The sequence below is a fragment of the Cnephaeus nilssonii genome (assembly GCF_951640355.1).
Source record: "Cnephaeus nilssonii genome assembly, chromosome: 16".
NCBI lineage: Eukaryota > Metazoa > Chordata > Mammalia > Chiroptera > Vespertilionidae > Cnephaeus > Cnephaeus nilssonii.
This window is the reverse complement of record NC_137087.1, coordinates 44,812,265-44,954,693: the sequence shown is the minus strand read 5'-3', so window position 1 is coordinate 44,954,693 and position 142,429 is coordinate 44,812,265. Positions and strand designations below refer to the sequence as shown.

Here is a 142,429-nt window from a genome sequence, read left to right as displayed (position 1 = left end):
AATGAAAGAAATAACAACTTGGAGGAAGAAATGGCCCGAGGTCCAGAGACCAGAGGGAATGTGAACGAACCTCCGCGATCATCTTACTCACACTGTTATTTTACAGATGGGGAAACTGAGATCGGGGGAGGGAGGGTGGCTTAGTCATTGACTCGGATTGTCTAGATGACAGCTGTTTCTCCTATTTCCCTGACTTTGAAGATGGACATGTGGGAGCTTTTCAAGCACTCGCTGTTCAGAGGGAAGAAATGAGCATTAGGCGTTGAACTGGGAGTCCTGCCGGAGCCAGTGATTCCTTCCATAATGGAGCTCGTGCCAGGCAGTGCATTGCTGTGTGCCTCTGTGTTCCTATCTGTAAGGTGAGGACATTCCTGAAGCCAGGTAGGCAGCCATCAGTCCAGCCATCATCGTTAAATGCCTTCTGTGCATCCCACCCTGGTTGAGGGCACTGAAGAGAGGAGAAAGGGAGAACCTCATTAAAAAAAATAAGCCACAGCCACTGGACCCAGCTAGGCAAATGCTGCCCAGCTAGACTGTGCGGACACCAAACCCCGCTGCTCAGCGGAGACCTGTAATTGAGGTGGGCAGGTTTCCTGTCTGTTTCAGGTAGGCCAGACTGAGACTTTGTTCTTCAAAGAGAGGAGGCTCATATAGCAAGATGTCTGCAGCTCCCAGTTATCAAGTAGGTTTCCAAAGAAAATGACAATGGTTAATGTCACTAATTAACATTCATCTTTAGTGAAGCAACTGTAAATGGATCTGAAGCCTTTATATTAGCTTCCCCTAGAACTATGTGAGGTTAAAAAGCAGGAGTATTTTGTGTTAATATATTCTCTTTCATTCCCAGATCCTGAAACCCTTTACCAACAGATAGCCAGTTCTCAGTGCTACCCCTGTGGGGAATGGGGCAAGTGCCGCTCTCCCGGTCCCCAGCTGGGAGGCCTGGGTCGCAGAAAGGTTCTAAGCCCTGGAGTGGGGAATGGAAGCTGAGACTTTCACCCTCTTGTTCACTGCTCTGGCTTTGGACTAAAGAGCAAGGTGTTGGAAAGCAAAACTGGAGAAAAGAAAGCGAGACTGGCGATTAAACCAACCATGGATCTGGTATACATTTGTTACAGAAAAGCAAAATGTTTTTATATTTTAAAATTTTAATTTATTTGCTTGAATAGATAATACATATACATGGGTCTTTGAAAGGCACAGAAGAATAGCAACTGTGTCTTCCACAACCTCTGTCTCTACACACACCATTCCCTACCCCAGAGAGGACCAGTGACCAGGTTCTTAAGAGCTATTCTATGCATTTATAAATATAAACTATTAGTATAATATAACGTAACATATAAATATAAAATATTTTTCCTTTCTCACATTTGACATATAAACTATTCTGTACATGCAGATCACGTTAAAATGAATACGAAATGCACAGATAACCAGTGTTGGGAAGGCTCTAAGAACCCAAAGGTTGTGACCAGGTCCTGGACAGAATGCCCCACCCTCTCCAGTTGAGCTGCAGGCTCCCTGTGCTCTGCTTTGGAGAAAGCCGCGCGTAACGCCAGAGGCAGGTGTCCGAGTTCCTCTGAGTTATGCTAAAGAGAACTGCCCCAAAATGTGGCTAGTTGTGGTCTCACAATGGTTTTCCCACATAAACAATGAAAGGTAAGGGGGCAGGGGGACCCCACCCAGAGCCTTCTACCGAGAGCCCTTTGATGCGGTGCTTCCCTATAGGTTTGAGAGCTAACATTTTGAGTGTTTATTGTGTGTAGGTTCTTAGAAAGTGATAAGCACTTTTTATACACTATTTTTGCTTAACCCTCATTGCCTTATTATCTCCATTGTGCCTCTGAGGAGATGGAGGCTTAACTAATAAAGGACAGAGCCAGGAAAACTTGACCCTAAGTCTGTGTTCTGCCTTCACACTTACTGCTATGAGCCTCTTACCTCTGTCTGGTACCCGAAGAATCAAAGTCAAACTCCTCACCTGGAATTGGAGCCCCTCTACCATCTGTACCAATTTCTGCCCTACGTCTAGCTCTTCCGGCTCCCTGTCGCAGGCTTGAGTCAGATCAGATCGCTTGTTGATGCTGGTCCTCGCGCTCTTCCAGGCCTTTGCACAGGCCGTTTCTTTCTCTCTCCTCTCTGCCTGGTAAACTGCCAATGTGATTTCTTGAAAACTCCATCTGACTGTGCCACTTCACTATTTATAACCACTCTGATGTTCTTCACCACCCAGTGTGATCAAGACCAAGTTTCTTAACTTCAAACGGAGGATCTTCATGTTCTGGGCCCTACTCACCTCCAGGCCCACCTCTCCCACTTTCACCTCCTACTTACTGCTCCACACCCGTGATGTATTTACGTTCCCTCAACATGGTGGCATTTTCCAGGCCTTGGCATATGCTGTTCCTTTTCCCTGGAACACTCTTCCCACCTTCTCCTGCACTTTGCTAATTCCTACTTGTCCTTCCGATCATTGCTTAAGCCACATTTCCTCACAGGTCCTTTTCTTTTTTTAAAAAAAGTCTTTTTTTATTTATTTAATATTTTATTGATTTTTTACAGAGAGGAAGGGAGAGAGAGAGAGAGAGTTAGAAACATCGATGAGAGAGAAACATCGATCAGCTGCCTCCTGCACACCCCCTACTGGGGATGTGCCCGCAACCAACGTACATGCCCTTGACTGGAATCGAACCTGAGACCCTTCAGTCCGCAGGACGACGCTCTATCCACTGAGCCAAACCGGTTTCGGCACAGGTCCTTTTCTTTACCTCTCATTCCAGGATGCCTGTCTCCTCCCCTCCCCTAGGATATATCTTTTTCCCCCCTATACTATGAATTCCTCAATTCAGTGAGCAAATTAATTAATGTCCAGATCCCCAGGGCCTCACATAGGGCCTAGCACCAAGGCCATCTCAAGAAACGAGTGATGAATGAAAGAACTGATAAATGGATGGATGGAAGAGCTAAAATTTAGAGTCCCTGAATGGGGCCTAGGTATTCAGTCTGACCTTAGACCCTTCCTTTTTTGCCAGCTGCTGCCTGATAGTCTTGCAATTATTCCCATTCTTTGGAACCTCTTCGCTGCAATGTGACCTTGTTTATGTGAGTCTACCTCTTTGAGACTCAGTTTCCTCAAATGTAATATGAGAAGGTAGGAGTACATGATCCTTACTGGCCCTTCCAGATCAAATGTTATGTGAATCCATGCTGCTTGCAAAGGAGAAGTTTTCCAAGCACCGTGTGCTTGCGTGTGGGGAGAGCACCAATGGTGTTGGGGGTTGTAAAAGATTTTCAGAGACTCCAGCTTTACTCTCAGAATCAGAGGTGGGCAAACTACGGCCCACTGGCCAAACCCCTCTCACTGTCTGTTTTTGGATGGCCCCCAAAATAAGAATGTTTTATACATTTTTAAATGATTGGAGGAAAAAATAAAAAGAATAATATTCGATGACATGTAAAAATCATATGAGTTTCAAATTTCAGCATCCATAAATAGATGAAGTTGTGTTGAAATGCAGCTACTCATTTGTCTAGGCATTGTCTATGCTGCTTTTGTGCTACAACAGCAGGGTCGAGTCGTTATGACAGAAACTCTATGGTCCTCAAGTCCTAAAATATTTACCGTCTGGCTCTTTTCAGAAAACATCTGCCAAACCCTGTTCCCCCGTAAACCCTCAATAGCTTCCCACTATCTATAATAGCACTGTCCAATAGAAATATCATGTGAACCACATATGTAATTTTTAATTTTCTAGTAGCCATGCTAGAAAGTTACCTTTAAAAGTAAGATTAACAACATATTTTATTTAACCCAAAATAAAAATATTATCATTTTGACATGCACTCAATATAAAAATTATTAATGAAATTTTACATTCTTTTGATTATCTTAAGTCTGCAAAATCTGGTGTGTTTTTCGTACCTGCAGCACACTCCAATTTGGACTGGTCACATTTTAAGTGCTCAGTAGCCACATATGGCTAGTGGCTACTATATTTGACAGCTCAGAGCTATAAGATCAAGTTCAAACTCTTTGGACATGAACTTCGAGGCCCTTTGTTATTAGGCCTCAGCTTCATTTCTAACTGCTTCCTTAAAAGCCAACCAGACTAATCCATTCTATGCCTCCTAAATCAGATACAATATTTTCTGCCTCCCCTTTTTTCTTCCTTCCTTCCTTCCTTCCTTCCTTCCTTCCTTCCTTCCTTCCTTCCTTCCTTCCTTCCTTCCATCCTTTCTGTTACAGATTTATTCAAATATAATTCACATTTATATATTCCACCATTGACAGTGTACAATGAATGGTTTTTAGTATATTCAGAGTTGGGCACCATCAACACAATTAATTTTAAAACATTTCATCACCCCCAAAGAAACTCCATACCCTCATTCCCCACGTCTGCCCCTAGCCCTAGGCAACTGACCATTAATCTACTTTCTGTCTCTATGAAGTTGCCTATGCTTGACATTTCATATATATGGAAGAATACAAATATGGTCTTTTGTGACTGGCTTCTTTCGCTTAGCATAATGTGTTCAAGGTTCATCCATGCTGTGACGTGTATCAGTTCTTCATTTGTTTTTATTGCTGAATAATATTCCATGGCTCCTTTCTTTCTTGTATGCTCTCTTCCTCCACTAACTTTCCCTGAAAAGATTAACTCTAGGGTTCCAGCAAAAACCCAGGAAGAAAAAGAAAAATCTGCCCTTTCTAGTCCACAATGTTTAAGATCAACCATAGGATCTGTTCAGATTTTTAGAGGAAAAAGAGAAGATAAAGACTTTGTGAAATCATTACATTACATTACAAACAATGTATTTAGTAACAAAATATATTTTGAACACCCCTCAAAAAACCCCACTAGATGGTCCAAAGGGAAAAATTCAGCTCAAATTGTCGATGACTCTAGAATGGTGTAGTGTTTGAGCCCATTTGGTGCACCAATAAACTGGACATGGCAACTCGGCCTCAGCTTAGAGACCCCCACAGAACAGGCCATAAGAAGTCTGACCTCAGTTCCAACTTCCCACCATCTGACACTCTTGCTGAGCTGACTATCTGTTGACAGCTCCATAGGCAATGATCCCCAAAGTTCCTTACTTTCACAAGGAAAAAACAAACCACAAACACCTACTAAACTCCAACTCTTGTTCCTTCAGCTTCTAGGATTATGCTCTAGGTGATTCTGATTCCTCCAGGACCCCACCCGCGTTTCCTGCTCCCCGCTCCTCTGGTTTAACCCCGTGCTCTGCCATGACTCTTTCTTTTCTTCCCCTCTTCTGATTCTTCCTTTCCTCTTGCTCCCTCTTAATTCTTCCCTTTCCTTCTCACTCTCCATCTTTACCAGTCTCCTCTCCTTTTATCTCCCTCCTATTCTCAAACTCTTCCCTTCTTTTCCACATCTTGGTTCCTTCCATCTTTTCTCATCTCCCTCCACTGCCATCACTTTTCCTCTATCCTGGTCTTTTCTCTCAGAGCGTGCCATGTATGTAGGTGGAGCTGGGAGGGCCCTTAGTCCCATCTCACAGGAGACAGCCAAGGACTGAGGGGTCATATTTGAGAGTGAAATTTGGCCCCATCACCTATAGCTGTGGAACTATGAGCAGCTATATACTTTTGATCCTCCTTCATAGGATCAAAAGTATAGAAAGTGGCATACAGTGTGCTCTCAATCATCACTCTTCATGATTTGCAAGCCCACATTGGAGAGTAGGAGACCCTTCCCCATGGGTCCCACCACCAGTCTCCTCTATGATCTTTCTTTCACACCTTCTCCTCATTTTGGTTCCTCCTGCACCCCACACTCATTCTATTTCTAGAGGCCACCTTTTCTCTCCTCCAACACTTTATATAGTTCCCCTTCCCTCTCACTTTCCCAACTCTTTTCTGAGCCCTTCCTCAAGCCAGTGCCTTATTGTACAGCACCAGTGGCACCCTGACCCACTTTAAATCCAATGACTTCGCAGGGCCCAGGGTCCTGCTAACAAGACATATCCGGTTCACCTGAGCACCTTCTGATTGGCTGGCCCTTCAGCCAATGATTTCTTAGTTCCACTGCCCCCTGGTGCACAAGTGTACCGTAGTCACATGGTGCAGTCCTTTGAGGCCTGAGGTCAGTACTTCCTTTCCTTTTTTTTGTTGTTAATCCTCACCTGAGGATATTTTTCCATAGATTTTTAGGGAGCATGGAAGAGAGAGGGAAAGACAGAGAAGAACATTGATGTGAGAGAAACACATTGATTGGTTGCCTCCTGCATGAGCCCTGACCAGGGCCCCGGCTGGGGAGGAGCCTGCAGTCAAGGTGCATGCCCTTGAATGAAATAAAACCCGGGACCCTTTGGTTCGCAGGCTGCTGCTCTATCCATTGAACCAGACTGACTAGGACAAGGTCAATACTTTCTGATGGAACTGAGCACAGCTTGAATTGTAAAATTTCTCCTCCTCCACTTCCCCTCCTGTTTATTTTCCATGTTATCCTAGTTACTAGTCACTAATGCTTGCTGTAGAAACTTTTGCAAGTACATAAAAGTAAAAACAGGAAATTTCTTTTCATGTTGCCCCTCCATGATCCTGGTGTCTAGGTGGGTATGTGAGCTTATATTTATTATTGTTAAAACATATGTACATATTATTGTTAAAACATAAGGATCCTGCTGTAAAAATTGAAGTAGTGATATAATAGGTAAATTTATTAATATTTTCTACATGCACTATGCTAAGTGCTATTTACATTTAGCACTGGTACTGTCATTACAATCACAGTAGGGTAACTGGCCTTACAAAGGCTAAGCAGTTTGTCCTAGATCTTGCTGTTGGTAAATGAGTGGTAGAGCCAGGATTTGAATCTGAGTCTGACTCTAGAGCTGGGGTACAGCCTCTTTCCTGTACAGGGTGGTTTTTTCATGCAGTGTCTATGCTCTCTCTGCCTTAGGAACTGTTCCCCTAGATGTTAACTCTCCTATCATTTTACTGCCTCTGTGCAATATCTCCTATTGACGGATAACTAGGAGATAGAAATGCCAAGTGAGGACTGGGGTAACTCCTTTGGAAAAGATCTATCAGGCCTGACTGAGAGCCAGCCATTCTAACCCGTCTCCAAGGATACCAAGGGCTGGACCACAAAGACACTGCCCCTGAGGATGAGGTTCCCCGGGAATTAGTGACCCTGTAGCCACAGCTGCGAATGCATAATAGTAACAATGACCGTCTGCAGGGCTTGGGTTAGATGGCAATTTACAGACATTATTTCTTTTTTTGTTTGTTAATCCTCACCCAAGGATATTTTTCTATTGATTTTTAGAGAGAGTGGAAGGGGACAGGAGAAACACACAGAGAGAAACATCAATGTGAGAGAGACACATCAATTGGTTGCCTCATACACCCACCCTGACCAGGGCTGGGGATTGAGCCTGCAACTGAGGTACCTGCTCTTGACTGGAATCAAACCAGGGACCCTTCAGTCCACAGATTGACTCTCTATCCACTGAGCCAAACCCGCTAGGGCTACAGACATTATTTCCATCAGCCCTTGCAATAACTCTACAAGGTGGGTGAAATGATTATTAGCCCAAAGCCAGTGTTGTTAGGACTCAAACCCAGGTCTGTCTGACGCTGGATGTTGTGGTATTTCCATCTTGCTTGTTGCTTTCCTGTAAAACTGTAACAGCCACTAAGAGTGAGCCTCTGTTATGTTCTAGGTACTCTGCTGGGTTTCTTACATACAGGGTGGGGCAAAAGTGGGTTTGTGAGCACGTGAAACAGAATTTATTCTTGTATTATTTATTAATTATTGTATTATTTTCCATATAAACAAATGTAAACCTACCCTGTATAACATATTCTTTTTAAATATACATATTTTTATTGATTTCAAAGAGGAAGGCAGAGGGGAAAGAGAGATAGAAACATCAATGATGAGAGAGAACCATTGATCAGCTGCCTCCGGCACACCCCCTACTGGGGATCGAGCCTGCAACCTGGGCATGTGCCCTTGACCTGAATTGAACCCAGGACCCTTCAGTCCTCAGGTCAATGCTTTATCTACTTAGCCAAACCAGCTAGGGCTTATAATATATCCTTGAGTCTTCACAAGAGTTCTTTTAGAAAGATAATGATTTCCCTTTTACCGATGAAGTTGAGGTTAAAAAATTTCAGTAACTTACTCAAGATTACATAGCCTATAAGTAAGAAGGGGAAACAACATTCACACCTTAATTGACTCCTAAGCTCATGCTTTGTCGGCTGCCCCATGCCAGGGGGCAAAGTCTTGATCTGGATTGAGGGTTTGGACTAGAGCTGGCTTCAGCCTGCGCAGGCCCTTGTTCAGGGGACCAGTAAGAGCTGAGATCTGTCTGAAATTCCCTCAGGACCGCAGGGTTTTCCTCCGACACCCTCTATGGGTGTCCTGAGAGGAGGCGGCCCTTCCTCTCTCTGTGAGGGGAACAACAGGAAAGTCTGTGTGTTTCTATGATTGTGGGTTCATTTTCCCGTCCTGTGCCTCTGGGTCCTGCTGAGGCTTTGGCTCTCTTGATTTCGTTTAAAAGAAAAATACCCCATGCCACATACTCACAAAGTTGGAAATGACAGCAGGAGAGTTATGAGACAACCTGCTGTTTGATATCTCTGTGCCCCAGTTCCTTCCTCTGCCTCTCAGGGTCCCACAAGGTCTTGAGTAGAAGAGGTAAAGTAGTGGGAGTGGTAGGATTAGAACGGAATCAGATAGTTCATGGTTCTGTCCACTAGATCAGCAATTCTCAAAGTATGGTCTGGGAACCCCTGGGAGTCCCCAAGATCCTTTCAGGGGTCTGCAAGGTCAAACTATTTGCATAATACTGAGATGCTATTTGCTCTTTTCACTTTCGTTCTCTCACAAGTAAATGGTGGACTTTTGCAGAAGCTACAGAATATAAACCTTCTGGAAAAGCTTCATTTAATGCACTCATGTTGTTGCATTCATTCACTGCGACAGAGGGAATGAAGCAAATATGAAAATCATGTCATCTATGAAGCCAGAAATGAGATAGATTTGCAAAAATGCAAAACAATCCTATTTTTCTTCCTAATTTTCTTGGAAAATGGAGTTATTTTTAATAAAACTGTTATTTATGCCATATGTAATAGAGTTATTATTTTAAAGAATGAACTATCTTTAAAAGTTCTGTTTCAATTTCTTTTTTAAAAATTTAAATTCTTTATTGTTTAAAATATTACATAAGTCTCCTTTTTTCCCCCATTGACCTCTCCCCGGGCACCCCCAACCCCCAGCATATGCCCTCACCCCCCCCTCAGTTTCAATTTCTAATACGATAAACAGACCCCAATATATTCCAAGAGTGTAAAAGGGGCCTGAGATAAAAAAAGTTTGAGAACTGCTGCTTTAGATCACCATGAGCAGCACATCGACATTCTATTGGGCCTAATTGTGCGTGGCGCAAAAAATTTTCTAGAATCACAGTCCTGACTAACTGGAGTTTCCAGTGAGAAGAGCCAGTAACAGCGAGGTCCTCTCACCTCAACGGGACCCAGACACAACAGCATAAAAAATCTGAACCAGTCAGGCTAGGCCCTACAGTGTTAATTATAGCGAAGAGTAAATGCATTTGTGGAAATGATTTAAGGGATGGGATTTTTGTGGTACCTTTTTTTTTCCAACCTGATTGAAATATAATTGAAGCACACTAACCTGCACATGTGTAAAGTGTACAATTTGGTCAGTTTTGACATATGTATACACCTGTGGAAACATCACTACAATCAACATTACAAACATCACCCCCCCAAATTCCTTTGTGCCCTTTTGTAAGTCATCCCTCCCCACCCCCTGACAACCACTGATTTGCTTTCTGTCACTCTAGATTAGTTTGCATTTTCGGTGATTTTATATGCACAGATTTATACAGTAAGGACTCTTCTTTTTGCCTGGCTTTTTCACTCTGCAGAGTGACTTTGAGATTATTGTGCTGGGGATGAGATTTAAACTCTAGTTCTGCCATTTATTAACTGCATGACTGGGGAAATTGCTTAACCTGTCTGTTCTTCGGAAAGGAAACAATAAAAAATTCCTACCTTGCATAGTTCTGAAGATAAAATGAGTCAATATAAGTAAATAAAACACTTCAGTTCCTGGTACTTACTGGGTGCTTGATAAATAGTAGTTATTTTTGAATATATGTTTGGGGTAGGAATTAAGGAGGGTAACTAGCACAGCACGGGGATGGGGAGAGTCTTGTTTAGACTAATTTGATTCATGGCTCAGGTTTAACTATTTGTGAAATGTTCTTCACTTGCACACCCCAAACCTGCCAACCTAACCAGGAAATTTTTCTTTAGTGAGGGCTGGGGACATGGAAATTTGTAGCTTTGAAAGTCCTGCCAATTTGGAGTCAACCTGTTGGAAAAAAACAAAATCCTACTAGGCTGCTTTGAAAATGGAAAAGGTGTATTCCTTCTTCATCCTCGTGGACTCCCAAGTCCAACTGGCCCCGTTTCCTCAAACTTGGAATGAACACTCCTTGCCTGGGGATGGGGCAAGCTTCAGAGGGTTCTTGGCCAGAGAGGAGTTTTAGGTTTTCTGTGTGACTCCTTGCAGCCAAGCCTGGTTCAGGACAAAAGTGGTCAAGCTGAGGAATTTCTCAGAGAATCTGAACGGGATCCCCTGCTTCTTGGCCTTTCTAAGTGCCAAGGGCCATGGGGACCTGTTACAATCATGTTGTGTTTGCTGCTGGCAACTGATGTTTCTTGTCTCCTCCTGCTGCTGGGAGGTAACTGCTTTTTCCTAAGCCTGAAGACACAGACTGAGAAAGAAACAAAACAAAGAGGACACGAGAGAAGAAGAGAGGAGGGAGGGTGAGAGAGGGCTGAATTGATCGCCGTCTGTTCAGGTCTAGCTGGAAAACACAATGAAGTGAAAAGCCTTCTTGGTTGGTGTGCTTTTCTTCATTTTTTTCCCAGGGTTTGAAGTGGGGAGGGAGGGATGGGAAAAAAGAGAGAAAGAGGTGGAAGATTGGCAAGGCCTGGGCAGAAGCAGCACGAAGCCTTCAGGGTTGGGGAGGGGAAAGTAACTTGGTGATTCTGGGACCCTCTTGAGCCAATCCCTTCCTTCCATAAGAGAGACTGTGGCTCAGGGTGATGTTGCCAGTAGTGTATTTTGAATGAAGAAAAATCCAGTAGCTGAAGCCCGCCCATCCCTGACCTAGAAAAAAACACCACATAATTTTTCTTCCATATGGGGGTGGTGTGGGCATTGGTGTTGGCTTTATTTTCTCCAGTATAGAGTATTTGCAAACTTTTATTGCATACTTTATGCCAAGCACTAGCCTAAGTGGTTTACAGGCATTCACTCAATTAATCCTTGTAACAACCTTGTGAGGTGTGGGTTCTATTATTATCCCCATTTTTCAGATAAAGAAACAGAGGCTTAGAAAGGTTAAGTAAAGAACCTAAGGTCATGCAACTAGTAAGTGGCCAAACCAGGCTTCATCTCCAGGTCTGTTTGAATTCTTAGCCGGCATTCTTAAGTACTGCGCTATGTGTATATTTAGATAGAGTCTCTTAAATAGCTCACAGTTTACTATTACTCAGAGGGGAGGGTTGGAGCCAGGGAGCTGGGAGGTGGATAGTCATATGGAAAAGCAACTATATAATACAATGTGTTATGGGCATCACTAGCAAGTTGAAATAAATGCTTCTGGAGGCCAAAGAAGAAAATACTTGTTTATAGGCCTGGGTGATGGGGTTAAGGAAGTCTTTTTATTTAAAAAAAAAAAAAAGTGACTTTTAAAAAGATTAAAAGCTCAAGCTGCAGAGCTACCTGCCTGGCATCACACCTAGTTCTGCCACTTACTGGCACTGTGATCTTGGTCAAGTGACTTACCCTTCTCTGAGACTCAAGTTCCTCAAGTTCCTAACGGCCAGGCTAAATTTGTGTATCTATAAATTACGTATTTGATAAAGATTTGGAAACAGCCTAGGTGCCCGTCAGCAGATGACTGGATCAGAAAACTGTGGTACATCTACACAATGGAATACTATGCTGCCATAAAAAAGAAGGAATTCTCATCATTTGCAGCAACCTGGATGGAATTGGAGAACATTATGTTAAGTGAAATAAGTCAGTCAATGAAAGAAAAATACCACATGATCTCACTCATTTATGGATAATAAAGAACATTATAAAATTGAACAAAAAGATAGATACAGAGACAGTAAAGCATCAAACAGACTGTCAAATTACAGGGGGAAGGTTAGGGAGAGATGGGGGAGATAAGAGATCAATCAAAGGACTTGTATGCATGCATATAAGCATAACCAATGGACGCAAAACTCTGGGGGGTGAGGGCATATATGGGAGTGGGGTGGGGGGGGGCAATGGCAAGATATGTACACATATAATACCTTAATAAAAAAAATTGGGAAAAAAAAAAAAAAGAGTTAATATCTAGCCCTAGCCGGTTTGGCTCGGTGGATAGAGCATTGGCCTGCGGACTGAAGGGTCCCAGGTTCGATTCCGGTCAAGGGCATGTACCTTGGTTGCGGGCACATCCCCAGTGGGGAGTGTGCAGGAGGCAGCTGATCGATGTTTCTAACTTTCTGTTTCTCTCTCATTGATGTTTCTAACTCTCTATCTCTCTCCCTTCCTCTCTGTAAAATACCAATAAAGTAAATTAAAACCAAAAAAGAGTTAATATCTAAAAAATATAAAGAACTTCTAGCCCGGCCACTATGGCTCATTGGTTGAGCAATGACCCATAACCCAGGAGGTGATGGTTTGATTGCCACTCAGGGCACATGCCCAAGTTGTGTGCTCGATCCCCAGTGTGGGGCATGCAGGAGGCAGCCGATCCATGATTCTCTCTCATCATTGATGTTTCTATTTCTCTCTCGCTCTCCCTTCCGCTCTGAAATCAATAAAAATATATTTAAAAATAAATAAATAAAAGAGAAAGGAGTTTACTAACCTCATCATCCCAGGTCTCTAGACCCAGCAATCATGGCAGTTCTGTTGGAGTTACTGGTGACTTTTGTACAGGTGGGTACCCGACAAGATGCAGTCTGCTGGGGGGCTTCTGAGCGAGGTTTCCTCCCTGCTAAAAAGAGACGCACAGGAAGACAGGGCCTGTCTTCTTCTGCTGGATCTTATCTCGTCCACATGAGATGCCTGGGACCGAAAAAATAACCTTGGAACCGTGAAGAGTGCTGAGGGAGACAATGCTGACATACCGAGCACGTCAGAATTGAAACATTTTTCATCCAAAGTGATGACACAATGATGACATCATCGAATTCTAAATTAAACAACCCTGGGGAACTCCTTCCTCCAGACTTACTATGAGATTATAAATATTCTTTACTGTTCAAGCCATTGTGAGTTGGGTTTTCTATAACTTGTGGCCAAAGACCTCCTAATGGATACAGAATATCATAAAACCAGGGCTGGCTCCTCTGGCCCTCTGAGTGCTTTTTCTTTCTGCAGCCTTTCCCCAGTCAGAAAACCACGTTTCCTCTCCCAGGGAAGCGCTGTGGCTTAGACAGCACAAAGTCTACAGGATTCCCACTGTGAGGCTGGGCGCCTGTGGCAGCTATCGAGGTGCACCGCTCAGCTCTCAAGGAAGAACCTGTCACGGGGCCGCCCATGTTCTTCACAGGCAGCCCTTGGTAATGACGGAGCGTATCGGGGACCAGGCCCTGGCCACTTCTGCCAGTGTGGGACTCCTCCGATGAGCAGTCTTTCCTCCAGAGCCTTTTCCTGCCCAATTCTGCTTCCCTCTTTTGTCTTTCCCAGGCATCCCCTTTCCCTACCCGCCCCCCGCGCCCCCCACCCCCCAGACTGCATACTTTTCTCTGTGGCAGTGTCTGCTTCCTAGAGGGCCCAACTAACACAGAGTTGAAGACTAGTAATGATTCCTTTTGAGGGATTTGTCCAGCCTGGTCTGAAACCAGAAGGCTTACTTTCTCCTTTTTGTTGTTCTACATCTTTCCCAGTACACTGCTCCTAATATCTTGAGTAATAGATCAGCAGATGCTCAGTTATTTAGCAATTGTTAAGATCCTATTTATGCTAGCACGGTACTGGAGGCCTTGCATTCCTTATCTCATCGAGTTCTCAGCAAATCCTGCAAGATGGGTATACGTATCCTTATTTATTTATTTATTTATTTATTTATTTATTTATTTATAATCCTCACTCGAAGATATTTTTCCATTGACTTTTATCGAGAGTGGGAGTGGGAGAGACAGAGAAACATCGATGTGAGACACATCAATTGGTTGCCTCCTGCACCCGCTCTGACCAGGGCCCAGGCCAGGGAGGAGCTGCAACTGAGGCACATGTCCTTGACCAGAATCGAACCCAGACTCCTCAGTCCACAGGCCGATGCTCTATCCACTGAGCCAAACCGGAGAGAGCTAAGTATCCTTATTTAACAGATGAGGAAACCAATTCTTGAAATGTTAGGTGATGTATCCAAGGTCACATCATCAGAAAATGACAAATTTTTTATTTTTTATGTTTTTATACCACTAATCCCAGCAAATGCCAGCAACAAGTACCTGGAGATTAAGACAAATTTTATTTTATTCAAATCTGGTTATCACCCCCTCAGAGAGTCCAGCTTTTCTGTCTACCTCCATTAGTTCCTATGCCTCTGCCCCACTTGGCCACTCTCTGAAATGACAGTTTTATGTGTTTATTGTCTGTCTCTGTCTCTGAAAGGGAACCTTCCCAGGGCACGGGTCCTGTCTTATATCCCCAGAATCTAGATCAATATCTGGCACGGAGCCGTGCTCAACTAGTCACTGAACGAATTCATAAAGGAAACTAAGCTCATCTTTAAGGCATGTTTCTAATCATGGTTTTCGAAAATAACACATCGCATTTGACTAAAGCTCTACATTTCACCAAGTGTTCCCACTGTCATCTCATTTGACTGACAGTGTTACTCCTTCTTCAGGGTCTTCTCACACTTTCTTCTATGTTGTTTCCTTAGGGATGCTGGCCCGGCTCTCACAGCCCAGGTTAGGAACTTGTGTTAACACACTCTCTTCACACCTTGGAAGTCTCTTGTAGCCCTGATCACAATGGAAGTTAAGTAATTATGTAATTATTTTAGGTCGGGCTCCCCCACTAGCTGAGGCTGCATGAGGACAGGGCCATGCCTGTATATATTATGTGCCACTGTGCCTGACACACTGTGGTGCTCTGTATATATATGTGCATATGAATATGTATTGTATAAATGTATATGTATAGAGCTAATTATTTCCACTCAATAGAAGGGGTAATCAGAACTCTATGGTCTAAGCTGCTGGCTGGAAAACGTTTGTTTGTTACCATGAAGAAATGTATTGTTCATCATGACCCCGAGAAACATACAGCCACACCCACATGCAATAGTGCTTATACTATTGTGGGCTAAGAACAGATATTTTCTTTTATTCAACTTGACTTTATTAAAAATTTTTTAGTTCCAATCCATGTTGTTGTTTTCATGACCAACTAATAGCTGAACAACCTTGGACTGGCTTGCTCAAGGTCAAGGTCCCCTAACTAGTATGGTGGTGGAATCAGGAGAATAACCCAGTATTCTCCCACCTACTACACTCTGGTGAGTTTCTTGCCCTAAGGGGAAACGATCACAAAAGTCTTGTGTTGGTTCTGATAACCAGAGAACAAATTTGTTCTTCTACCTTTTAGCCACAAAGAAGGCAATGCTTATCTCACCATCTGCAGGCATTTCAACTCGCTTTGTCCAGATACCTTGGGTCTCTGCAATGCAGCTGTCCAGAATATTCTTCCTAGAAGCTCTAAAGATAGAGATTTAGTCCTAATGGGTAGCACACCCCGACTTGCTGGAATTCTCATCCGAATTACACCAAACATGAACATATGGACAAAGGCACATGGCATATTAAATGATTTACTGGGGTCAAAGATCAAGTCAATGGCAGGCCTAAAGTTAGCCTGCCACACATCCTCAGAGTCTGCTAGGCTGAGACACAGGGAAGCCTCAGCTAAGCGGGGCTGTCAGCCTCCACCTGGTCAGCCGTCAGCCAGTTAATCTACAACAGCACCTTCTTTTCCTACCGCGGGGAGGTTTGCCTTGAACTCCTGGGAAACCTGCCTTCTTGGAATCTAGATTTCTCTGCTTCAGAGTCTAGTTTAGCTGGTGTTGGACGCAGAAGCCTAGAGAAAGCTGAAACTTGTTTATTTGTTCTTTTATTCCTGGATTTATAATTTGACCTAATATACTGTATGTCTGTACATGTGTTGATCTCCAAAAATGTTTGAGCTTGCCTGCTTCTCAGGCCATGTTGGCAGGCAGCTGTTAAAGCCATCAGCGATGTTTGCTTCCAGTTACAAAAGAAAACATTCTCTATTTGGGGCTATGTTGTTGTTTTTTTCTTTCCTGATTTAAAAGGGGAAATATGTTTCCCAGTAGAGATGTAGGGCTGCCCCCATCCCCTTCTAGGGCTAAGAATGACTAAGAAACCTTTTGGCACACCTGGTTCATCATCTTTCTAATATTCATACTTTTTTTTTCTCTCTCTGTGAAAATATTCTTAGGGGATTTGGTTTGAAATTATTTGAGCAACTAGGCAGGTTTCCCTCTCTTCCCCAGGGATACTGGTTTATGGTTCAACATCTCTCTCAAACTGATGTGTTTTTAGCTAAAAAAAAAAAAAAAAAAAGTCAGGTTGTGTCCCATTATCAGGTGCACTGATGAAATAACTGCTGATGGGAGCAAGAAAACATGAGTAATTCTAACCTCTGCCCAGAATCTTTGAAGGAATGCATAAACCCTGACCTTGCTTTGGTGCTTTGGAGAGACCATCTGGGGAAAACTTAATTTCCCAAAATATATATGAAATTGAGAGTTCCTCTGGCGGGGAAGTAGGAAAAACCAGATGGCAAATGTGTGGTTCCCATATGCAAATATTTGTTTCGGAGAAAATGATTTAAACACGATAAATACACTCTGGAAGGACTGCCCCGTGCCCAGACGAAGAGCATGGAGGGAGCAGGAGGCGAAGAAGAGTGGAGAAAAGAGAAGCCAGACAGGAACTGGGAAACGGGACACAAGGTGGCATGGCTTGCTGGAGGTTGGAGGTGCCGTTGGAAGTGTCAGACCAAAGTTCGGGAACCTGCTGGAAGCAAGAGGGATGGGAAGGTTTGCGAATGAGGAATGGAAGCCTGCAAGGAAAATGTGGCCGCCTAAAGGAAAGTGGCTTGGAAAAAAAAGGCCTGATAAATAGTTCCTCAGAGGAATCCGGGGTGGTTAGAATCACTAAAAGGGCAGCTCTGACTCAAAACTGACGGTGAGATCTGGGCCACCATGGGAAGGTCTCGGTAACCCCAGGGTTTCCGACGAAAGGGCACGGTCAAGTTGAAACTGCTCATCACCAAGCCAATGTGCTAATCACCCGAATGAACCACATGACACGAAAAAGCAAGACTTTTAAATGGTATCTTTTAGAAAATTTTAGATTCCAATGGTTCATTCCTGGTATATGGGAAAGCAATTGACTTTTGCATACTGACCTTCTAATATGAACTCTCTCTCCACTTACTAAGATTCCTTTGATTTCTTCCATCAGTTTTCTACACTAGATCTTGTACATGTTTTGTTAGATTTATACCTAACTATTTGGGATTTTTGGTGCTATTATAAGTATTTGGGGACGTGTGTGTGTGTGTGTGTGTGTGTGTGTGTGTGTGTGTGTGCGCGCGCGCGCGCGCACGTGCACTATTTTAAATGGTATTTTTTTATTTTATTTTTTTTTACATTTCAAATCCCAATTTTCATTGCTGGTGTTTAGGAAAGCATAAGATGCTAGACTTTTGTCTTATTTGCCATTTTGAGCTTGTACCCAAAGACACTCTTAGTGAGGAAAAGCTGGGGCAGGATGGGTCAGTAATCACAGCTGTCCCCTTCCCATCTTTCCCTCCTTCCCCACTCTGTAAATATTTGTTTACTTCATTTGACTGAGTCGATGTTATGCTAAAGAGCAACTAGGGAGGAGGGGGTTCTGTTGAGAAATAAGGGAAAATGTCTAAGTCTCAAGGTTAAGATCTTCGGAAGAGACAGGTTTGGACTCCTAGTGTTTGAGACAGAAAGGTGAGTGTGGGAAAATTAGTGGTAACAGCATCATGAGAAGAAGAGAGGGGGCTTCAGTAAAAATAAAGGCATATTCTACCTGGGCTTAGATGTAACTTTACACCAAAACAGAATGTGCATTGAATCAAACTCCCTTTTTTTCCCCCCCAGAGTAATTAGAGTATAATTAAATCATTGCTGTATTAACGTTTATGCTGATGTTTGTTTCAGAAAGCAATAAGAAAACATGAACAGTCTCTGTGCAATTTGAAGGTTGTTGCTGACATGGGACTTATTGGCTGTGAGAAAGTGCAGCTTTCTGTGGAAACTGGGTTGAAAAAAATGAGAATATTTTAGACCCTGCCCTTTTATTCCCAGTACCTGGGAAGTAGATCTCAACAAATCTGGAAGCAACGCAGCAAAGTTGACTTTGGTGCCCAAGTGTCCAAGGTGGGCAGGGCATAAATGAGTTTAAACAACTCTTATCAACAGAATTTAGAGTAACCGCTAAATCAAGATTCATGTGGCTTCCAGGGAGTTTTACTCGGACACCTTGTAGATTGACATGCTTACCCAGTGACTGAGGTAGCTGAGAGACATGGCTCTGCTTTGGGTTCAGGGGAACTGTCTGTGGACCCATACCTCCCCTCAATCTGAAGAACGTCTTCTGAGCTGTCAGAGAATGAAATGTGGAGCTGGGGAGATATGGTGTTGTGATAGGACAACCCTTAGAATCTCTTCCAATCAGGACCACCTATGATTCCCTTAATCTGTGGTGAAAGAGTTGTGCCCTAGTTCCTGGGGGGTGACTGCAGGGGAAGAACTCCTGGAAGCCAGAGCCAAGGCCTTGGAGCAGAAGCAGTGGGGGCAGGTCACCTGAGAGATTGTAAGTGCAGTGGGGGAGCCGTTCCTAAGAGGGCTGCGCTGAGTCGCAGTTAATTAAGGTGTAAGGGAAAAGACACCTTCTCACCTTCCCAGCTTTCATTCTGGGCCCCAAAGGAAATAATTTACACAAGGTTCTCACCTGGAACATTTCCCCGACAACTGGGGTAGCGTGCACATGTCTTTCATGCCTCTGCAAACACTACAGAACTTTCTTTAGGTGGTTACTGTACTCAGAACACCACCATTTTCTTCTTAGGCAAGGACCTAAACGTCAACAATAATATTACTTCGGAGAGGGACAAGTGTCCACTAATAGTTAAATAAGGAGGAAAGGTTTATTATGGGAGACCAAGAGCATGAGCTTTGGAATTGGTAGCTCTGAATTAAATTTTCTGTTCTGCCATACATTGGCTTTGTGACAAATTACTTGACCTCTCTGAGTCTCTGAGAAATAGGGATGATAATAACAACACCCATTCTGTTCTCCATATAGGCTGTTGTTGTAAGCAGGGAAGTGCTGTACATTAATTATGATTATTGTTGGGGCAAAATTGGTATAAGGTCTCCCTGAAAACTGCCTAGGAGAGAGTCCAGTAAGGAGGACTGGCATGGACCTATTGATACAGGCAGGTCATGAAGTGTGGGGAGAGTGAAAAGGGTCAGCCAATAAATATTTATTTATCATCTACTATGTGTAAACCTTTCTTAATACAGAGGGAGAAAAGTGGGGTGGGGGGAAGAGTTAGTAGGCATGACTCCTATCCTTTGACAGGATGCCTAGAGAAGACAAATACACCATCAAAAGTGTGACTGACACCAGGTAGTATAGACCTACCACAATACAGGGAGCATAGATAAATGCAAATAAATAGTCTAGTCAGGGAATGCTAAGGGTTTTTGTGAGAGGGCTTTCAAAGGAGCTAAAACATGAGTTTGTGATGGTGGATGGTAGGATTGAGATGAGAGAGGACTTTCAGAAAGACAGCAGGTTGGAGCAAAGGCTGAGAGGCCAGGATGAATAAGACATTCATGTCATCTACCAGACACTCATTACAGACTCTGCATTGTGCTAACTTCTTTTACATGCTGTTGTCCAGTTTAACACATGTACAGGGGTGAGCAAAAGTAGGTTTGCAGTTGTTCGTATGAAAAAAGACATGCAGGTTATGATTGTTACAATAGCTTTATTAACTCTGTGTTTTGCATACTTACAACTGTGAACCTACTTTTGCCCACTCCTGTACATAATAATACAGCAGATTAGGCTTTGTCATCCCTATTTTACAGATGAGGAAACTGAGTGTCAGCAAGTTTAAGTATTTTGTCCAACGACACCTAATAAAGAAATGGCAGAGCCAGAGTTCAAATGTAGATTATCTAACTCCAGAAGTCTCTTACAGTATTTGAAATATTTGTTTGAAATACTGAAAATAGGTCAATATGGATGGAATGGAAGTTTTCATGCTGGGGCAATAAAAGTGGAGAGAGGTAGGGGGAAACCAGAATATTGCGTGCTAGGCAAAGGGGTTTGTATTGACCATGAAGCCCATGGGTGGCCAAGGTCTCTAAGTAAGGGAGCGAGTGACACAACTAAAGTCTGTACAGGATTTCTAAGTCCAAGGCTCTGTGGGGCATTGGCTATACCGACTAATTATTAGGCAGTTCAAGAGGGAGAAAGATAGCCCCTTATTAATTTACTAGGGGCCCAGTGCATGAATTCATGCACCTTGAAAGAAACTGTGGCCACGAGGCTGTGGTAGGCACAGGGGTGGGTCTCAGCCCATCCTCCATGCCCTTGCCCCTCCTGCCGCGGCCCCCGGCCCCCTGTCTGCTGGCAGCCCTGCTTCCTCCGCTGCTGCTCCCACACACTGATGGCGCTGGCCCCGCTTGCACCCGCTGACGGCCGCGGAGCGATTGGGGCCAGTGCCAGCAGCAGGTGTGAGCAGGGCTGGCACCGTCAGCAGGTGCGAGCTGCCCCAATCGCCCATCAGGAGCAGGGGGAGGTGGAGAAGCCCTCAGGGGCTATCAGGGCCAGCAGCCACCACTTGCACCCACACCAGCTGCGGGTGTGAGCGGGGCCGGCGCTGGCAATGGGTGTGAGTGGGGCTGGCGCTGGCAACAGGTGCAAGTGCCGGGCGGGACTGTGGCACACGGGAGCAAAGAATTTTCAATAACCACCAGAGGCTTGCCCTGATGACAGTGACTGGCACCCCGCCTCTGTCTGATGCCCCCGCTCATCTGCTCCACCATCCAGCCATGGCCAATGCCCTCCATGTTCCACACACGCCCCCTGGTGTCAGCGCACATCATAGCGACCTGTTGTTTGGTTGTTCGGTTCCGGTTGTTTCACCATTTGGTCTATTTGCATATTAGCCTTTTATTATATAGGATTCCTGGATGATTCCTCATCTTGAACTTATTTTCTTGATTGTGTTATCCTTGGGTACTTCTGCAATTTCCACCCCCAATATAGCATTGTATTTAAGTAATGAGAAAAGTAGAAGAGATTCAGATTGGTCCTGTATACTGTAGTGAACTACAGTGATGAAAATGCTCTCACACAGGCACCTTGAGTACCATTGAATCAAGACTTCCAATAAGAGGCTTCTACATTCTTTTCCTCAACTAAAGATTTTGATGTAGGTCAATGGTGACAGACAAATTGCTGGAGGGTTAACAGACAATGCCCACATGGTGTGTGAGAATTTCTTAATTGATTCAGTAGTAGTTTTCTTGGGGTCTCAAATGTGTATTTGCAGTAGTAATTCTTTCATCCAATCCCTCTTTTTAACTGAATTTTAAAGTGGATATTGATCTTCAAAGCTTTAAAAAAATGTACATGCCCTATGACCTAGCAAGATCACTGTTAGTACTTTATAAGCAAATTTAAAGCAAAGTCAAGTATGTGAATATGGAGCACTCTTTGTAATGCCAAAAAACTGGAGACACCTAAGTTTCCAATAATAGGGAACTGGTTGAGTAAATTATGGTACATCTAATTCAGTGAAATGCTATGCAGCCATTAAAATTATATTGAAGAATATTTAATAGCACAGAAAATGTCAAGGTTATATCAAGCTACAGTTGAGCAATTTTTAAATATTCTGTGAGGCCCTGTACAAACAAGCCATTACCATCCTCTTTTTTTTAAAAGTGTTTATTGATTTCAGAGAGCAGAAGGAAGAGGGAGGAAGAGCTAGGAGCATCAATGATGAGAGAGGATCATTGATCAGCTGCCTCCTAAATGCCCTTTACTGGGGATCGAGCCGGCAAACCAGACATGTGCCCTGATTGGGAATGGAGCCATGACCTCCTGGTTCATGGGTCAATGTCCAACCACTGAGCAACACTGGTTGGGCTCAATTTTTAATTTTTAAAAATATATAGCTACTGCACAACTTTAGGATGACTGTTATATATTTTTAAAAAACAACAGAAAACAAGTGTTGGCTTGGATATGGAGAAACTTTAACCATTGTGCATTGCTGGTGGGAATAAAAAATGATACAGCTGCTGTGGAAAACTATATATTTTTAAAAGTATAGTGGTTTCTCAAAAACTTAAGCATAGAATTATCATTTGGTACAATAATTCCTCTTCTAGGTATATACACAAAGAACGGAAAGCAGAGACTCAAACAAGTATTTGTATACCAGTGTCTACCACAGCATTCTTCACAATGCTAAAAGGTGGATGTCTATCAATGTAGAATAGACAAAATGTGGTCTATATGTACAATGAAATATTATTCAGCGTTTAAAAGGAATGAAATTCTGATGCATGCCACAACATGGATGGACCTTGAAGACATTATGCTAAGTTTAATAAACCAGATACTAAAGGACAAATATTGTATGATCCCACTTATATGAAGTTCCTGGAGTAGCCAAATTCATAGAAGCAGAAAGTATAACAGTGGTTGCCAGGGCTCGGGCCAGGGGGAAATGTGGAGTTACTGTTTAATGGGTACAGAGTTTCAGTTTTGAAAGATGAAAAAGTTCTGAAGATGGATGGTAGTGATGGTTGCACCACAGTGTGAATGTAGTAAATGCCACTAAACTGTACACTGAAAATGGTAAAAATGGTAAATTTTATATTATGTATATTTTACCACAAACATTTTTTTAAAGAAAAGTATATATACAAAGGACTATATAGAAGGTTGGATAGCAGATTATAGGAGATTTTCTTTTCTTTTCTCTTTAGTTATCTTCTACTTGGATTTAAAAATTATTTAAAATTTGCTTTTAATTACATAAGAATTATATAAATACATTCTCCATGTAAAAGAGTAAAGCATTACAGATAAGGTTAAAATCTCCTTAGATCACTTCCTTCAATAAAAAAAAATCTATATAGGCTTTTATAAAAAAACTAGAGGCCTGGTGCACGAAATTCGTGCACGGAGGGGGGTTGTCCCTCAGCCCAGCCTGTGCCCTTGCCAATATGGGACCCCTCAAGGGATGTCCGACTGCCCGTTTAGGCCCGATCCCATCCATTTAGGCCCGGGATCGGGCCTAAACGGGCAGTCGGACATCCCTCTCACAATCCAGGACTGCTGGCTCCCAACTGCTTGCCTGCCTGCCTTCCTGATTGCCCCTAACCGCTTCTACCTGCCAGCCTGATCACCCCCTAACCACTCTGCTGCCAGCCTGTTTGCCCCCAACTTCCCTCCTCTGCCGGCCTGGTCACCCCTAACTGCCCTCTCCTGCAGGGTTGATCACCTCCAACTTGCCTCCCTTGCAGGCCTGGTCCTTCTCAACTGTCCTCCCTTGCAGGCCGGGTGCCTCCCAACTGCCCTCTCCTGCTGGCCATCTTGTGGTGGCCATCTTGTGTCCACATGGGGGCAGGATCTTTGACCACATGGGGGCAGCTATATTGTGTGTTGCAGTGATGATCAATCTGCACATTACTCTTTTATTAGATAGGATAGAGGCCTGGTACAGGGGTGGGGGCCAGCTGGTTTGCCCTGAAGGGTGTCCCGGATCAGGTGGGGGTTCCCTTGGGGCGTGGATCGGCCTGAGCAAGGGGCCTGTGGTGGTTTGCAGACCGGCCACGCCCCCTGGGAACCCAAGGGGAGGCCCTGGTATCTGGAATTTATTTTCCTTCTACAATTGAAACTTTGTAGCCTGGAGCGGAGCCAAGCCTGGGGCTCCCTCGGAGGCCGGCAGCCATTTGTGTTGGGGTTATAATTGAAACTTTGTTGCCTTAAGCGGGTGGGCCCGGCCAGGGTGTGCAGAAAGCTTTGCTTCCCCTGTTGCCGGCGGCAACCCTGGCCTGCTCTCTCAAGCTCCATTCTGCCGCCATTTGTTTGAATTTGTTTACCTTCTATAATTGAAACTTTGTAGCTTGAGTGGAGGCTTAGGCCTGGCAAGGGCAGGCGGAAAGCTTGGCTTCCTCTGTTACCTAGGAAACCTTGCTCTCTGTGGCTGTAGCCATCTTAGTTTGGGTTAATTTGCATGCTCGCTCTGATTGGATGGTGGGCGTGGCTTGTGGGTGTGTCGGAGGTATGGTCAATTTGCATATTTGTCTATTATTAGGTAGGATGTTTTTATTGATTTTAGAGAGAGATGAAGGGAGAATGAGAGAGAAAGAGAGAAACATGATGTGAGAGAGAAACTGGATCAGTTGCCTCCTGCACATGCCCTGACTGGGGATTGAACCTGCAACCTGGGTTATGTGCCCTAACTGGGAATCAAACCAGTGACCTTTTGGTGCATGGGATGACACTCAACCAACTGAACCACACTGGCCAGGGCTAGGATTGTTTGGTACATAACATTTTTTTTAATTGATTTTTTTTAATTGATTTTTTTACAGAGAGGAAGAGAGAGGGATAGAGAGTTAGAAACATCGATGAGAGAGAAACATCGATCAGCTGCCTCCTGCACACCCCCTACTGGGGATGTGCCCGCAACCAAGGTACATGCCCTTGACTGGAATCGAACCTGGGACCCTTGAGTCCACAGGCCGACACTCTATCCACTGAGCCAAACCAGTTTCGGCAACATTTTTTAACTTAAAAAAAAAAATCAACACTATTTCTTAGACATGTTTCCATGTCACTCTTTTCCAGTTTCTCTCTCTTTTTAATTACTGTATGTCATTCTATAGATGGATACATTATAGTTTAGTTCACCAGTTGCCCATTGATGAACATTCAGGTTGTTTAATTGCAGTTTTTTTTGCTATTACCAACAATGATGCATGAATACAATTTGTGTTTTTTAAATTGATTCTAATAACATGTTTTACATTTATAAAGAGAAAAAGTATTTTGACATATTAAAAAAAAGTATTATTTTAATTTGAGCTGGAACAAGGGCCGTGACTTTAATTCACGGTGTGTCCCCATTTTCCTAGAGGCCAAAGTGGCCCAAGACACATATATGCCCTAACACTGTGGATGTGTTAGAAACCAAGTGATAACAATTGGCCTCTATTATTTTTTCTCAGAGAATTCAGAGTAATATAAATCCATATGTCCCCCCCCCCCGTCCATTTTCATAATTCATTTGAAAATTGAAAAGACCACACCGCTACAGATAAGAGGTTGAATCCACTTCTTCTAAAACCTCAAATCAAAGGAACTGAGACCTGGGGAGAGATCTTTCAGTGCAAAGGGGAAAGGAGATATTAAGATAGATATCTGAACCCATATAGCACATCAAACTTAGGTCGAATTGATATAATTTGGTCCCTTAGATATGTACTAACCACATTAGCTCCCGTCATCATCTGATCTCCAACTCCTAGCCTTATACTTGGGATGCTGGAGGTGTTGGAATTAATGAGGAAATCGGCAAATTCCTAGCACCCTCTACTTAGTGCCATGTCATCGTTAACCAAAGGTGCAACTGAGTGTAAAATAAGTTCTTGCATTTGCTAAAATGAGTTACAACACAAAGGCTCTCCAGTTAAAAAAAAAAAAAAGAAAAAAGGAAAAGAAAAAAGTTGCCTCCTTCCAGCCTTCCCTCAACCCTCTAATCTCATCTGTGAAAAAGAACTGTACTTTACTGTCCACAAAACAGTCTATTTTCAAAGTGAGGGAGAATTGCTCTGTGAGGAGAGCCATCAGTAACTGCGGTTCATGAATTCCTACTTGTTTATAGAAAGCAGTGGCTAAGGACAGACACTTTGAAACCACCTGTGAAAGAATTAAAGCCCAAGGGGGGCAGAACCCCCATCACAAACAGAATCTCACTGATCAAGTGTGAAAGAAAAGGAAGAAAGAAAAAGCCAAGTAGATCTTTGCAGGCAACCACTAGATGGACATAGAATTCAAAAACATTCTTTAGTGAGATCAAGGATGGCAGGCTTTGAAGCCTGGAGGGCTGGCGAGTCTCAGAAACGGCCTGGCCGTGGCAATCCCCACACCGAAGCATCCACAGTCTTGCACTTGCTGGAGCAAGGCATTTAAATTGGAACAATGTCAAATTTCACAGCTATCTTATGTCCAGTGACCTTACGGGACCCCAAGGGAAAGACAGATAAAAATGGATTGTTCTCAACAAGGTCCTGAAAGCGAAGAAGTCACATCGGCAACCTCAAGAAACAACTTCAAAATGAAAACACCCACAAATTATTGCATGCGGGACGACAAGCAAACTACTTATTTATTTACTCTCTATCCTTTCTGCTGAGGACTCACAGTGTGTCTTTCTCTTTACAGTACACACACACAGTGAAAGCTCTACCACCACAGTACATTAATTTCCGAGGATAAAGTTATCTTGGAAAAAAGAGGAGGTCACAACTGCCCTGGATTATTTAATCAATTTGAAACAAGTTTTGTTGTTGTTACAAAGAAAGTGAGACATAACTAGTGTCCGACAAAAAAATACTTCTGTACATTATGTGAGAGAGTAATTTGAGGACAAAGTTGAGATCTCAAACCTCTGCTGTGTTTTTTAGACAAGAATTTCAATGATACTTCACATCCCCTAACTATGTCTAAGTGAATCATCTAAGCTGAACGTTTTCCTCCCTCTTTTAAAAGAATAAATATTATATAAGAAAAGAAAAGAAATAAATATTATAAATGTAGCTAAAATTCCCTCTCACCCCCCATCTCATTTTTTCCTTCCCAGAGGCAGCCACTAGCATGAGTTTGAGATACATAATTCTGTAAATTTTTGAATTTTTACATACATGTATATATTGTTATACCATGTGAATTATGATGTTGTTTTTTGTGTTAAATTTTCATAAATTGTATCATACTTACATATTGTTCTGAATTTATTTTGCTTATTACATTCAACTTTATGTTTTTGCCATCTATCCAGATATATATTTGATTATTTTTTTGGACTTAATGTTTTAAAGGAAGAAATCAAGGAGGAAGAAAAAATTTATTCATACCAGAACAGTTGCATGTACCTCTATGTTTTTGCCTATCTCTGATTGGGAGACTAAAGTCAGGAGGACTTCTTGGAAGAAGGGAGGCCTACACTCGGTTTTTGAAAGAGATGAAAAAATGCTAAGTGACAAAGCATGTCATAGGGCATTTCAGAGATACCCCATAAAATAACTTCCTAAACTAGAAATTGTGAGGTTTGCTGTATGATTTTTCCTTCATTGTATAGAATATAGGTTTTATGGCTAATAAAAAAAACCATTTTGGTTAGATGAAGACTTTGACTGTGAAAGATACGTTTAAAAAGGGATACTATAGTAACCAAATCAAGATTTACTAAAACCAATCAACTCCAGAAATCCTATAAAACAGTATCATTTAAGTGTAACAGGTGGACGCAGACCAATTACAAATGAAAGACTCTTTGATCAATGGAGTCATTGGTGCATGCTGAATAAAATACATTCAAAATGTATTTGTAGTGAGATAAAGATATGGAGGTCACAAGGGAGTACTGCTTCTGTTAGCAGTTTTAATTTTACCTTGTCAGCACCCCTGTGTACAAAACTTGAGAAAGCAAGACTTTGATTTGTTCAGGTTTCCTTAAGGAGGGGCCACAGAATCCTTGAAGCATGATTTTGAAAAAGATGGATAAGATATTCCATCCAAAATTCAACATCACCTTTAATCTTGCCCTCTCCTCCTCTAATCCCTAGGTAATGTTTTGTGCTTCTTTTGCAGGAAAGCAATTTTGTTAATCACTTTAGCACCAATTCTTGCATCCCTGGCAATACTCAGAACTGCTTCCATCCAAGTCTTTGATGTGGGAAAGAAACACACACACACTCTTTCGCATGTAATCTGAAAACAATTCACCTCTTGCCAATGAATGCACAGCACTCCACTTTAATAGAGAGCAAGTTCTGTGGAGGTTTGTAATCCTTTCTGCCAAAGAAGAGAAGAGAGAGAATCACTCAGGTAGCCCAACCTCATTCAGGAGTTAAAATCACTTGGAATGTTTTGCAGTGTGTTTGGGGCTTTTAAAAAATATCACTTGCTGAAGATTACTGCTCTCAGGGGAAATCAAAACAACTCAAGATTTTAAAAAAATAAAATAAATAAATAATAAAAAAATAAAAAAAGACTCCCCATCTGCAACTCAAACAGGATATTCTTCTCAATTCAGATAACTCTTGATCTAAGTGTATTACAAGAAACCTGCTTTAATCCCTCAAAGCAATGGTGTTATAGATAAGTAGCGGTAACTGAGGTGGCTTAAATTCCAGAAATGTACAAAAGATTTGGTTGGGAACAAAACTGAAAAAGAAAGAAAGCTCCATCTGCATTGCTGTGACTTGAAGAGGTAAATTTAGAGCAGTAAAAATGCAAAGAATGACCCCTAAAAAAGAAATAGCCATAAAAGTCCAGAATTGTGCTAATAGTCTTATAGGCTTCTCACAGTGTGTGTCTGAAGTATGTGTGTGTTTCAGGGGTGTGTTTGTGTAAGCCTTTTAAGAAAGTGAAATTGTTTTATTGATTTTTGGATCTGATGGAATTCATTTGGAAACTTACATATTTTACTGTGACATTACAACACTCTGATTATTTAATTGAGTTCCAGTATTTTTTCCGTTTAGTCTTTTTTCCTAACATATCACTGTTTACTTAAATGCGATGAGATAGACTTTGCTTTTTCTCCTTCTGTCAGTAACTACCATATTTTCACAATTTGGGTATTAATTTTGATCTACCACTGACACACCAGTTAGTATATTGTACCCCCCCCCCCCCCCGCCCTCTTCTCCACTATAGCTCTGTTAAGGCAGGTAATGACAATTTCTTTTACTTTTCTTTTTTTTAAAATCCTCACCTGAGGACATGTTTGAAGGAGAAAGGAGAGAAGAGGGGAGGTGAGGAGAGAAGAGAGAATATCAGTTGCCTTCTGTACATGGCACAACCGGGGATCAAACCAGCAACCTTTCAGTGCACAGGATAACGCTCAACCAGCTAAGCCACTCCAGCTGGGCAACAATTTCTTTCATGATTTTCATGATGGCCTCTTCCATTTACTCAAAATATGCTCGAAAGTGCTCTTTTACCTTTTTAGAGAGTGCACCTTCCTTTTTTTTTTTTTTTAGAGATAAAGTTTATTATTTGATATGTAATACACACAAATACTTAACAGTTAAAAATTCCAAAGGTATAAACTAGCATATATAGTGAAAGGAAACTCTGCCCCTCATCCACTCCTTAGAAGCAAACACTGGTATTAGCTTTTTTTGTATTTCTCCAGAGATATTTGGCATACAAAGGTCAAAGCACACAAATATAATTCCCCCTAACAAATGACAATATGTTATATGCAGTTATGCATTTTGCTTTTTTCACTTCATGTATATTAGAGATCCTCTATAGCAGTGTATATGATCTTCCTTGTTCTTTATCACAACTTCTTAGTATTCTATTCTATGGATGTTCCATGATTAATTTAAGCAGTGTGCACTGTATTTGTTCCAAACACTTCTATTCTCTTGTTTCTTCTCAAGTTGTTTTTATGACTTTATCTTGGGTTCGGTTGAAGAAGTGATTTTAACTGTAACATGGAAGACCCTTGAACAAATTTAAAAATTTTATTCTCTAAACTTTTCAAAACTTAAAAAAAAGTTATCCCAAGGAATAAGGATTTATAGTTTTCAAAAGACCAGCATCCTGGAAGTTGTGTGATGCCAGGACTTTGTTACTTCCTCTGTCTCATCGTGGATTCCACCTAGACCGTGTCATGACCTAACTGCTTAAACATTTTAAATGCCGTTGTTCATTGATTTCCCCATGTGGGTTAACATAGGTTACTGAATTGAGAATTTTCCTCTAATAGCTGATATTAACTTTTATTCTCTTAACCTACAAAATATTAAAGATTGCTTTATAGCCTTTTAATTGAACACCCATTCAACATGCTATCTCATATGTGACTGAAGATTCACATCAAGGAAATTCGAACTTCGAGTTGACCTCAACTCTTTTGGAAGAGCTGCGCAAGCAGAGGGGCCTGACCATTGCGATTCCTCTCCTATTGTTGAGTGAGCCAAGAGATGGAGATCTTGAGAGATTATAGGTTAACCACCCTGGGTGATGCCACATATCCACTGAGATCAGTCGTGCTTCAGGGATGCATGGGCAGCTGGGCAAAGTTCCTTTCTACTTCTTGGTGGCTCCATAGCACTTGGAAGCCCAGGCCCTTGCCAAGTGAGGATCTGAACATTAAACTCTGTCTTGCCGGGACTGATATCTAGGCCAGTGGTCGGCAAACTCATTAGTCAACAGAGCCAACTATCAACAGTACAACGATTGAAATTTCTTTTGAGAGCCAAATTTTTTAAACTTAAACTTCTTCTAATGCCACTTCATCAAAATAGACTTGCCCAGGCGTGGTATTTCGTGGAAGAGCCACGCTCAAGGGGCCAAAGAGCTGCATGTGGCTCACGAGCCGCGGTTTGCCGACCATGGATCTAGGCAATTATTGTTTGGTTCTACTATTAGACTGACTTCAGTTTCAGCCTTTTAATCTATCCATTTCGCTCCTAATTTAAGAGCTCCAGTCATAGATGTGACCTTTAGCTTCTCTTTGCTTACTCTTTTACTGGGAAACTTCTAGCATAAAGCCTGTCATCTGTTGTGAAGGAGAGCTGGTGTTGAAGCAATGGAGTTGGTGGTTCAGGGGCCATTGTCCTATGTTAGGAGTAGGTGGTCTTGCCAAGCTCCATGTGTTTGAAAACTTTTCTGACCAGCACTTGCACCGCTAAAGGAAGAAGAGCTCAAGCTGCACTCCTTGTTTTCAGGTCAATCTATGGAACCTGGGAAGATCCCCAGGGTTTAGCTTGTACTCCTCCCTGATTTTCTCTTCCTGGTGGATTTTAAATGTAGGGGATTTTTCTCATTCATTTCTCCATTTGTGTTTGAAACAGCTGCCAAAAGAAGGGAAAAAGACACATTACTGGTTACATAATTTTTTTGAAGTAGTGACACACGTCCTTAAAGGATAACAGGTAAATTCTGGTCCAAAAGCTTTACCTAGTATATGAGTGTGTGTGTGTGTATTACTAAAGTACCCCTCCCCCAAATTAAATAAGACCTATCCTTATTCTATTCATATCCAAACTTTCATATTTAACAACTAAACACAACCCACCATCTGTTCAAAATAATGTACTTGAATAATTGAATGATAGTCCAGAAAAGTTGCCTTTTGTATGTTTCACATTTTTAACAGGACCCAAAATTTAGGACAAGATAAATTATATCCTGTGGTTCATTCAGTGTAATGAGTGTCTTGAATGAAAAAACTTAAAGGCTTATATTTGACCTGGCACTTTCTTCCAAAAGAACTGAAGGTACTTAAGAGAAATTTTTCCCCTAGAATGTGTCATTCTTTTATTAGAAAGTAACTCATTAAGATTATATTTGTAGATAATCTATCTCAGTGGTGACCTTATTTTATGTATGTATTTAAAGAAATCCCCAGGTAATCACAAAAAATTCAGAAGATTTTTTGTTTCCATTCATCTTCAAGTTTTATATCTTCCATCATCTGTTGCTAAGTGACTCAGTCTTCCAACGGACAGAAATAAAAAAAAATAACAAATTCTGAAGCTATATGGCAATACAAGAATTTATCTTAAATCCTAAATGTTCTACATTTTGTTCAAAATCTTTGACTACCATCTATTGACATGAAGAAGGCTATTTCAGACTAAGTAATAATAGCATTGCTTCATTGGCACATCTGGAAATCTGTTTTTCCTACAAAGTTACATTTTCTATTTCTATCCTGCCCACCCCCTTACTTGCTTTTCTATCCATATAGACATACGATCCTTAAATTTTATATACATATGTGCATATTTACAATATATATTTAAGTACATGTTATATAATTTATATAAAAGTTTGTGCTTGAAAATGTCTGTTTCCTCAGTTATAGTCAGGACAGTATCTTGGAATGATATCTGACCCTTTGGAAAATAAATCTAATACAGATGTTAATTGGATAACTAGAACTCTTAGGTAGTGGTTTGTTTTTTGTTGGAGATGACTTATGGTACATTATTTTTACTTTTTTCTTTTGCATTTTGGGGGGACAGGATAGGGTTTCATGATACCATGAATCTCTATAACTCAGAAAACACACTGCCTTCATGTGCATTACAACTTTTACAAAGATTTTTAATAAAAGTCACAGAAGGCTAAAATTAACTTAAAAAAACCTTCATTTTGGCTCAGCTGGCATGGCTCAGTGGTTGAGCATTGACCTATGAACCAGGAGCTCACGGTTTGATTCCTGGGCAGGGCACATGCCTGGGTTGCAGGCTTGATCCCTGATGTGGGGTGTGCAGGAGGCAGCTGATAGATGATTCTCTCTCATCATTGATGTTTCTCTCTCTCCCTCACCCTTCCTCTCTGAAGTCAATAAAATATATATTTAAAAAAAACTTTATTTTGTAGAACAGATTTAGATTTACAAAAAATATTGTGAAGCCAGTATAGACAGTTCCCACATACTCCCATTATCAACATCTTACTAGTACATTAGTTCATTTGTATCGGTTAATGGACCGATCAGGTTGCCTTAGTTTTTACCTAATGTCCTTTCTCTGTTCTGTTCTAGGATACCCTATTAACTTGTCATGACATGACTCCTTTGGCTCTTGGCTGTGACAGTTTCTCAGATTTTCCTTGTGTTTGATGATCTTGATATTTTTGAGGAGTTCTTGTCAGGGATATTCCTCGATTGGGATTTATCGGATGTTCTTCTCATTATTAGGCTAGGATTATGAGTTTTGGGGTAGAGTACCATTTTTATCACCATATCAAGGGCACCTACTATCAACATAACTTGTAGATTTTGAATTTGATCACCTGGCTGAAATAGTGTTTGTCAGCCTTTTCCACTGTAAAGCTACTCTCCCCCACCTCCCTTCCTTTTCCATATTGTACTCTTTGGAAGAAAGTCACTATATCCAGCCGTGTGTGTGTGTGTGTGTGTGTGTGTGTGTGTGTGTGTGTGTGGTGGTGGTGGAGGAGTTATGCTCCACCTCCTTGAAGGTGAAGTATAAGATAAATTATTTGGAATTCTTCTGCATGAGAGATTTATAAAATAAACTTTTAAAATGTTAAAATGAACTAGCTTAATTAAATGATTTTTCTTATTTCTTCTAATACTCCAATTTGGGTGTAAACACTTCTTGGGCTTTTTGTTTTTAACTGATTATCTGTGTAATACATGCTTGCTGCAGAAAACTTAGAAAATGCAGAAAAATGTAAAGTGACAGCAAAGTAACTACCCACAATTCCACCTGTCATAAGCCATACGCATCCATTTCTAGCATTTGGTCATCTTTACTTCTAATCCTTTCTGCATAAAGTACCTATTTTTAAACAGCACTTTAAATTGTTTCATATGAAAAATGCTTTATCTCTTAATTTCCAGAGTTAATATGACAAGGAGAGTGGGTTTATAGAAAAACAGAGATCTTGATGGTGTTTCTAAAAGAATTTCAGGATATAAACCACCAACCTGATAGATAATTTCTGAAAACAACACTTTAGACTCTATCCTTCCATTTATGACTTGCTCAAATGTTTGCAGATATGGCATTCACTGTTAGGCCTCTTATTTCTTCTAATACTCTAATTTGTTCTTAATTTTACTATTATATGACAGTAAATAATTCCACCTTTTAAATGGAATAAAGTTTGAAGAAGCTTAGGTGGCTAGATAAAAACTCTGACAATGACTGAGGCTTCAGATCTCCAACTCTCTTGTAGCATGGTGTGTTTGGAATCATGACAACTCTTCCTTTTGAGAGACTTTATTAATTGTATAAAGGTGATATATGCTTCTCATAAAAAATCAAGCAATACGAAAAAGTACAAAGTAAAATCCAAAAATTATATTACCTAGAAATAACTATATCTATCCATCTATACATACATACAAGTAGGGACAAAGTTCCCAAAAGGCTAATATACATACCGTACAAACATTGTTACTTAAATTCAACAGAAGAAACTGAAGCTGAAGCAAAATGAACGAATTACTGAACTTTCATTAAATGTTCTTTTGCAAGATACATCAGTTCCTACAAATCAGTTTAAAGATTATGAAAAGCATTAAGGGGTTGTAAGTCTACATGGTTAACTCTTAAAATGTAATTGAGACAGGAGCTAATTTATTTGCTTAGAAACAGCTTTTATTTAGATACCGGACTGCTTGATAGTCAGAGGTATAGTATTATTAGGTGTGTCTTTATTAGTTGTAAGGGTCCCTTATTCCATTTTCTGCTGTTTATGGTGAAGGCATGGTTCAGAGCAAGCTTTGGGGTTAGATTGGATTTAATACCTACCTGTTCTTCCATTCAGGAACCATGTGATCATAGGCCTGTTTCATCTTCTGCCAAAAACGGGTTAATAGCATCTTCCTCATGTGGTTTTTGATAGGAATAAGTGAAACAATACATGGAAAGTTCTTATGATAACAGAATATATTCCCATTTTCCATTTTGGTTTTGCCTTTCTGCATAGTGAGTACTTTGGATTTTTTGGGGCAATCATTAAACCATCAATTCTACCTTGAACCATTCACTTAATGTCTAATTTGAGTGTGAAAGAGGGTGATTTGATGTTTTGTAGTGATTATTTAATTTCTCCATCAATAAAGGTAAAAGTAAGTTGCACTTGTGTGATTGTGGATTTTAATACTGATTTGATTTATATTGAATTAATTAAACCATTTTCTGAGCCTTCAAGTTTTCCACTAAAATCTAGGTGCAATGTGGATACATTACTCAACTTTACTATGTAAAGGAACAGTTAAAAAATAGTCACACAGTAAGAAATTACAAATGTGTCTAATACAAATCTGAACACAAAATGTAGGAACCATATGCAGTATTTATTTCTGTCTCCAGCGTCCCTCACAGTACACAGTATAGCAAAATCAATAAATGCTAAGTTGATGATGATATTACCTCAATTTGCAGAGTTCCCACCTCAATAGCCTTGTAACAGTATGAATAAGTAAATTTCTTTACAATGATTTCAAAGAGATGTTCTAAATTCTTTAGGTGTATGGAAATGTCATAGCAAATATTGCTTGTAATAAGTAAACCACTGGCTGGAGTTTGGAAATCTTTTTCTACACAATGCCTTTTTTTTTTTTTTTTTTTGAGTATTTTTTTTTTTGTAACAGGATTTGACCTGTAACTATTATTGAGAATTTTCTTAGTGGAGTTCAAAGCATTTTACAGGGATCATCTCATTTATCCCTCGAAAGTAAGGCAGAGGCATTATCTCCGCTACAAACCGAGAACACTAAAAGGCCAAGATAGGTGGGGTTTTCTGTTGTTGTTTTGCTAAGATCAAAAAGTAATTCTAGGGCAAAGCCAGATTCCGGTCTGACCTTGTTACATGATGCTTCTGCGGCGCCATAATGCAATGCAGTTGCTTCCCTACGCCTCTTCTAGACCATGCTAGGGTGTTGAATAACTTCCAGAGTTGATTTCTCATTCATTCTTTCTACCTAAAAATGGGTCTTAAGATGTCAATACAAAATAAAACCCTCAAATCCTTCCTATCAGAATTTGGGGTACAGAATACACAGACAGGAATAAGCATTTTCCTCCCTCCCCTCCAAATCGTGCTGTCCAATGGAAAAATAATGCGGGCCACAAATGTCTCATGTAGTATTTTAAATTTTTTTGTAGTTACACTAAAATATATATTATTTAGCCCAATGTGTCAAAAATCTTATCACTTCAACATGTAATTCATATAACATTATTGAGTCAGTTTACATTCTTTTTCTAGTATAATAAGTCTTCAAACTCTGGTGTGTATTTCACACTTATGGCCCACCTCGATTTGGATGAACCACATTTCCAATGCCTGAAAGCTACGTGTGCCTGGGGGGCGGGGGCGGGCCAGCAGGTCTAGACTTCAATAGGTTTTGCTTAGCTCTCCCTTCCGATTGGTGCCCTTGTGACTGGAACAGGGGGTGTGGGGAAGGGCTCCTGGGTTACTTGGAAGAACCCACTTGCATTCGGCTGGTGACTAATAAGCAGCCCTAGCTTTGCCATTTACTGCTCCAAGACTGGGGAGTTAGGGGATTCAGGACCTAGAAAACTGCAAACCTCCCCACGTGTCTAACATGCCAGCTCACTGCCAGGACCATGGTTCCCACCCCTGTGAGAACCCAGGCTAAGGGACCTGCCAACTTCTGGGGGGCTGCAGTTTGTGGGGCCCCGGTATGTGGCTCGTGGAAAGGAGGCATGTCCCGAGGAGGAGGAGAGGTCTCAGGCCATCCAAGTGGGCGCTGCTTGAGGGCAGGGGCTCCAACCAGCCGCTCCTGAAGGCGGAAGCTCGGCCGGCGGCCTCGGCCGGCGCAGGGCCTCCCGCTAGAATGAGTGCACGTGCCGGCACCGAGCGCTCCCCGCGGCCCCGGCCTGGGGGAGGGAGGTCTGCTTCCCGGCCCGAACCCTGCGGCGGCTCCGCGGCTGCGGCTGCGGCTGCGGCTGCGAGGGGCGGGCCCAGGTCCCGGCCCGCGCCGCCCCATGTGACCCGGTCCGACACGGTATCGCCTCCTCCCGGGGCGGCGGCGGCGGCGGCGGCGGCGGCGGCTCGGGCTCGGCTCCGCGTCGGTCCGGCCCCGCGGCCGCTCATGGGCAGCCAGGGCCGCTTGGGGTCCCCCGGGAACGGCGGGCCGGGCGAGGGCGAGAGCGGGGAGGCGAGGAAGCCGCAGGAAGGGAGGGCCGCGAGGGAGAAGCGGAGGAAGGGCAAGGGGAGAGCGGGAGCCGGGCCGGGCGGAAGAGGAAGCGGGGCGGAGGGGAAGCCGGCGCCGCAGGACGCGCAGGAGGCGGCGGGGCCGGGAGCGAGCGCAGGCCCGGGGGCGGAAGCGGAGGGAGGCGGCCGCGAGGAGGGAGGAGCGGGCCGGGCCGTGAGGGGAGCGGAGAGGAGCGCAGGGCCGGGGAAGGAGGCCGAGGGAAGGGACGATGGGCAGGAGCGGAGGGTCAGGGCGGGGCAGCGCGAGGACGCCGGGCCGGAGGGAGCGCAGGGACCCGGGGGAGAGGCCGGCGGCCGCCTCGCGGGGGCCGGGGCCGGGGCCGGGGCGGCCGTGGCGGAGGCCGAGGAGGAGGCGGCCCGGGAGCCCGCCGGCCGGCCCGCCGCGGGGCCCGCGCTCTGGCGCCTGCCCGAGGAGCTGCTGCTGCTCATCTGCTCCTACCTGGACGCGCGGGCGCTCGGCCGCCTGGCGCAGGTGTGCCGCTGGCTGCGGCGCTTCACCGGCTGCGACCTGCTCTGGCGCCGGATAGCGCGGGCCTCGCTCAACTCCGGCTTCACGCGGCTCGGCACCGACCTGTAAGCGCCCGCTCGCCGCCCGCCCCCCGCCCCGGGCCGGCCGGCGTCCGGGGAAAGGGCGGGGCGCCGCGGCCTGGCCGGCCCGGGGCCGTGTCGCCCCCCCCTCCCCGAACCCCGAGGCCCTAACCCGAGCACCCTTGTCTTCTCGGGGGGCTTCCCATCCGAAGAAGCCTCCCGAGAGCACCCCTCAGTCCGCGCCCTCCCCTGGGCGGCCCCTCACAATTAGCCGTCGTAAGCGCTCCCCGCAGCGTTTAGTGGTCTTTTCCCGACGTTGGCTCCCGAGTTCCTCGGCCCCGAGGGCCCGGCTGGTCCCGGCCTAGCGCTCACGTCCAGCCCACGGGGTGGTCTGCCAGGACGTTTTGTGGACATTCATCCTCTCACCCGCTTCTAGAAGTTGTAGGGCTCCAGGGCTCAGATAAAACCCAACAGGGAGAAAAGGGCTCACCCCTGAAAAGAAGGCGCTGGGCCAGGGTCAGCTAGAGTTTATGACTCGGTACGGGCAGAGCGACGCACGGAATGGGGCCGGCGCAGGGCGGGAGGCCGGGTTCCGGGTGGGCTGTATGGAAGGGCATGGCATTGCAGTTGGGCTTGTTCTTGGCAGGATCTGAGACCCCTGAATGAACAACTTTCCTGACCCCTTAAGCTATTAAATAGAAGGGAAAACATGTATGGACATGGGGGGTGGGGGGAGAGTAAAAGTTTTCAGATTGCACCCAACTCCATCCAGTTGGGGTTAAAAAAAAAAAAGTAGTTCTAATTCAGTATTAACACCAAAGAAAGTCGTTTTCAAACATAAAAAGCTATCATGCCACCACCTCTAGACAACTATTCATTTTTAAAATTTTTCAGTTGCACACTTCTTCCTCTTTCTGATTCTAACAGAATAGGTACATAATAAAAGTTTGTAAGCTGTACCATAATGAGATTAAAAGCATTCCTCTAATATTGAATGTTTATGTTATGCCCAACTTTTCGCTATTGTAGGTAACAGTGAACTGAATAACTTAATGTATGTTTGGTAACAGCTTTATTGGAATATAAGTCACATTCCATGTATCTCTCTTTGAATTGGTTACTGAGGATAAATTCTCAAGATGGGCATTATGGGATCAAAGGTTGGTTTGTAAAGGTATATCAAGGCACAGTGGCACCAGCAATGAATGATTAAACCAATTTCATGTGAGAATTTTAAAAATCTTTGCTATTTGGGGGCACATAATGGTATCTCAAAGTTTTGTTATTTTTGTATTTCTTTTACCACTGACCAGGATAAATATTTACCCATGTGTTTGTTTCACCTGTGAGATTGTTCCAAGTTGTTGCCCATTTACTATTGGAGTCTGGATGTTTTTCTTATAAATTTGGAATCCTGTGGGTCGTAGCTATTAGGCTTTAGTTATCTTTGATTCAAGTATTTTCCCCAATTCTTTATACTTTAATGTTTTTAGCTTATAGAAGTTTTACACTTAAATACAGGGATGGGCAAAAATAGGGTTACAGTTACTGAATGGAAAATAATACAATAATTAATAGCAATACAAGAATAAACTGTTTTGTATACTCACAACTGTAATCCTACTTTTGTCAGTCTTTTGTGGTTTATTTTCTCCCAAATCTGAGAAATTTATAACTCCTCTACAGACCTGTTAAATCTTCTCTTTGAATAGCTACTTGTTTTCTTTTTTTAAAATATATTTTATTGATTTGTTACAGAGAGGAAGGTAGAGAGATAGTCAGAAACATCGATGAGAGAGAAACATTGATCAGCTGCCTCCTGCACACTCCCCACTGGGGATGTTCCCGCAACCAAGGTACATGCCCTTGACTGGAATCGAACCTGGGACCCTTGAGTCCGCAGGCCGACACTCTATTCACCGAGCCACACCAGTTTCGGTGCTACTTGTTTTCTTATAATTTGATTTTTAAAATTGATTTTAGAGAGAGAGGAAGAAAGAGAGAAACATCAATGTGAGAATGGAATATCAACTGGTTGCCTCCCACATGCACCCCGACTGGGAATTGAACCCATAACCTGGGCATGTGCCTTGACCCGGAATGGAATTGGCAACCTTTTGGTGCACAGGATGATACTCCAACCAGCTGAGCCACACCAGCCAGGGCTGTTATAATTTGATTTTTAAAAATAGTTAACACTTTCATCAATATCACTTTTGTGTGCAAGGGGTGAGAGTTCAACTCTTATTGTCTAAATGGCTACCTAGTTATCACTATACCTTTTGTCAAATAATTCTTGTCTTTCGCTTTGTTTTAGAAAGCTTATTTTGTCAAATGTTAATGTACACATGCATACATATATACACATATATATGTGTACATATTGTATATGTGTATATATGTGATCTCTATCTGAACTCTGCATTTTGTTCTACTGATATATATTTCCATTTCCACACTATTTTAAATATTTTTTGATAGGGTCTAATATCTGTTAGGATTAGATTATCCTTGTTGGATTTTTTTTTTTTTTTGGTGTGTGTGACATCTCTATTTCCACTCAACCACCCAAGCAAAAATAAATTCTGTGCCTTTTCACAGTTTTTGTGGTTTTCACTATAAAGTTCCCACATACCTTTTATTATATTTATTCCTAAGTATTCCTAAATATTTTGTGCATTTTGTTTTTATTATGAATAATCTCTTCAGTATGTTTTCTAGTTGGGTATTATTAATCATGTACAAGATTAATCTTTTATAAATTTTGGTCATTTTGTTTAGCTTTTATTCTAGTACGATTTTATTGTCGATGATTATGATTATCTGGGGTTTTGAGGGTTTTAGTCTTGTTACCTTTATTCCTTATAAGAAAAGCTTTCAGAGATTGTATCAGTTGACCTATAAAAGAAGTTGGCTAAAATGACTGGAACTCAAGCCAGCCAAGGCAAAGTTTTGCTTTCTCTCTCTCCTTATAGAGGTTGAGTGAACGAATGAATGAATTTTTTTCAAGTGTTTTAAAAGAGAGAGACTGGGAATGAGTGTGCAATCTATAAGCAATAATAACAAAATAAAAGTGAGTTTACATTATAAATTTATAGTGCTTTGAGACTACAAAGTGATATAGCTTTATTACTTATTAGGCCTGTATGTTTTGATTTCTTGCCTGTGCCCTAGGATGAGGTATCTCCAAAGTTCTAGGGAAGTTGTTTTACCACAGCACTTGATAAAGAGCAAGGTCACTGTTTTCTGAGCTGAGAGGAGAAGTTTGTATTGGAGCAGGTGGAGCCAGTGTTTACCAGTGTGGTCTGTTTCTGGACAGCTGCAGAGACGTGATAAGCTACCAAGAGAGGTTGTTGTCATCCCTGGAGGGAGATGGCATGCACCCATTCCTCTTAGGGCATCAGGGCGCCAGGGCCCAAAGCTCAGTGAGAGTATGGCTGCTTGGATAGTGGTAGGGCTGTAGTTCATGCTTTGGGCTAATTAATTGCCAATTGGACCGTGGGATAAATTTTTGTAAGTGACACAAAACTTCATTTTATCAGAAATTTAACCTTAACCTCACAGCATCAGAGTTTTAGCATCTATGAAGAATAGGAATACCATACCTAGAAAAATGAGGCTTAAATGTGTGCTACAGTGTTCAGCACATAGTAGGCACTCAATAAATTGTTGTAAAGTAGAACTTCTTAATTGCTTGGCTTCTTTAGTCAATCTGTATATGGCAGTGGTCGGCAAACTGCGGCTCGTGAGCCGCGGTTTGCCACTGTGTTGACTAATGAGTTTGCCGACCACTGGTATATGGCAAAAGTGGAGATTGGGCCTAAAGACAAGAGGGAAAACACACACTGCTTAATTTCTCTCACCTGTCCTCGATGTTTTTGGAATCATGACAGCAGAACCTGTGGGCTTAGGGTCTGCACTCCCTGCCGAAGAGCTCTTGATTCTCTGAAACACAAACTGCTGAGGTTTACTGACCTTCCGGCCCAGGGCAAGTCCCATTCAGTTTGGCTGTTCCTAACTGATCATAGCTTTGTTGATGTGAGTAAGATGAACTGCTTTGGTTCCTTGTGATTTGTTAATGGTCTTATACTTGTGCTTGAAGGCATTTTGGCCACTTTTAAACCACAAACAAATAATTTGCTTCCCTTTAGGCCTCTTACCCAAACAGTGAACACTGGTAGGTATCCTGAGGGTTTTTTTTTTTTCCTCCAAGCAGACACAGAGACAGCATGAGTCACTCAACTGGCTTAAAATCAGTTTTGTTTGAAGGCTTTATGAAGCCTGGGGAAATAGAAATATCTTTAATATAAAAATCAAGGAAATGTTTCATATAGCAATCTTTTAAGTTTTCCCTAGAGCAGGGGGGAAACTAACCTAGTTCTTTCTTCAAAAACAAAATAGTGAAATTTAACTCTGTCAGTTTATAACATTGGCTAAATGCAAGTAGTGCGACAGGTGGAAGAACAAAGATGCTACCTGCAGATATTCTGATACTGAAAATAAGAGCAAAGAAAGGAAAGAAAAAAGTATATCTGTGTATGTACTAGTAAACCTATTTTTAAAAAATACTTCTGCCAGTCTTATATTAAAGAAAGCCTACTTAATCCTCCTCCCAAATTAAGTTATTTATGTTTTCAAACTTGAATTTTATTTTAAATATCCTTTGAGCGATGCCTGGGTCCTCTTGCATTTACCTGTGATAGATTTGCCTAGAACTAACAATAGGTGTTTAGGGAGTAAGGCTCTGAGGTGTTTGCCCTGGCATGTACATTCATTCCTCAGACAGGGTCTGGGAGGCTCGGAGCACTTTGAGGCTGGGGAACTGGGGTATCTATTTCAGTGATGATTAACGTCCAGAGTGGCGAGATGGACACAGATAAGCAGAGTGTGTTTGTTTGTTTTAAAATGATTGCGCCTAAGAGCATTTTTTTTTTTGGCCCAGAAAGCATAAAGTTTCCTTTCCTAACTCTGAACAGAGAAGGCGTTGCTGAATGGTTACATTTAATGCCTAAAACAAATATCACCTTAAAGTAGCTTTGCTTTCTCCTTCACCTTTCTGCCTTACCTAGGGAGGAGAGTCACTGGTTCTCCAGTTCATTGCAAGGTTTCGTATACAGGGCTTGGCGAAAGTAGGTTTACAGTTGTGAGTATGCCGAAACACTGTATATTCTTGTATTTATTAATTATTATATTATTATGTGTTGTATTAACTGTAAACCTACTTTTGCCCACCCCTGTATGGATGTTATTAATCTTCAGTCGTTTTGGAGAAGGCTTATTTTTAATGGTTCTGTGAGTTAATAAAAATTGAGTTCAGTTTACATGCTTATAAAATAAATAAAACAATACACCTGTGGAAGCAGGAAATGGTCTAGTGCAGTCAGTACCTCCACATGCAAACTGAAGAATGGAAGGGGCCTTTTCCTCCAAGGCCGGGAGAATATAGAAGCTGCTTATATCCTTTCCAGTCTTGTAAAACTTGAAGAGGAGGGGATGGATTTGCTAGCTTTGAAGGCAGAAACATGGAGAAACCCAGAGTCCTCACAATCTGCAAGATGAGCAATTCCTATTGGAATGGTATTTGAAGATATTGCAGCACTCCATACTTTCAATTTTCTGTGTCTAACACCTTCACCTGAGGTAAAAAAAAATTGTGCTTGAGCTGCTGAAGTCAAACTGACAGTGAGGTTACTGAGGAAAAATACAGAGCTAAAAAACACAAAACTATTTTTGAGTGTTTGACATGGAAAAGAATTACCTTTGTGTGACAACTTAACCTTAACTCTGGGTTGACTCTGGCATTGGATACATTTCTGTCCCAACTCATAACCATGGAACAGGGAGGAGTTCAGGTAGACTCTTCTTGAGGCCAGGCTCCAGTAAATTTTGAAAATTTAAGATGAAATAAATTGTTTGAAAAATGAGAAAGTTGAGTTTAGGATTTTCAGTAAAAATTGGCATACCCGCGACTTTGCTTCTTAGAAACAGATTTTTGTTAAGCTCCAGAATTTATGTCAGGTGTGTCAACCATCAGGCGAGGTTGAGAATCCAAAGATCTGGTTTATTCTTTCTATTCAGCAGTCTTGCTCCGGTCTGACCAGGATTCAGCTGGAACTGCAGTTGTAATTCGTAGAAGCAAGATGGTTGGGCTAATTAAGAATCTTTTGAATCCTGAATCATGTAAATGCTTGAACTGTATCTAAAACTGAGTGTGAGACTATCTGGAGAAAGAATTTATTTCTTGTTAGTGGTTTGGCCACCTTGTCTCACTTTTGAGTCCGTTCTTCATTCCTATATTCAAACTGTCCACATTGCCCGCGGAAGTCTGGGCCACCCAATGGGCCCCCGTGCCTGCCCCTCTTTAGCCCACAATTAACTGCCAGTACATTCTTTCTTCTTCTCCTTCGTTTTGGTATTTGACATGAGTTCAAATTGCTGAGAAAGGTGACAACTGTGAAATGAAGACAGGGCTTGGAGACACCTTAAAAAATACATGCAACGACCACTAAATGACAAGAGCAGACTGCCAGGCTCTTTCAAAACATCACCACGTCTGTTGACTTTCCATTCCTTGTCCGCAGCACAAAATTGGAGGTCAAAGAATCATAGGAGTTAGAGATGGAAAAGACATTTGGGGTCAGCCAGTTCATCCCTCCGCCTTCTCCTGCCCCTGATTCCAAATCATTCCTTACATTATATTTCTCCTCCAGCTCTTGTACAGTTTTCACGGTCTTCACTCAACCCCGGCTGTCACCTTTGGGGAATGATGCTGGAGGCTCTGTCCAGTTTCTCCTCAGCAAAGAGAGATATTGCTTCTGCCCCCAGTTGACATTCGTGAACTTCTTTGTTGGTGGTCTCGGCGGAGAGGCTGAAGGCTAACTGGCAGTCTCTCTGCTGCCTGGTGATGGGGCTTTTCTACACAGAAAAGTGCATATAGTGTATGATGATGTTGGGGAAGGGGAAAGGGCTAGGGTACAGTGTAGCCATTGCTGAATTTGTTCCAGACTTGTGTTTTTCAAGGCTCTTGACCTGAAAAGGGGTGTGTGTGTGTGTGTGTGTGTGTGTATACTAGGTATTGGGGAGGTGGACAGAGATAAGGAAATTACACTGAATAAGAGTTTGATAAGAATTCTACCTTGCAAATAGGTGGGTTAAACAAACCAATTAAAAAACAACAGCAATTAGTCCTGTGAAGTAGTAGAGGATTGTTTCAAGGAATACATGTTAGGGAAGAAAGTGGTTGGTGGCTTACTGTACAAGAGGTTTTAGCTTAGAGTCAAGTTGAGAAGAACGGATGGGCTGGAGGTAAGTGTTTTGGACTAGGGGACACTTGCTTTTGGTGGGTCTCCCCTTGTTTTAAGTAGCAGAGAAAGAGAAGTCCTATGTTTCCTGGCTGCATGGTTTGGCAGGGAGAATGGTCATTTTTAGAGGCAGCTTTGGAAGGTTACCCCAGCTCCCCCTCTTGTTCTAGCAGCTGTTGGAAGCAGTCTGAAGAGGGTATTATATTTCTTCTGGTAACTCTGCCAAGAATGAGAGGAAATCCACAATCTGTGGGCTTTTGGGGGGGGGGATGGGGATGGGGTGGCAGGTGATGGGACAGGGAAATGAAATTGTTTTATAATAAATATGTTGAGATACTGTTCCTGGAAAGCGGTTTCACTGTAAGGAATGATATTTCCTCTGCTGACTAGGTCTGTAATGGGTTCTGCCAGTACTTCTCTTTCTTCCCATGCTGCTTTGAATTTTCGTTTAGAAAGTCCATATTGAAAAGGTGGGTCAAGATTCAGATACGGGTGGTGTGTGTGCTAAGAGAGGCCTTCCTCTAGGAGTTACTAAAGGAGAACTGCTCATTCATCACTTATCTTGGCTGTAGTTTGACTTTATCATAATGGCCTAGGAACTGGAGATATAAAAACTTTCTGGGTGGTATCTAGTTCATGTTCTCTCCATCCCTTCATCCCAGGCTGGAAGGCACCAGGGGTTTTGAAACTTGGCCACTAGGGCTCAGAATCTGCTTTGGTGATTAATATGGGACACAGTTATAAGATTAAAAACTATGAGATAACCCCGAGAAGCAGAGTAGTGTATTCCTCTCCCATTTCAGAGGGGGAGTCCAAGGAAAAGTCATTTTGAAGGTAGGAGAATAAAGTCCACTTTGAGTCTGTTAGTGCCCAGTTCAGGTTTCACTTGGAAGATGGTCTATTCTAAAAAAGACATAGTAGCATCTTTCTTGCTGTTGTTTAGTCTCAGAAAGTGCTAGATTAGCCTTGTATTGTGGGATTCTTGAAAACTGATTCTGTGATCAAATGAGTGTGGGAAATGCTATGTTCCACATTCCCTCTTTTGGGGATTCACAGTGCCCACTGGTAAATTAAAGACACTGAGATGTCCTGTGATAGAGACCCATTTATTGCCCAAAATGTTTTTATTATAAAATTCTTTCTTTCACGGATCAATATTTCTTAACCTCTTGCAGAACATGCACACTGGTCAAGTGTCCTACAAATACAGAACTTGACCAACAGCAGGAGGAAATGAATGTGAATGTGAACATGACCATAAATTCTGAGCTCACTGAAGGAATCAGGGTCATGCCCAGTGCTTCTAAAACGGCTTTGGACAGCTTTGACATGTGGGTGTCACATTAAGATACTTTATCCTCAGATTCCTCCAGTGAAGCCTGTCTAGCATAAGAGTTTGGAAGCCTTGGTTGAGTTCCTGAAGATGTGCTGTATTATACATGTTTAGGAAGGGCCTTTGGAGTTGAAGGTAGTATGTCCAGGCTTCTGAAAATCTCTAGGCATTGTTGAAACTGTGACTTGCCAAAGGGAAACTGCACTTTTGAGAACTTGTTTAAGCAGTTTCTATCCAAATGCCTATTATATTAGGACCATGGTTCTCACCTTTTGTGTCTAAGACATACTTTTGTGTATGGTGTTAGAATTTTTGATAGTACATTAAAGGATTAAAAGGTGAATGTCTTTTTTTAAAAGCAAGTTTTAGAAAGTTGAAAAACTAGTTTATATATATACTTGTTCACCTTCTGGTATGTTCCTGTTTGAGTAGAACTATTACTGCCCTGACCTTGTTCTCTTATAATATACTTTGAGGTAAAGTTTACATCTATTCCTCTGAACATGCAATCTTCCTCTTATTTGCAGCAACTGTGTCACGAGTCACACTGTGGCTCAGTGGTGTGTCTCACAGAAAACTTTATAAAAGTGTGGCTCCTTTTTGGATGAAAATAAATTCTATAAATTGTTTAAAATTTGATGGCACACTTATTCAGGGTTCCTGGTATACCACTGGTTGAGATCCACTTTTAGAAGTACTAAGAGGTTTAAGACTTGATCCTCTGGAATTTATGACTGTATTGGGCAAACAAGATATACAGCTGTGAAACGCTAACAAGCCTAGGTTTATGATAGGTTCAGCCTGTGCGTTCACATGAGAGGGACAGGAATGTTTGGAGGGGTTAGTGAAGTAGAGGCTTAAGCTGGATCGTGAAGAATGGGTGAATTTGACTAGTGCCCAGAAGAGGGAAGGAGGCATTTGTCAAGGGAAAAGGTAGGCGGGTACTGGCAATATAGGAGAAGGTGTGGGTATAGTTATAAATGTAGAAGAGATGGGCTTGGCCAGAGTTCACTTGCATAGTGTGGAGCCGTGGGAGGTGAGGTTGAATGAGTAACGTGAGTTGTCATTTGGAGGCCTTTGATGGGAGATGTGAGTTGCTCCATGCTCTCGTGCGTGGTTCTGTCCTCATGCTGGCATGTCCCCATACAGTGTCACTTCACCTTGCATGTTTGGGTTACTCCCTGTTCCCTGACCAAAAGAGTAAGCAATTTAACACAATATAATGATTTTTCATTGATTTATTTTAACCTAATTATGGACCTCTGCTGCTGAGGGCTATTGGAGGATTTAGCTTAATGCCAAATATAAAGGAAGAGTTAGAAGTTTCTTGTCTTAGGCTGTTTAAATACTTCTACTTAAAGCCAAATTATTAGTTTAGTAGAAGAGCTGGTGGGTACAGGCAATGTGTGTGTGTGTGTGGGGTGGGGGGGACTCTGCTTTCTGGAGAGTAAGATGATAAAAGAAATCAAGAGCTAGTATTAATTTAAAATTCCAGGCCCCCAAGCATCATTTTGCATGGTCCTGTTTCCCCTCCTTAGCCAAGTGCCCCTTGAGATGGCCTTGTCCATCACTTGTGGACAGATACCCTCCCTTTCTGAATTTTCAAGTCAGCAGGAAGTTATGTTTATGGTAATCATGCCAGTCATGCAGGTGGACAGCTTGGGTGGCATCAGGGGAGTCAAACAAGGGGAGTCAAACTTCGAGATGGAGCAGGGAGGGAAATTGATTTGTGATGCAGGAGCTTTGTGATCTGAGGGACCGTGCAGGTTTAAGACCTCTATAATATATCCACACTTCCCCTTTCCTTTACCCCCAACCATTTTTCTTCAGACTCGGTTTATTTATTTGCTTTTGGTTTGGAGTGTGAGGAGGGGTGAAATGAAAGGGGACTCTAGATAACTGCCTAGATTAATTTCTGTCCCTCTGGACACACTTGTTGCCAAGATTTTAAGGGGCCCAATAGCTTACTGTGGGTGCATGTTGTGTTGTTTTTGTTTAAAATAGGTCATGTGCCCAGGAATGCAGTCAAACTATAATGGTGACTAAGTGCCGGAAAGCTGAGAAGAGGGGGCCCAAGTGGAAAAATGAGCCTGAGGCAAGAGAAGGAGGGCTGGGAAAATGGAAGTTCCAGTGGGCCCATAGGCCAGGTTAGAGATTCCTCCGTGCATTAACAGCCATGCAAGAGGTTTATTTACAGGGCACCAACCATTTTTGGAGGGAGTACCCCCACTTTACATCAGTAACTGTGTTGCAGAAACAGCCAACCAGAGAGCATTTCAAGGATGGGAACCAGGGTCCTTATTGAATTCCCAGAGGCAACTGCTCCTGTCTTCTCAGGCACTTCGGCTGCCTTGTTTTACTGACCCTCTCTGACTGGGCCACAGCAGGTCCCCACAGGGAAGGAGGGGTACTTGTTTTCAGAGAAAGAAAATTTTTTTATTCCTGATTTTCCAGGCACTAAATCCAATAAGAACATGAAAATGATTTGTCCAGCTAGGAAACCATCAGAGATGATTGGGGGTGGGGTGGGGGGTGGGGGGGGGAGGCGGGAAAGGGATGAAAAAGCCTGGTTGTTCAATTGCTCTTAACATTAACAAAGTGGTACCATTTCTCACTGAAAGCCAAATGGAATGGTTTAAAACAGTTGAAATTTGATTTGAAGGACCAGAGCCAGTATTTTGATTGTGGCATTCATTGTGGGAGAGGAAGCCTGCACCTGCTATTTGGTAGCAGCTTCTAAAGTTCAACTTTGAAAGTTTCTTGCTGCTGTGATCATGCCCTCAGGGCAGTGCTTTGACCCTTAGTAAAATGTCACCAAATTGCAGTTAAGTGACCAGGGAGATGAGAGAAGTGTTGTCCTTATCCCAATTCAGGAGATACACTGATTTATTCCCCTTTGTTTCCTTCCTGTTATGATCCAGAACATTCAATTTTGGTTTTATTCCACCTATGAACGTAGACCTAACCGAAGAGGAGAGGTTAGCTGTAAACGTTCTTTTTTTTTTAAAAAAAATTTAAATTCTTTATTGTTTAAAGTATTACATATGTCTCCTTTTTCCCCCATTGACCTCTCCCCAGCTGCTCCCACCCCCCAGCACATGCCCTCACCCCCCTACTATCTGTGTCCATTGGTTATGCTAAATGATCTCTTCTTTTATATCTGGGCTATGCAAATAAAATTTGACAGGAAGTCTCATCTTTTTCATTAAGACTTCAATTCTTTTGGTCCATCCTGTTGACTATGTTTTTTTAAAAATATAATTTTTAAATATATTTTATTGATTTCAGAGAGGAAGGGAGAGGGAGAGAGAAAAATAGAAACATCAACGATGAGAAAGAATCATTGATCGTCTGCCACCTGCATGCCCCCCACTAGGGATCGAACCCACAATTCAGGCATGTGCCCTGACCGGAAACTGTGACCTCCTAGTTCATAGATCAATGCTCAACTACTGAGCCACCATGGCCAGGCCCTGTTGACTATCTTTTACTGTCGTCAGTTCTCTGTCTAGTTGGTAGTATAGGTTGCTTATTAGTAATGTGAAACCAAGGACCTTAGTCACCCAATGGACAAATTTAGTAATATATTTTAGCTTTAGCATGTGTACACCCAAATACTAATCATTCAGCCGGAAAGAGGACTAAGTTTGACATTAGAAGAACAGTTTCTAATAGTTATAATTGAATTAGAAGAAAAACAAATGATTATTGAATTAGCTTTTAGAGATGGCACCATTAATGGATATTAATCACTACATATATTTATATTCATGTAAAATTAACCTTTTTGTGGTGATTTATAACTTATACTGTACTTTGTTTTAGTTGTCATCTTTAAAACACCACAATTGTGTGAAATATTACCCTTTCATAGGCAAAGAAATTGATAACTAGAGAAATTAGATAACCAGGTTTGGATCCCAGTTTTCTAAGTCTGCATTCTATACTTTCCCCATAACTGCATTTAATCTACTATTTGAAGGTAAATTGAAAGACCTAACTCTCAATAATTATGTGATATATTTTTTAAAATTGCTCACTTCCTAAAGTACCATCTATTTACCTCTTCTGACCTGTTATTTATGGAGACATAATTTTATGTAGTGTCTCCTCACCTCTACTTTATAAATTTGACTTAGTTTTAAAATTACCATTCCTTGCTATTGTCATTTCCAAAGTATTTTGCAGTCCTCACATTTATCATTTCTAGTGGCAATATATTTTATTGTATTAGTATACCATTCTCTCCCACAGACAGACATTTGGGCTATTTTCAGATTTTAACTCGTAATATACACTGAGTGGCCAGATTATTATGATCTCTGAACGCATAATAATCTGACCACTCAGTGTAGACTGACCACAGAGTTGAGATTTTAAAATAAGGTTTTTCCATGTATAAGAACTGCATTGTGGGTAGTTAGAAAGAACCAGAGGACTTACTAGCCAGAGGCTGGGGCCACTATCTCCTGGTCCCTTGACATATCAAGATTTGCAAGCTTTTCCTTATACATAAGTACACTGAGTGGCCAGATTATTATGCGTTCAGAGATCATAATAATCTGGCCACTCAGTGTATAGCTGCAACTATAAATATCTTCATAAAATATATTTTTCTTTTGAATTATGTCTTTGTGATGCAGTGCCCAAAGTGGGAATGCTGGGTCAGAAGCTGTCATTTAACAACTTTTCTCCACAGAATTCCTTTCTGAAAAGCTGTACCAGCATGCTGCTAGCAATGCATAGCCAAACCCAAATCCTTCTGTCAAACCAAAGTTAGTGTGGTTTTTCCACTTAATAGATGTGAGGTGGTATTTTTAATAGTTGTTTTTAAATTTTATTTATTATTTATTTTTAATAATTATTTTAATGTGCGTTTCTGTGAACTATTATTGTTGTGGATGTTTCCCTAGTGTTTTATCATGTGAACACTGTGTGACTCTTATCTGCTTTTGGATATGGATGACAGAGTATTAGAGACAGGGTGTTACCCTGATAGGTTTTTACAGTCCCTTAAAACTTTTAAGCATAAAACTTTTACCTATGGTATTAACTGTTAATTTTCCCTACTCTGTTGCTTTCATTTTAATTTCTTTTTTCTTCTGTGCAGTATTTAAACTACTTTTAGTTAAAAAACTATTTTAAATTCACTTTCATTTTGGGGGAGTTTATTGTGATATGAAATGATAATCTAAATCAGTTTTTGCTCTACTGATATGCAGTTTTATAAACAGATTTTATGTTTAGGTCTGTGATCTATTTTGAATTAATTTTTCCTTATGGTGTGAGGTAGGGGTCAGGGTTCATTTTTTTCCTTATGGATAGCCTGTGCTTCCAGCACTGTTTGTCACCCTTTCTCTATTAAATTGCTTTAGCATCACTATAGACACTTTATAAAGGGAAAGCTGTTCTCATTGGATTTCTTAGTTATCCTAGCATGGAGAGAGAAGAGTTATTGCTTTCTTGTCTCCTAGCCCCTTCACTTATATCCAGATATATTCTGGATATTCCTGAGTCCTGACTTGTAAGCCCATGGAATTTTCTCTGGTTGGCAATGAGTTGTAGTGACTGAATTATCTGTTTTGTCTGCACACAGGATGGCCAGTGTACCAGTAAAAGAACGAGTGAAGGTGTCTCAAAACTGGAGGTTGGGGCGCTGCCGAGAGGGGATTCTGTTGAAGTGGAGATGCAGGTGGGTAGCCTTTTGACTCTTAAAGCTACTTGGGACAGAAAAGCATACTGGGAAGTGAAAACTCTGGTCCTAGCTGGAGTAGAGTAGCCTTTCTTGGGTAGATGGCCCTGGTGATCCTTTAAATATGACAAAGGGGTCATCAGCGGGACAACTTTTTTCACATCAAAAGGATTACAGAAATGGTATTTTAATAAATTCTGTATTTTTATGATTATAAAAACAATAAATGTTTATTATAGAAATTTGAAAAAAATAGAAAAGTTTAAAGAAGAAAATAAAACTTATAATCCTACCACTCGGTGGTAACCACTGTTAATGTATCTCATCAAAAGAAATAAATGAAGCCAATATTTTAATGCATCTTGTTTTACAATTATTTTTCTTTAAATCTTCTACTCTAGGGAGTTACACTTTTACTCCTGGCTTCTTATAGTTCTTTCCCCTACTTTAATAAAAAGCAAAATAGAATCTAAAGGTTTGTGTGTGTATATATATATATAGAGATATATATATATATGTTACAGGAGGCAGAGCTCAGAAAAAGTGCTATTTAATATATGCACAGGAGATTTAATTAATGGCCTTGGAACTACTAATGCCACAGATTTTATGCTTTATCATAATAACTTTTATATAATAACTTTCCAAAGTTATTACATGACTCTCTACCAAAAAAAGTGCTCTTTGTTGATTGTTGGAATGGATAGGGAATATCATGATTGCTCATCTGTACCTGAACTGATAGATATAAGCCAGGCTTCTTCATCTGATAACCCTTTCTCTCTTGTGTCAAGTTTCTGCCGGTTTTCTTGACATCGGCTTCTGCGAATTAATGTGATAGTGGTGACGGTAAAGAAACTACAGGGGAGAAATGTGGATTTTTATGATGAAGGACTTTACCTGTTGCTTCCCACTTTTGTCTTTTAATACCATAAAGTAGAGTTTATTTCTCTATCAAGGTTTTGTCCCTGGCATTTTTATTTTTATTATTATTTTTGGCTGGTTTAAAGCAGTTTGGCAAATAAACACACAAAACAGTTACCAGGCTGCCCTGGGATTCTCCACTGTTCACCTGGCATGAACCTGGTTTCTTGTCCTAGGCAATGACTGTTTACCAGATGGCTCTTAACTTGAATTTCAAACCCCTCTGCTTGCTGCCCACTTGAGTGTGCCACAAACTCATGCAAGGGGATGTTGAAGAGGAATGTGCATAATGAGTGAGAATGCAGGCATTTATACACACTCTACACATGTTCCATATAATATATGCACACACTTGTAAAAACCTCACAAGCAGAAACTCAGTTATTACAAAGTCCAAGCTGCATTTAATGGCCCGTCAAGTCAATTTGCAGAACTTTTCCACATTCCCATGACGCCTGTATTAAGGAGTCTGGGGAAGAAACCCAGCCCAGTTTGCTCAGACAGGCTTGGCAGTGAGAGATGGTGTCTGTAAATGGGGATGAATCAGCTGTCCCTATGCTTTGCTTGGGGCCTGGTGGCTGCAGAATCCCTAGGTAGAGTAGGACAGGCTGCTGGGATGTCTACCTTGGGAAAGGGGCTTAGGCCCCACAGAGAGCTGGTGTCTGGTAGAGCCTCTTTCTTCTTAAATCTCACTCTGTGCCATGGGACCGGTCTGTGGCTTCTACCTTTGCTCTTTTTTTTTTTTTAAATTGTTTAAAGTTTTACATATGTCTCCTTTTCCCCCTCTACCTTTCTTCTTGCCAGATTGTAGAGGGAATCTTTAACTCTGTGGATTTATTTTATCAGCTGCCTACGAGAGCTATTTCTCTATAGCCCCTGTAGTAAACTGCCCTAGGGACTGTGTTTTTCCATTGCTACTCTTACACTGTATCCTCTCATACATTTAGAAATGTAGATGTCCCCTGTGAGGATCTAGGTATCTAATTAGTACATTATTAGCATCCTTTCCTAAGTGGCTTTATTCCTTTCACTTATACTAGTAAATGGCCCCTTTGCTCTGGAATGACAAGGGAAGTGAGCTTTCCTGGGATCACTCTTCTCCTTTCTCTATCATACCCTAACCAGTCTATTGGGAAAGAGACATGTATGGGAGTCTTGGAACCTTGAAACTTAGCAAATCAGTGAGGATGCAGAATGAAAAAATTTACTTCATCAGCGTGGAAGGCTTCTTTTTGTCCCTCCTCACCCCTCAATCATTGCACTTTCTAAGCTCTGCCTCCCCAGTAATTTAAGTTGTAAGCATTCTCCAACTAAAAGTGATATTTAATTGGTCTTTTAATTCTCACTCTCTTAGATAGTCCGAAGATGATTAGGTCAACACAAAATTCATTCACTCTAGTTTTCTGAGGGTACCCTAAGGTCATTTTGAAGAAGGGGAGAGCAAGGGATAGACTTAGCCTTGCAGGTCATCCTTGCTAAGTTGGGGATCAGTCAGCCTCTCCAAAGCTTGGAGTTAGGTTTTCATTCTGTATCTTGATGATCCTTAAATTTTGTTTTTTCATCTCTCTAGTCAGATGCCCTGGATGCAGCTAGAGGGTGATTCTCTGTACATATCCCAGGCTAATTTCATCCTGGCCTATCAGTTCCGCCCAGATGGTGCCAGCTTGAACCGTCGGCCCCTGGGAGTCTTTGCTGGGCATGATGAGGACGTTTGCCACTTTGTGTTGGCCAACTCACATATTATCAGTGCAGGAGGGTAAGTGCTACAGGTTTCTCCTTCCAGCCTCTTAGGATTTTTCTGGGACCATATGCCTGTCTCTGACTTTTCTGACTCAGCTCCAAAGGGATGAGGAGGGAGACTAGAAGGAGTAGTGGGTTCCCCCCCATTCAAAGCACAGAGATTTACCAAAGGCCCTTAATAGGGTTAGCTGGGGAAGGAAAACAGGAAGAGCCTTTAATGAAAAGTGAAGCTGGTCTTGATACTCTCAAGGGGGAAATTTGTTTTGTCTCTCAGCTCTGTTCAGCCTCAAGGGTACTGAAAAAGTAAAGGTATCTGGGAGCTCAGAGTGACCTTATTGGACTGAATTGCCTAGAGCTTAGCAAATTTGGATGTCATTGGAGTATTGGGCTGTTTCTATACACTTGTTCTCTTCTTACAGAGAGAATAATTGGCTCTTGGGGTGGGCTCCTTATTTCTCTCCTAGAGATGGAAAGATTGGTGTTCATAAGATTCATAGCACCTTCACCGTCAAGTACTCAGCTCATGAGCAGGAGGTGAACTGTGTGGATTGCAAAGGGGGCATCATTGTGAGTGGCTCCAGGGACAGAACGGCCAAGGTGAGATGGTCACTCCCTTATACTGTTATTCCCTCTGTCTATAGGGAGTGGGTGGGAGAGGGTGGATAGGGCCTGAGTCTCAGGATTGGCTGAGAGCATTGGGTGGGGGTGGGGGAAACAACACAATAAAGGACTCACTTATGTGCCTCTGGCATGCAGCTTGCCATGCCAGGTTGTATCTTTGCCAGCTGGCCTGGGAAAAGAGTGGACAGTGGCTGGGAAGCTTGCCACTCACTTGAAATGTGGCGTGAACTCAAAAACAGAGGGCCTGGCCAGCTTTTCCTCCCTGAGCTGAGTTTCCTCAAGTTTGTGGGTTAAGTTCTGACCCCAATATTTTATTTAAAAATCTCCCTCTTTTTACTCGCTCTCTGTTTTGGGAGGTTAATTTTTCACCACCTTGTTTATAAGCAATCAGGCTGATAATTAAAATGTGTTTTCGCTGCTCCTCTGGAGAGTGATGAGGTCAGTAAGCAGCAGAAAGATGACAAGAGAAGGGTGTTATTTGTTGCGTCATTGCCAAATTTCCTGGTCTACAGTCAGACATCTGCCAAGTCCTAACAGAATGAGACTGATAAGTAGTGTGCCCTCTGCTTTGTGGACTCAGCTCATCCACATTTGGGTCAAATAGGCTCCGACCCATGAGATAGAGAACTTTCTGCATTTCTGTGTCCAGCAGCCCTAGGCAGGGCCCACACATGCCTGGTCCTTTGGGGCTGCCGTGGGAACTTTGCTGACAGTTCAGTTGATGGTGCAGGAGGCCTGATAGTATCTTGCTTGTCTGTTTCCCAGCATCTGGAGACTTCGTAGTGCTAACAGGAGCAAAATGCTTGTCCGTGTCAGCAAATAGGCCTCTAAGACCTAAAGGGAGAGAACTCAGGAGAGGGAAGTTTCAGTCTTTACTCACTAACTTTTCTGACTTGGAGTATCCTCTGGTGACTGACTACTCCTTCATGGAAAAATGTCAGTAATTTATATAAAAAGAAGAGCTAAATATGTTCTTTTCTATTTGTGGAAGTTTCTCCTTCCTTTGCTGTTTTCTTCCTCACACTTTGTATTCTGTCAAAGACATGTGCATCAGCACAGGGAGCCTGAAAAATCTAGAAAATTTTGTGAACCAACATGGAAACTGAATTTCCTATTACCTGCTTCCCACTCCTCTACTCTATACTTCACATTTCTGATTGGTCACTGTGTTTGTACCATTCCTTGAAAAGAGATGGCCTTAAGTTGCTATACTGCTCAGAAGTCAATTTGCATGAAAACCTTTTGTGGTACCTGTGACCTAGATCATCCCATCTCATTGTTGTATCTTCTTGTCATAGCTTTAAGCTTCCCCTGGCTCTTCTTTTTCAATGACACCTTTTCTATCCTATTTGTTCTGATATCCTGAGCAGTATAAAACTAGGCTTTATGACCACAGCTATTCGAGGATTGCATACTGTAAAAAATTATAGCAATTTTATCTGGGATATTGGGTTAGTTTCAGCTTTTAAGTACCAACTCAGCCCTATTTAGTGACTTAGTTTTTAAAAAAATATTGAAATAGGTAATATTGAATTCTAAAATTCTCACTGCAGTATATCCTCTTTCTTTTGATAAATTCTTTTAGGTCAGTGACAGAATTCTCCCTCCTGGTTCTTCAACTTCAGAAAGCTAGTCAGCTCTTTGGGGTTCCCCAATGACCTCCAGGCTAGCTCATCTTTTCTGGCTTTCTGGGTGCTGCTTCTGTTTCTTCCTTTCTGATACTGCCTTTGCATTTCACCACCTTCGTCTTCCTGGCCCATTTCTTTCTTTCATTATTTAAAAAAATATTTTTATTGATTTCAGATAGGAAGGGAGAGGGAGAGAGTGATAGAAACATCAGAGATGAGAGTGAATCATTGATCAGCTAACTCCTGTACACCCCTGCAACCTGGGCATGTGCCCTGACCTGGAATCAAACCATGACCTGGTTCATAGGTCAACACTCAACCACTGAACCACATCGGCTGGGCTTCCTAACCCATTTTGATATTACCCACAGTTATTCTTTTATAACTGACTCTCCATTTTCTTTTGGTGGCACTTGCAATTCTACAGCTGCTTCTTCAAACTTCTGATACACCTAAACCTACATAAGAACTATCATGTTTGCCTGTAAACATCTATAGCCTGTTTTGAGGGAGTTTCCTAAATATGTACTGTGTCTTAGGATAGAGGATTGTTTTATTGGGGTGAAGGAAACAAAAACATTTTCTTTGGAAGACTGCTGAGCAAGGAACTGCCCAGAAAGCCCTCTTCCTTCCCCTCCCAACTCTAGTTTCTAACTTACTGTGACTTAGCTTGGCTTGCTTCTCTGGGCTTTAGTGGGGCTGGTCTCATCTTCAGATGTGACAGGATGGTAGCTTATGTTCTTGGTGGGCCTGGGCCGGTACTGACCATCCCTTCATTCCTTCCTTTTTCTCTATTTCATTCATTCTGATATATGTCTATACAAGGCATCAGGGCTCTTCAAAGGGGAGGAAGATATAATCTCTCTCCTCAAGGGGAACTGAGACATGTGCGCACTATGAAGGTGATCAGAAGTGGCTAAAGACTGAAGTGTAAGGCTCTAGGGAAAGGGCCAAAAGGTTCAGAGGGTGCAGGGATCACAGCTGGATTGGGAGGGAGACTTTATGAAGAGGGAACATTTGAACTTTCTTTTTTTTCTCTTAGTTATTTTTCAATGCATGTGTTTGCTTGTTTGATTTGTAACAATACAGGATGTAATCAGACACTATACTAAGCACTGTATATTTATTTATTTTTTCATTTTATCTTTTAGGGTAATTTTCTGCTACATAATTATTCTTATAGCTAGATGCCCAGTGCACAAATTCGTGCACGATGGGGTCCGGCTGGCCCGACCCCAATCAGGGTGGATCGGGGCCAGGCCTGTTGGGAGGAGGAGATGGCAGGAGGTTGGCTGGCTGGCCTGTGAGCCAGCTGGGGGAAGGGGCTGCAGGCGATTGGCTGGCGGGCCCCACCCCTGATTGGGGTGGGGGGGGAAGGGGGAGCGGCCTATTGGAGGTGGGTCTGGCCATGGGGAGGGGCTGTGGGCAGTGGGCCGGCTGGCCCCTCCCCCGAATGGGGTGGGGGGGCTGGTTGGGGGTCAGCAGCTGGGGGAGGGGCTGTGGGCGGTGGGCCGGCCCCGCCCCTATTGGGGTGGGGGGGCGATCAGGGGTGGGGTTGGCCAGGGGAGGGGCCTCGGGAGGTTGGCCAGTTTGCTGGTCATAGTGGGTGTCATAGCAACCAGTCATTCCAGTCATTATGGCGTTCTGGGCGCTGGCTTTTTATATATATAGATATATTTTAGATACCCAATGTGCACTGCTATATATATCTAGTTTATTTTATAAGGTTTTCCATTATTATTATAAAGTATTTGTGTCGTCTTTAATGGCTTCATAATGGATTTACCATAATTTAGTCACTTTTTCCTAGTGGATATTTGTATCTAGTTATTTTTGTATAGTATTAAGAGTCACCGTTATTGATGCCTAATGCCTACCAAATACTGTGCTACTGTGCAGGATAATTTATACATATCTTCCCATTTCCACACTGCAACCCTGAAAGATAGGTATTATTTCTATTTTCACATGAGGGAACTGAGGCTAAGAAGTTAAGAAACATCTGTAAGATCAGAGATAATAAGTAACAGCTAGGGTTCAACCCAGATTTGTCTGATTCCAAAGCCCGTGTATATGCTTTCTGCTACCTCATGCTGCAGGGAATAGTTTTATCATTTAGGTTTTTCTTCATTTTGGGATTATTTTTTAAGATAGGGTCTCAGTAATAGAATTACTGAGCCAAAGGCTTTGGTCATTTTAAAGTCTTGATATATACAGCTAACTGCTTTTTAAAAGGACTGTATCAAGGTCTACTCCTACCAAGTTCTGTCTTCTCCAGGGGGTGGGTCTCTTTTGGATTTGGCCACTGAGGATGAAGATGTGATCAGCATACTCAGGTTTCTGGTGGATGGTGTGTTGCTGGGGCTGATCAGGAGGGCCACGTTCCCAAGATGATGCTCAGAATTGGCAGCATACTTCCCCAGCCACTTCTGGAGACTAGGAACCTTGTTCTGTGGTTTGCACAATCTAAGAATCCACCACCAGCCTGTTCCCTGGAGGGCACTAGTGAATTCAGGCCTAGGCTGTTCCCATAGATTTTGTAATCAGAGCCCTTGGTGCCTTCCCATCACCCATGCAAAAACATACCTTCTAGGGGGTTTGCATCAGGGAAAAGGAAAACCTCTCTTCCAATCTGGACCATCTAAGAGCGGACATTGGAAGTGCATCTAATTACTACCAAAGTGTCCTGACTACAGATCCAGAAGAGTAAGCTGGAGTCATGGCACTCCAAGAAATTTGTGGTATTTACCTTTACTTTCTGCCCTTTTTCATTCAGGATCTTCTTGTTTTCTTTTCTTTTCCCTATTTTGAGAAAACTGCGTCATACCCTCTTGCCTCCATCATGCACACAAAATCTAAAACACTTTCTCCTTTTATAAGGAAGAGATATCATGTGACCCTAAGGAGGCAGGACCACCCCCACTCCATTACCTACCCCTTAAACCCAAGGAATGTTTCCTGGAAGTTCTTCCATCTAAGGCCCTAACTGACTTGTGTGTTCCCCTTATAGCACTGCAGGGACCTTGAGAGGTCATTGATCCATCTGGCTGCCTCAGGATCCCTCCTTGGCTGCTGTCTGGGGACAGCTCTGTATATTTGAGGTTTCCTTTCTGTTTAGTTAGAGGCTTATTTCCCTGTGTGTGTCATCTGGGATAGGGTGAGGTAGGGGGACCTTGTGCTTAATGGGAGATTTCTAAATGCACTGACTGCTGAGAGGGCTCTGTGAGTGTTGATTAGAGTTAAGCCCAGAGTGGCTGCTAATGTACATTCCTGACTGATAGGGACCAGATAATGTGCTCCAAGCAATATTTTTAACCTGTAGGAGATATGGAAGCTTAAAAGAGTTAAGCTTTTCTGCTACTTTTGGTGACACTAGGTGCTAAATTCCGTGCTGACATGAATAGCATTGAATCCTGGGCATTATCAACAAACAAACAACACACCACCTTTCTACTTTGAAGTCTCTCTTTTTCCATTCTTTCCTTCCCTTGCATCTTTCTTTTTACTCCTTTCTCTAGTTCTACTCTAATTCTGTCTCTGTCCTCCCATACTGTGCCTTGATCTTTCTCCCTCCTCCTACCTCCCCAAAGTAAAATCTTGGTGAGAGATAGGAGAAAGGAAAATCCACAAACATGGGGAAGGTGCTAAGAGAAGCGAGCCCGTCTACTCGCTCATCTCGGTCAAGTCTCAGCTGGGGAATGTGGAACTTCTGATTCCCTGGTATAAAATTGGCTGGGAAGTAAGAGCTGTATTGGGTGGAAGTAAAAGAGGTTGGTTAGGACTGGGAGCCAGGGTCTGTTTGGGTGGTAGGCTACCCAGAAGCCAGAGAGTCACCTCTGCTGATACCCTGTGCTCTGTGTATACAGGACAGAAAGGATTCTCCATTCCCACCCCCCTCACCCCTGCCCAGGGACAGCCACTCCACCCCAATTCCAGGCAATGCCAACGAGAGCATCTTCTCTCCTGTTTTCAGGTATGGTCTTTGGCCTCAGGCCGGCTTGGGCAGTGCTTACACACCATCCAGACTGAAGACCGAGTCTGGTCCATTGCTATCAGCCCATTACTCAGGTAAGGGAGACATTTTTGGATATGTCCCATATAATAATGCTTTTATTTTACAAGATCAAGTTGGGCTAGAAAATCCTCTACCTGAATATTCTAGGTTGCTTGCTTTGCACTGCTCTCCTGGAGATTTTGGAAATTCTCCAGAGACTTGAGGACTGAAGGTTACTTCATATAAGCATTGGGCTGAAATAACCTTCTAGGAACCAATTTCCTAAGCATCTAGCCCAGCAATGTGAAGGAAGAGATACTATGTTAGAATATAACTGAGTCCAGCTGTACAGCCATGTCCCTTCTGGAAGAGGTTGTTACCAAAGCAGAGGCCTCTCAGCACCTCTGGGAGGTGACAGCCCCAGCAAAACTGCTCTCATAACTCAAATCAGTGGTTTGTTCCCCTTGGGAAATGTCTTTTGGAGAATCCCTTAGAGCAGTGGTCAGCAAACTCATTAGTCAACAGAGCCAAATATCAACAGTACAACAATTGAAATTTCTTTTGAGAGCCAAATTTTTTAAACTTAAACTTCTTCTAACGCCACTTCTTCAAAATAGACTCGCCCAGGCTGTGGTATTTTGTGGAAGAGCCACACTCAAGGGGCCAAAGAGCCGCGTGTGGCTCGTGAGCCACAGTTTGCTGACCACGGCCTTAGAGCATTGAGTCATTAGGAGAGGCTTGGGGCCTGTGTGCCATTGGGTCCTCATCCAAAGACGTGTATGTGCAGTAGATGCATTGATCATTGTAGCAGAAGTGCCAGATTTTTTATGGTGGCTTTATCCTACCTTTGGCCTGACTGGTATTTCTCTACCTTTATCTAGGAATGAGTGAGCTTGCATCCTAACTTCTGCTTTCTGTCTAGGCTCTCTTGGATTAACGTAGAGAGCCTCTCTCCTCCTCAGCAGGGTGCATTGATGCCCTCTCCTGCACCTGCTCTGTCACAGTGTTTACTTAGGGTCTTCCCCATTTCCTTTACCCCTCACTCACCATCTAGATGATCAGTAGGAAAGCTATAGGGCTGCCACCCTCCAACACTGGGTTTGAGTCAGTCATTTGTTTTATGAGAGAGTCAGTTCCCCCCTTTGCTCAGCCCCCTTCCCTTTTTCTCTTCACCCAATGGAGCTTGCATCCCTCCGCCTGCCCCCTTCCACAACTCCCTTTCAAATTTTTTTCTTCCTAAAGAATTAGAGCCGATTAGCCACGTCATTAATTCTTCAATTTGACGGCTGATATAGCAGGACCTGAAACACATTGCTGACCCCAGAGAATGGAGACCCCATTCCTTAGCATATTGACGATGGGAGAAGTTAATTAAAATTCCACCGAGCGGAGGTGTCGGCTAACCTATAAACCTGTCGCTGTTCAGAACAAATCATTCTAGCAATCCTAGGAAAGAGGGAAGGAAAGACCAGCAGGGAGAGGCCTAAGTGTGTGGGAGCGGAGGGTGGAAAATGGAGCCATCGAGCTTTGGCCCCTCCTCAGTTTCTTCCTAATGCTGTCCCTTCTTAAGCCAGTTCGCCCGGCTGTGGGGTCTGTGGGCTGGGTATGTGTAAGGACTGAAGGAGGGTGAGACAGCCTGTGGGGGGTGACAGGTGGGCTGGTGACTTTGTCTTGGTCGTTACCTGTGAACTTTGCTGGCTTCAGGAGACTAGGGTGGGGTCCGTGGTAGAGGGACGTTCTTCAGGGCTGGAGATGGTCCACATGTTTCCTGCATATGGGTTTAGGCCAAAGAACACAAACAGGCTCTCCCAAGCATCCCCACACATATTCCTCTACTCTACCTACCTCTTCTGGAATGCGTTAGGCTACCTGTTAACAGAATAGAGCATGGCAACTGTTGAAGATGGTGCCAATAAAAGGTTGAGGACAGCCCTAGCCGGTTTGGCTCAGTGGATAGAGCGTCAGCCTGCGGACTTAAGGGTCCTGGGTTCGATTCTGGTCAAGGCCATGTACCTTGGTTGCAGGCTCCTCCCAAGCCTGGGCCCTAGTCAGGGCACATACAGGAGGCAACCAATCAATGTGTTTCTCTTGCATCGATGTTTTTCTCTGTCTTTCCCTCTCTCTAAAAATCAATGGAAAAATATCCTTGGGTGAGGATTAAAAAAAACACAGGTTGAGGACAGATGTCTGCCTTCACCATTGAGTAGCAGTTTAGATTACCATGAACTGAGTTTGGGTTTTTTTGGCTACAACTTGGAGGAAGGACATAGCTTTCTATTACTAGTACTGCTTATGACTGCTACTACTAGTAGTAGTTAACATTTATTAGTCATTAGCTCTATGCCAGACCCTCTGCTACGTCCTTGATGTTCCTCATCTTTGGTGAAAACCTGGGTCTTACGTTTTCTTCACATTCTCCTTTAGAGTCTTCTTGTCCTCTTAGCGTACTTTCTTGGCTCTGGATGAATCTTTCACTCACTGTTGGCTGGCTGTTCAATTCCTGACCCATGGTTATTTGAGATGACCTTTTCCCTAACTTCACAGATGGTATCTTGGACTCTTTAAAAATAGTTTGCTTTTGGGATTACTCTAAGTGATCAGGGCATATGCTGGTGTTATCTCTGTTCCTTTTTCTCTTACCTGAAAACAAACTGGGGCAAGGGCCTTTTCATCTTATTATTAGAACAATTTCTTTTCTCTGTGTCCACGAATTGGAACCTTATAATAAACTCACCCGTTTATCCCAATCTGGGAGCCTCTGCCTCCCAGCCTCAGGGTCGTTCCGGAAGACTGAAATTCTCCTTTGCCACCAGCCAACAGAGTAGCTTCAAGTAAGTCATTTCCTTCTCTGAGCCTCAGTTTCCTCATCTAATAAATGTAAATACTACTTCCTTTCTAGGCCTTTCTAGAGTGTTGTGAAGATGACCTGAAATGATGAATAAGAAAATACTCTGCAAAGCTGAAAGGGCTATCATACGATGTCAGCCGGAATCTCCTCTCTGGGAAGCACTTGTTCAGTGGCTTTACCTGCTCTCGCGGCTCCACTCTTGCCCAGGGCTTTGGCTGGCCCTCATGGCTCTTTTGCTGTCTTCCTGGGGATTCAGCAGGAACTTTTCTTTCCTCTCCCTTTCCTCCCATAGTGTTCCTGCCCTTGATGGTTGCCTTCCGTTCCCCTCCCTGCCACTTTCCCTATTGAATGTGGTCATCAGTGTCACTAATGTGATGAGCTCCTGAACCCCTCATGAAGAACATGGATGGGGTGGGGGTAAAGCTGTCCTCTAGGGCAGCTACTCCTGGTTTACCTGAAAATTTCTTGCTCCCTCATAGCTCCCTCATAGTTAGAAGGAACCTGGACAGTTAGAAGATCTGGCACATCTCTTTTCTTAATTAATCTTTCTTCTATTTAAAATATTATGTCAGAGCTATTTATCCTATTTATCTGATGCTGGGCTTTGTGCCTTTTTTCCTTATGTGTGTACTTAGATACTTGTAGCATGAAACATGAAATCTCAAGCCCTAGGCTTATTTTGAGGTGCTCACGACTGGAAGAAAGCAGGTATTCTTTCTTGTGTCCAAATATCACCTATCCTTCCTTCCATGACCCTGAGTTCTCGATTCGTAAACAGCAATGGGAGCTGATATTTAACACCAATCATGTGCTTAGAGTGTGTTAGGTACTCACAAAACATAGAAGTAAAACTGGTAGTCTCCACAGCAGGGTGGAAGACAAGGACCTTTTGCTCTAGCCTCTTATCCATCTTCTTGCCTTGATAGCAATAATCCTATTTTTAAGATTCATTACTTATAGGTGAAGCCCTCCTCCTGTAGAGGAGGCCCAGCCTGGAGCTGTGAATGAGTGAAGGAAGAATGGGTTGTGACGGAGTAGAAGTGAGAGGCTGGAGGCATGTCTGGGGTGTAAGGGCATTGTCTGGGTGTATTTGTGGGACTGAGTACATTCAGTCAGCTGGTCTCAGACATACACCCTCCTGAGGTCACAGTGGATTCTGAGCACTTGTCCATGAATAACATGGAAAAGCAGAGTTTTCAAAATGTGAACTATGTTTTGTTGCCATTTAAAATTATTTCCAGCTGAATAAAGTTAGTAAATACTCCAGAGTTAGGAAATGCAGAACTATTAAAGACTTAATTTCATTCCCTTCTACTTTCCATCTTTTCCTTTCTTACTCCCTTTCCTCCTTACTCCCTGTGTATTGACTGAGCACTTGCTGTGAGGCAGCTCCCCCAAAGGTCCTTCCAGTGGTGCGGACAAGATGGGTACATAACTGTAATGGTTGCCAGATGATACTAAGAGCCTAAAACTAGGCTGTCTTTGATTGAGGGGTAAGAGGGGTGCCATTCCTGGCTGAGGGAGAAATAGAAGCTTAGGGAAACTTGATATTGGGCACATGTGGGATGGGGCAGAAGAGGCAGCAGTTGGTGTTCAGGTCTCTAGCCTGTTGCCGTGTCCTGTGGGCTAAGGGAGGACCACAAGACATGCTTTTGCCACTGGCATCTTGGATAGTAGCTGTGGCCCTTGAAGGACTCTGTGGGGACTGGGGAAGATTTTTCTCCTCCTGGAGGCCAGAGTTGAGATGGGGAGGAATGGTGGAAGGCAGTGTGTCATCAAGGTCTGGGCTTACTCAGGTAGCTGTAAATGCTTGCCCCAGTCCAGGAGTATGGATGCTCCTAGAATAGATCTTTAGTTTGCAGGACTCCTTCCAAGCCAGCCATGGGGGGCCCTAGTGATAAAATGGATCTGTAAGCCTACTTGCCCTGGTTGCCTGAGAGGGGAAGAGAGAAGAGCCCCCAGACGCCATATTTATTACCTTTCAAGAAAAAGGAGGTGCTCAACAGAATCCTTTCCCCGTCTCTGAACGACACTTGCTATCTTGCGAGAGTGTGGTCAAGAAGGCTTCCCAGGACACTTGGGTTTTAATTCCTTCTCTCTTGTTTCTGTCATTTGGGAAATATATGAGTGGTATAGGTGTAGAAACTTGACTTAGCTATGTTATTAAATATACAATATAATTTTGTGTTGCTTTGCTCACTGTGGTGGCCTGTTTGTTTTCTGGGGGATTAGTCCAAGTCTGCATGAAATGTACCGATTCAAATTCGTAAAGTGAGTTGCGGCCTCTGGGGGGTTTTGATGGAGCAGCTGCCCCTTCTTGCTTCATTTTTCCCAGAGGTGAGGGAGAGTCTGGAAGGAAAGCAGGCTCTGTGTACTGTTTGGTAAGGGGGTGGGTTTATTGGGAGAGCAGGGTGTTTGTTCCAGTGGCTACACAGTTTACTGTGTGTCGTGTGTGGGGTAGATGCATATTCACTAGCCTGTTGAAATGCACCTTTCTTTAGAGAAAGGTAATTGCATCTGGAGTTTTCCCTGACAGAGAGGTTTGAAAGATTGGAAAAAGACGCAGCCAACTTTCAGTTTGGATTCTTTTGATTCCCAGTGGTTCAGCAACCCTTTGGCCCTGGGCTTCATAACTCAGTGCTTTTAGGAGAAGACAAATCAAAAGTAAAGGTTGTGCCTCTGAGTTTTGCTTTTTCTGGTTGGCAATGGAGAGCTGGGTCTTGAAGAGGATCCCTAACCTTGATAACCTGAAAAATATTCTGATGGTTGACTTTGTTAAGGCTTCACATTGTGGCTGGTTCTCCTGATGGCTTGGCCCCTGGTCAACTCGAAGACCCCTCAATTCTCCCTCCCAGGGCTGGGGCTAGGAGGAAGCTTCCTCTGGGGCCTGTCTAGTGAAAGGAGACCTTCCTAAGGCAAGGAGTGGCTCAGTGTTCCCCTTTTCCAGGCTGTAGAGCACACGGGAGGGAGCTTCCTGATGTGGTGCCCTCGGATGAGAGAGTCAGAGGCACAAAGGCACCATGGAGGGGCCAGGGATTGGCATGGCTGGCAGGGGAGGCATGACACCTGGAGGAAGAAGGATGCTCTGGGTAGTGCTAGGCGGGCTCCTTAGTCCAACCTGAAATGACCAAAAATTGGAAAAGGATCAGTGTGGGGATACAGTTGAACCAGAGTCTGGTCCTTCTGAGTCTCAGGGCAGTGGCCACCACCCTAGAGTTCATTGCCTGTGCTAAGCCAAGCCTCTCCTATGGATGTGTCCATCAGTAGCAAGGACGAAATGCCACAGGGACTGGTGGGTTTCACTTCCTCAAGATTGGATTTCTGCCACTGTCCAGGGCAGGATGGGCACGGGGAGGTTCATGTGCTGAGCTGCTGGCCTGAGACCAGCAACCCAACCAGTCCTGGCTGGCCCAGAACCCATTTGTGGGAGCGACTCCTTCCCAGGCCAGCAAGGTTGGCTCAGTTGTCGAGCTGACTTAAATAAAATGCCACAAATAGAAACAGAGGCTGCTGCAGAAGCCTGAGACAGAGTCCGTGCATGGAGACCCTGCCCCTACTAACAGGGATACATTTCCATCCTGTCTCAGTGTTTCAATTCTTTGGTTCCCCTCTCTTGTCTCTCTCTCCCACCTGCCGCCCATCCCCGGTCTATCTTTCTCCAGATACTTAAGCATTACTATGTGCTAGACTCTGAGGAAACAGCAGTGAACTAGACAGCATAGTGTGATGGAGAGACAGACCAGTCAGTGGGTAACCTGTGTGCTAAGTTCTCAGATGGGGAACAGAGCACATTGGAGGGATCAGAGCCACCTTCTTCCTGCTGCCTGCACCTTCTGGCTCCAGTCCCCGCCTGCACCGCTGTTTCTTTTCCCGATGCGGGAAGAGAGAGAGGAAGGTAATTTTTCTGCCGCAGCTGTGGCTGACTTTTCTGGGCTGTGTGTGCAACGTGCCTGTGTTTTTCCACCTTTGATCACTGTTCTGCCGACAGATAATTTAGCAATCACATCCCAAGGTGGAAGCATGGAGTTAATGTTAAAATTAGTTGTTGTTTTTTTCTCTTTACTCTTTAAACTTCAGTGGGTGATGAGGCAGAGAGGGAGGTGGGAGGGTGAAGGGGAGCTATAAATTCTGTGGCTGGTGTAGCTGTTCTCTGAGCAGCCGGGAAGCCTCTGATGTCTCCACAGCACTTTCATTAACATTTAAATTAAGGGTTTGTTTTCCAGTCTGTTTTATAGGCAGGGACCTTTCATGGCCTGTCACATGCATACATCCCTCCCCCCCCCCCCCCCCCTTCCTAAGCAAGTGTGTAATTGTAGCCACTGCTCTATTCTAACTCCGGGTTGCAGCTGGAGTTCAAAGGGAATTCCTGGAGATGGAGCTCTGGAGGTACAAGGTGTAACGGTCAGGATGTGGGTGTTCCTCCGCAAATGAAGGCGCTGTGCCGGAGCTCTTTCTCCTCTTATTTGACCTGTGCTTTTCTCTGCTCTTTTAAGGGACATACACTTCAATCTGGCTCTGACCCCTCCCACCCTTCCTTCCCTGGGGCCATCAGGCTTGTGGGAAAACCTGCATCCGTGAGCGGTTTCTCCTTACTAGTATATCACAGGTTGGGCCCTGGGACAGATCCTTCTAAGATACAGATCTTTATGCTTATCTTCCTCCTTTTGATTTTTTTTTTTGAGCCTCAAGAATACTTCCTTAGAGAAGCAACAATATAAAAGAGATTACCATCCAAGAAGAATTTATAATATAATAGGATCCTTTGGTCCTAAAAAGTGCATTCTAGAATCCATAGACATGTGGATACACCATAGTTGCCAGCTCTGAGTGGACAGTATTTGAAACAGCATACTGACTTAGGCGAACATTGAGGAAACTGTTTTTCGAGGTCTTGGCATCATAGGAAGCTCTCCTACTCCTCACAGTGAATTTGTTTCTCAGCTTCCTTCCGCGCTAGCATATCTGGCCGCATTTGGGGGTGTTTTGAAAAGATATTCCTGCTCTGGTCTCTCTCCTCCTCCTCAGCATCCTGTTGATCCGTAGATGATGAGAATGTGTACCAAACACTCACAAAGCATCTCATTAACCTCTGAGGGCTTAGTTCACCTGACTTGACTGCTGGTCTTGAGCTAGCTTTCCTCTCTAGACAGTAATGAGAGGGGCACTGGGGCTTTTTTCTCTTTCTGATCAGAGGCTGAGAATTTTCTTTCATAGTTTTTACTTCACTACTTGAGTCACTGCATCTTTCCTTCTTTCACTAATCCACTCAAACAGTTTCTGACTTATCTGCAAGATTGAAGATGGCCGAGTGTCTTGCCCTCCTGTTCCAGGTAACCTAGTCAACAGGTGGACACCCTCCTGCCCTGGAGTCTGGCCCAAGGGGAGTGTGGGAGGAGCCAGGGTGACCCTTGTGCAGGTGCTGCTGGGCTCAGATTGCAGCCTGGTGTCCAGGCCCTGCCTGGTGGTGATTAATCTGGGACACGGGCAGGCAGAGGCCCAGCCAGGGCAGCTTTGGTCCCTCACTGTGAAGACCTTTGGCTCGGAGACTGAACTGATCTCTGTTGCCTGCTTCGGCGTGAGTTTGATCTGTCAAGGCTAAAGAGGAACCTCATGGTGGGGCGGAAACTTCCTAGTCCTGTCTGACTTATGGCACCGATCCGTGCCAGTGGCCCTGTCATGATAATACTCGTATATTTAAGAAGATTTCCCCACCTGTTAGCTGTAACACTCAGATCAGTCAGAAGAGGGATCTTCATGAAATATCTGTGTTTTTAGTTTCTTGAGCCATGGAGCTTACTCTTAGAAGTAGACTGGGAGTTGAGGTGGGTCTGAGTGAAAAAGATAATGATGAGGGTGTAGCTGGATCAGTAGCATTAATATATGTTTGTGTATTGGGGGTCATGTCAGAGGTAGAAAGATCACCCCATCCTCTTGCAATTCGGTGGGTCTCGGGCAATTTGGGGCAGATTTCAATATTTTATTTATTTAAAAATATATATATTTTATTGATTTTTTACAGAGAGGAAGGGAGAGGGATAGAGAGTTAGAAACATCGATGAGAGAGAAACATCGATCAGCTGCCTCCTGCACACTCCGTACTGGGGATGTGCCCACAACCAAGCTACATGCCCTTGACCGGAATCAAACCTGGGACCCTTGAGTCCGCAGGCCGACGCTCTATCCACTGAGCCAAACCGGTTTCAGCTCAATATTTTATTTTTGAGTCAAGTTTTAAAATTCCTTGTTTTCCTTTCAAGCCAAATTTTTTGAAAATGTGCTTCCCCCTTTTCATCTACCAGAGTTATTGTCTCTAGGATCTCCGGATGGCAGTCCATAGTGTCAGCTATCATTCTTTTGTTCTCCAAGTTCAGGACAATCATTCATAGCTCTGCTTGGTCATGGGCTTAAGACCCAAGAACAAGAATTCTGATGCCCATGACCATTTCCCTATATCAGTGAGTCTCAGTTTCTCTATTATAGTAATTCCATTTGAGGGGTTAGGAACCCAAGAGCTGGAACATTTTCCTCACATCATCAAGGAGAATAGACACCGATGTATACCACCAATAATAAGATATGTTGACACCATTGATATGGAAAACTGTAAAGATGCTATGAATCATAAAGGTCTGTGTTGATTCTGAATTCTGCTGTGCTGACTAGTTTCCACGTATGGTGACCATAAAGGATATATTTATGCCTCAGCAAGCTAACAAATGTATGTGTTTTTTTCTTCAGACCAGTACTAAAAGATTTCTGGCTTTGTGGATTGTACAGCTGCTAATCCTTGTGCCTCTCTAGCAGTTTCTTAAACAGGACTCTAGAAGTTTCAGATTGTGAACTTTTGGGAGGGTTGTTATTTGCCATCTTTTGTAAGAGTTATGTGCCTGTGTGCTACAGATGAAACCCCTGTGCCTCTGGGGTGCCCTATTTAGCTGACCACCCAAGATCCTTACCCCTTTTCCCAACTGGTTCTTGCTCCATACTGGCCATGGCATTTTCATAGGGGGCAGTTTGTAACATGGTCTGTCAGACAGGCTTGGTTTAGGCAGAAGTTGCTGGCAAGGGAGGATGAGTGGAGGGAGGAGGGAGGAGAGTACGCGCATACAGAAGCCATGGTAATTGCAAAGTGAATATTAGTCCAAGAGCTGCTGGCCCAGGAAATTGCTTTCTGCAGAAGCTTTCCTTTTTCATAGTTTGCAATGCAAATTTAAAACATGGATAGGGAACAAAAAAGTATAGGAGGGGCAGGTGGAGTGCCAGTTGGGATGTGATAACATCCAAAATCTTCCCAAGGGCCTTAATTTGCAAATGGGAATTTCAAGTAATGAGAGAGAACCTTTTAGGAGATTAAAATAATTATAAATCATATTTTTCTGTGAACACACACACATACACACACACACATACTTTTTCCATGTTCTTGTGTTCAGACTTGTCTCTGGCCCTGCTCAGCTTGCCTTGCTGTCTCCTTCTCTGCTCCTTCCTACAGTAAAGTCATAATCCAGCTTCTGAAACAATGGCCATGGTGGTCATAGTGTAGTATTTTGATTTTCACAGCAGGCTGGAAGTAGCAGCTCCATCTAAGGTCGGTACACTTTAGAAAATGTGCACACTGGCCCTGGGGGCTGGAGCCCTGTGTACATTCTGAGGAGCATGCATCTTGAGGCAGGAACTTACCTGCTTTTATAGAAGGCATTAAAACCAAGGCTCTTCGTCTTATGCTTTCTCTGATCCTCTTAACACTGTGGTTAGGCTTGATGAAGCAGAATGTGGGGCCAGCAGGCCTTTTTCCTTTCTCTATTTCCCATGCTTCATCTGCCCCATCTAGAGAGGTGTGGCTTTCTGCTTTCAGACTGGAGACACTTAAGTCTGTGTTGCTTGGTGGTGCTGGAGGTGGGGATAGGTAGGGGATGGCCACCACTTTCATTGTGCTGGCATAGTAAGTGGTCAGTTGAGAAGCTTCAGATCAGCTTCTTTCTAGGAACTGAAGCGAAGTAGACAGGAAGACACAAAGGCTAGAATAGAAGGAAGAGCTTTTCAAATATAAATGTGCCTCAGTAGAGAGGCCCTGTGTAGCTGTGGGGGCTGTATCTCCTCCTTTATGTGTGGCTCTGTTGCACATGTGACATGCACTGGCTGAATAGATAGGGAAGGAGAGGCTGAGATGTGTGGGCTAAACTGAAACGAACCCCTTTCTGCCTGTGACCATCATTGATTGGGGACTTTTGAAAGAGAGATTATCTCGAGTCTTGCCCTGGGTCAGTCCTGTGGTGCTTAGTCAAAACTCTGGCATTTCAGGAGCATAGTCTCCCTATAGGATCTTGTCCAGATGTAATCAGCCATCACTTAGCATATGCTCCTCACTCTGAACTTACTGCACCATGGCCTGCAGGGGCTACAGAGAGGGTATGGCTTAGAGCACATGACCCACTGTCTCTCTTTCTCCTGAGGATTTTACTCTTACAAGATGTTTCTCTTTCTCCAGTTATTTTCTGCCTTGTTGCAGCTATAGCGTTATCTGTCCTGGCCAGCCTGTGCCTCTTCCTCCTGGGCCTGAATGGGAGGAGACCAAGTGAGTGATTGGAGTCCTACAGTAAATGATCCAAGAGAAGGATCAGCTGGGCATGAGGGTGAGATTTGTAACATTTAGCAAAGAGGGGCACATGGGTTACTGTGTTTGAAGCACTCTACCTTTCTGACCAGTTTGAATCTCACTAGTATCCAAGGCGAGCTGTGGTTGAGAATAAAAACAAATAATTAGCCCGGCTGGTGTGGCTCAATGGTTGAGTGTCGACTTATGAACCAGGAGGTCACGGTTTGATTCCAGGTCAGGGCACATGCCCAGGTTTTGGGCTCCATCCCTGTTAGGGGGCGTGCAGGAGGCAGCCAATCAATGATTCTCATCATTGATGTTTCTATCTTTCTCTCCTTCTCCCTTCCTCTCTGAAATCAATAAAAAATATATTTTAAAAATTAATACAAAAAGATAAATTGTTCAGAGGATTCTTCAACTTGTTAGAGGTCTGTGGCCAGGAAGAAGGAGAGGAAAAGTTAGGGTTATAAAATTATATTAGTTTGGCAGTGAGAATCAAAATAAAAAAGTGAAAACCTTTTAACACATAAATTCCATTTCTAGGAATGTATCCTAGGCAATAACCAGACCAGTATGCAAGATGTATGTATTAAGAATTATATTAACAACACATATATATATACATTAATAGGGGTCTGGTTAAATATTTTATGGAACATTCACTCAATAGAATACTACATATTCATTAAAAGGAGAATCTAGATATATAGTCATTGGTCCCAAAAGATGTCATAACATATTGTTAAATGAAAAAGGGTCACAAAGCAGTACGATGGTTACTTCACTACCTCATGTAGTGGGTTTGTGCTGACATTTATTTTCTTTTTACTTGTTTGTATTTAAATATTTTATATTGAACCCATTTTTATAATTAGAAAAAAACGTAAGTTACAGTATTTTAGTATCAGGCATCTGTATACAAAATCCTTCCTTTACTTATTTTTTACAATTATTAAATTAAATATGGACCTCTATTTACTTTTTTATTTTAAACAGTGTTATTGAAGTATAATTTACATACCATAAAATTCACTCATTTTAAGTATACAATCTAAGTACACAGTTCCATGATTTTTTAGCAAATTTACAGAGCTGTGCACCCATCACCACAATTCACTTTAGCATATTTTTATCACCCTGAAAAGATACTTCCTTACATTCACTTTTGCAGCATTAAATATGGTTTAATGCTCAGGACCTTTTGTGGGGAAAGAAATAAGTTAAAATATTGGAATTTGTTTAAAAAGGCAATGTAAACTCAGAAATGTTTTTCTATGTGGAATGCATATTCCTGAGTGCCTGCCTTACAGATGTATCAAGAATGCTGTAATGTGCAAGGTCATATGGGGAGTATGAAGTACAAGAGGCAGTTTTCACCATCCAGGGGCTTATAGTCCAATAACTCTGCACATCCTCAGATTTATTCCAGTATATGTGCAGTGTGAGAGCCATCAATCCTCAGGATTATTAACAAGAAATCAGAGGAAAGCAGTGGCCTTTTTTTGTTAACTCAGGAGCTTCTTGGGTGACATGGAATTTGAAGTGGGACTTCAAGGATGGCTTTCCTTAAACTGCTGAAGGGAAGTTGAGGCAAGGGGACAGGTATGAACAAAGATATAAGGGATGGGAAGTTCAATGTATGTTTGGGGGTTCAGAATGAACAACTTTGGCTGCCTGGGATAGAGGGTTTGTGTAAAGATGTGGTGAGTGAGGCTGGAGTGGAGGCTTGAGACTTGCTTTTGGAGGGCTTTGAAGAGCAGAGTGTGACTTTAAGCTGAGGATAATAGGGAACCATAGAAGGTTTTTGCCAGATTGAAGCCATTAAATAATTTACTTGGTGGCACAGTATATAGGATACTTTGGAGGGCTATAGACTGAGGCTGTTGTATACTTTTCTGGGAGTACACTTTGTTAGAAGTAAGGGACTGGACTCCTAGGGACAGTGGGAAGACAACCTGGATTCAGAACAGAGGAAACAATCTGTAGGCAGTCATGACTGCATTTGAGGAGGAGAGGGAAAAGGCCTGCATGAGTTCTTCTGTGAGCCTGATGATTAAAGGGGACCATGGCTTTGAGAAGGCTGAGTTCTGCTTTAGACCTGTTGATTAGAGTTGGTGATGGCAGTCAGGTAGCCATGGCTGGAGACAGCCAGGAAGGTGGAGCTCAGATATGGGATCAAGATGTAGAAGGTATCAGTATGGAGATATGATGTGAGGGGTTAGTACCAAAGGAAAGCTCAGAAAGAAATAAAGGCATCCGGGTAAGGAGAAACTCAGAGGCAAAACATACTATCAGAGAGAGCAGATCATCCAGTGAGACTAGACTTTGGGCAACTTACATACACTCACTTATTACTAGCTTGCTTGTTAGGCTTCCTCCCTTTTCTAAGTGATGATAAGAGAGAGAAATCAAAGTGTATAACCTTGATAGTGATGGGTGGAGATTAGCAAGCGTTGTATTCTTTTTGCATGATTCAAACTACAATAAATCCCAAGTTTTGCTTTCTCTCAAGGTTTTCCCTCTGGCTCTTCTTCTGTTCTCTGTTGTTCTACCCTATGGTTTGTTTGTTTGTTTGTTTTGCTTTTTTTCCTCTAGGGTTGCCTACTTTGGGCTTGGTAATTCCTCCCCTCCCCCCTCATCTCACAAAACCATTTAGTGTAAGTTGGGTCATGGAAGGTCAGCAACTGAACTAGAGATGCTAAGTGAGGGAGTGTCTTTAATCCCAGTAGTTTTCTCCATGTATGACGATATCAGGGGAAATCAAAAGAGGCCGATTTAGGAAAGAAAAAAAGCCAACTGACCACTTTGCCATTTGGAGAGATTCGGCATCAGAGCCACAGGGGCAGACCAGGTTCTGGGCTTGCTTGGGCATCTGTGCCTGTCTGAAAACTTTTTTCTTTCAAGAGAATTAAATAGAAACTTTCAAATCCTCCTCAGATTTTTTAGGGTAGTAATTCCATGGGGTTTGTCATTTGTGTTTGAAGCTAGTGGTAAGGAGGGCGGAATGAGGAGAAACGAAGGGGTGGAGATGGAAAGCAGAGAAGGAATCAGAGAGAGAAATTTTATTGAGGGAGAGTTTGCTGGGTTTATGGGGGGGAATCTCTCCCCTCCTCCCCATTCGGATTTGAAAGGGCCGGTGAATCTTTGATTAGGTGCAGGTCAAAAGAATTTACACATTGTGACCTTAATAACTAGAGGTGATTGGCAGGCGGGCTGTGGGGAGGGGGCCGCGGGCCCCTTTCATCTCACTTAGCACAGAGGGGAGACAATGGGCCAGCCGATTTTCCTTGTTGTCCCTTGTTTGAAAAGGTCTGGTGTCTCTACTAGGTACCTGTGACATGGGGGTCTTGATTGGGGTCTCATAAAGGCCCCGTCAGTATGTCCAAAGGCCAAGAGTACAAAAGCAAGCAGTGGGTGGGGGTCTCAGCTGACCACTGAAGAAGGGAGGGGAGGGTCCTGGAGGCAGTGGAGGGAGAAGCAACCCCCGATGGGAGCCCTTATAGAAGGAGGAGAGGAGGGGGGCAGAGAAAGGCCATTTTTGTCCCTAACTCATCAAGCACATCTGCAGAATTGTCCAAGCTGCTGCCTCCCGGTTTCAAAAGAAAAAAATGATCGTTTGATAAACCGTCCCTGATTCACCGTTTTCTCACAAGGGTGGGAGACCCAGCCCTGACCTCTGTATGATTTCACATCAGGACCAGGCTTTCTTTCCTCCACCCCCAAATTGCTAGAGAAACTTTGAAATGTATCCTGTGGCTTTCTCTCTCCCTTCTTCAACACCCCCCCCCCCCCAATTTTCCACCCTCTCCACCCCACTGGCCTCTGTTTTCTCCCTGGGCGCTCCAGAGTGTAGGCAAGTAATTAGTCCCCTCTTTCTGGGGCACAATGAAGCCAGGGTGTTTGGCAGCCCCCTTCCCACCGCTCACAGAGCCGGGGGCCTGGGGGGAAGGACCAGGTGGCATGTGCAGTGTGTTGCAGGCCGGCACAATCGTTGGGGCACAGGGCCGGGGGCTCAGGGACTAGTGTGCTCCTGCTTCTTGAAGGAATGTGCAGAGGCGCACGCATTAATGGTCCCCACACAATGCTTGCATTTTTTTCCAGGCAGAGGCATCTTCCCTGTGAAAAGGCTGCCGAACCTGGAGCCCAGGCGGGAGCTTTGGCCCCAGCCATGGCGTTATTTCCCACCCTGCGCCTAGTCACTTGGAGCTAACATGGGAGACCAACAGGCCGCGTCTCCCGAGAGCCCGATCTTTGTATCCGATGTGTGCTCCCCCTCTGCCCTGTCAGTTTTGTGTGTTCACGGAGTGTTGATTTTAATGCGGGCCTGTGTTGGGCTGGGAGGCCAGGCTGGGGGGCCTCAAGTCTTTGTCTTGCAGGGCCTCTTCTTCTTGGAGGGTCTTCAGCCCTGGAGGCTAGTGGCAGATTTGAGAGGTAGGGTGAGATGCCAATTCTGGCTGGCAAAGAATTCCCCCATCCATGCGTCTGTCACAGACCGTGTGGGGTGCCCAGAAAACAAGAGCACCTTGGGATGCGCAGGCACACGCTTGCTTGGCCTTCTACCCCCACCCCTTGAGGGGGGTGTTTAGTTCTACCACACAGGGCTGCCAGCTTGAAGCGAGTTACCCCCCTTGTGACAGTCTGGCAGGAGCACAGATTGTGAGCTTCATGGAGCCAGGGCAGGGCCTTGTCTGCAGGGGTTGAGGAGGTGGTATGGACAGACAGGAGGGGTGCTGGGGGAGCACAAGTCTGCTGCATATGACTACCCAGCAATTGATTAGGGTCAGGAGAGAACAGGACTAGACAGAAAAAAAGGCGAGTGTCTGGGGGAGCACTGGCAAATCTCAAATGCTCTCCAGCAGTTGAGGGGCGTTCCCTACAAACCAGTGACTGAATGGGAGGCATTTTCTCCAGTGAGGATAACTGGGCCCATCACAGGTAGACCCACTGGGGACTGTCCCTCAGGATGGCTTCTGCCTTTACCATTCACCTCACTGCACTGTACCCTTGTGCGGGGGCTGGGGAAAGGGCCTTGACCCATTCTGGGCCCTTAGTCTTGCTGAGAGAGAAGATGTATATGCATGACTTAAGTAGGGGGAGACGCTGGGAGCATCTCCCAGCCTGCTTGTGGCCTGCTCTGCTTCTGGGGAGAGGGAAACCCAGGGATACTTTGAGTCAAGGAGCTGGTGGTAATGACCTGCCCAGCACCACCCACCCATGGCCAGGCATCTGGTGTGGTGTTGGGGGTGAGGCCTTCATTTGAGGAATCAGGTTTTTAGAAAGGGACTGTGTCTTCACTTTCCATATGATCAGAAGGCAGAGATGCAGGCTGGCCACTGGGATGAGGTGGCCCTGGAGAGGCATCCCGCCAAGGTTCCCGGAGCACAGCGGCTCCTCTGTGCTGCTTTTGGCATCCTTCAGACTGTCTCAGGAATTGGTGCCAGTCACCCTGCCAGGCTTGACGAGGGAAAAGAAGCTGGAGCTCTAAGGCCTTCGAGGGGCCTGAGTCCCAAGGGGGCTCACTTGTAAGGAGCAGCTCCTGCTCTGGGCCACTCTGTGGCAGAGAACATCTCTTATTGAGAAGTAGGCACTCCCAGCAATACCTACCCCTGCCCTTTTTCCTTGTACTGTTCTTTCACTTAACTTTTCCAAAAGCGATTTCTTCCCACCCTTCTCTTCCATTTGGTGGGCAGCTCATAAAGAGCTTGGAAGAGTCTGAGCTTATGTGTATGGATGTGATAATGGAGGGAAGGGGTGTCAGGGATGGTTACTTTGGGGCTCCAAGAAAACACTGTCGCTCCCCCAGGCTATCCTACCAGAACTGGGAGAGCACCAACAGATCATAATCTTTAAATGTGAACTCGATGGAGGAAAGAGATGGAATCATGGAAACAAATTAGATATATCTATAGAGGGTGTTCAGCTGGAGAACATGAGCATTTCTTACTAATTGGAATGCAGGGCATTTCATTATTAAGCTTCATTACAAGGGGCAGAGTGCAGCAGCCTCTTGGGGAACTCCCTGGACTGTTTTTTCCCCCTTTTAAAAGCATAATTATATTTAGTTGGAGGAAGAGTCAAGAGTTGCTCTTGGAAACTTTGTGGAGCACCAGGGGTTTAAAGGAGAGTTTGGAATAAGGTAGAAGAAGGGAGAGATGGACTGGTGGCAGGTGCTTGGAGGTGCTCCCTCATTCCTTGACAATAAAAAAGAGGTGGAAAAGCCCTGATGGGTTTGGGGACCTCACTTCTGGAATAAGATTGAGGAATTTGGACAAAAAATAAAAATGTTGATCAGAAACCCTGACTTCCTGGGAGACCTGATACTTGACCTTTTAAAAAAAAATAATTTATTGGGGTGACATTGGTTAATAAAATTATATAGGTTTCAGGTATTGTTTGATTGCTTTAAATTTTGTATTAAAAGTACAAAATGGTGCCCTGGTCGGTGTGGCTCAGTTGGTTGAGCGTTGTCCCATGCATTGAGAGGCTCTCGGTCAGGGCACATGCCCAGGTTGCAGGTTCAATTCCTAGCAGGAGGTGCGCAGGAGGCAGCCAATTTATGTTTTTCTCTCTCTCTAAAATCAATTAAAAAACATATAAAAATGTTAAAAGTACAAAATTGTGAGATTCTGATGCAGTGCAATGGTCTGACAACTGTTGTTTTCCAGCATGCACCGGACTTTCACCTTTGGAGCCAGGGAAGGGCTAGAGGGGGCTGGCCTTTAACTGGGTCTGATTGAATGCATACTAACTTCAGTCCAGGTCTCGTCCTGTTCATGGAATATTATCTGAGTCAGGAGGTTAGCTTTAAAGTTTTGACTCCTTTTCCTACTGTTGCCATCTTAGGGTTCATGTCTGAAGTCTAATCAGTTCCTAGGAAAACTCTGATTCAGGGTGTATCTGGTGTTCATTGTTTTCAGGGAAGCTGAGAAAAGGTACTGATTTGTCATGGGAAAGTTTCTCCCATGATGGGGGTCCCAAGAGCCAGAGGTACAGAATCTCATTTAGAATCAATGCTTGTTGTGACTTGATCAAAGGTCTAGAATTTTTGCTTTCTCTCACCCAAACCATCCTTTGCTTTTAGCACAAGTCTCTGCTTAGCCCAACCTCCCTGAGGTTCCTGGTACTTGAAGTACATAGGATGTCTTTCTGTGGTTGTAGACCTAATCCCTAATGGAGGCCTAATCCTGTTCTTTAGCCTGGGACCTCCCCAATGACTGGGGTTCATGAGTTTACTGAGCACCTGTAGGAGGCAGCTTATTTCATCTCTTTCCTTCTTTTTTTTCCCCCCATTCCTACCCATACAGAGGAAAAAGTATCCCCCTGGGCACTTTCTGCTTTCCCCACAAATGGAGAAGAGATGATCAGAGGAAGCAATTAGCACCTCATGAAAACTAATGGAGCAGTGTGTATATCTGTCACCTGTCTCAGAGCCTGTGTATCTGTGTGTATCAGGATGGCAGGCAGGTTCCTTGATCTATGGGAGCCTTCCCCCTAAGCAAGGACAAACTCTCCTGAGATGATTCACATGCAACTCTGTGTTTCACCTTCATTACTTTGTGTTGATGCCACTCCTTCTCCTAGTATAGAGTGCTTCAGGAAGACACCTCCGCATAAGTGAGTGCATGCATATGGATTCTTAAAGCCACGGGGCCCTCCTTTCCTTTTCCCTGGAGCATGGAAGAGGAGTGCAGAACCTAGTTACTGAGTTTCTGGTAATCACTGTGTTTCCTGAAGTCCTTGTTCTTCTCTAGATTTTCTTGCCCAGCCTTCTCCCTGGGACTCCCCTTCCTTGTGAATTTTCCTTCTATTGGTGGTGGAGTGCAAGGACATGTTTTCTGAAAGAAGTTATGTGTTTCTCAAGTAAGTTATAGTGGGTGGTTGTGGCGCTGTGGGAGCACGCAGGCCCTGAACACAGACGAGAGTAGGTACTGTGGACTTGCCTGTGAGGTTGCAGCTGACCTGAGAGTTCTGAGCAGGTTTATCATCAGGGTCTAAACTCCTTAGCTTTTTCACACAGGGGGATGGGAAGTTGGTTTTCTCTAGAAACCTTCTTGAGGATACCGTAAATCAGCAGCTAACATGTCCAATATTGGCATAGGTACTGTGTAGCAATGAAAGTCTGAAGTGAGGTGGGTCACCCAGCCTGTAAATCAGGAACCCACACCACTGTCAAGTGTGTGCAAATTTATGTCATTTCTTTTCATTCTTCTGAAAGGTTTGTATCCGTCCCAAGTGGCTTAGTGGGAGAGAAAGGAAACTTCCTATCAAATGACCTTTTTGGTATCCTGATGTTTTTCCAGAGAGAAACCCATAGATTTTGTGATTTCAAAAGTGGATAACAAAAACATGCCACCAGGGGAATGCAGACTGGTGTAGCCACTGTGGAAAACAGTATGAAGTTGCCTCAAAAAATTAAAAAAGGAACTGCCATTTGACCCAGCAATCCCACTCTGTGAATATATCCTAAGAACCCTGAAACACCATCAGAAAGAATCTATGCACCCCTATGCTCATAGCAGGGTTATTTACAATAGCTAAGATCTGGAAACAGCCCAAGTGCCCATCAATAGATGAGTGGATAAGAAAACGCTGTGGTACATTTAAACTATGGAATACTATGCAGCTGTAAAAAACAAGAATCTCATCCTTTGAGACAACATGGATGGACCTGGAGATTATTATGCTAAGTGAAATAAGCCAGTCAGAGAAACACAAATATCACATGATCCCACTTATATGTGGAATCTAATGAACAAAATAAACAGATGAATAAAATAGGTCCAGAGGCAAGGATGCATGGAACAGACTGACAGACCTCAGAGGGGAGAGGGCTGGGAGGTATGGGAAGAGATTAACCAAAGAATATACGCTGAGTGGCCAGATTATTATGATCTCTGAACGCATAATAATCTGGCCACTTGGTGTATATCTTATATAATAAAAGGCTAATATGCAAATTGTCCCCTCGACCAGGAGTTTGACCAGCAGGCAGGCCAGCCAACCTCCCATGTCCCATCACCCTATATATATATATGTGTGTGTATGTGTGTGTATGTGTGTGTGTGTGTATACACATTGAGTGGCCAGATTATTATGTGTTCAGAGATCATGAGCACAGACAATAGTGTGGTAAAGGCCGGGGGTGGGGTGGGGGTGGGTTGGAGGGGGGCAAATGGGAGACATCTGTAATACTCTCAATAAATTTTAAAAAATATTAAAACTAAAAACAAAAACAAAAAAAACACAAAAACCCATGCCACCAGAACAAATCTGTTCCAAAGCAAGCAATGAGAATGCAGTGTGAGTGGTAGGGCTTAATTTAAGGAATTGGACGGATGGCAGGCAGCTGCTTAGGAAAGAGATTCCTGGGCCCAGTATTGCCCTAAACTCCTATGTGGAAACTTCTTCTGTGTCAAAGACCTAGTGAGAAGAGTCCCTCCTCTCATCCTCTCTAAGGTAGTAGGGCCACTGAAGGTCTGGAATCAGTGCTCTGGGCCCAGTAGAAGGGAACCAACAGAAGCAGGATGACTTGTGTGGGTGGAGGCTCCTTTTCTAGAAATAATGTAGGAAACAGATAAGTTAAGGTCATCATTGCAATCTCCTCTATCCATTGCAAGAAGCCTTGGCCAGGCCCAAGGCCAGGAGAACTCGGTTCTTGGGAAGAAGTGGGCTCTGGCAGCGTCTGGTGTCAAGCCTCTGTTTGGAAAACCATGCATACCCACAGCTAGCAGGACTGCATGGGTCTGTGTGGACCTGGGGACCTTGAAGCCCCAGAGTTTTGTGGTTAGGCTGACTGAAGCCATGCCTGTGCCCCATCCTTAACCACTGTCACCAGGAGGTAGAAAAATCCCCACCAGGCTTCTAGGGACCAACTCTGGCTCTATTGGAACTTCAAGTCTCAGAAAAGGGATAATAGGTATTAGGTGTTGTGGGATTATTGTTGGCTGTTTATGACCTGAACCTGGGTTTGAAATTAATTGGATTGCAGAAACAACTTACTTTTATTATTTTTTCAAACCACCTAAATACCCCCAAACCAAATCAACCCCTCCCCCCACCCCCCAACCTTTCATCCTTCTCTCTCTCCCCATGACTGTATTTGCTGCGCAGTGGAAAGTGCTTCCCCAGCCTCCTTTGGGTTGCTGTGCTGAACAAAGTGAGAAACCCAGGGAAGGAGGAAGGTGGTGCCAAGAGGGCTTGCTACTGCCCCCCACTCCCACCCCCAAGCTCTGCGTCCCCTGGCCTGCCCCAGCCGCCTCACTGTCTGGGCTGCAGCCCAAACAAGCAAAGGCGCCTTGACCAACAACAAGCCCCAGTTTTGTTGCGCCTGTGGGGGAAATGCTTTCTGGAGCCCAGGGATCTCCTCTGAGAACCACCTGTGCCTCCTGGCCTCCTGTCTAGCCTGGGCCTTTTGGCACAAGGGCCCCTGCATTCCAGCCAGCAGGCTGATGGCAGAGTGAGGGGCGGGAGAGGGCTAAGGGGGCTGTGGTCAGTTTAAGGGGGTGCAAATTCCAGGCTGTCCCTTTAAGGCCCCTGCTTGGCTCAGGATCTCCTGCGGCCCTTGGCCAGGTTAAATTTGTCCTGTCTGTCATCAGTACTGACAGTAGCTTTCTAAAGGATAGGGACAGGGAACCTGAGCTCCCTCTTCTTACCTAGTTCTTAGAGCTTCAGGAGGGGAACAATATAGGTTTCTTTTACTAGGCCACTTCTTGGTCAGCAGTCTCCGGTGCTTCTCTGTTGTCTAACCAATGCTGGTGGTAATGATGGATGAGAATGACCGACACTTATGGAGTGCCCACTAAATGCCAAGCACTATGCTGAGCACTTTATATCTCCTTTAATCTTCCCAGATAGGTACTGTCACCATCCTCAGTTTACAAGGAAGGAAACTGAGGCCTAAGAGAGGTAATTAACATGCCCAAAGTTACCCCTGGTAATTGATACACACAGGGTTTGAGCCCTGGCCTCTGACTACAGAGCTCATGCTTTTTGACTATTGTGCTAAACGGTCTGCTTTCTCAGCCCAGGGTGATCGCACTGTCATTTGGGATTAGAACTGCTTGATTGTCTTGAATTGCTTCCAGTTTTTAAAAATATGAATTGAAGATTTGACTCTCTTGCTGGACCTTAAGCTGCCTACGGGCAAGCCTATGCAAGTTTTATTTTTCCTGAATACCCCAGCACCTAGTACAGGGCTACCTCGGATAGCCCTCAGGTACTTGAAAGAATGAGGGCGTCAGCTCAGGAATTATCCAGGCAAGACCTTGTTCTATGAGAGGGGTGGTTAGTCCCAGGGCAGGAACTTCCATCCGAGGGGAGAGGGTGGCTGTGCAGGGTGGACACGAGGCTGATGCAGGGGCAGCAGAGGCTGAGGAGACAGAATCCAGGCCGGATGTGATTGGAGCTGGGCCAGTTGTTTTCTGTGGACAGGCTTGCTTCAACTGCCCCCCAGCCATAGTTGATCCTGAATATAATTCACCTGGGCTCTCAGAGGCTGCTGTGGTGAGGTTTTTTATGACAAATGGGGGTGTGACCCCACTTGTGTTGGTGTGACTGGAGGGCAGCCAGGAGGCAAGGCTGTGGAGAGTGGCCTGTAGTATGGGAAGCTCAGCTTTGTTCCTTTTCATTGGTCCCGGGTTCTGCTGGGCCATTGTGGTGGAGTAGCTCGGAGAGTATCTGGCTCTGGGGTTTCCAGGCAGAGCTCTGAAGGTTTGCGTCAAAGGCAGCAGGGTTGGAGGCCACATGGGTGTGGCTCACCCTCCATTCTCCTCTCTGCTCAACCGGAACAGCTCCCCTGGCTCTTGTTTTATACAATTAGAGATGCAAGTGCACAAACGTTTTCTGTAGCTATTTTTATAAGTTAGAAAACATTGTTGTAGTATAACTGTTTCCCATTTTACAGACAAGCAATGTGAGGCCTCAGGAGGTTACAGGCTTGCCCAAGGTTAGACAGCTTGTGAGCAGCTCATCTGGCACTGAACACTGGCCTCCTGAGTCCCAGCTCCGGGACTGGGCCAGTGCGCCCAGTGCTCACTGCCTTGGTGCCTGCCTGGCCTGTCTTCTCAGCTGGCAGTGATCTCAACTCCTCATTCCCTCTCTCATCCGACTGTTTGCCAACCAGCCCTTCTGTTTTTAGTGTTGTTTTTCATTCTTTCCAGGAGAACTACTCTTTCTCTCCTGCGTCTGGGGTCAGGGCTCTCCTTGGGCCAGCTGTGGGAGGCAGGTAGTAACCACATTACTTCCACTGCTGGAACCCCCATTCCGGCCTTAGGACACTCAGCTATGACCCCAGATAAGCCACCTGCTGCTTTTACCCTGTGACTCCCTTGCTGCTTGGCTGCTGTGGTGGCTACAGTAGGCTTAGAACCTGGGGTCTCCTGGCTCTGCACTCCCAGGTGAGTCTCCTGCCCTAATGCTTCCTGACTCAGGGGTATCTGTGAAGGTCCAAAGTGTAATGTGAGCTCCAGGCCCTCTGGGGAGAGCCAGACAGACACAGCCCTGTGGCCCTCCGCCCCACCCCCACTTCCTGCTCCAGGTCAGTCCCACCACCCATTCCTTAGTCTTTGCTTCATAAGTCAACCAATCATCTTCCATGCCTCTGCCTCCCAGAAAACTATTTGGGGCCACTGGCCTTGATTGGAAGACACAGATTGGGTGGGTGATGATGTAGGTCCCTTGTCCAGGCCCCAACCCCAGCTGCCCCCACCAGCCCTGGCTTACCACGGGGCCCAATTCAGAGGCCTCTTTTGTTTGACTTGCACAGAGCAGCCCCAGCTCACCGTTCCCACATGCCGAAGTTTCCCCACCATTCACTGGGAAGACTGAAAAGCCCTCAGCTAATTGCGTTGGGCTGAAAATTACCACTTCCCTGCATGGGTTCCCCTGCTGCTGAGGACATTTGTGTCACTGCTGTATTTAGGGGGAACAAAGGCCCCCTGTGGGGAGAGCCCAGGTACGAATGTGGGATGGGGGAGTAATTGCAGTCTCTCCAGGTGAAAGCCCCTGTTAAACTTCAGTAAGTCAATTAGGCTGGGGGGGAGGGCAGAGACCCCCACAATAAACGGTTCCCACTAAGCAATTAAGGAAAATCATTTTAGCTTTGAGGAGAGAAACTGCTTATTAGAAATTTTGTGGGTCCCCCGTCTTTCCTACCTCAGCCCCCCCTTGGGGATGAAACAACAAAACGCCTTCCTCAATAGAAGTGTTTCTCCTCCTCCCACTCATTGTGTGGCCTCAAAGCACTTACTGTGGGAGGGCGGAGGGAGGGACAGACAGGCCGAAGGGAGAGAAAATGGCAGGGGCTTAACACCTGGGCTGACTAAAAATTACAACTGCCCAGGAAGGCTGGGGCAATGCTTACAGCCCAGGTTTCGGGGCATGGATGTACATGTGCTCCTGGGCCCACTTTCCTCTGTTCCCCAAGCACTGGGTGCATCTGTGTGAGTATGTGTGGTATCCTGGAAGCCCCCTTACCAGGCTGTGTGTGTGTGTGTCTCTGCTTACGTGTGTCTTTTCAGCAAAGGGTGGCAAGGCCAAGAGAGCCCAGCTGGGCCCGCACCTCTTCCCAAGGCTGTGACTGGGCCCATGTTCTCTTTCCTCCCAGGAGCCAAATACCAACACCTTGGAGTTGAGCCATAGCATAACTTTCTGCCTGGGACAGTCAGCAACTGAGGGCTGAATGGCCAGCAGCCACCTACTGGCCCTGGGCTAGGAATGGTCTGGGGGGAGTAATGGATGGACATGCTCATCTTCAGTGTTCTTCCTCATGTTGCTTGGGTGGTGATGACGTGTGGAGACTCAGCAGAAAAGAAATAAGTGGCCTGAGATGTTTTCTTGGTATGTAGCTTGGCTCAAGGCCTTATGGTGGGAGTCTCCAGTTGACATCCACACCTCCTACCCCCAAATTTCTGAGGTAAAGTACAGACTAGAAAGAAGGGTTGATCTTATTTATCTTATCTGGGGAGGGTTGTGGGGAGGGAGGTAGACTTATACATCAAAAAGTCTGTAATTTGGTCATTTACAGATGCGCATGCCCGTGCGCACCACAGATGACAGGCAGGGTAAGTACCACACCCCATCCTGTTCCTAATCTTGGTACATTAGTGGAGGGCCTGGTGGCTCTGATGGTGGGCATGGCATTGAGTCAGGTACTGCCCTGGCCCCAGTGCTTCCCTGCGGCTCATGATGTGTTTGGCCTTTATTCCAATGTTCCAAAGAGGTGAAATTAAACATTGAGGGGTTGACTTTTCCCAGAAAAAAAATATGCCAAGTTATTTGCCTACCAAGGGGCCTTAGGAGGTAGAGTTAGGTGCCTACAGCCTGCCAGTGGGGAGGTGAGGGCTATTGACAAAGTCCTGGGCAAGAGCATGGAGGTAAGGTTTTATGAGAGCAAGGGCTGGTTAGGATATGAGGGTCTTAGGGGATGTGTGGAGTAGCTCAGAGAGAAGCAGGAATGGGCTGCTCACTGTGGCAGGCTCCACACGGGGTCTACCTGTAAGGAGATGGTACTTTGGAGGAACCTGAAGCTCAAATACTTGTCATGTTTTGCTTCAATTATTTTATATGTATGTATTTATATCTATATATGTCTAAATATATATGTATATATACACATACACACACATATAAGTGTCTATTTATATAATATATAGTGACATATTTATAGAGTTTTTATATGACATGATATCATTTATTTTATGTTCCAGAATGTGGTTTTCCATGTATGGGAGGGCCTTGGTTTCCTCACACCTAATTTCTGATTTATGACTTAAAATGTCTTTCTGACCTAGGGCCAGGTTTATTTAAAAAAAAAAAAAAAAGAGTGAGAAGGTTTTTTGGGACTGCTTTAGATTGTGTGGGGCTATTTGTTTTGTTTTTAAGAAAAACAGGATTTTATGTGCTATGTGTGAATTTTCTGTTTGGTTCCTCTGCATTTTTGTGTGTGTCACTGAATCACTCAGTGAGATTCAGCAGTGGAATATTCAAGTTTGCTCATATGGTCATATTTATTTTTTCCTTCATTTTTGGGCTACTAGTAGTCATGGTCGGAAAGTAATAAAAGAAGTTGTAACAAAGGAGTTGCTTGGGGTCAAATCTCAATTGTGTGTGTGTATTTTTAAACTTTTAATTCTGAAAAATTTTAAACATACACAAAGAGAAAATTAACTCCTGTGTTTTCATTCCTATCTTAATTACCTTATTTGTCTTTAATTCAAACCAGATAAATACCTGGAAAGTATCTTTAAGGGACCCATTTCTCAGATGCCTGACACTATTGTTGAGAGTGGATCAAACTCTCATCAGAGCGAGCCTTGTGGTTTCCAGCAGAACTTTCACTCTCATCAGACTGTAAAAAGGACATCCAAGAGTCCAGCTCTCTGAAGATCAGGGCTTTCTCCCTTAGAAACTATAATCCCACTCCTCTAGCAGCATCCTTGTTATCTGCTGTTGTCCAGACCATCTCCTCACCAGCTACTGGAAGTAGGAGAGTAGATTTTTTTCCTGGCTTGGGTATAAGAGAAGTTCAGGCCAGCCTGTACTGCCCTGTTTTAACTGCTCTCCTAGCAGACCCACCAACTATTGATTTCATGGTTGAGGTATCTATTCTTAGCCAGACCTCAGATGTCCAGTAGGTGCCTGACAAAGCCCTTTGTTCATCTATCAGTGAGGATATTCAGATGGGTGAGAAACCCATCAGCTACTGAATGAGGCACTGTATAGTGGTCAGGACAAATTGGTTGTAAGTGACAGAAACTGAATTCACATTAACTTAAATAAAACTGGAAATGTTTGGCTGAGCAACCAAGTCAAAGGAAGAACACAAATACATCTGGGCTCAGGAGTAACTGGACCCAGAAGCCACAGAGCTGCCAGGACTTTATATTTCTGAAGCTCTTTCCTTTTTCCCAACTGACCAGTTTATTCCAAAGGCTGCCAAGAGCTTCTGAGTTTGGCAGCTCATCACTTAAGTCATGGAGAGTGACTGTTTTTCAAAAATCTCAGGGCAGAGACTCATTGGCCCAGCTTGGGTCAGCTGCCTACTCCTTGATCAATTAACTGTGTCCATAGAAAGGAGAGTGTGTAAGAACAGGGGAAATCTCTTAGGAACCACATGTAGGGCAAATAGAACAATAGGCTTTACTATTTTCATAAAGGCCAAATTACTCCAAGACATCATCCAGTCCCAAAGTATGTGGATGGCACTGCCTTTAACCTCCTCTTCCTCACTTCATTAATGGTCTGCTGATCAGAGATTCCTCCTTTGTAAGCTGTTGTTGGTGTCCTTAGAAAAACCTGCCACTTTCCTAGTGTGACATGCACGGGGAAAGAGCCTGGCTGCAGGCACGTGAGGTTGGACAAATGAGCAGTGGCCAGCACCCTCTCAGTGGGGCAGAGAGAGACTGGCGCCAAGTCCTGATCTGGCTGGTCCTCCTCCAGAGGAAAATGACTAGCAGGCAGCCTGAATTAGACTCTAGGAGTACAGTTTACCTTGTAGAACAGGATGGAAGATAGAGACTCCTGCCCCTTCCCTCCTTAGTGCCATTGTTGAGAGGGCAGGAAATCTTGGAGAGAAACAAAGTTCAAGGTCAAAGTTTCTGGTGCTACTAACTAATCTGGAAATCAGGAGGTTCATTCAGAACTTCACCTTTCTGAAAAGCCCTGTGATGGAAGTCTCTTGCTTTATAAAAGGACCTCAGTACCTTCATTTTTATACTATCTCCAGCCTTATGATTTTTCCACCTCCCCCTATAATGTAAGCCTCTATCTGTGTGGCCAATGTGAGGACTCAGAGTTCTTGTCCCCAGCACAGGGAAGGAGTTGACACAAGAACTGTTAGTTGAATTTGCACACCACTATTTGCTGCTGGCCCTCCTCTACAATGGAGACCTGTTTTTTTAAGGAATAGGCTTTACATGCTATTCCTCAAGCACATACACAGTCCTCTCTTTTCTTCTTGTCACAGATTGTACATCTATAATCCTGCTGGTTGTAATTTATGATGCATAGCAGGCCCTATTGGTCTACAAACCTCTATGACACCCCCTTCCCTCTCTCAACACCCTTTACCCCCTGCAATAGCCTTCGGGGTAATGGTGGGAAATGCAGCAATCAGACCAGGTTGAGGAGTGTAGAACTTCACCTCCCCTTCTCTTTCCTCTGTTTTAATGGAAGAGCAGTAGTCCAGGGATACAAATGGTGGTGGTAAATCTGTAGGTCCACACTCACGCCCACTGCCTCCTTTTTTTTTTTTTTTTAACTTGCTGGATGTCACCATGGAACTCCTTTTCATTGGCGGGCCATTAGGGCCTGTCTTAAGCTAGGCAAGAGTTAGGAGGCCAGTGGATGAGAAAGATCAGGCAATTATGTGGTGGGTAGTCTGGATGAGCTCTTCTGCCCTTTGATTCCTTAAAGAGAACCTCTTTCTTTAAGGCCTTGATTGCACTTTGATGCTTATCACATGAAAATGACTGCCCCAGGTTGGTGCTTATGGAACACTAAGAGTCAAAATAAGTCAGGCCAATATCTAGGGGCTCCATTGCTGGCCTAAATGTTTCAGCGGGTCAGGGATGTAGGACCTCAGGATCATAGGTCACACAGATTTCTCTTTGACCTGTCTTCATCTCTCTTTCCTATTGCTCATGACCAAGTCTGGATCAGGTCTGAATCTCAAGGTTCCTCTGTGGTTTGTTAATGTGGGTATGTTTAAAAGAATCAAAATTTAAAATAAATTAGTTGAGTTGGTGTCCTGATTATCTGTGTGGCTTGCCAGTCGAGTTCGGCTTTCTTCTCTGTAGAGCCACAGTTGATTCATATGGTTTTCGTCATCCTTCTATCTCATGCACTTATTCAAATGCCAGCTACTACTTTATGTTCATCAGCAAACCTGAAAAGACACCCAAGCTTGTCTGGCCTTAGTCTCCCCACCAATCACCAGACCATGCAGGCCACCCATGCCCAGTAGAAGATGTGAGCAGCACGGTAGCCCAGGCCTTCGACCTAACCACTACTATCTTGCCAAAATTGACCACCTAAAATGAAAAAGTGATTTGTTTTGAAATTGGAAATATATTTTGTGCTTCAGACTAAGGTAGCCATAGCAGCAACAGTCATTTGAATACCCAAACTGTTTAAACTTTCGTACAGGGCATTGTTGTGGGGTAAGCCATCACCTTGACCTCTGTTGGGCTCCTAGTGGAATCCAGAAGGTCACCTGTTTATTTTTTATTTATATATTTATTTTTTAATAATGAATTTCTCTCTCTCTCTCTCTCTCTCTCTCAAATAAAAAAATATATTTTTAATTGATTTTAGAGAGGAAGGGAGAGGTAGAGAGAGATAGAAACATCAATGATGAGAGAGAATCATTGATCGGCTGCCTCCTGCATGCCCCACACTGGGGAGCCCACAACCCAGGCATGTGCCCTTGACCAGAATCAAACCCGGGACCCTTCAGTCCGCAGGCCGACGCTCTATCCACTGAGCCAAACCAGCTAAGGCAGAAGGTCACCTGTTTAAAGAAGTTTGTTGTTTACCTTTTTGCAGAGAGAGTGGTTAGGAAGCAGAAATTTAGGGGAAAGTATTATAAGAGCAGGCTGAAATTGTAAAATTCTCATAGGCAACTGTTTCCAGGTCCTAATCATTTGGAATTGAAGGGTCTATGTCAGGGGCATTAGCCAGGTTCAAGATGGAGCCAACCAACTACTTGGTTTGTGTGATATTCAGAATCTGAATTCAGATATTCAGAATTCAGGGTACCGCCAACATGCAACCTTTATTTCAGGCAACTTCAAAATGAATATTGTTTTTACCATCTTTTTTGTTTTTATTGTTTTAATTTCTTATTTTTCTATTTTATTTTATTTTTTTACCTAAGTGATATATAAATATGTTCAATTGTAAAAAGTTTAAACAGTTTAAGATACATAGAATCTTTATATATAAAAGCCAAGCGACTGAATGGCGGAACGACCAGAAGGACCAGAACGACTGGGGGCTATGATGCGCAGTGCTGTGGCCAACTGGCCCGATCAGGGGTGGGGCTGGCCGGCTAGCCAATCACCCGCGACCCCTCCTCCCTGCCTGCCCCCCCCCTTTCGCGCCCCCCACCCCCACCCCATCACTGAAGTGTGACCTTCAGTGATTCTAAGTAAGTAAACATTCTCCAGCCTTCATAGACCAGGAACCTGAATGATGAGTGATCAGAAGGAAAACTGCTCACGGTCTGGACCATCAGTCAGGTGTCCAGGAGAGGTGCCCAGCACAAGCACCATCTTCCTGCGTTCTCTCTCCACTGCTTACACCAAAGAGGGCAGCCACATCACACCATGGCCTCTCTTTAGAGGGTTTGTCAGCAGGGAACTAAGCCGCATTACCTGTCTAGGGAGAGGTTTAGAAACGGAAGCTGTAAGTGTCCTTGACATTAAAGTGCCTTTGAAGCTTCAACTCATCCGAAAGCCAACAGCAAATGATTGGGGGTGGGCGGCCGGACCCCACCCATGCACAAATTCATGCACCAGGGCCTCTAGTATAAAGTAAAAATACACTTCAGTTTCCTGTGACCCCTCTCCACATAGTTCTTGTTGTAGGAAGTCTAGCATGTGTCACTCCAGATCTTTTAATTTGAAGCAAATATCAGACATACAGTTTCATGAATAAGCGTTTGGGCATGAGTGTAAAGTAGTATTAAGAGCTGGACTCGGGAGCCTAAGTGAATGAGGTCAAATCATGTCCTCCCACCTACTAGCTGTATGACCTTGGTGAATTACCTGACCTCTCTATTCCTCAATTTCCTCATGGAAATTTTATCATGGAAAATTAAAAAATGTATTAAAGTAAGATAATTATCAACTCTTGGCCAATTTTGCTTCAATACTGCCCATATACTTTCCTCTTCTATATTTTGTAGCAAACATCAGACATATAAATAAATATTTCAGTTTATATTCTAAACGATAGTGATGCTTTAAGATATACTTATAATACTATTATAATAGAAAAATACCAAGTATGTAGGAATGTTTTGAGAGTTGAATTAATATATATGAAGTGCTTAGAACAGTACTTGGAAGTTTAACATTACTGCCTGTGTTTTTTGGCCATATATATTTGTTTCTATAAGTTACTTCTTGAAAAAAATTTTAAAAGTATATTTTATTGATTTTTCACAGAGAGAAAGGAAGAGGGATAGAGAGCTAGAAACATCTATGAGAGAGAGACATCGACCAGCTGCCTCCTGCATACCCCCCACCGGGGGATGTGCCCGCAACCAATGTACATGCCCTTGACCGGAATCGAACCTGGGACCTTCCAGTCCGCAGACCTACGCTCCATCCACTGAGCCAAACCGGCTTCGGCACTTCTTGAAATTTTTTTGCTCATTTATCTAGCCCTGTCCTCTCGCCCTCCCCGCCCCCCCCCCCCCAACCCCCCATGATTTAGAAGATCTTTTTATATTTCTGGGTATTAATCTTTTGACTATTATATATATTTGGCAATTCCTTTCAGCTTGTTGTTCACAGTGTTTTCTGTTGTGTAGAAGTTTTTAGTATTTGGAGAATAGTTCTGTCATCTTTACCTTTATGGCTTCAAAGTTTTGTTTGGTCTTAATAATGTCTTTCCTACTCCAAGATGATAACTATTTTCCTATATTTTCTTCTAATACTTTAATGTTTTTTGCATAGTTTAAAAAGTGTTTATGTCCTTAATCCATCTGGAATTTATGTCTGCTGTGAGGTAGGGCTCTAATTTTATTTTCCCCCCAAGTGTGTATTCTTTGGCCTCTAAATCATTTATTGATTAATTCATTTTTTATCTACTGTCTTTAAAGGCCACATTTAGGATCTACTAATTCCCTACAAATATATGAAAATGGCTTTGGATTCTTTATTCTGATCCATTAATGTATTTGTTCCAGCATTAACATCATTATACACCTTTGTAGTATGTTTGACATAGAGCTACTTCTTTCTCATTGTTCTTTTAAAAATATTTTTTGTTATTCTTGTGTATTTCCTCTTCCAGATAAATTTTACAATCAGTTGATTAAGCACAATCAGAATACTGGGACTGTACTGTACTTGTAGATTAATTAGAGGAGAACTGCTAGTTTTATCATCTTGAGACCTCCAATCCAGGAACATGATGTATCACTCCACTTATTCAGCAATTCTATGTCCTTTGGTAAAGTTTTGTAGTTTTTTTCAATGGGGCTGTCTTGTTTTTTTGTTGTTATTAGGCTTATTCTTGGCTGTTTTACAGTTTCTTCATTCTTTTTTTGTGAATAGATTTCTAATTACATTTTGGTTGGTGATTGCTGGTGTATAACTAATATCTGTGGGTATTTGCTATGTTCCATACACTGCTCTGAACATCTTATCTCACACAATTTTTATGACAAGCTTATGCATAGGTCCTTTTATTATTTCTGCTTTACAGATAGAGAATCTGGGCTTAAAGAGGTTAAATAATTCATCTAAGATCACACGGTCACTAGGTGGCAGAGGCAGGAGCCCTGAGCCTGCACTCCTTTCCACTATCCAGCTCAGCATGCCAGCTACCTCATCCAGTACTGATTCTGGTTGTAATAGTGTCTTAGTTGGGTCTGTTGGATTTTCTAGATCAGTGATGGCGAACCTATGACACGCGTGTCAGCACTGACACGCGTAACCATTTCTGATGACACGCGGCCGCTGAGGCGGCCGCATGCCGAGGATAAAACATTTGCGCTCCTGAGGATGAAACATTTGCGAAATAATGTTTTTTCCTCAAAGTGACACACTACCCGAGTTATGCTCAGTTTTTTGGCGAAGTTTGACACACCAAGCTCAAAAGGTTGACCATCACTGTTCTAGATAGACAACTATATTGTGTGTAAATAATGACCATTTTTATTTAGTCTTTTTCCATGCCTCTTGCTGGATACATAGTTTTGTGAATATCTTATCATCATTTCTCAGGAAGTCTGACCCAGTCAGTTTTTCCTTTAGCACTGAAACATACTGCCATTTCTTCCTCTTGGGAGTGGATGAAGCTGTTGTGTTTAGAGGCCATGTATGTGGAAAATAGAGTGTAGAAACTATTCTCCTTGCAGCCCCAACACACTTATTTTTTAAAAATATATATTTTATTGATTTTTTACAGAGAGGAAGGGAGAGGGATAGAGAGTTAGAAACATCGATGAGAGAGAAACATTGATCAGCTGCCTCCTGCCCACTCCCTACTGGGTATGTGCCCACAACCAAGGTACATACCCTTGACCAGAATTGAACCTGGGACCCTTGAGTCCTCAGGCCGATGCTCTATCCACTGAGCCAAACCGGTTAGGGCCCCAACACATTTCTTGTTAAATTCAATTAGATTGTATGAATGTTATTCCATGTACTGTGAGTTTCTGTTTCCTATGCAGTTAATTTTTTTCTCTCTATATTAATTCTGTTCTTCCATTGCTCAAGTTTCTAAGTTTCTGCTTCTTGAGTGGAGTGGGTACATTTGGGAACAAATGTATCTATCTACCTCAAGCCTCCTCTTTTTTAAAAAATATATTCTATTGATTTTTTTACAGAGAGGAAAGGAGAGGTACAGAGAGCTAGAAACATCGATGAGAGAGAAACATCGACCAGCTGCCTCCTGCACACCCCCCACCGGGGATGTGCCCGCAACCAATATACATGCCCTTGACCGGAATCGAACCTGGGACCTTTCAGTCCACAGACTGATGCTCTATCCACTGAGCCAAACCGATTTCGGCCTCAAGCCTCCTTTTATCTAGCGTGGGCCAAGGTCTTGGCCAAGCTGACCTTTAACCATTGGTGTAAGTGGGAAATAACCATTTTGTGTTTCTGTGGAGGCGTTTCCCAGGTATGGGACTGCACTCCTCTGTGGGGAAGCAGAAATCCTGCTTGGGTGGCCCTTGTTTGTTAGAGCTGCAGAATGAGGGTAAGCATTGGCATCCTCAGCCTCAGGGTACTCTCTCTGGAGCCTGACCTACGTGGTTATTTGCACCATCTTGTCTTGAGGCACTTGGGCTCAGAGAGGCCGTGTGTGTGTGTGTGTGTGTGTGTGTGTGTGTGTGTGTGTGTGTGTGAGAGAGAGAGAGAGAGAGAGAGAGAGAGAGAGAGAGAGAGAGAGAGAGAGAGATCGACTGGAGGAGGTGCTCCAGGCCTCTGCCAGCTGTGGGGGTCAGTCTGTTCTCTGTGGCCTAGTGCCTAGTTGAGAGAAGGAGGCCAGTGGAGCCTGCTATTTTGATCTGGAGTTTCCTTCCTAACCTTGAGCTATGGTCAGTCCCAGAGCTTCAGCCCAAGCTGTGCCAGGCACCTTTGCTGACACCTGCTCCAGCAGGCAGCTCATTATTGGCTTCACCTGCTCTTGGCCACGAGTCAGTGGACAGGAGTGTCCAGGTTTGTGTTTTCTACAAGATGTAAATAATGTTTTGGCCTTAAAAAAGTAGCACACCCTCATTAAAGAATATTTGGAAAATAAAATTTAAGAGAAGAAAGAATTGCCAGTCACTCTATTGCCCAAACATAATCACTTTTAGCATTTTAGTATGTTTCCTTCCACTCTTTCCTTTTCTATGTGCAGGCTATTTTTTTCTGACATATAATTGACATATAACTTTATATTAGTTTCAGGTGTTTGACATAATGATTTGATATTTGTGTACACCACAAAATGTTCACCACAATAAGTCTAGGTACCATTCATCACCATACATAGTTACAAAATTTTTTCTTCTGATGAGAACTTTTAAGATTTTCTCTCTTATAACTTTCAAATATGCAATGTAGTGTTATTTCTTATAATCACTGTGCTATACATTGCATCTCCATAACATTTCTTTTTTTTAAAAATATATATTTTATTGATTTTTTACGGAGAGGAAGGGAGAGGGATAGAAAGCTAGAAACATCGATGAGAGAGAAACATCGACCAGCTGCCTCCTGCACACCCCCTACCGGGGATGTGCCCGCAACCAATGTACATGCCCTTGAGCAGAATCGAACCTGGGACCTTTCAGTCCGCAGACCGACGCTCTATCCACTGAGCCAAACCGGTTTCAGCCATAACATTTATTTTCTAATGGAAGTTTGTATCTTTTGACACACTTCACCCTCAACCCCCCTCCCCTCTGGCAGCCACCAGTCTGTTCTTTATTGTTTATGAGCTTGTTTTTGTTGTTGTTTTGATTTGCTTGTTTATTTTTTAAACTTATAATAGGTTTATTTTTTTCCTCACCGAGGATATTTTTTCCATTGATTCTTTCAAAGAGAGGAGGGGAGAAGGGATGGGGGAGGGGGGTAGAAAGAGAGAGAGAAAGAGAGAGAGAGAGAGAGAGAGAGAGAGAGAGAGAGAGGAACACTGATGTGAGAGAGACACATCAATTGGCTTCCTCTTGCCTGCTCCCTGACTAGGGCCAGGTATCAAGCCTGTAACTGAGGCATGCACCCTCCACCTCCACCAGGAACTGAATTCATGACCCCTAGGTCCGAGGGCCGACACTCCAACCACTGAGCAAACTGGCCAGGGCAGTTATTTTAAAACTTATCGTACTTCTTCAGTTCTAAGATGCCATCATTTCATATTTTATTATAATATGTATTATAGCTAACATCTTTTAATATTCCACATATAAGTGAAATTATAAGGTGTTTGTCTTTCTCTGTCTGACCTATTTCACTTAGAGTATGCCCTCAAGGCCCATTCATATTGTTACAAATGGCAAGATTCCATTCTTTTTTATGGCTGAGTAGTATTCCATTGTATATATGTACCACAATTTCTTTATCCATTCATCCATTGATGGACACTTAGGTTGTTTCCATATTTGGCTACTGTGAGTAATGCTGTCATGAACATGGGGCTGCATATATCTTTTTGAAAGTGTTTTGTTTTCTTCAGATAAATACCCAGAAGTAGAGTTGCTAGGTCATATAGTAGTTCTATTTTTTAATTATTTTAGGAACTTGCATACTGTTTTCCATATTGGCTGCACCAATTTACATTTCCACCAACTGTGTATGAAGGTTCCCCTTTCCCCACATGCTTGTCAACACCATGTCTTTTTTATACTATACTAGGGGCCCAGTGCACAAATTCGTGCACCTCGAAAGGAACTGTGGGCTGCAAGGCTGCAGTAGGCACAGGGTCAGGTCTCAGCCCATCCTCCAAGTCCCCGCCCGGCCCCTCCTGCCGTGGTCCACAGTCCCCTATCTGCCTGCAGCCCCACTCCCGCCGACGCCGCTCCCACATGTTGAAGGCGTGGATCTATTGGGGCTGGAGCCAGCAGCGGGTGCGAGTGGGGCCAGCACTGTCAGCAGGTGTGAACGACAGCTGCTGCCCTGATCACCCCTCAGGAGCAGTGGGAGGTGGAGAAGCCCTCAGGGGCAATCAGGGCAGGCAGCTGCCACTCATACCAGCTGATGGCGCCGAGCGATTGTGAGTGGGGTCGTTGCCAGCAGCGTGTGTGAGAGGCAAATGTCAGCTCCGATCTCCCCTCAGGAGGAGGGTGGAGAAGCCCTGAGGGACGATAGGGGCTGGCAGCCACTGCTTGTACCCGCTGATAGCACCAAGCAATTGGGGCAGGTGCCGGGCGCCAGCAGTGGGTGCGAGCGGCAGATGCTGCCCCGATCACCCCTCAGGAGCAGGAGGAGGTGGAGAAGCCCTCAGGGGTGATCAGGGCAGGCAGTTGCCCCTCATACCGCTGATGGTGCCAAGTGATCGGGACTGGCGCTGGGCACTGGCAGCAGGTGCGAGCGGGGCCATTGCCAGCAGTGGGTACAAGAGGCGGCTGCCAGCCCCGATCTCCCCTCAGGAGCACGGGGAGGTGGAGAAGCCCTGAGGGGCGATTGGGGCCGGCAGCCACTGGTCACACCTGCTGTTAGCACCGAGTGATTGGGGCAGTTGAGGGGCGCTGGCAGGTGGTGCGAATGGCTGGCGGCGGGTGCGAGTAGGGCCGGTGCCGGCAGCAGGTGCAAGCTCCAGGTGGGACCGCGGCACATGGGAGCAAAGAATTTTGAGTAACCACCAGAGGCTCGCCCCAATGATAGCGACTGGCGCACTGCCTTGGTCTGGCGCCCCTGCTCACCTGCTCCACCATCCTGCCGCAGCCAACGCCTGTCATGATCCGTGCATGACCCTGTTGGTCAGCGCACGTCATAGCGACCGGTTGTTTTGGTTGTTCCAGTTGTTCTGTGTTCGGTCTATTTGCATTTTAGCCTTTTATTATATAGGATAGCCATTCTAATATGTGTGACATGATAGCTCATTGTGGTTTTGATTTGTATTTCCCTGATGATTACTGATGTTGAGTATCTTTTCATATACCTGTTGGCCATCTGTATGTCTTCTTTCAAAAAATGTCTACTTATGTCCTCTGCCCATTTTTGTTGTTGTTTTGCTGTTGAGCTGTATGAGTTCTTTATATATTTGGGATATTAACCCCTTGTCAGGTATATATGATTTGCAAATAATTTTCCCATTTAGTGGGTTGCCTTTTCATTTTTGTTGATTATTTCCTTTGCTGTGCAGAAGCTTTTTAGTTTGATGTAGTCTCACTTGTTTATTTTTTCTTTTGTTACTTTTGCTTTGGAGTGAGATCCAAAAAAATTATTGCCAAGATTGATGTCGAGGAGCTTATGTTTCTTCTAGGAGTTTTATGGTTTCTGATCTTACATTCAAGTCTGTAATCCATTGTGACTTAATTTTCGTGTATGGTATAATTTTGTGTATGGTTTCATTCTTTTGCATGTGGCTGTCCAGTTTTCCCAACACCATCTATTGAAGCGACTGTCCTTTCCCCATTGTATATTCTTGCCTCCTTTGTTGTTAAAAAATAATAATAAAGGTCTTATTATCTTTTAGTTTGATGAGCAAAATTGTGTTTACCTTTCCCTCCCTGGTCTTACAGCTTTAGTTCTGGTATCTTTTCCTCCCTCCCCCACCTTTATAGGCAGGCGCTACTGGAAATGGCAGGCTCCATAAGCATGCTCCTGCCCCTATCACTGATGTGACTCTTAGTCTTCTGGTCTGTGTATTGCATTCAGGTGGATGTTTGTTGGAGAGAACAAGATTCCTTTGCCTCTCTTTTTTTTTTTCTTTCCCAAGCCCATCTATTTTCCTTCCCCGCTCGGTGCCTCCGGGTGCCCCCTAAAATTTGGAAACTGGCTGCCTTACTCTTTCACCTGCCCCGGCCTTTGTCTCTCTTCTTCTTGACTTCTGTTGACCTCCTGTTCCCACTCCACTAGTTCCTCCCTCACAGTACTGTCACTACACTACTGCTCCTGGCGTCCCCTCACTGAGTGAGTTTGCGTGACCTTCACACTGCATTCATGCTTCGGGACTTAGCTGCTGCGATGATGTCAGTGGTGCAGGTTAGCAGATGGCGGCGGCGGCAATGAGACCTGACATGTTCTAATGATTCCCTCCTTCCCGTCCTTGCTGGCCAAGCCAATGGAGGGGCAGGGGTTTCCTTGAAGCATTTTAGGAGGGAGCCAAGGGAAACCAGGTTTGGGGGGGCTCCCAGGTGCTGATGAGGCCTGTGACCTTTGCTGCTATAATATCAGTGTTTCACAAGTGGGGCAGTTTAGGAGCCCACTTGCAGCCCATCAAAAATTGATTTAATTGCAATTTTTCCTCCAATTAGGAGCACTGGAGCCTGACTAATTGGAGTAATAGAGAGTAATAAGGCTCAGATAAAAAGCCTTCCTCGGCGGCCTTTGTATCTCGTGTCAGTGCCTGTCAGAGGTCAGAGAGCTTGCATATTCTATTAGGCAGCCCAGCCTTCATTTGTACAAATTAGTTTACCCAACAGTAATTAAAATGCCAATGCGGGTTGAAGAGAACTGAATACACTTGATGGGCATGTTGGTGAATGATGTGACAGCTCTGGTGGCCTCCCTTGCCAAAGTGTGTCAACCTCGGCTCAGAGGCGGCTGGGGCCTGGGCCAGCTGGGCGGCTCCGGGCCAGCCACGGGGCACAGCTGCTGAGCACGCCACTTCTGCTGCCCCTCGTCAGAGCCACTCCGTCGCTCCTTTCATCTTCCAGGTGGAGTCATTTGTTCATTTGTCCATTCATTCATTCAACAAGCATTTGAGGTTTCAGTATGTGTCAGGCATTATACTAGGTGCTGGGGAGGGAACTTATGTGGCAAGGGGTATAAAACCACTTGGGCTCTGGAATCAAGACTGACTGGGTTTCCTCCTACTTGCTCCCTGTGTGAGCTAGAGCAGCTTACGTTACTGCACTGTGCCTCGGTTTCCTCGTCTGTAAAATATGGAAAGTAGAACCTACTACACCAGGTTATGATGATTAGATAAACCAATGCTTTTGAAACACTTGCTCAGAACCTGGCACCTAGAAAGTGCTCAATAAATTACTCACACCCAACTAATTTCCCTTCTTACCTTCCTCTCTCTTCTGTATTTTGTTATTTTCTATTCCTGCTGTCCTGATATGAGGGCTCCTATGTCTACTGCTTGGGCCTGATAATGATCTCTGTGATGCCAGGTTTGCCTGAACTGGGGTCAGGGAGCCAGTAAGGTGGGTAGGGGATCTTGGCACAGAATGAGAAACTGTAGAAGGCTGGCTTCTGGTAAGGACTCTCTTGTTCAAAAAGAGTAGAGTTTATGGAGTCAATGACTTCTAGACCCTCAAACTGAGAGTTTGTGCATTTGCATGTGTGAGATGGGAGAGAGAGTTTGACATTAATTTTTAGGTACTGTTGGTATTTCTCATCTATTATCTGGTTGTGGTGCTTATTTCACTGCCCCAGTGACATACAGCTGTGTCATGTGTCATTCAGGTCTGAGTCTGCTGATTTGGGAATTATTCCTTTAAGAAGCAGAGCAACCCCATTCATAACCCATGACTAGCTTCTTGGCCTTGTTGACCATGAGCTCTGGAAGGCCCTTTCAGTTCAAGTCCACAGATTTGTCCTGAGCACTCTTCTGGGTCAGGCACTGTGCTGGGCCCTGGAATATACAAAAGAGCCACCAGCTGGCTGTTTCATGATCTCAAAGGTAACATGGGAAGATAACCTCCCAAAATGCCATTTGTCCCAAGAAGGTGAGATCAAAGTGTGGTAGGGACTCAGCGAAAGATGGTCAAGCCATCTGGGAGCCAGCAGCTTCTGCCTCTCCTGTCCCTGTCCCCAGGCAGTCCCCATGGTTTGAGTTTGAGTCCTGCTGAGTATCCCCAGCAGAACCTGGCTTCAGATATGCTTACTATTGCTAGACTGTTTTTGCTGTGTCATATTTGATTAAACTCTTAGTGCCAGGTGGACTCTCTACTTCCCCTCCTTCTCTTCCTCCCTGCTTCACATAGTGAAGTGAGGGGAAGACAGCTTGTGGAAAGAAATGTTCATGGGTGTCATATCCAGACAGATAAGAAAAGCCTTCGTGGGGGAAGTTGAGAGGCACCCCTCCTGGTGGCAGATGGACAGGGCCAGGGTGGGTTGGTGGGCAGGAATAGAGAGGCACAGGAGTCCCAGGGGAAAGTGTTCCCAACCCCACATCCCCACCCCTGCCTGCTGGGAGGTCCGAGCTGTGGGAGTGGCAGGGATTCAGGCTCCAGGTGCCTACCATCTCTCTCTCTGTTGACTGACTTGACGCTAATTTAGGCCTGTGGCGGGGCAGAGGCCTGCCACAGGTCTCCTTAAGAGATGTCTCTGCTGGCACCCCTTACCTGGCCCCAAATCTTCAAAAATCTGGAGAGCCCAATTGCCTGCTCGAACGATTTCCAAGTGGCTATTATGTTTCCTACCCAAGGTAATTGGCTTTACCAGTTATTAATGGATTACCCTCAAGAGAAAAATGGGGGAGGTCAGGACAACACCTCCCACCTTTGTAGTTTGGGTCTTCACTGTCCAGCGGCCACGTCCCAGGCTGGGAGTCCCCTTGGGATATGACAGAGTGGCTGTTTGGGCACACCACTCTACTGTCTGCTGGCCCTCTCAGGGGTTGAGAGGAAGCTAGGCTGATGGAGCATGTCTCTAGAGGAAGATTTGGCTTAAGGCATGGAAGCCACAGGGTGGCTCACGTGCTATTTTGTCAGTCTGGGGTTGAAAAGCAGACACCTGCCCTGCAATTTTGATTGTAAATCAGTGGATTGGCCAATGCCTGCCCTAACATCTCCCTAGTCATAACTCGCAGGCCAAGTCCCCCCGTCTTCCTGCCCCCAGCCAAAGCCCCTGGCTTCTAAAGAGCCCTCTCTTCGGAAATCCATCTCCCCACTGACATGCTTGGGATCAGAGAGCCACAGGTGCTGGGCAGGGCCAGGGTGGATGGGCTGCTGCCCCGCATTGCTAACATGTCATTAGTATGTCCAGTCCCTCTCCCCCCATGCCTGACATGTAGGGACATGGCCCTGCCCTGCTCCGGGCTCCTGAGTGACACAACTGCTTTCAGCTCTCTTGCTTGCAGTTTAGGTTTTCAAACCCTGGGTTCCTGTAGGCTTCCCCTCCCCACCCCTGCCAAACCTCTAACAAAGGAGAGGCCTGGTACGTAGGTTCAAGTTCTAGTCCTAGCACTACAACCAGCCTGGCTCATTGCACAGATCCTTCTCACTGGACTGGTGCCTGCACTTAAGTTGAAACTCTGCAGATTGTATTTGTTGAACTTTTTAGGATTTAAGAGACACTCTGGGAAAGACGGTCGGAGCGTTCCTTCTCACCCGCATGTCAGCAATGTCTGTCATTGTCCTCTAAACTCTACCTGACTCCCATCCCACTCCACAGCGGCCCTGGCTGCCTGGCCCTCACATTCCCAGCTCTCCTTCATTTCAGGCATCTCACCCATTTCATCTTTCATCTTTTCATATTGTTACTCACCTCTCACCATTTTCTCTGATTGGTGCCTTTACATCTGCCTTGTGCTTGTACCATATTACCAGATACCCTGGGCTCTGAAAACCTTCAAGAATGCCCCCAGCACCCTCAGCTATGGAAGGGCATCACTGTCCAGCACCCAACAGCTTGTTCCAGGAGACCATTCCTGTGCCATGGCTTTGTGAACTTCATACAGCTGAAGCCTGACAGGCTTGCTTCCCTGGGCCTCAGAGTTGTGCACCTAGAGATCGTTTTTTTATGGTGGGCAGAGACCATGCAACTAGGTCAGAGTGGCAAGCTCAGCCATCATTGAACCTGTGGTTTCTCTGTGCAGGCAGCTCTGGGAGGTTGCAGCTCTGGGAGGTTACAGCCCTCACCGTACTTCCCACTGGTCTTCTCACAACCCCTCTGATGGCTCTTTTGGCTGCTTCTCTCATCCTGGCTTAACCCCAGAACCCCTTGGAGAATGAACACTGCACCGTCAATTGTGTAGCCATTTCCGCCACAAGTTCTGACAAGCCAGACCTGACTCTGCTCTCCTTTTATTTGGCAGCTCTTTTGTGACTGGGACGGCTTGTTGTGGGCACTTCTCACCCCTAAGAATCTGGGACCTCAACAGGTAAGAGATTCCTGAGCCCACTGTGGCTTGCAGTGGGGGAGGGGCTGGAGCTGCCAGGGAGGCAGTGGAGAGAGTTGGCTGAGCCAGCCCCCCTGCAGGTGGCTGCCCAGAGATCCAGGAGAAGGCTGGAAGGACCCCTGCCCCGAAACTCAGTACAGCCTCTGCTGTGGTACCTTCCTATGTGGAAGCGTTTTGATAACTTGAGGAAACTGTCAAAGTGATTTATAATTGGTAAATAATTTCATGTAAAATTTATGATAACAATTTGGATTTATGATACTTTTTCTCCGAGGAGCGCCTATGTGGCTACATAAAATCCCATCTATCCTCAGAGATGGTTTTTCTAAAATATATTTTGGAAGTGGCCTACAGATCCATAAAAAGAATTATACACATCAGTTAAAATACATCCAGGTTTTAGTCAATTCTCTGTCTTGGCAGGCTTGACACACTCACATCTGATTACCTGCCATTCTATTGTATGGTTTTAAAAAACTTTTTATTGTGAAATAATTATAGATTCATATGAAATAACATCTTACATAGTATAATATCAAAACCAGGAAATTGACATTGGTACAGTGCACAGACACTTATTCAGATTGCACGTGTGTGTGTGCGTGTGTGTGTGTGTGTGTGCGCGCGCGCGCGCACGCATGCGTAGGTAGGTGTAGTTCTTTCCAATTTTACCAGGTGTGTAGATTCAGGTAACCATTGCTGCAAAAGATACAGAACTGTTTGTTACATTAGCACAAAGATCCCTCATGTACCCTTTATAATCATATCCATGCTTCACTCCCTGTAGTCCCTAATCGCTGGCAACCACTTGTGTTCCTCATTTCTATAATTTTTCCACTTTGAAAGTATTATATAAGTGAAATAATATAGTATGTAATCTTTTGAGATCCCCCCCCTCAGCATAATTCTCCTGAGACCCATAGAAGTTGTTACATGTATAAATAGCACTTCATGTTTTATTGGTAAATATAGTATACTAGAGGCCTGGTGCACGAAATTTGTGCACGGGTAGGGTCCCTAAGCCTGGCCAGCGATCAGGGCTGATCAGGGCCTTCTGGCTGCCAGCTGGGGCCTCCCTTCGTTCCACGCCACCCCCTGGTGGTTAGCACACGTCATAGTGAGCGAACTCCTGGTCAGTCGAACTCCTGAGGGGACACTTTGCATATTAGGCTTTTATATATATATAGATTCTCAGGTATGGGTGTAACCAAGTTTCTTTCCCTATTGAACAGAATTCACCCATTGAAGGGCATTTGGGTTGTTTTCAGTTTTTTAACTATTGCAAATAGAGTTGTAATGCACACTTATGTGTAGGGTTTTGTGTGGACTTACGATTTCATTTCTTTGGGATTAATGCCCAGGAGTACAATTGCTGGGTCATTTGGTAAGCGTATGTTTAGTTTTTATTACCTGCCAGACTGTTTTGAGTATCTTAATTATTTTATATTCTGACCCCAGTGTATGAAAGATCTAGTTTCTTCACATCCTCTATGGCATTAGGTATTGTCACTACTTTTTTTTTTTTTTTCATCAAGTCTAAGAACTCTTCACCTCGCCCTAAGCACCTACATTTTGGCTTCAGTGCCATAATTAGCAATGAGGATGTGCTCATCTTGCCTTTCCCTTGCCTCAGTTGCTCTAGCTTGTCTTCTCCTTTTGTCTCAATCTTCCCAGGAAAGTCTTAGCCATATCTTTTTTTCTGAAGTATCCATTGTGTTGTCAGTCTTTACAAAATAGTTTTTATAACACATGATAATTAAATAATGTTTTCTCTACAAAATTCTCGTGATGATCATCCAGATTCAGGGGTAGGAAACTTGCAACTTCACCAAATACCACATTACATCCTTGGACAGCTCTGAGAGTTAGAGTGCCTCCCGTCATTGAGGGTTGATCTGCTTCCCGACACGAGCAAGTTGAACCTCTCCTCTGAAGACAGGCCTTTAGATTTCAGAAAACTTTGGTCTTGCTCCTCCAGGGAGAAGTCCTTTGTGGGCCAAAAGTCCAAGGCTCTTCAGTTGTTGCTCATAAACATAATAGATCAATTGGGTGCTTTTGTCTGTACAATGAAGACCTAATTCAAAGTGGCTCAAACAATAGAGGAATTATTATTATTGTCTTACGTGACAAGGAGTCCAGAAGTTGGATAGTCAGCTGGTTCCAGGATTGAGGGGTTCAATGGCTCAATGAGACCACGAGGCCCAATTTCTCCTCAGCTTTCTACTTTGCCACCCATCAAGGTGGCTTTTGCCCTTGCCCACAGGTTTGTGTACTAAAGATCTTCCAACTCATAAGGCAATACCCAAAGGGAAGAAGGAAGGAAGAAGACATGTACTTGCCTGGGGTCCCTTTTTAAGATGAGGAAGCCCTTCCTAGGAGCCCCCAAGCTGATTTGTTATATTTAGTGAGCCGAAGGTGTATTCTAGCACTCACCCTAAATCCAACTCCGTCAATGGAATGACCAGTCAAGATCCCCCTCTAAGCCTGGGGAGGAGCTCAGCTTCCCACCATGCACATTGGCAGTGGGGGAGGAGGAGAAAGGCACATAATCAGGGTTTGGTCAGCAAGAGAGAGAGGAATAGCAAAGAACCCAAATGAGAATGGGTACACGATACCTTGAAGGTTGAGTAATCTTCGAGTGTTGGTCTCGTGCCTGTTTCAGGACCATTCTCACCTGAAAGTTTCTCTGATTTATCTGGTTTGATCCCCCTTAAAATGGGGTGTTGATAACTGAGTACTGAACGTAGGTGTGGGCTGATGAGTGGCGGGTGCTATCACTGCCCTTATTCCAAATCTTCTACTTTCGTTACTACAGCTGATTGTATCTCTGTTGCCAGCATAGCTAAAACTTCCAAGGACTCCTCTGTTTGTAGCTCCTGGGTGTTGGAGTTCCTGCAGTCTGTGAAGGTTATTCCCATGGCTCCTTCTGCCAAACTCGTGCTACTGGAAACTTCTTGTATCTGAACGGGGCTGGGGAAGGAGCCCCTCCTGTGATGTGTGATGGGGAGGCTGCGAGGAACAACAGAGGGAGCACAGACTGTGGTCAGACAGACCTGGGTTCTAGCACTGACTCTGCTTTTGATTAATTCTATGACCTGGGGGGCCTTTTTGACCCTCAGCCTCCACATTTGTAAATGGGATTTAATTATCCCTACTTAATAGAACCATTATAAAAATTTTTTTTTAAGTAGTACCCACACAATGCCTGTCACCTTGGGGTCAGTCAGCCACTCTAAACTGTCTCCTTCCCTCTCTTCCTACCCACCCACAGCTGTGTCCCACATTGGTACCTGGAGTTTGTGGAGGCTCACCCTTTAAATATTTGTGGCCTATGACCAGTGGAGAGTGAGGGTAAACATGCTGACCTCATGGCCTAGAGAAGGCTCTTGACAGTAAGGCTGTAAGTCACAAAGATGGGCTTTTCTGCTGAAGGCCAGTTTTACTGGGCCTGGTCTTTGGCATCATCACTGGCCTGGGCCCAGGATGGTGGACAAGCCAGCAAGGTTGGGGGGGGGGGGGGGGCGGCGCACCGCCATGGCCCGTCTTTATTTTGAGGTTGAGCAATCTTCGAGTGGCCTCTTTTGCCTGTAGTTGCCTTGGCGGTGTGTGTGTGTGCGCGCGCGCGCGGGTAGGGCGGGGGAGGGTAATGCCTGGGCAGATTTATGATCAGGATAGAGTTCTGAGGCACTAATCCTTGAATGGCATTCTCTTATGAAATCCCTAGGCCTCACTCATCCCAAACACAGTTTTTACAGAACCCAGAAAGAACCCAAATGAAAATGGGTACAAGGTAGTTACGGCCTCGATTCTCACTGGAACCAGATAAGCAGCAGCCACTGCACCCTCTGGCCAGCCTGCCAATGGGTGTCACTTGGCATTGCCTTCTTTCTAGCCCCCATAACTCCCCTCCTCACCACTGAGCAGCCAGGTTTTGTTTAAACGTCTCTCCTGTCCCCAGGGGAGCTTGGAGGACCCAGCGCAGGGTCCAGGGAACCATGCCCTGGTGGAAGCATCTGCTTTTGGTGGGAGGAAATGGATGGACAGGATGACTGTGTGTAGCTGTCTTTCCCAGAGAAGCCCGAGCAGATAATAAAGCCATGTAGAAAATAGGATTAAGGTAATGAACAGGCAGGACAGAGTTTGATCTTTCAATAACGCCAAAGCCTGACTGACAGGCCAATCTGGAAGGTGGAACAACATCGCCGGCAGGACTCAGCGGCGGGGCGGTGTGCGGTGCTGGGTGGATTCTTTTGCTTTTAACCTGTCACTGCTGAAACTTGAGGAGCACTGGGATTTCCTTTTATGTGTGCAATGACTTGGGGGGAGGAGTATGGAGGGGCAGTTTTGCTCTGAGCATCACCCCCCCAGGGGCTGCCTTCAGGATGGTGGTCTGGGACATAGCTTGGAAGTGGAAGTGTAGGCGCCCTGCTGAGTATCAGTGCTTCCTCAGGCAGCCTAGGCTACTTACAACGCCTGGGGACCCCTTTCAAGGTCACATGACACCCTTGGCCCTTCATTCCATCAGGACTCCTGGAGACTGTTCTCCCCAGGGGCTAGGAAAGGGGAAGTCCTGGCTGGAGCACACAGGTCAGAGGGCAGCTGTGGAACACAGCCATTGCCTAGATGTCAAGGAACTTGGTGTCCCCCCTTCCCTTCCTCTCTCCTGGAGCTGGGGACCCTGGACTGGGCCCAAGGCTATGATTTCTAACCTGTCTGAACCAGGCAGAGAGAAAGATGGAGTCCTTATCCAACCTGCTCCTGAGGATAGATGGTCGTCAGGCCCAGTCCCCAGCCCTCAGGAACTCTATCCTGACAGACAGTGCGAACAGCCAACCCCTGAAGTGTCCTTAGCTAGGCCCTGGGGTCCCATCAAGCTTCAAGGTACTGTGCTAGAGCCATCCTGTTCCTGAGCCTGAGGTGTAGAGGAATCAAGCATTGAGTCAGGCCAATGGCAAGGCCCCAGGGAAGGTGTTGTCTTTGTGGGGACTGCCTCCCACCTGATGGAAAACTGGGGGTGGGGTCTCTGCCTGGCCTGATACCGCACACACCCCTCTCGCAGGGCTTGTTCTTGCTGTGAGTTATACTTTTCTGCCAAGGGGCATTTGAGCTGGATCTAGCGTTGGTGCCCTGAGAGCAGGGCACAATGGTCACCCTGGTGGTGGTGGGCAGCCGGGCACCAGGATGAAGAGGCCTGTGACCCCAGACCTGGAGGTGTCATAGTGGGTCCAGCCATGGCTCTAAGCCTGGGGACTGTCAGATAGGGAAGGGGTGGACTTTGGTGACCTGGCTACTACTCCTAGGGCACTGAGGGTTTGAGTCCTTGGCTAGGCACTGTGCTGCCGTGTGCATGACCATAGGCATGACCCCTGCACTCATCCTCATCTCCTCTGCCGGCCAGGGTCATCCCCAGTACCCCATCACTCCTCCGTTTCCCTCCTCAAGCCCCCGTCTCCTTTCTCAATGAAGGCTGGGCAGACAGGCTTCTCACATTCTGTCAGGGGCCCTCGGGGCCTTTGCTCCATCTGACACTGGTGCCTGGATTAACCCTTCTCTGTCTCCTGAAACTCTGCTCACACTTCAGCATGAACAGCACCTCCTTCATGAAGCCCACCCTGATCCTGACCCCTGTGGCTAGAGTTGGTGGCTCTTAGAACACTCATAGGGCCACCTTGTCAGCCACCGTGTGGCCTGGTGGTAAAGCCCCCTTTGGGCTGGGAACTTTATCTTGGGACCTTGGACTGAGCACAGGAGCTGAATTTCAAGGCATCTACTGGAGTTTGGCATGGCAAGGGCGCCCGGCTGCAGCCTATCTCACCATGTGTAGGAGGAACTAGTGTCCTGAGTGCAAGCTGGACTGCTCTGAGGGCACATTGGTGCCCATCCTGGCCAGGTGTGGCTTTGTCTCTGCCCCAGGCCCTCCGCCTCCACCCAGGCAGGGGGCCTGGCCCTCCGTCAGGCTGATTATGGGAATTGCCCCTCTTTAAAGTACCTGCCTTCTCCTTTGAAAGTATTACTGACAGCTTTTTTCATTTTCTTTTTTCTTTACCTCTTTAAGGAACCCTGTAATTTCTTTTTCTTTCTTTCTTTCTATGCCACCCCCCACCCCCTTTCCTTTTTCTTTCTTGTCCCCTCTGTCCTCCTGAACTCTTTGAAATTGGCTCTCTGCCTACTGACACCAAACTGATACTTTGCGTTTCACTTCTCCTTATCCCTTTATGGCAACAGATGTTGAAATTTTGTATCCTTTTATCTGCCCGCTGCCCCTTCCTGTAATTACGGTCCCCTTGTTAGCAGTACAAAGTGGACTGCCTGGCCTTTGAGCCATTGTGTCTGAACACGTGTGCATGGGCGGGTGCTGGGCGCCATGCACGCGTACACACATGCGAGAGGCTGTGTGCTTGGCAAGGACCCTTCCCTCTCACCTGGTAGGGCTGGGGCAGAAGAAGCATTCATGGGCTTCTCCTCACCTCCACCACTTCGTGGGACCTATCTGCCTCCCACCAGAGGGCTGGACTAGGACAGCAACTCCCTGCTCAAAAGCCTTGCAGCTCTCTGCCACACCTGGCGTTCATGGCAGCTGAGCAGTCTGCCCACCGTGGCCTGGGAACCAGGTCATACCAACTTGCCCCCCTCAAAGACCCAAGCCTCTAACTAATCCAGATTGCCAACCAGGTGTCCCGCTCTGCACTTCTGTTATTGCTGGTCCTTCACCTAGGCCATCCCCGCTCTTCTGTCTTTGCCTGTCACTCACTGAAGAATTGCTCAGTACTCACAGCCAACAATGTTCTCTTATCTGCACCCCTATAAAACTTCCTTTCATCTCTTTCTGGTGCCTACAAGGTCACACCTTGTATTGGTAGTTGGATACAAAACAGACTTCTCTCCCTCAACTTCGCATCTCCCTAAAGTGCCTTGTGTACACAAGGTGCTCAGTAAATGGTTGTTGGTCAAGGAAAGGAAGAGAGGAAGAAGGGGGAGGAAGGAGGGAAGGGAGGAAAAACCTCCCACTTTCTTAGCAACCATGTTGGGCCCAGCTTACACCTGTAGGCCATCTATCTCCTGGGAATAGAAGATATATAGAAAGGTGAACTGTTTGTCACCCTCCCCTCCATTCCTCCACCAAAAGCCATTGTTGCATTTTGTGGTAGCACATGCAAGATGGCGTGTCCTCACCCCCAAACAGATTCAGGAATGAGCACCCATAGGATCTCCAGGGAACATCACCAGAAACCCAGTACATTAATAGTGGCTGTAAAATGGTGTGTGGGCCACAGGCTTCCTTAGATGTGGGTGGGCAGGTGGGAGCCAGGGGGTATTTCAGGGCAATTTAGCACAGGAGGACTTTCTATGGGCCATGGCTATGGTGGAGCTCAGGCCGACCAGGCAGGGGAAATGTCCAGAGACTGAGATGAGAGGACTCGGGCGGGAGGGAGGGAGGGAGGGAGGAAAGAAAGGAGAGAGGGGAGCAGGGTACCAGGCTTCCTGGCTCTTCAGGGCCCAGACTGGGGGTGGTGGGGTGTTTCAGCTAGAGCCTGCCCTACCTTGCTCCACTCTAGCCTGGTGCTTAGGGCCCCTCCCAGGTCAGACATCCGGGTATTCAGGGCTAGCACTTACCTTCTGTTATTTTCCCCATAAAGATGGTCATGGGGTGGGGGTGGATCAGTGTCTTATTTACATTTTTCTCCTCCCTATTGAAGTTCCTCTCTTCCCACTTCCTCCAGCATCAGTGGAATTGCCTGAGCAGCAGGGTGGGTTGGGCCAGGGAGACCTGATTTCCCTCCTCAGGGGTCCCTGGGATGAGGCCCCACATAGCCAGGCTGCGAACACATTTCCTTCAGGCTGTCCTCCCTGCCTGGTCGCATTCATCAGGATCACAGGGGCGGGCGGCCCATCTGTCTTTATCTTTCCCTGGGTCGAGAGAGAATTGTTGGAGTCATCCTTGGGGGAGGCTGGGTGTGGAGGCCCCCGCAGCCCTCAGCGGCTCCTGGAGGCCCGGGCTTTGTGCACAGGAGTTGGAAGGGAATGGACTTTTTGTCTGGCCTTCTATAGTGACAGACCCTGCCCTTGCTCCTGTCTTGGCCCGGGGCTCTGAGCGGCAGCCCTGCTCCCACACAAGTTGTTCCACAGCCAAGGCAATGCACCCCCTCGCGCCCCCCACAGCGATAGGCCCAGAGGCATTCTTAACATTCTTTCCAAAGAAAGGGGGTGAAACATCTGAATTTGGGGGTCACCATGTTATACAAATTGCAATCTAATTTTTTTTTTTTTTTACAAAAATACACTTGCAGTAAGAAAAGGAGCTCGGAGGAGGGGCTGACGAGACAAGACAGCTTGCTTTGTCCCCCTCCCCCCAAAGTTTGGGGCTATTGTCAGCCCGTCTCTCCCTCCACCACAGCAGTTAAGCTAGAGTTGTCTAGTTAAATTGGTCCTGGGGTAGGGGCCACAAAGGGCCCACGGTGCCATTTCTGTTTGTTTTCCCAAATCAAAACCCCAGCAGGGCTCCTACGGCACTGCTGGGCCGCTATTGGAAGAGACTGGCCATTTCCCAGAGCGTGGTGTGTCAGTTTATGTTCTGAACTTAACCTCACGAGCACTGCACAACAGAGCCTTGAGGGTGCAGGCCCAGAGACAAGAGAACTTGTATCTTTTTATTGGCCCATTTAAAGTGTGTGTGGCCGTTTCAGAGAATCGGAGAAGCGTGCAGCAGAAATAAAACTCCTCAGCCCCTCGCCAGGCTGGGCTGGCAGACGGGCTTTCGGGACTTGCCCTGGCCCCGAGGGGCTGAAGCTCACTCTTGCCCTTGGGTCTCCCCCGCAGGGCAGAGTTCTGTGTTTCTTATTGCAGATAAGCAAGTGTCATTGTGGCATGACACTTTCCGGTGGTGGCTCAGACGCTGGGGCAGGACCACTTGGTCTGGGTGTGGCCTTTATGCTGCTGACCCTGCCTAGCCATGGATGCCCAGCTCTCCTCCCCTTTCAACCCTGGGACCAGAGGTGGGCAGGTGGAGCCATGCTGGGCTTCACACCCCCAACCTTACTGCCTTTCATCTTCTATTTCAAACAGACAAACATGAAATTACTTCTGTAGATTAAAGGGGAGAGCTCCCCAGTCACTCCTGAAGGCCTCACTAATGGAGGGGCAGGGCCTCCAATCTGGAAGGAGAGGGAGAACCGTGGAGCAAAACAGCCCCTGCCCGGTGTGCACACATCTGCACGTGTGCCTGTGAGAGAGAGGGAGAGCGAGACCAGCCGCTTGCAGGGCTCCGGCCTGCCCAGCCTGGGGGAATCATGGCTAGTGACCCATCTGGGAAGGCAAGGGCTTCCTGGGAGCCCAGGTCCGTGATCTCTAGGAGACGCTGATCTGGAGAGAGGGCTTTCTGCCTGATCCTTCTCAGGATTCTCCCCGACATCCCTCTCCCGACACAGGCTTCTCCTGTGTTACTCCCTGGGAAGGAGGCTGGGGACAGGGTGCTGACTTAGGGCCTAGCCCCGCACCAGACAGCAACAGTGTACCTTGCTGGGGTCACGTCTCTGTCCAGGGCTCCAGGGGAAAGGCAGAGTGGGCAGAGAGGAGCCCACAGCCTCCTCCTTTACTCCTTCAGCCTTCAGGGAAGATGGTGGCTCCAGTGGGGAGAAGGGATGAAGAGGGGCAGCATCTGTGTGAGGTGGAAGGACTAGAGCTGAGGGCCACATTCACACATGTCACTGGCAGCCCCATCAGCCTTAACCCCTTTGATTAACACTGTTTGAGCCAAAGCTGGGCTGGTGTGATCACAAAGTCCTCCCCACTCCATGCCCAGCTTCTTACCTGTGAGTCCCTGGGAAGTATCCAAGGCCTTGTTCTTCCCGTCGTATGGAGGAGAGCCCAGCATCTTTTGGTTGAAGCTGAGGAATGGGGTCTGGAGGGTGCCCCTCTTCTCCTTCATTTCCCCCAGTCATTCTGCAAACTCATTGCTCCTACCCGTCCCCTAGCCATAGGGATTAGCGGGTGCACTTGATGTTGAGGGGTAGTTGCTAGGGCCAGGAGGCCCCCCTACATGGTTGCTAGGGGTCTGGCATCAGGCGAAGGGTCTGCCCACTGCCGCGGTCACGGAGGGAATTACACAGTCACAAAGAAATTGTTCTTCTCAGTAATCTGCTCTTGGCCACCGGGAGGGGCGAGGGTGGGGGAGCAAGCTGGAGCCCAGCAGGCTGGGGGCTGTGATCACAGAGGCGTGCTCGCCCCGGGCTGGGGGCCAGCCTGGCCAGGAACACCAGGGACCAGCCCGCTAAGCTGCTTTCTCAGCGATTTCTCTCCCCAGACACAAAGGTGTTTACTTGTTTTAACTTCTCCTGGGACTCCCCTTCTCCCTTTGTGTGGTCTTTATCCCCAATGAGGTTTGAGCCCCAGATTACAGGCGGGAATTAAGGCATTGGACTCAGGCAGCTCAGAACTGCATGACCTGCAGGATCAAGGAGTATAAAGTAACCGTGTGTGTGTGTGTGTGTGTGTGTGTGTGTGTGTGTGTGGTGGGGGCAACCCCTTCAGCAAGGCCCATTCATCCTCCTGAGGAGGAGAGGCTGGGTGGCGGGTGGTCAGTGTGCAGGTGTGATGGAGGGGCTGATGGTGATTGATTGAGGCCTTTAGCTGGGGGAGGGCCTGGGGTGGGAGGGAAGGGAGTCTAGGGCATCTCCTCCCTCAGCCCCCCTTCCTAAGGGAGTCTAATTCTAGCTCAGGAAGGAGAGCTGCATTTCCTTAGGGACTGAAGCCATTTGGAGGTTCAAAGAATCTGTTGGGCCAAGGTGGGATAGTGGCTCATCCTCTGCCCCTTCTCTCCCCAGTGGGCAGCTGATGACGCACCTGGGCAGTGACTTTCCCCCAGGGGCTGGGGTGCTGGACCTCATGTATGAGTCCCCTTTCACGCTCCTGTCCTGTGGCTATGACACCTACGTTCGATACTGGGACCTCCGAGCCAGTGTCAGGTGAGTGTGCTGGGCAGGAGGACAAGTGGTGGGAGACCCTGTGCCAGTCTCGGTGGGAGGAGGTACAGACTCCATGTCAGGGACCGGTAGGGACCGGTAGGAAGCAGCCGGCAAGGTCAGATCAAGCTTGGACTCCCCACCTTGGGCAGTTTTGGCCCCGAGGCCTGGGAGATTGTAGCCACCAGGACCTGATCAGAGCCTTGGGAGCTGTGAGGGTGCCATCCCTCAGCATTCCGTCCCAGCCTTTCTACCTTTCTAAGGCCTTACAGGTCCTGTGACATGTAGTCAGCCATGTGAAACACATGAGGGCATAAGCTACCCTGGGGTCTGGAGTTTGATGAGATGAGAAAGAGACCTTTACTGAGGAGGCTTTCCCCCTCAGGCTGCTTTTTAAAGAATTGGGTGATTCAGCCTCTCTCTCCCAGCCAGAATGGGGAAGTGGGGTTGGAGGGTGGGCATCCTGAAGCTCCCCTGTATCGCCTCTTCCTGGACAGGAAGTGTGTCATGGAGTGGGAGGAGCCCCACGACAGCACCCTGTACTGCTTGCAGACAGATGGGAACCACTTGCTGGCCACAGGTTCCTCCTACTACGGGGTTGTACGATTGTGGGACCGGCGCCAAAGAGCCTGCTTACACGTAAGCATCCCGCCTACCTCATGCACGCCTCCCGGACCAGGACTCAGGTTTATGGGCTGCACCTGAGAGTGGGTGTGCCTGGAGAGGTGGAGGAAGCCCACAATGCACCTGGCCCATTGCACTGGAACTGGGAGTCCTGGGTTCGGGCTCCCCCATCTCCCACTTGGGCCACTCTTGTCATTCTTGTGCCCTCCCTTGCAGGCCTTCCCGCTGACGTCGACACCCCTGAGCAGTCCGGTGTATTGCCTGCGCTTCACCACCAAGCATCTCTATGCAGCGCTGTCTTACAACCTTCATGTCCTGGACTTTCAAAACCCGTGACAGGCAGGGCCACCCCAGCTGTGGGCCAGGGAAGCCAGCTACTCAGGGACCTCTCTTGCTTGGAGGGTGCAGTGATAATGCTCCCCACCCGTGCCTGTGCTCCCAGACCTGCAACCACAGTGCTTGAGCACTTAAGCCAAAGGCTGCTGACTCCTGGGACTCGGGTTACCCAGAGATACAGCCCTTCCCAAGAACCAGTTGGAGAGAAGAGACTTGCTGCTTTGGGAGAGTGAAGCCGAACCCACAGGATCTTGCTTTCCTGTCGGCCAGAGCAAGGATCTGGCCTGGAGAGGCACCCCCGCCCGCACCTCACCCCTTCATAGAGCCATGGTAGCTTAAGTGAGGTGAGGTGCTCCCGCCTTCCCAGTGGTCCCTCTCTGCCCTTTCCCTGGAAGGAGGTGTGGCTGCCAATACCCCTGCTGGCACCAGCCCCCACCTCCTCAATCAGACCCCACCTTTGGCCAAGCTATTGGGGCTGGGGACTCATTCCTGGGGCACTGTGGGCTGGTCTCCCTTTGAAACTAGGAAAGGATAAAGGGAACCCAGCAGTTTAGAGTGAGCTCTCAGCTAGCCCAGCCTCAGGCCGTCTGTTGAGACATGCTACAGTATTCATTTTTGTAAAAATAAAGCTTAATTGTTCAAAGATCTGGTTCCTGACTTGCTGGGGAGGCCCAAGGGAGAGGGGACAACAGACTCAAATTTGGGGATGTACATGCTGGGAAAGGGTAAGACCAGCCTCATGGCTCAGTGTTGCAAAGAACAAAGGTTTCCTTTTTTTTTTCAGGAAACCCTCTCATTGACCACCCACCCGTTTGGCTGTGGAAGGTCCCTAGGGTAGAGAAGGAAGTGTCGCCACCAGCACCTTCTCTGGGAGTAGGAGCAGACAGAAGTGGACAAGAGGGCAGTCTTCCCGCAGTGACTCAGAACTTTACTCAGGAGAGAAGACCATGACGCAGGGGGCCAGGAGGGCCCCGGGTCAGTTCTTACAGAGCCTGTAGAGCTCCTGGAAGAGACGAGGCTGCCCCTGTGCCAGAAAGGCCCAGGCTGTGAGTCTTACAGGTGACAGAAGAGCTCACTCACCCTCCATGCCGGAGGTGCAGGCTCGGGTCCACTACTGGGTCTTACAGTCCCCATCACTGTGGGCCATCTTTACCTTCTTCAGCTCCTTCTGCAGCTCTGACTCGGCCACCAGGACTTCCTTTGGCTTCTGGTACTATACATGGGGCCAGAAAGGACATAATTCAGTCTCATTCTGCCCTCCCCTCCACTTCACACACACACTCAGGGCCCCTTCTGATCGCTTTGTTCAAAGATGAGGAAACTGAGGCCTACAGGGTTGAATGGTTTGCTCAAGGTCACATGGCTAAGTAGGAGCAGGCCTTGAACCAGAACCCTAGTCTGTGATTTCCATCCCTCCCCATCACCCTCTATCCTCTTCTAGCTGTCAGATTCCTCCCTGAGCCCCCATCCTGCTCTCCCCATGCTGAAACAGAGATGCCTATTCTATAGCAAGTACACCCCACGGGTTAAGGCTAGAACTGGGGACTCCTATGGAATGGGAAGTGGGCAGGGAAAGAGGGAAGCTCTCTCTGACGCAGTGGCTAAGACGTCTAGGTGAATCTTACCGAGATGATCAGGGTGCAGTTGGCATAAGCAAAGCTCAGCAAAGAATCATCCAGAGGTAGCTGGTATCTGTCCAGATCAGTAATGGAGAACTTCTTGTAGTACCTGTGGGGACAAAGAGGTCATGGGTACACCCAACAAGGTGACTCCAGCAATTTGGCATCAGGCCCTGTACTGCTAGGCTTCTACATCGTTCTCTCACTTCCAACAGCCAGAGAGGAAGAAGGGAAGCCAGTTGGAACAGTATTTTGGAGCTTAGTGGCCTTGGGAAGAAAGGAATGAAAGGCCTTACGGCCAGTCCAGCAGAAGAGCAGAACTGGTCATGATTCCTTGACTAACCAGGGATTAGTGACTCACACTGCAGGTTTAGGACTACCAAAGACAAATATGCAGATAGCTCGAGCAAGCCAGCCCTCCTCTGTATCCCAAGCAAATGGAACGTGCGTGCTAACCAGGGACAGAATAAAGACATCTAGGGCAATTCCCCAAAGCTGAGGACTGACAGTTGCCATTTACATGCAACTTCCAATGAAGACCTCAGCTACCTTTTCCTTTGTTGGGGTCTCTTAAGGCCTTATTAGCTGACTCTACTTGTAGGCCAGAGAGGGAAGTACATCACAGGAGAAAGCTCCCTGACGGGCCAAACCATCGAGCTGTCAGGGAAGCTGTATCTCTGGGGCTCTGCACTACTATGCTGGCACAGGTCAGGACTGACGTTCCTTGCTCCTGGTCTGGTGCTTATCACACCAGAGCACAAAGAATGGCCTACTCATTTCTAGCCATAGGCCCTTTTGGCATTTTCCTTGGAAGTGTAGCTAGGCTCTGGTCAGTGGCTGCCAGACCTGTCACCCAGGCACAGCATCACAGCTGCTGCCAGGATGTGTGGGTTGGGAAGGGAAACGCTGCAGGCAGGTGCAAACACTCAAGTGAGGGGCCTGGGGAGGATGGGGCTTTTAATACTTCAGAGGAGCCTGGTCCTTGTGGTGACAGCTACCTTGAGTCCACTTCAAAAGCCCTGATGCCCTGGGGACTCAGAGTTGACATCAATGTAGCACTTTTGCCCCACTCTCCCTGCCCAAATCCCTTAGTTTAGCAGAGGCTCTTCAGGGCCCCTCTCCTCCCAGGTTCCCCACTCCCCACCAAGGTGCTGGGACCCATGGCAGGAAAAGAATGTTTACTTAAAGGCTGACAGTTCAAAAGGAGTGGGGGCTGGGAGGTCCTAATGGCACCATAGGCTTGCTTTATTTTCCAAAGCTCTGCCCCAGGGAAAGGTGATCCATCTGCCTGCAAACTGGAGTGGAATGCTGGCCTCATCCTCTTCCTAGCCAGCCCAGGCTGAGGTCTTTTCCTGGGGCCCTTGGTCTGGCCAGCAAAGGTGGCAGACACTGATAATAGGGGGGAGTCAAAGGTTAAACAGCAAAGATTAGATGAACACAAAGGCTTGTTAGGAAGTGTTAACATCTTCCTTGCAAATATACACAGAAACAGAACTGAGAGAGAAGCAGCTCAGGCACATGCAGCCCAGCCGAACCCAAGGGGCTTGTGTAAGGCTTTGCCCTGTAGACTAGCACCGGACGTCCTTTCTGCGGACCTGCCTTGTGTGCCGGTGGGACAGGGACACTCCTGTGCATCCTCAGAGGGGCACTCTCAAGCTACATGCCCCAGGCTGGGGCAATGGGACCAGTAAAAATCCTGGAGCTTGGCCTCATGGCAATGGCAACAAGATCTAAGGGAGCTTGAGGTGTGTGGCTTGCCTCCTCCTCTGTCCTATACCCACCATCTTTCACGAGCTTAGGGGAATGGAAGCAGTGGGTCTGGAAACTCAGCTTTGTTTTGAGTCTATTCTAATGGGTTTAGTTTATTAGTTGAAGTTAAAATTTTTTCCTTAGAAGCTCCTGACGGGCAGTGTTCAAGGGAGTATGGGGCATCTCTCCTCAAGGAGCAGCCCCCCGCCCCCATTCCCTGACCTTGGGGTTTGCCGTAAGAGGAACAGCACTTGACTTTCTCACCAGCACCTGGGCTAGAGAGAGACCAGAGACCCACGGTACTTCTGCAGAAGCCAAAATACTTAGCCTCAGGCAGCAGACATTTCTTAGGCATCAGCTGTGTCCCAGGCCCTGAGCTGTGAGCCTCAGGATTTGAAGGATGAAGAAACAAGGCCGTGCGGCTGCCTGAAGAGACCATGCTGTATTTCTGTTAGAAGCCAAACTCTTAATAGCAGGTGGTTCCTGGGCTTTTTGCAGACGCCCCAACACTCCTCCCCATTTTCATCTCCCTTCTTTGTTCTCAGTCTCGGCCATACACTGAGAGGTGACATTAATACTCAATCTGTGCCAGGCACTGTTCTACACATTGATTCCTCAAAACAACCTTCTCAGGTTTACTACTACCTCTACACTCCTCTTTTACAGAAGAGGAAACCGAGGCACAGGAAAGTTAGGTATCTTGCCCAAGTCACAAAACTGGTACATGGAGACAATCTAAGAACAAGTGATAATCCCCCAAGTCTGACCCCTCCATCTTTCCACATTCCCACTTCCAAGTAACAGACGACCTGGTATAAGTTCCCTGCACCTGTCCAAGGAGGGGGCAGATATGGGAGGTGGGCTCCCCAGGGATCCAGCCACCCTGCAGTTCTCCGCAGCACTCTTTCTAACACACGGTGGTTTTTCTTTCTGAATCTCAGAAGTGTTCAAAAGACGGGTGGAAGCAAAGGCTCTCAGGAGGGCAGGCCATTTAGCATTGAGCCTCAGTTTCTTCCTCCTCAAATAAAGGAGCTGTCCTAGATAAATTTGAAGTCTGCTGGTGCCAGTCCAACAGGCTGGAATAGGCCAACTTTCTTCATGTGTGCCAAAAGGACAGCTCCTTTTCGGCTATTTCAGAAATGACCTACCACACCCTATCACTCTCCTCCCACTGTATCACCTTCCCCATTCCCAGCCTTTTCCCAACTCATTCTCCCTTGCAGTGAACTGAGAAAGGGCACAGGTCAGGTCTTCAGAGAGACACTGGAGGACAGGGCCACTGTGGACAGTCCTATGGGCCATGCGCCACACACCTCCGGGAGGCACCCTGTACACCTGTAAGCAGGGCGGCCAGAAGAGTCAAGAGAAGTCTCCAGTCAGTCCAGTCCTTAGAAAATCAGTAAGCAAATCTTTCTTTCTTAAACATCAAGGCTCTGGGCAAACTGTTCATTCCTGCCTGTAGTAGCCCCTCCTAGAGAGTCACAATACACATTCACATACTAAAGGCTCTCAAAAGTCCTCCCGAAGAAAAGGTTGTTCATTCCAGAGTTTCCTAAACTTATTTGAGCACAGAATCCTTTTTCTAGCAATGTCTATTAACACTTCCTACAGTGTTAGTATCACCGATGTCAAATCAGTCAAACTCCCTTCACATTGGAATTTCCAAACAATTGTTGAGGACCTGCTTAAGACTGGCCATTTGTACGTACACGTTTTCATCAAATTTTACGATCTGTGAGGTAGGTATGAGTATTCACCTGTGATGGATGAGGAAACCTTGCCCCAAATACTACAACTAATACGTGGCAGAGGCCGGATTTAAGCCGCCATCCTCCTCTTCCAGCACCCTGGCTCATTCCACTTACAGCTGCCAGCTTCTAGGCTAAGACTGAGAACCTTTCTGCACAAACTCCCTTAACAGGAACAGACAGTGCTGCACCGGGGTCCTGGAAAAGCACTTTCTTCCTTCCCTCACCAATACCTGGCCAAGGACATGATACACTGGAATCAATTCCTTCAAGGAAAGTAGCCAGCCCAGTTCTTCAGGGACAAGGCAGGTATGGACAAAGGAACCCTGGGTTTCATTAGTAACCACATTCCAGAATATTAGAACTGGGGCAGGCACAGACTCTCCCGTGAATGAAGAAGTAAAATCAGAGAGTGATGCCATGGTGTAGTGGAAACGGCGGGTGCCTGGGCACTGAGGCCAGGCCTAAATTTACCTTCTGGCAAGTCAGCCCATCAAGCTGATTTTGCAGATACACTTACATAATGGTTAATATATAACACAAGAATAAAAATATGTATGCTGCCAACCTCCAGACGATATGATAATCAGAACAGATTTTAAAAAGTATTCTGAGAAGGTTAAACATGGCTCAAAGAAACAGCCATTAAGTTCTGTTTAATTAGTTGTAAAAAAGGTATAGGATACTTTACTATTCCAGGTAGAAGTTGAAAATGCCACTAAGCTCAGGATTGAGGGTTTAGCGATCCCTCTTGCCTACCTCCCAGCAGAGGGACCGGAGGAAAGCTGAGCTGAGCCAGGCTGGGCCACTGGAGCCAATGGTTAGTGTTGGCTCCAAAGTGGGCACTGACAAACTCATCTTCCCTCCAATCCCTGGCCCCACCCCGTCGGAGGCACTACTCTACCCATCAGTTCAAAAATGTCCCCCCTTCCTTGAGCCCTGAAGTGGGCCTCTAGCCATGGAGCTCCTGGCCAACAGCGCCACCTATGGCTGCATACGCACAGGAGAGGGGACCCAGAGGATCTGTCCTCAGATGAATTTTTTGGTGAGCCAGCTAGCCTCTCTCTTCTCATTCCCTGGTAATCACATTTCTGCCTGATATCTGTATTCGACAGTGACCTCTGGGGGACAAAAGGGAGGCAGCAGCCAGCTCCACAAACTGCTGGGCTGCAGATTCAAGTGCTATCAGAAGCACTTTTGTTCCCAGTTTGGACCCGAGGCCTCCTACGCCAGGGAATGCTTGCTGAAGTACGGAGTTTGTTTTCCTAAAGGCAATTTCTCTGTTGTCTGAAATTGCTAAATTCCACTTTAGGCACTGACTCCTGTTAATGATGAGAACAATAACGGGAATAAAGTGCCTTTTGTCTGAGGGCTTCAAAGTGCTTTATAAACGCAAACCCTTATTATTATGACTTTATATTTATAGACAAGGCCCACTGCAGGGGCTACTGGCTGCATGTACAGCAATAATCCTGAAATTAATTCATTCATCTCCACCTCTTCCCTGTCCCCTTAACCCTGCCAAAGTGATAGGGTGGGGCTTGGGGGGGATCAAAAGAAGTAGGCAGGACCCAGGGCTGCACTGGGGGAGCCCAGGAACCATGCTGCTTCCCTGTGGGCCTGTGGACCTGAGGGATCTGAGAGGGGAGGCTGGCACCACACCATCTGAGAAAATGGACTAGATCCAGCCCATGGATCCAGAGGTCAAGGTCACAATAACCTTGTAACAGAAGCACCTAAGATCATAAGTTAATAACCAGGTGATTCCCTCATCTCATTCATTCAAAAAACATTTACTGAGCCCCAGTATATGCCAGGTATTAGACCAGACACTTGTTCAGTTTCCCTGCCGTGATGGAGCTGATTACATTATTACAGCTGGTCCTGAAGAGAGGAAACCCTTCCGCATTCATTGCCTACTGGGGTTTTAGTGAAGCCCTCCTCCTTCCCTACCTCCCTCCCTCAGCTGAAGAAAGAGGCTTCTCTGCCCACCCCCTCACCCCCAGGGTAGGGAGCAGTCTGAGCCCTAACCCAGGTCCAACCCCACCCCACCCTGCTCAAACAGGCAGGCCACTGTCAACCATGCTGCTTACTTTTTGTTGGTTGTTCTGACAACAACACAGCGCTCCTTCTGGTCCACACAGACACTATAGACATCCTTAGGGTAGGGGAGGTTTCGAATCCGCCACTGGAAACACATCTTGGTGTCCTTGCGCATGAAGATGGGCTGCAGAAGGCAAATCCAACGCCAGGACTGTTCTGGAGGAGGGTAGGAAGGGATGCCCCCCCCCCCCTGCAAATCTCTGCTACAGGCACAATGGGAGACCCTCAGCTCTTCTCAGCTCCCTCTGATGCGTCTATCGCTGTGACATGCCAGGCCTAAGCCCTTGCCCTGGGATGACCACGTCAAAAACCTTTGGGTATTCATTCAGGCAAATATGTCTAGAGCACTGTGCCCAGGTGGGCACACTGGAGATGAGAGGTGAACAAGACATGGTCCCTTTCTTCAAGGGCTGGGAGCCCACTCCCCACTCAGCTCCCCTCCCAAAGACACCTGATAGATAAACATACATTGGCATTGCTTTCCTTGATGAGTTCAGGCCCCAGGTTCCCTGCTCCATGGGGTGCTGGCTCTCCCACCTCAATCTGCCACTGGCCCAAGGCTCCCAGGGCACTTTTTACACGCCACTTTCTTACTGAGGAGAGAAAGAAGCAATGGAATTATGGGGAAAAAAGGGGCTCTGCTCTTTTTTGCTGAATCATCAACATCACACTAGGTAGGTGGAACAGGATAAAAGTGGGAGCTACAGGCTCCTTTGCACTGGCTTTTTGACCTCCCAGACTCTGAAATCTCAGTTGAGCATTTCAACATTAGACAACCTATAAAATTCATATCATGAGTGCCCAGACAAAAGGAATTGGAATATAGCTCTGTAAGAAGCCACATGGAGATAAGAAACCCCCGTTGTGGCTTCCAGAAAGGGGAAGATGGGAGGGTTAGGAAAAGGGTTAACTACTGGTAATTGGGAAAATTTGGATCCCAAAATGTGTGAGTTGACATGCACTCTTCCTCTCTAAAAATGTGCAAAGGAAAAATGAATTAAGAGGGTGAAACTGATAGGCAGATTTGTCTTATGATTCAGAAAATCCAAATGTAGCCCGGACAACGTGGCTCAGTTGAGTGTCGACTATGAACCAGGAGGTCACGGTTCAATTCCCAGACAGGGCACATGCCCAGGTTGCCGGCTTAATCCCCAGCTGGGGGTGTGCAGGAGACAGCCGATCAACACTTCTATCTCATCATTGATGTTTCTATCTCACTCTCCCTCTCCCTTCCTCTCTGAAATCAATAAAAATATTTTTTTTAAAAGTAAGTCCAAATGTATATCTTCACATAGAAGATCTAATGTGAATTTTTTGTGAAGCAGAATCATCCTTTTCCAATGTAAACAGCTATCTCTAATTTACCTTGTTTTACAAGCCAGATGTTTGCATAAAGCTTTTTTTTTTTCAAGTAAGGAACATACATTATGGAAATTGTAAGTGAAAAAATTAGTTCAATGGACATTACCTGGAAAGCCCTGCTGGGAACCCCACTCAACTGTGTCATCAGGGCTGCGGTCATGGGGCAGCCCATCACTGCAGGGGGGCCCTCTGGAGCTGGAGCCTCTCTGCTCCTTTCCCTTCCTGCTGCATTGGGGGTACTCCAGCCTGGGCAGCCCAGGTGCTGCTTAAGGCCAGCAGCCTTCCTAAAGCTGTTGTTAGGAGCGCAACAGCTCAAGAAGGGCAGGGATTCTGCTGCAGCTGTTCCAGTGAGCTGCTTTTTCTGGGCTGGGGGATGAGAGCTATAGTCTGATTCTCCAAACCAGGGAAGCGGTGGGTTTCTTTGAGACTTTTTGAGCAGCTGTGCCAAACCAAAACACCCTCACTGCTCTAAGTAAGGCACGCAAGCTGCACACAAAAGTGTGCTGTAAAATTAGAATTTTCCCTTGAATATGTGCTTTTACAAGGTCTGCTGCATTCTGCAGTATGATTTTATTATGTCTTAGGGCCAAAAATTCTCCCTAGAAACACATTTCCAGGTTTATAATGAAAATTAATATGGAAGAGTAAAACTTGGAAATATGCTTTATAGGCAATTTTTTTTTCACACAAATACTTCTACTCTTTTAAGTGAATGGACTGTGACCGGGAGTATATCCAAATCTATTCATGTAATACAGAACCTCGCTTAACTGGAAGCCAGCCTCCTGGGGCCTCTGTCACAGTCACAAACTCACAAGTGACAAATGCCTCCAAGCAGCAGCTTCTTGTGACAAGACCTACACACCTCACTCTACTCAGTAGGAAAGATCACTCCTGGATTCTCACTCAGACTATGTATATAAAATGCTACATGTAGAATAGGGCAGGAAATGAATTGTTTTCCCAGGCACATTGGCAATAGCATGAGGGGACAGCTCACATCAGGGGCAGTGTCAGAACGACAAAGCACATGGGAGCATTTAGTGTGAGGGCAAATAAGCACCCTTAGACCCTGAGGGCATCGCTATATAATGAAATACAGTCATCACAGATCTTAAATGTGGAGGTTCCCTCAGAAAGCAGCTAGTCCAATGCCTGTGGCTTTAAAATGAGAAATAGTGTTTCTTCCCTTGCCACCACTCTCCAGGGGACAGAGTATGGGGAATTATCAACGCTCAGAGAGATAAACTAACGTGTAAAGCCAAAGCTAAAATTCAGGTCCCCTAACTCCAAGTCCAGAACTTGAATCATTAATAAAAGGCTAAATTATAGTCTATAAATGTTCAATAAGCTTGTACGATATTTTAAAAGGTTCCATTTTTTTTAAAAGTATCTCTACTTCTCTTTTGACATTGTAGCCTCTAAAGGAAAAGCTTTGCTTACTTGAAATATAATTTATGAGGAGTACCTAACTCCCTGGGGCTAGACACGTGAGGTGCTCCTCTAATCAGGCCTTGTTAAATCATCTGTCCTAAAGCTTGAGAACCAGTGTGGCCAGGAGCAGCAATTCTGACTCCAGGATTTTGCACAGAAGCCTTCCCAAGGAGCACACTAAGGAGAAGGAAAATCAGCTACTCATTTCTTTACCACTGACCTTAAAAGCCACTCAGGTCACAGGAATTTAGCACCCTTGGCTATTTCATCTCTTAAAAAAAAATTAAAAAATCTTGGGATTAAATTCTTTGTTAGAATGCAGAAGAAAGTCTCCCTACTCATTCCCTTATAAGATTCAATAAATGACTGTGGTAAAGTCCTTATTCTTTTTCCCCACGGACGTGGCGTGAATGCACACGTGCACATCCACAGTCTTTGTCCTGTCTTTGTTCCTGAACTCAAGGACAGCTCCTGCGGCAACAGAAGACTGTTTCCACCTGCCGTCACTCTGATTTGATTATATGTTAAACCCAAACTGGTGTGTGCAAGGCGGCTCCTTGGGACGCTGTCAGATCTTCCCGGCTGAGCCAGGGCCAGTCCTTGGAAAGGAGACTGTCAATGACCCTGTAAAGGGTCTGATGGGGAATATATGAAGGAAGCAGCGCCGGGGGGCTTTTTCCTAAATCAGCAGGAAGCAGGCTGATGTCCCAGACTGCTTGCTGAAAGGAGGCCCCGTCTTTCAGGTGGGCTGGAAAGTGGAGGTCCTAAAGGCCTCTTTCCCCAAAGCTCCAAGCCCTGGCCCGTTTCCAATGTGGATAATTACATTCTCCCTCCCTAAATACTCCCCGCAGCTTACACTGGATGCAGGATTCTTCTTTTCTGCCCTAAAACACTGCAACATTGCTATGTGGCTATTAAACAGCTGCCACGTCCCATCCCCGAGGAGGCTGAAGGGAATCGAGTGGGTCATTTATAAAGCTGGTGAAGTGCTTGGGAATGAAAGTGCTCAATATCCTCCAACTGCAGCCTGGGGTGGTTAGGCTGGCGGTCAAATACCAAAGCAGATTAGGCCGGTAATCCGAATGTAATCGTTGGGAGATGGCCTGCCCTTCAGCCTCTGCCCCCCGGACATGCTGTGCTCTTCGGGGGCTGGTTTGATGTTCCGATCAGTGTTGTGGGGCCCTTCAGGTTTTTCCTCTGCGACTACATGCAGCATTCACTGGGGGGCAGGAATGAATAGCACTGACAGGGTAGAAAAAAATATGACCCTACTATGCTTATTGACACCAACTGGAGGAACTCCGTCCCAGACGGGTGCCCCACTGGCAAGTCTTCCTCTGTAAATTACTTTCTGGGTTTTTCTAGCAGAAAACCACTTTGGCCAATTATCAAATATATATAATTAGCTTGGAAAATGGAAACTATTCCCATTTATGGCCACAAAAACCCTGTCCATATTCTACTTCATAGAATGCACAAGTAAAAGTCAGCTCAGGCCCTGGGAGTATTTATATTTAAAAGTTAATAATGAGCCCCCTGGTTTGGCTCAGTGGGTAGAGCATCGGCCTGCAGACTGAAGGGTCCCGGGTTTGATTCTGGTCAAGGGCACATGGCTGGGTTGCAGGCTCAATCCCCAGTAGGGGGCGTGCAGGAGGCAGCCGATCAACGATTCTCTCTCATCATTGATATTTCTATCTCTTTTTCTCCCTCTCCCTTCCTCTCTGAAATCAATAAAAATATATTTTTAAAAAGTTAATAATGAACAGTATTTTGCAAGGGCAGCTGCTGAGGATGAGAGGGGGGTGGGGGTAGTTAGAGATGGGTAAAAAAAGGATCAGCTGCTCATAGGGCCCAGTGGTTCTCTCTGCCCATCTCTGTCCTGCTCCCACCAGCCCCTCCTCAGGTTATTCTGAGGAGAGCAAAATTTAGTAAGAAGAAAACAAAACAGGATTAAATATTCTCACTCCCAACAGTATGTTCTTGAGAACTAAAGCATTGGCTCTTAATCAGACAGACCTGGTTTAAATCCTAGCTCAGAAGCTAACCAGTACATGATTCTCAACAAGGTGCTTAACCTCTTACAACTTCCCCATCCCCTTTTTAACTGTATAATGAGGACAACAGGACCTCCTTCAGTGGGCTGTAATGGGGATGATTGCATGAGATAATTCACACGAAGCACTTAGTGTGGTACCCAATAAAAGTTACGGTATTAATGTCATTATTAGGTAAACTTTAGCCAAACAATGTTCTCTGATGAACCTCCATTTCTGCTTTTAAGAAAAAGGAATTTGAGAGCCACTCTCTATCCTCTACTTTCCAAGAGAAGTGACAGGTTAATGTGGGATGCTACCAATGAAAAAACCTGGACTTTTTTTTTTTTTTTTCCATTTTACATTCATGTCCAAGCACAACTAAAAGGCCTGGATTTTCTTTTCTTTTTTTAAATATATTTTATTGATTTTTTTACAGAGAGGAAGGGAGAGGGATAGAGAGCTAGAAACATCGATGAGAGAGAAACATCGATCAGCTGCCTCCTGCACAACCCCTACTGGGGATGTGCCCGCAACCAAGGTACATGCCCTTGACCAGAATCGAACCTGGGACCCTTCAGTCCGCAGGCTGACGCTCTATCCACTGAGCCAAACCGGCTAGGGCTGGATTTTCTTTGTTTGTTTGTTTTTACAGCAGCTATAGCTGTTTGATTTGCGCTGTCTGGAGAAGAGAGGTGTCGCTGGGGGCTGGGGGAGAGGAGCTGCAACTAGTCTCTAGCCTGGTGATGGTGGTGGTTAGCCCACGTGACCTCTGCTTTCATAAGCTCGCCCCTGTTAGGCATTCCAAGGCTGTCACCCCCTGGGAGTGCTATAAATTACAATGCATTGTGAGGATATTACTACTGTATTGGTTTCCACCAAATCAGTGTCATATGCTAAACACATCAAGATTTTTAATAGCACCAGACTAAACCAATTGGGACTAGAGCCCAAGCAGCTCATAATAAGGAGGGATCAACACTTCACTCTGTGACTGAACATGCGCAGGACACACATTTTAAGACTGGAGACTAAGAGAATGCAAACCAGTGTAATCTGTATTGTCAGTTCTGGACATTTATGAGCTGTCAGAAAAAGGGAAAAAGAAATTCCCTCACCAATACTACCTGTCGATCAGTCCCAGGAAGAAATTAAAGTCAAGAATAATGACAAGAAAATAGCCCAGTCCATGATTCCATCATTGGTCTTAGCATTTCAGGTAGAACTTAATAAAGAGACTAACTCCCATTGCTGACAGCCTCAGGCCCTGGGTCAAAGAACCAGCCACCTAGCTCTGGGAAGTGAGTTAATGCTGATGTACAGACCTGGGAACAGCGAATGGACAAATCAAATAATTCCCAGAAATCCAAGCTGGAGCCTCTATTCATGAGCCTATTCTTAAAGGAAAAGAGCTACAGAAACACAAGGTACAATGGTACAAATTACCATTTCTACCCCCTACTTCCTTTGATTCATTCTCCAAGGTAACTGTCATATTTAACAGAGCTAACTCTGAGGCTAAGTCAGAAGCTGCTGCCTCTGATGCTTGTTTATAGTGTGGCCTCAAAAAACAAGAAAAAAACAAACAAAAACACACCAAACACTGTAGTGAAAACGTGCCCTTACCACTATTCAGCCTACAAGGTTCACTTCCAGTTTCACCTTTTCTCAAGTTTTTCCCAACAGATTCTCCACATCCCCATTCCCACCTGAGAAAAACTCCTCACGATTTAATTTGTTTTGGGTTGAATGGTCAAACGAACTCCCACTCCACCTCTGGTGCCCAGCCCTGACCTCAGGTTATTCTCAGGAACAATCTTGCTTCCAAGGCCTCGGTCTCCCCGGCTTCCCCATTTGGTGCAGGGCTCCTCCCTCAAGCCTCAGGCGCGGTGTGTGCTTGGGTCACCCCAAGTGTTCCTGAGGGCCTGCTGGGAGACCCTGTCACTTACCAAGCAGTTCACTTGTCTTCTCGTCATATTCTTCGGCCATTTCCTTCCCGTCTGGGAACAAATAGTGCACCTTCCTTCTCCCTAAGCACAAAGCAGAGAGCGCCTTACTCCCAAGCCTCCTCTTGCCTTGTCCCTTACAGATCAAGGGGTCTAGCTGGGAAGCACCAACAGCCTCGGGCTTACTGAGAAGCCCACCCAGGGCCTCCCACTCGTTGCCAAACATCACCCATCAATTACTTTAAGATATGTCCTGGGTCTCTCTTCCTTCTTGAAGATTTCTTTCAATGTATCTTTGCTCTTCTGTTTCCTCTACCAGCCATAGCTCCATACGTCTTTCCATCTGTTAAGCTTCTCCTTGCTCTTCAAAACCCAGCTCAAACATCACTGCCACTGGGAAGTCTTCCTAAACTATCACCCCGGCCAAAATTTGCTTCCTTGTTTGCGCCTATCTAATGCTTTATTTATATCCATAGTGGAGAATTTGCATATAACATGATAGGTTTAAAAGCATCTATCTCCCCAGGAATGATATCATATTTATCTTTCTCTCCCCAGTTTCTAAAACCAAGCTTATATTCTCGGGATATTTAAGTGGGCTTCTCAACTAAGTACTCCCTCTAACCATGCCGTCATTTTGCCTTCTTCTGCACACCTCTAGGCCATTCCTATCATATAGCCACACAATGTTAGTCCCCATATGTTTCCTTTTTAAAAAAAAATATTTTTATTGATTTCAGAGAGGAAAGGAGAGGGAGAGAAAGATAGAAACATCAATGATGAGAGAGAATCATTGATCGGCTGCCTCCTGCACGTCCTCTACTGAAGATCGAGCCTGCAACCCAGGCATGTGCCCTTGACTAGAATCAAACCAGGGACCCTTCAGTCTGCAGGCCGACGCTCTATCCACTGAGCCAAACCAGTTAGGGCCCATGTGTTTTCTTCATAGCATTTACCTTAGTTATGATTTTACATCTGTGTGAATGATTACTGCCTGTGTCTTCTACTAGATAAGTTGGGCTTATCCCCCCTGCCTATGGCTTCCCTAGTACCAAGCACAGTACCTGGCATATAGAAGGAGCTCAACTAAATATTGATTGAAAGAATGGATGAACAGTGATTCATCTTTCATTGAAAGAATGAAAGAACCCAAGGGAGTATCCTATCCTGTCTCTTCCATCAATGTAGTGTAATCAGAGCATTTTTGTAAAAGTGGCTATGCCTTCCCTTCCTTTTAACAGATGGGTAAGTGGATATAGGTAGGCTCTTCAGTGAGACTAATAACAGAGAACTAATGCCCAGTAGGCAGGTCCAACACACATTTGATGAATAAGAGCCCCAAGGCCCTTAACCAAAGTATTAGCCAAAACTTGCAATTGTATCCTATCTACCAAGCCTTTTTTCTTGTTCAATTCACTCCTCTGGGACACTGTTCTCTACAGTTGTTCCTAATATGATATATTCTGGGGAAACTCACCCCCAAAATTTGCATGTCTTTCAGCAGGCCTTTAGGTCACACCATCCTCAATCATTTGGATGGCTCAAAGAGTTGGAAGGAGTTTTTCTGTCAGGAGTGGTACAAGGTGTTGCCTGTGAGTAGCTGAGGGTGTCTGGCCTGAGGGTGTCAGTCTTCAGTCCAGAAAGGATGCAGTGCTTACTATTGGCCAAGTACTTTATGGTTTTTGTTTGCATTTAATTCTCATTTAATAATCCTATGGGCCCCCATTACCTGAATTTCACAAATGAGGAAAACTGAGGCTTAAAGGTCATACAACTTGCCCAAGGTCATAAAGCTAGGACATGATGGGTCCAAGCTTAAACTCACTTGAGCCCTAAGTCCATGCTCTAATAACCATACTAGGATAATTTGTATGGCTTTAAATATTTTTAAGGTTAATACCATTCCATGGGTTTACTGGTCATTTTCTAGTGAATTACCTGTTTAGGCCTTAGCCTATTTTACTTAGGTACCCATCTTTTTCTTACTAATCTAATTGAGCTTTGTATATATTAACCATGTGCCATATATATTAGCCATGTGTCATATATGCTGCAAATATTGGTTCAATTGCCTTTTAACTTTGTTTTAAAGTGAGTTTCCCCAAACAAAAGTGCTTAATTTTTATACAGTCAACTATTTTTCCTTTGTGGTTACTACCCATAAGTTGCACTTAGAATATCCTTCTTTACCCAAAGATTTTTTAAATATTTATTTATACTTCATTCTAACACAGAATGAAATTATTATATAGGTATGTATATATGTATGTTGATATAAAATTTTTAAGTACATTGGTATGATATTTTGTTAAAAAATATCTGTGAGTGGTCCTGCTGGTGTGGCAAGAGGTCACTGGTTCGATTCCTGGTCAGGGCACACGCCCGGGTTGCGGGCTCGATGTCTTTTTCTATCTGCTCCAATACACACCTTGGCACATAGTAAAGCCTCCCTCGATGCTGTGTTTAACACAAGCCAATGAGCAGCTGATTTTAATTTCCATGCTTCCCTGATTGGCCTCTGCCTGTGGATGTGAGTCCCCAGTTGGTAACCTAAAAGCTACAGGAATTTAGACCTAATTCATTCTGGCTACCAAGTGGGTCCAGGAAGGGACCCTGAAGTACAAGGAGGGCCTGCACTGGCCAATCCTAGAGTGAAAGTCAGGGTTCCATACACCTGTGCCCATCTCTTCCAGGCACAGCCCCAGGCCCTTGCTGTCTCCCCTAAAGACTCAGGGAACATTTAGAGGTTCGCTTACAAACAACATTACAACCGGAAAGCACCTCAGAGATAAGAGGGAGCCCATCCAGCTCATTTGACCGATGAGGAAACTGAGGTCCAAACAAGTACAGAGAACAACGAGAGAGCCCCGTGATTTAATGGCAGAATCGTAACTAGAACCCAGGTCTCCCGCCCTTCCAAGGCACCAGGCTGCCTTCAGCAATAGAACCCCAAGACTGAGGTTCATGGGATCCCAGGTCAGTTGTACCACTGTCTGGTTGGGGCATCTGGGACTGGTCTAAAACCTTCCTGGATCAGTTTCCTCTGCTGTAAAATGGGGTGAAAATTTAACAGCCTTTCGGGACAGCGGTGCGGAGCAAATGCCATAACGAATGTGAAAGGAATTATGTGTTTATTTATTAGTAACACAACTCCGAGCGGAGCGAGGTGGTATACAGGACACCAGGGGATGTCCAGAGATGCGTGTTCCAGTTACGTCATCTCCCTGGGCCTCAGTTTCCTCATCTGCAAATGTAGGACCGGGCTTGGGTGGCGGCCGCGACGCTTTCAGCTCTGCGCCCCCGGCCGAGGCCCTTCCCGGAGGCGCGAGCGCGGAGGGCCGGACCCTGGGGGAAGAACGAGGGAACTCGCGGGGCGCCTCGAATTACCGTCCTGCAGCAGCGCAGTCTTCTCGGCCGCCCGCAGACTCTCCAGCCAGCCTGTCACCGCCATCTTCCCTCCGCCGAGCCGTGCGTCCGACCGCTACCATGACGACCGGCCCGCCCAGGGTCACTTCCGGCTGACCCGGAAATGGTTCTGGTCATTTTCCTTTCTCCTCCCCCCACCCTCCCTTCATCCTCTCTCATTGGCTGCCCTGCTAAGTAAGTAGCAGTTTACTCTTGCTCAACCCCTGGGGGGTTTGCTGGGCCTGAAGCGGACCCTGCCCCGGACCGAATCCAGGGAGTGGGGCGGGGTCCTCAGGGCAGGGTCCGGACAAGTCACCCCTCCTATGGCCTCCAGCTGGGATAGTCCCGAGCGCGCTCCAGCTGCGACCGCAGCGGATGCTCCACACCTGCCGGAGGCTTCACCCCCAGCTGTGAGGCTGAGATTCCCCCAGTCCCGGAAGGCGCTGCGCACCTGCTGTTGCTGTGCCTGGTCTTCCCGCACCTGCGGGGCTGAGCACCGCCTTGCCGAGAAGCCTGCGACCTGGGCAGGTGCAGGGTGTTCCCCCTGCCTTCCTAACTTCCCACCCTCACACTCGCACCCCCAGTTTTCCTCTGCGGGTCAGTGATAGGGGGAGAGAAAGATTATGTGGCGTTTGTGCAGAGTTCCACCCAATCTCCACTCCTCTTGGGAGCTCAAGTCCTTCCTGAAGATATAGCTCCATTTCCTAACTTGGCATCCCCTTTAGGGAAACCCCTTTTAGATGCAGCAGGGCAGACACTGAATCTTTAGAGCAATCCCTCTGAGGAATGATACTGTTTAGTGCCCCCCCCCCCAAAGTTTCCCCAATAGTTTCATTCTTCCCCCTCCCCCCATTTCCCCAATACTCTGACTTGGAAAGGCTGGTGAGTGTAGAGCTAGGCTAAGCCACTGAAGTTCAAATGGGTTTGGGGAGACCCTGGGGAACTGGGCTACTGCCCCCAAGGCCTGGTCAATAGAGATCCCACCTCCATAGTCAAAGGAGTTGGGGAACCCCAGTTCTCGGTTTCTACATGACAGCTGCCCTGATCAACCCTCAAACAGAAAGGCCAGGATCCAGCCATACCTCAATGGACCCCAGGGGCATCTTGAAGGCATTTCCCAAGCGGAAGAAAATCCTTGCCAATCCATCATCAAAAGCACCTGCAAAGATTCCCAAGAGGGAAGACGAAGAAGAAGCAAGAGGTGAGCGAACCCAATCTCAGAACCCACATTGTTCATGGCCAGAAGCAGATAGAGCTGACTCTGCCTGCCCAGGGCCTGCAGGTTGGTTTATACCTGCCTTGCAGTAGGCTTGGTCCCAGGTCTTTGACAGACCACCTGCTGTTATCTTCTACTCCACCCTGAGACCTCCATTAATCAGAAAGCACTCTCTAGTCCCTAAGGAAATGACCAGCAGAATCCTTTGCTCTCCAGGAGGTTCCCTGCAGTGTGTGTGTGTGTGTGTGTGTGTGTGTGTGGTGGGGTGGGAGGCGGGAGGGGCGGGGGGGGGGGCAGAAATCCATCTCAGGCCCCTAGAGTTAAAAGATATTTTGTAGCCAAATTGACAAATAGATGGCAAAAACTTACATCGGGTGGGAAGGAAGGATCTATTAGAGTGTGAGGCCTATAAGGTATATATGCCTTGTGCCTGGTATACAGTAGGTATCTATGAATACTTGTTGAAAGAATAAGTGAACAAAGTGGTTTATAGGATGCCTACAATGTGCCAGACACTGTTCTAGTTTGCCTCTTACATCAAGTGGTGACACATGAGGAAATGAACTGTGTGCTTGTGGTGGAACCCTCAGAAGACAGGTTGCCTGAATGGAAGAAAAATGATTGTTTGGGGTAGAAGACTATAATGGGATCATTCGGATCAGGTCTGAAAGTTATGACAATTAGGCATATGGATATCTCCTCCACAGAGTGGCTGAGTTCCCTGCGGGCCCATGTTGTGCCCACTGGCATTGGGCGAGCCCGGGCAGAACTCTTTGAGAAGCAGATTGTCCAACATGGTGGCCAGATATACTCTGCCCAGGCCCCAGGGGTCACTCACATTGTGGTGGATGATGGCATGGACTGTGAGCGAGCCCTTCGCCTCCTTAGACTGCCCCGGCTGCCCCCAGGTGCTCAGCTGGTAAAGTCAGCCTGGCTGAGCTTGTGCCTGCAGGAGAGAAGGCTGGTGGACACGGCAGGATTCAGCATCTTCATCCCCAACAGGTGGGCTGATCCCAGTCTTTCCTCAAATGTTTTCTGGCGGCATCTTGAGCTCTTTCTTTGGGTTATTAGAAATAACTCTCATTGTCTTAATTGTATACATTAGAAAACCATTGTTTCTGAGTAGGGAAGGATTGAGAGCAGAGCTAGGGTGAGACCTCTGGTGTCTTAACATCCCATCACCATCCCGGCAGGTACCTGGACCAACCACAGCTCAGTAAGGCAGACCAAGACTCTTCTCCCGGAGCTTGTGAGGCTCTGCTCAGGACAGCCCTCTCTCCTCCCCCTCCTCCCACTAGACCCGTATCTCCTCCCCAGAGGAGAGAAGAAGCGCCAAACGCCCAAGCCCAGGTAAGGAGCCTTTCAGCCCCAACAGCTCACTTTCCCTGGAAACTGGATCACAGAAACAGGGAGAGCCTAGTGGTTGTTCGGAAAGTCCGGGGCCCCTGAGAGAGGAGGGCTCTCTTATTGTGAAGCCGTTTAGCTCTTCCCAACACTCATCCCTCCTATATTTGCCCAGATCCTATCTACCACATGCCGCTGGGCACCCTAGGGCTGGACCAAGAAGTCAAGTGGAACACATCCCCACACTTAAGGAAACCAAGTCAGATGCAGAAGACCCAGCCTAATTCTTGGGTTTACCTGGGAGACTCAACCCCCACCTTTGAGGAGCATTCCCGGGGGCATGAATTTATTGTCTCCTCTTCTTCCTTACCTCAAGCCTGGCTCTGATGATGAAACCAGTGACGGGGAAGAGACCCAAGTTAGCGCAGCTGATTTGGAAGCCCTGATCAGTGGCCGATACCCCATCCCCCCTGAGGGAGATGGTGAGCCTAGCCCAGCGCCCGAGGGTCTGAATAAGTGGGTCTGTGCACAGCCTTCGAGTCAAAAGGCGAACAACTACAACACCCACATCACAGAAAAGCTGGACGTGCTGGCCAAAGCCTACAGCGTCCAGGGAGACAAGTGGAGGGCCCTGGGCTATGCCAAGGCCATCAATGCCCTCAAGAGCTTCCACAAGCCTGTCACCTCCTACCAGGTACTTGGGGGCTAGGGCGGGGGATGCAGAGGGGTGGGATGTGGTCTTCTCTTTGCTGGTTAGAGGTTGGTGGAGGCACTGGCCACAAGTGGGGATCAGGTGGAGTGGTTAAGATTTTATGATGTCTGGGAATCGCACAAAAGAAAAAAAATGGGGAGACTGATGAAAGCAGTTTGGCAAAATCTTGATAATTGTAGAAGCTGGGTATTGGTTACTTGGGGGTTTGTTACACTGTTCTCTCTACTTTGGAATTTTTTCCATAATAAAGTTTTTAAAACGTTTAGACTCTGGAGGCCAACAGAGCCATGTTTGAATTCTGTTTTCCATCATTCACTAATTGTGTGACTTTCGGCAAGTTACTTAAACCCACTGAGTGTCTGTTTCTTCACTAGTGAAAAGAGACTAAGAATAGTAAGAAATCCAGTGTTCTGTGAGGACTAAATGAGATGATCTCTGTGGTGCACAGTTAGGCCTCAGTAAATGTTGGCTCTCTATTGTGATGATGATGACTAGTGTCACCATTATTGCCTTTTTTCTACTTCCTGTGCTGATCTCCACCCCTCTGGGAAGCAAAAGACAACTTAACCATCCCATTCCATCCAAACCTCTCATCTTCAGTTGTGCCCAAGCTTTGCATAGCCATTAATTGCCACCTGGCTGACTGGCTTTTACTGGACATCTGCTAAAGGAGTCAGCTTCCCCACCCTCTGGCCCTATCCATCCCATCTCCTCACTCTTTCTTCCTGCCTCTGCCAACCCCTTCCTCTAGGAAGCCTGCAGTATCCCTGGGATTGGGAAACGGATGGCCGAGAAGATCATAGAGATCCTAGAAAGTGGACACCTGCGGAAGCTGGACCACATCAGCGATAGCGTGCCTGTCTTGGAACTCTTCTCTAATATTTGGGGAGCTGGAACCAAGACTGCCCAGATGTGGTACCAACAGGTCATACCTTGCCCCAGGCCCCTCTCAGTTTTGCTGTGTCTCAGAGCTCCTGACCTACAGTTCTCTTACCCTGTGCTCTGAAGGGAATGAACCCAGACTATAGGGAGACCATTTTTCATGTAGACCCCTCTCCTAGCTCCCAGAACTGCCCTGTGGCTTGGTATACTTGAGGCATTAATCTGTGGCAGAGACGAGAAGTATGTTTCTCTGTTTCAGACCAGCAAGGGCCTTTCTGAAGAGGCCAGGCCTCAGGGCTGAGTATCCAGAGCAGTAGTTCCCGAATCTGGCCTGTCCAGATTCACCCCTAGACCAACAGAGTCATGTTTTAGGCTTGTGGCAGGGCTCGACTGGGGCTTGTCTTCCGTGCCTCCTGCCTTTCCCAAGTCCACTGATTACAGACCCAACTGCTCCCCGGGGAGGTCCTGCCTCCCGTCTTCCTCAGTCTGGGGGTGATGGAAGCCTTGTGTGTATGCTCATCCACTGCCTCTTCATTGGTCCTGGATCCTCATGGTGCCCCAACTGGCTTCTTTTCTCCAGGGTTTCCGGAGCTTAGAAGACATCCGCAACCAGGCCTCCCTGACTACCCAGCAGGCCATTGGCCTGAAGCATTACGATGACTTTCTGGAACGCATGCCCAGGGAGGAGGCTGCCGAGATTGAGCAGACAGTAAGCAAGTGTCTCAGAGCAGTGAGGAGAGCCAGGCCCTGCTGGAAGGTCAGGGCCTGGCTCAAAGCCAAGAACTCCTGATCCCTCAGCTGGGGAACCTAACAGGCAGAGGAAGCTGTGGGCCACCAGAGGTTAGGATCAGGGCGGAAAGAGCGAGTCAAGACTAAAGCTCTGGTAGGGAACTACTTAAGGACATTGGGATGTGAGCTGTACTAGGTTAGGCTGGGTCAAGGCAGAGGTTCTGAACATCTGTGATTCACAAACTTCTTTGAGAACCTGGTGAAAACGTTCTCTCGAGAAGTTGTACAAATGTACAGCATTTTATATCTCTTTCCAGACGTACGGACTTTCTGCAGCCCACCTGTTTGGGGTAGAGTTGGTGAAGAAGCCCAGTGCAAGTAGGATTAAGTTTGGGGTTAGAAGAAAGCTAGATGAAGAAGTGAGTTAAGGTTAGGCCTGAATTAGGAGTAAGTTTTCTTAGTATTGGATGCTTTTAGTTAAGATTCGTGGTTGCCCTAGAAATAAGGTTTGGCCAAGATTAGGGTTTGGTTTAGAGGTGGATTATGGGTCAAGTTCATATAACTGGCGTTGGGATTAGGAGCTGGTTGCTGTGGACAAGGTTTGCTTACTTTGGTCTAGGACGCTGATATCGGAAACTCCACGGAAACTCTATGGACAGCTTAGTTGAAATCACTGCCAGCTCTTCTCCAGGCCACAGGAATCAGGCTGGCGCAGGGGGATGAACAGGCCCCTTTGTTCACCCATCACCAGGCCTGGTGTCAGTGATGACACCGTCACTCAGCCACGGTGTCCAGGCAAGGAGAATGCCCCAGTGAGCCTCCGGGCCCTCCTGCCCACCTTGCCCGCTCCCCCATTGAAGGGCTCCAGCCTGGGAGTTTTTGATGGGATTACTCACCCTAGGCCGCCTCCCATCTTCTTGGGAGGCTCAAGAAGGGAGTGAGGGGATTAGCAGAGCCCCTTGTCAGGAGAATTGAGGTGTCATGGTTGAGGGTATTCAGGGCCTCAGAAATCTCAGTATCCTGGGGTGGAGGCGGGAGGCTATCTGCATATGAAAGGCCTTAGTGTCTCTGGGTAGAAGCTAATGGGCTTATCCCTCTCAATGAGGGATGACCCTTCAGCTGACAGTCTCCTCTGTCACAGCTCACTCCTCACCCCGTCTCATTCCTCCAAGTAAGGATGTGAACATTGGCTCAGATTTGCCTTCCTCTCTCCCTTTACCTCCCTCTTCTTCCCTCCCCTCCCCTCCCCACCATCACAGGTGTAGCTCTATTTCTGGCCTCCTCTCCTCTCCTCTCATCACAGATGTAGTTATATTTCTGGGTTCCATTTTCCCCAGGCTTGGGTCCAGGCCACCCTGCCAGCCACCTGTTCAGGCCTCAAGCCCCAACTCACACTCTGCCTATCGTACTCAATCCATAGATACCCCAGGCTGCTGAGACCTGGCTGAGGGCTTTCAGGTCCCGGCCCTTTGTCCTAAGTGGGTTTCACAGACCTGGCACATGGGATGGGGAGGGGCCACCAGAAGGCGTGTCTCTCTGCTCTGAAGGAGCCCTAAAGGGAAGATCAGTGCTCTCCCTCAGAATCAGCATCTTCTCCGTCTCTTTCTCAGCCTGCCTCCCGGGTTGAGCGTCCTAGTGAAGCTAGAGAAGTGCTGCTCCCCAGGGTAGATCTCTGGCCTCTGTTCCCTGGGGCCCATTCCCTACGGCCTTGTTCACGTACCAGGGATTGGCTTGGGGCTTAAGCTGGGAGGTGGGCTCCTGGGTCAGGGAAGGCCCTTGTGCTGACACAGGAGAGGAACTCCTGGCAGAGCTTAAGGTCCACAGCCCCTCAGCCCCACTGCTCTTTCCCAGGTCCGGGAATCGGCTCAGGCCTTCAACCCTGGGCTGTTGTGTGTGGCCTGCGGTTCCTACCGACGGGGGAAAGCAACCTGTGGTGATGTGGACGTGCTGCTCACTCACCCGGATGGCCGGTCTCACCAGGGCATCTTCAGTCGCCTCCTTGACAGCCTTCGGCAGCGAGGTATAAGCTCCGTCTCTGGGTGAGCAGGTTGGCAGGGGCCAGGGCAGGGCTAGGCGGCCCCCAGGAGGGAGAGCCTCAGAGCCACAATCTCTAGGCGGGAAGCAGGGCAAGGTTGCTTCATGAGAATCCCACCTTGTGGCCAGAGCCATTTCAGGGAAGAGATGAAACAGCCCCACACCGCACAGGTGCTCAGTACCACCTGCAGGTTGCGTGTCTCATCTGATCCTCCTGTGACACTAGGGGGTGGGAGGAATTTCTATGCACATTTTACAGGTAAGGAGACAGGCCCAGAGAGGGCAAGGTCACCCAGCAAGTAAATGGGTCACCTGGGACTAGAGGACCCAGGATGATCCGGAGAGAGCTGGGAGGATGGGATGGCCCAGGCCTGGCTCCTAGCCCTCCCATCAGCCCTCCTATGTCGGGCCAGGGTTCCTGACTGATGACTTGGTGAGCCAGGAGGAGAACGGTCAGCAGCAGAAGTACCTGGGTGTGTGCCAGCTCCCAGGACCAGGGCGACGGCACCGACGACTGGACATCATCATTGTGCCCTACAGCGAGTTTGCGTGCGCCCTGCTCTACTTCACCGGCTCTGCCCACTTCAACCGCTCCATGCGGGCTCTGGCCAAGACCAAGGGCATGAGCTTGTCGGAGCACGCCCTCAGCACAGCTGTGGTGCGGGACAGCCGAGGTCTCAAGGTGGGGTCTGGCCGAGTGCTTCCCACCCCGACTGAGAAGGATGTCTTCAGGCTCCTAGGCCTGCCCTACCGAGAACCAGCTGAGCGGGACTGGTGACCATGGTCGAGGCGGAAGGGGTACCCATTGGACCAGCTGCCCCACCTGGCTTTCCGGTACTCCTCTCTGGCTAAACCTCACCACTTCAGTCACCAGCTCCCTGGGCCTGAGGGAAAGGGCCAGCCTAGCTCCCAGGGCCTGCCCTGCCCTCCCTGACAAGAGCAGGCTGCTCTCCCTTCGGCTACACAGCTGCCCTTGGTAGAAGCTTGCACGTGGCCCATTGCCTCACGTTAAGCAGGAACAGGTGGCTGGTTTGAAGCCAGCTCTTGTGCTGAAGGCCCGGGCATCCCCTTCCTCTACCCTGAGGAGGGTCTAGCTGCTGGGGGTGGGATGGGGCTGCAGGGGTGAGGCGAGCAGCTCTGGCCCAGCATTACCCAAGACCCTTTGGAGCAGGAGAATGAACCACTTCGCGTACTCCCTCTACCCACCCCACTTCCTGTGCAGCTGGAGGTGTTGGGAGAGGGTGCCTCAGGCTCCGTGAGGACAGCATTGGAAGGCCCAGGGGCCCAGTAAAGTGCATTGACATTCAGCCTGCCTGGGGTCTGAGCTGCTGCAGCCCCTGCCTGCCTTCCACCAGGTGGGCATGAAGAGGGGCCTGAGTGGGAGCCCAGAAATGCAAGTTAGCTGCTCTTCTGTAGGCCGGGCCCGAGTCAGCTCCTGAGCCCAGAAGGACACTGGTGGACGTGGAAAGGGAGAACTCCTGGGGTCAGGCATTTAGGGGTGCCTGTCTTCCCATCAGCACCTCCTGAGGGCCCTGCCCTGGAACAGGCTCTCTGGGAACATGAACAAAGACTAGCCCAGTTGGCATGGCTCAGTGATTGAGCGTCAACCTGTGAACCTGGAAGTCATGGTTCGATTCATCGTCAGGGTACATGCCCGGGTTGCAGGCTCGAACCCCAGTGTGGGGTGTGCAGGAGGCATCTCATCAATGATTCTCTCTCATCATTGATGTTTCTCTCTCCCTTTCCCTTCCTCTCTGAAATCAATAAAAAAATATTTTTTTAAAAAGTGGCAAAGACTCATTAGGAACAACTAAGTGGTGACCTGTGTGCCATTGTCAAGGGTGAAGCAGTCAAGGAAGGCTGCCTGGAGGAGGGGAGGGGCAGACTGGCAGGGAAATAGCCTATTTGAGAGGTTTAAGCAGGCTCTGGAAAGAACAGGAACCCGCTTTAGAGGGGCTGCGGTATGCTGGGAGTCGGGAGAAGGCTAGGCTGGTGGGGGACGGAAAGTCAAGCTGAGGGCTGAGTTCGATAGAGCAGATAGGAGCCAGTCCAGCTAGTGGCATCGAGATCGTTTTCAGAGGCTGGACCTTGCAGGATGGAGAATTCGGTGGGGGGAGTGGGGGGATTGGGAGAATTTGGTGAGGGGAATGAAGGTATGGGGGGATTTTTAGAGCATAAGGGGAGCTCTGGGTGCAGAGCTGGGCTCAAACCTGAGTGCACTGGCTGCGAGGCAGGGTGGGGTCGGTCTCTGTCAGTAACTTACAGGGTCCCAGAGCTGCCCTTTGTTGACCTGGTTTCAGTCAGGGGACCCCAGCAGCCTTCGTTCAGAACCCTGACGTCCAAGCCATGCGGCCT

At 45.8% G+C, this 142,429-nt stretch overlaps 3 protein-coding genes across 13 annotated transcripts; 2 read left to right on the top strand and 1 right to left on the bottom strand.

Moving 5' to 3' along the window:
• The first annotated feature begins 34,941 nt into the window (after window positions 1–34,941).
• Window positions 34,942–115,779, top strand: FBXW4 (F-box and WD repeat domain containing 4). Of its 2 annotated transcripts, XM_079793767.1 has the most exons (9): window positions 34,954–37,750; window positions 51,936–52,031; window positions 54,526–54,711; window positions 55,160–55,292; window positions 60,918–61,012; window positions 103,757–103,822; window positions 114,661–114,801; window positions 115,296–115,437; window positions 115,639–115,779. In XM_079793767.1, exons 1-9 carry the CDS (start codon window positions 36,645–36,647, stop codon window positions 115,756–115,758), a joined length of 2,085 nt encoding a protein of 694 aa, XP_079649893.1. In that variant the 5' UTR covers window positions 34,954–36,644; the 3' UTR covers window positions 115,759–115,779. The 2 variants fall into 2 exon arrangements, with proteins under 2 accessions (XP_079649894.1, XP_079649893.1); XM_079793768.1 differs by lacking the exon at window positions 115,296–115,437 and having other exon boundaries at window positions 34,942–37,750; window positions 115,639–115,774.
• Window positions 115,780–116,832: 1,053 nt separating this feature from the next.
• On the bottom strand, window positions 116,833–133,296 carry DPCD (deleted in primary ciliary dyskinesia homolog (mouse)). 2 transcript variants are annotated; one of them, XM_079793779.1, is made up of 6 exons: window positions 133,140–133,296; window positions 129,756–129,836; window positions 123,446–123,570; window positions 122,968–123,133; window positions 117,384–117,486; window positions 116,833–116,971 (listed from the first exon to the last, which is right to left on the bottom strand). In XM_079793779.1, the coding sequence occupies exons 1-5, from the start codon at window positions 133,201–133,203 to the stop codon at window positions 117,419–117,421; spliced, it is 504 nt and encodes a 167-aa protein (XP_079649905.1). In that variant the 5' UTR covers window positions 133,204–133,296; the 3' UTR covers window positions 116,833–116,971; window positions 117,384–117,418. The 2 variants fall into 2 exon arrangements, with proteins under 2 accessions (XP_079649905.1, XP_079649904.1); XM_079793778.1 differs by having other exon boundaries at window positions 122,968–123,101; window positions 133,140–133,271.
• Window positions 133,175–141,809, top strand: POLL (DNA polymerase lambda). Of its 9 annotated transcripts, none has more exons than XM_079793774.1 (9): window positions 133,175–133,352; window positions 134,222–134,358; window positions 135,282–135,375; window positions 135,567–135,723; window positions 136,094–136,411; window positions 137,181–137,354; window positions 137,892–138,020; window positions 139,892–140,060; window positions 140,488–141,809. In XM_079793774.1, exons 1-9 carry the CDS (start codon window positions 133,282–133,284, stop codon window positions 140,850–140,852), a joined length of 1,614 nt encoding a protein of 537 aa, XP_079649900.1. In that variant the 5' UTR covers window positions 133,175–133,281; the 3' UTR covers window positions 140,853–141,809. The 9 variants fall into 9 exon arrangements, with proteins under 9 accessions (XP_079649900.1, XP_079649899.1, XP_079649902.1 ...); XM_079793773.1 differs by having other exon boundaries at window positions 134,222–134,439; XM_079793769.1 differs by having other exon boundaries at window positions 133,176–133,352; window positions 135,081–135,375.
• Window positions 141,810–142,429: the final 620 nt, after the last annotated feature.

What these genes read in the sequence shown, in the direction of transcription:
- DPCD (XM_079793778.1), bottom strand. Translation starts at nt 133,203, where the DNA reads ATGGCGGTGACAGGCTGGCTGGAGAGTCTGCGGGCGGCCGAGAAGACT. An exon ending in GAAGACAAGTGAACTGCTTG is followed by an intron (nt 123,571 to 129,755) that starts GTAAGTGACAGG and finishes TTCTCTCCTCAG; the next exon opens with TAAGAAAGTGGCGTGTAAAA. An exon ending in TCAAGGAAAGCAATGCCAAT is followed by an intron (nt 123,102 to 123,445) that starts GTATGTTTATCT and finishes TGCCTTCTGCAG; the next exon opens with CCCATCTTCATGCGCAAGGA.
- FBXW4 (XM_079793767.1), top strand. Translation starts at nt 36,645, where the DNA reads ATGTGGCTCGTGGAAAGGAGGCATGTCCCGAGGAGGAGGAGAGGTCTC. An exon ending in CTGTTGAAGTGGAGATGCAG is followed by an intron (nt 52,032 to 54,525) that starts GTGGGTAGCCTT and finishes TCATCTCTCTAG; the next exon opens with TCAGATGCCCTGGATGCAGC. An exon ending in CATATTATCAGTGCAGGAGG is followed by an intron (nt 54,712 to 55,159) that starts GTAAGTGCTACA and finishes TTTCTCTCCTAG; the next exon opens with AGATGGAAAGATTGGTGTTC.
- POLL (XM_079793769.1), top strand. Translation starts at nt 133,282, where the DNA reads ATGGTTCTGGTCATTTTCCTTTCTCCTCCCCCCACCCTCCCTTCATCC. An exon ending in CGCCAAACGCCCAAGCCCAG is followed by an intron (nt 135,724 to 136,093) that starts GTAAGGAGCCTT and finishes CCTTACCTCAAG; the next exon opens with CCTGGCTCTGATGATGAAAC. An exon ending in CCCAGATGTGGTACCAACAG is followed by an intron (nt 137,355 to 137,891) that starts GTCATACCTTGC and finishes TCTTTTCTCCAG; the next exon opens with GGTTTCCGGAGCTTAGAAGA.